The 106,398-nt window shown below is 52.2% G+C and overlaps 3 protein-coding genes and 1 long non-coding RNA gene across 5 annotated transcripts; 1 reads left to right on the forward strand and 3 right to left on the reverse strand.

Moving 5' to 3' along the window:
* The first annotated feature begins 21,335 nt into the window (after positions 1-21,335).
* Positions 21,336-55,294, forward strand: SLCO2A1 (solute carrier organic anion transporter family member 2A1). Of its 2 annotated transcripts, XM_056358103.1 has the most exons (14): positions 21,348-21,674; positions 33,965-34,102; positions 36,122-36,284; positions 39,944-40,159; positions 42,230-42,328; positions 43,968-44,101; positions 45,253-45,340; positions 46,415-46,579; positions 47,617-47,806; positions 49,419-49,578; positions 49,945-50,114; positions 50,295-50,359; positions 50,516-50,636; positions 50,763-55,294. In XM_056358103.1, exons 1-14 carry the CDS (start codon positions 21,585-21,587, stop codon positions 50,881-50,883), a joined length of 1,920 nt encoding a protein of 639 aa, XP_056214078.1. In that variant the 5' UTR covers positions 21,348-21,584; the 3' UTR covers positions 50,884-55,294. The 2 variants fall into 2 exon arrangements, with proteins under 2 accessions (XP_056214079.1, XP_056214078.1); XM_056358104.1 differs by lacking the exon at positions 33,965-34,102 and having other exon boundaries at positions 21,336-21,674.
* A 777-nt stretch (positions 55,295-56,071) lies between these two features.
* SRPRB (SRP receptor subunit beta) lies at positions 56,072-64,581 on the reverse strand. The gene is made up of 7 exons (XM_056358120.1): positions 64,425-64,581; positions 64,163-64,257; positions 63,696-63,773; positions 61,872-61,954; positions 61,303-61,439; positions 60,318-60,372; positions 56,072-57,361 (listed from the first exon to the last, which is right to left on the reverse strand). Exons 1-7 carry the CDS (start codon positions 64,534-64,536, stop codon positions 57,145-57,147), a joined length of 777 nt encoding a protein of 258 aa, XP_056214095.1. The 5' UTR covers positions 64,537-64,581; the 3' UTR covers positions 56,072-57,144.
* A 1,792-nt stretch (positions 64,582-66,373) lies between these two features.
* TF (transferrin) lies at positions 66,374-81,459 on the reverse strand. Its single transcript, XM_056358100.1, has 17 exons — positions 81,121-81,459; positions 78,775-78,938; positions 78,448-78,556; positions 76,927-77,118; positions 76,587-76,722; positions 76,095-76,150; positions 74,661-74,830; positions 74,360-74,546; positions 73,122-73,276; positions 72,278-72,371; positions 71,779-71,814; positions 70,938-71,096; positions 69,744-69,888; positions 68,804-68,868; positions 68,024-68,208; positions 67,026-67,212; positions 66,374-66,614 (listed from the first exon to the last, which is right to left on the reverse strand). The coding sequence occupies exons 1-17, from the start codon at positions 81,161-81,163 to the stop codon at positions 66,577-66,579; spliced, it is 2,121 nt and encodes a 706-aa protein (XP_056214075.1). The 5' UTR covers positions 81,164-81,459; the 3' UTR covers positions 66,374-66,576.
* Positions 81,460-83,058: 1,599 nt separating this feature from the next.
* Positions 83,059-87,735, reverse strand: LOC130157969 (uncharacterized). The gene is made up of 3 exons (XR_008825103.1): positions 87,227-87,735; positions 85,027-85,166; positions 83,059-83,920 (listed from the first exon to the last, which is right to left on the reverse strand). It is a non-coding gene; the product is annotated as an uncharacterized LOC130157969 (long non-coding RNA).
* Between the last annotated feature and the right edge of the window lie 18,663 nt (positions 87,736-106,398).

The raw sequence follows: 106,398 nt of genomic DNA on the forward strand, positions 1-106,398 counted from the left end.
ATGCCCTTCGATGTTTTTCACTAAAAAAATAAAAACAAACTGGGGAGTGAGGAGACAAAAGAGAAGGAAGCCAGGGGTTACCATAAGTAGCTTTGAAGGGATTTTTTTTTTTTTTTTCTTTCCTGGCTTAGAAAGCAACTTGGTGGAAATTGTCCTGAAGCTCAACCTGGGTCATACCTGGGATGTGGAAACCCTGAACGCCGTTTTGGGTCTGTGCATAGAGCTGAAAGCCCATGGCCAGGAGGGCCAAAGGACTCTGTAATTTGCTGCTTTGACTTCTCAAACCAAGTTGTTTTCTTTCCTTTTGCCCCACACCCCTAGAGAGTGTGAAAGCATGTAAGTAGCCATTGGAGCGGATTACTTAATGTCTTGACTTAGGTTGCCTTTTCGTTATGTTTGCACCACTGGCGTGGGTCTGTGTTCCTTCCTGACTATCTATTTGTGAGGCTTTGGAAACTGAAAGTTGGATGATATCCACCAGGCAAGAGTTTTAGCAAAGCATTTGAGTTTTCAGATCTCCAGAGAAATATATTGACTATTCCTTGGGAGGGAAAATAACGGTGATTGTGCCATGGTGCGTTTTTTTTGTAGAAAGCTGGATTCCTCGATGTGATTAGTCAAATCCTGTGATTCAGCCCTCCCCCAACAAATGAGGCATCCAGAAGTATGCATGGAGTTTCTCTTGCTTGAGTTTCTGGTCCAGAGGGTACGTTCAGACTGCATAACTCCAAGTTTTTCTTCATAGACCTAAAAACTGCGCTTGACCACCAAAAAACCTCCTTTGATCACTTTTCTTAAAACAGGGAGGCATCAAGAAAAACAGCATGTGAGTTCATAGCCCTAAGAAAGACAGCACGAGGCCATGGCAGCCTCTGGTGTGTCACCTTCTCTTGCCCAGCCCTGTGCCTCACCCGGCACCCTGGGGGTCAGTGGCACTCCCAACATTTTCTAGCTAATAACCCAGCGATACCTTCTGGCTAACGTGCCCGCCGAGGCTTCATGCGTGCACGTTTCTGTAGCCGGGGGATGAATGCTGGATGTAGGACACGCTCCAGCTGCCCAGTCTGCTTTGGAGACCCATGACCAGTTCTGACCGTTCAGCAAACAGTTCGATGAATATCTTGGCATAATTAACAAATAGGAGGAAATTACCATAAGTGTGCAAGAACCTTCCCTAGAAACCAAGCTGGGAAGACGTATGGGAAGTTACATGCACACCTTTAGCAAGACAAGGCTTAAGAGAAGAGGAGAGGTGATGTTTTGTTTAGAAATATTAATAAAAGATGTTGCTTGCTTCTATGGACCTGGTCCCACTGCTCTGATAATGTTGGTAAGTGCCGTGGTTTATCCATGACTTAAGCAATCTGTGCTCATCTGAAGCATCAGGGAAGATGATACAGGGAACTGAGTGATCATGTTGGAAAGATGCAACCAGGAGTGCACAGGAGAGGAGGGTGACAATGGGATCAGATAGGTGTTTTCACATGCAAGCAAGGGATCAGTTGGTCTGGTTTGTTTTGGTTTTTTGTTTTTTTGGGTTTTTTTTTTTTTACATCCTTTCTCCTGGATTTTAGGGGCAAGGCTGTGGTATTTGCACACTTGGCCTTGGCATGGGAATGACAGCTAACGCCTCTTTTCCTGGCTGCAACCTCGTGAGATCACCATGTTACCCACAGGGGAAGTGTGGAAGGTCAACCGAGGTCCTCCTGCCTGTCCCACCTTATCCTACGCTCCCTTCCAAGACATTCTTCACAGACCATGGTGTTCTTCCCCAGCTGCAAAGCTGGGGCAATTACCTCTTCCTCTGTGAATTTGTATAGCCTCCTCTTGAATCCCTGTGAGCCCATTACGAAGTGGGATCTGTGCTTCAGGTTTTCTTTTTGGCTCATCTTTTGCGACCCCCTTGAACGCTGCAGAGGGTAACTTGCTGCTGGTGCAGGCAGGATTGCGGAGGCTGAAGGGGTTCTGGAGCGTTTCCTTTCCAAAACAGCCCCCAGCCTGGGTCAGGGCTGAGCCTGCGCCTGCCCCAGGAGGGCTGCCAGGCTTGGCGTGGCACTCACGCGGGAGGGAGGATGGCTGAATCGCTTCCACTGTTGAACACCCGGGTCTTATCAGGATCTGGCTTTCTCTCTGAGTCACAGTGGCAGATGCAATCTCCCTGGTGGCCAGGGACCGGTGGTCCCAAACCCCTCTGTGAAATGCTGTCTGCCCAAAAGCTCTGAGATGCCCTCGACTGTTCACTAAGGAGCTCCCATTGCTTTGCTGGCCCCAGGAGACAGGAGGTGTCGAGAGTGGGTGGGTGGCTGGGATGGAGGGCACAGGCACGGAGGGTGCTTGCCAGGGCAGGCAACACGTGGTGGCTGGCCAAGCCCCACCTGCCCTCGGAGAGATTTCCTCAGCAGGTGGGTGGCCGGTGCTGGGCAGCACCGCTGATGGAGGGCCCGCGGTGAGGACCTGGTGTGTGCAGCTCAGAAGAGGTGCTGGGCTGGGTGCACGGTGGGACCCGGGTCCCTGTTTGTCGATCCCGTCCTGGTTCGGAGAGCTTCTTCCTAACGGCTGAGGTGTGGTGGAAAAAGGATGTTCTGCTTTGCCAGCCACTAGCAACTGCCCGGTTGGCCATGAGGGCCAGCACCCCCAGATTTACGGGGTACCTGGTGCAGGTCTGTACTGGGAATAAGATGCCAGTTTTGCTTAAGGGCTGCTTGTTGCCCAGAGGTGATGAGCAGAGCCCAGGAGGAGGTTTGGCTTGGCTGTTCCCTCAGGAGCTCCCTCACCTTTCAAGGATACTGCGGCCAGACTGGAGAAGGGACTGAAAGCCTTTGACAGCCAGATTGGAAGTTGTTATCTTTTGTAATAGAGTTAGAAACCTGATTATTTTTGGTTATTTTATCTAGTTTTAATAGGGCTTCATCAGAAGCAAGCCTGCGTGAAGTCTTGCGTAAGCTCATCCAGCAGCCAATAAGGGAGTCAGGGCGGCTGAAAGCCTTCGGAGCAGCAACTGGGGAGGGAGAGCAGCTGGGATTGGGGAGAGGGGGTGCCCGGGCTGGAGCATCGGCTCCTTCCCTCCGCAGGCAGCGGTACCTCTTTGCTCTAAGCAACAGCCAAGGAAGACGAGGCTTCACATGTGCGTGGTGGTTGTGAATTCTCTGGGAACAGAGAAGGAGGGAACTGAGGGCATCAGCCATGGTTTGCCTGGCTTCTGTTGCCCTGAGAGGGGGTCTGTGCCTGGGGTGAGAGGGGACGGGCGGGGGGAGGCAGTGGCTGCAAGGGCCGTGGGATGGGGTGTAGGTGGCCTTGGGGAGAAGGGGACTGGTGTGACCGGAGATCTCTGCGGAAGGTGGGGCTACAGCAGGTCCTGTCCCAAACCAGCCCCACATGTCGGAGGGGTGGTGACCTGGAGATTTTTTTTTTTTTTTCATTAAAAATTGTATTTTTTTCCATGGAGGGTGGACTGTGCAGAGCCTGAGATCTGAGGATCTGTGCATTTTGGCTTCACTGTTGTTCACACCAGTCCCAGGCGTCTTGCTAGGCAAAGCCTGCCCAAGGCCGGGTGCTCGCTGGTGCGCTCTGCCTGCGTGCCTCAGTCCTTTTGCAACGTGCAATTCCTTCTTCTTGTTGTTTCAGTTCTGGAAAGAGCACAGCTGGCACTGAGAACCCAGCCCAGCCTTTCTGCTCATGGCTCCCCCCGTTTTGGGCAGCCCCAGGGCGTGCGCAGGCAGTTTCCCCTCTCTTCTGCCGGAGCTGCCAGGCTGGCCAGCACTGACCCCAGCGTGCCACACTTGCCCTGCCCGTCTGGAACGCGGGATGCCAAGAGATCCCCTTGATCGAGTTGCAGAGGGTTCAGGGATAATTCAGCTCCCCAAAACAGAGCTACTGAGCAGATGGAAGAGATGCAGAAGCATCCCAAGGAGAGAGGGGTGAGGAGGATCTCCCCATCGTTTGCTGCCTGGGCCACCAAGTATTGCCGGTGGCATGCTGCCATGTCCCTGCTGTCACGACGGGGATTGCAGGGAAACAGAGGCAGAGCTGTGGGATGCAGAGGAGGAAAGTAATGTATATAAGTGCAAATTCACTGCAAACCAAGCTGCTTAATCCTCCTAATAACTAATAGCTTACCTCAGCGCTCATCCATTTCTCCAGGCCAGGGGCCGACATCTCCCTTGCCGTTTGCTTCTGAGAAATGGCCTTCCCTATAAACTGAGATCATCTGATAAGACTTACCGACTTAGTCAAAATTACTCCATTGCATTGTTTGTATGCCTGCATGGCTTTGGAGTTTTTTCTAGCAGAGAATGCATTTTGGGAGCAACCAATTTACCCTAAAACAGCCCTCCTCCACCCCCAAATCCAGCAGCTTTCAGGGAAAAAACAAAAGGTGGGGGACAACAAAAGGTGCACCCCTCACTCACCTGCCTGCCTGTTTCCTAAAACTGAAAAACTGGGTGCTGAAGGGAGGTCCGTACCCCCAGAAATTCAAGGCTCAGGTTGGTTGTACAGACTCTTTGCCAACCTGATTTCTTTAAGGGACAACACACAAAAAGCCTCGGTGAGAAGCTCTGGCCATCAGGGTAACCAACGTGAAAACCTGGTTTGGAAAAAGTTCTTTCTTCCTGCCTTTTAATAGTCAACTGCAGGGTGTTCCTGGTGGAGCACAAATATTTTCAACCGGCTAAATAATTATGTTTAATTAGTTCTCATTAAGGTGATGCCAATCCACCCGTCTATTTGGAAATTTGCTTAGCTTCTAAAATGGCTTGAAAACAATGAAGCAGGGAAAATATCCTACTCGCACTGCACTCATTTCCATCTGCCACAGAAAAGAAAGGACCACCAGACCCTCTGGGCTACACAGTGACTTTCCAGACTTGGCAAGAGAGGCTGGAGTGAGTTTAAAATAGCCCGTCTCCATGATGTGTTTTCATTTTTCCTCCCAAAGCAAAAAATAATGCTGGGATTTCTTCCAGTCCCTCACTTCCTAGAGGCGGCAGCATCTCAGCCCCGGTCCTTTGGGGATGCCAGATTCCTATGGTGACCCGTGGCTGCTGGGGCCACTGCTGGTGGCAGAGGCAAGATTGCAGCAGCAGCAGGGGAGTCTGCATCTCCGCCCCTGCTAACGGCGTGCAGGCGTTTCTTATCGCATCCCTGTGCGTCTTCCCGGCCCTGACCTGTTCGGTAAGTGGAGGAAGGATGGGGAGGTGATTTGCCCGCGGTCTGTGATAGTGGCAGCACAGATAACCACCTGGCGTTAGTGGGATTTCTGCTCTGGCAGGCAAAGCTCAAGACACGCGTGAAATGAACATTTCAAACAGCGAGGCATAATAATTGCCCAGTGCGCAATGCTTAACCGAAAACACGGTGACATCCCTATCGCTCCATCTCTACGTCAGGACCGCACGCCCTTGTGCACCCCCTGTGCATTCCCCGTTTGCCTGGAGTCGGACCAGCTGGGTAGGATACAGGCAGCATCAGGCCAAACCGGGTCCAGGATCATGTTTCTGGATGAGGCCACCACCGGCCACCACTGGGAGGCAGGACCAGAAGGTGCTGGAGCCCCACTGCACGTAGGCATGGGAGGTGCCCACCCTGGTTGTGGAAACCCGTGGGATGTCCTGCTGGGGGACAGATGGGATTTCCCCTCTGGTGTCTGTTATGCTGTCTGCACCGTCAGGCTGGCATGAACGTGGCTGTAGTGGTAGATCCTTGGTCCTCACTTGCTGTGCTACTGGGTCACTGGTTTCCATTTCCATCCCTCTCTTTGCATCTGTGGCACTTGTTTCCAAGGTGTGTGTGCTCACACTGTGTTCCTTAAGTTCTGCCTGTTTTTTGGTCTCATTTCTGCTATTTTCCATTGTGCTGGAGCCCAGCGCATTCCCATTTAATTGGGGAGTTAAATTTGGTGGCAAAACGATGCCTCTTTGGACCCGCTTTTACCTGGGTGCATGCTTGGTTTGGGTCTCTGCTGCAATCACTGATTTCCATCACGAGTGCTGAATCCTCACCGAGGAGCACCCTTCTCACGAGTGTTTATTGTACACACGTATTGGTGGGAGTAAATAAAACCCAGCACCCAGATGTATACTTCCAGCTGTGTTAACCAACCTGGCAGCGTACAGCCACCTCTTCATCTGGTCCTGGTCCAAACCCTGTCAGCGATAAGGGGAAATTCCCCCGTCAGACAAACAGAGGAAACCATACCAGCATTCCAGTCATCCTTTCCAAAGACATTTTTGATGAAGGGCACACACCCTCTGTTTGAGCCTGACGAGTGTCCTGTTTACCTTTCTTCTTGGACTCCGCAGGCTGCAGGAGATGGTGAGAGATGTCCCAGTGTCACCTGGCCCAAGAAAAAGGGGAGTTACTCTGGGAAGGCTTGAAGTAAGACCCTGACCTGGCACTTGGAGTGGAGAAATGCCAGCAGTACAGGTGAGGCTTCCTGGGGTGGAGGTTGCGAAAGAGGGTAAGAAACATCTGAGACTTGGCACTGCGCGGTGGGGAAGGCTCTGCTGCAATGAGCTACTGCTCTTCTTTCCATCTTCTCACCCTGTATATGTCAGGTTTTCTCTGTGCCATAAGAAGATGCTGCTTCTGTTAAGTCGTGTTGTCTCGTAGATGGAAAGGGACTGTGTGCTGCAGGGGGAAACGCTGTCACGGAAACCCACCGGAGAGGTCTTGTGCTCCTGGCCAGTATGGCAGGGGCAGGAGAGGGGCTGGATTTGCCAGGGTACATTGTTGTGCAATGAATGACAAATTGCTTGTAGAAGGATCTTATCAAGCATATTAAATCAAACCCCAGATAAGACTCCAGGTCTTTATGTCCGTGCTGTTGACATGCGACACCCAGCAGTGCTTGCAAGATCAAGCTGGCAACCAAGGCACAGCATCCCCAACCCACCTGCGCGGCCCCAGGCAGCTGCAGCTGCACCAAACCCTCCCTGTTAAGCATCTTTAAACTGTTCCAGAGGCTGTTGGAACAGCCTACGCTCAGTGCGACCCCAGCCCCGCACCTCTTGCCCTGCAAGATTGTCCTTTACCTGCAGGAGAGCTCAGCCATACCCAGAAGCACCCAGGGAGGTGGCCACGGGCTCCTGGAGGGGAACAACCTACAGGGACACAGGTGGGAGAAGTGCAGCCCCCCAGCTCTCGCGGCTGGTGCCAGGGTGATGCCTTTCTCACCACAGGCACGTTAGGGGGCATGACCTGCTGCCCTCCTGAAGGGATTTGGGTGCTGAAGATGAGGTTCCCATGGCTGGTCCTTCCAGGAGAGACGTTGGCTGTTGCTCAGCGCTCTACGAGTGGCTGAGCCTCTTATCTCTGGCGATGGAGGTCTGCACTGCGGAACGAGGAGTCCCGGGCCAGCTTCCAGCTGGGGATGCAAACAGCAGGCTGTTTACAGAATGATTTCTCCCGTTTCAGTGCTGGCGGGCTCTCTTGTGAAACATCCTGGCTGAACCAAGCCTGCGCTGATGCAGTGCGGGCTGTGTCCGGGGGTGCGGGCTGGAGGAGGCAGGAGACGGCCGTGGGGTCCTTGCCTGGGGAGCCAAGTCCTCCGTGAGAAGGGGAGGGCAGCTCGAACCCCTGCCCCTTTCAACACCTCTCGTGTTGAAGACCTGTGAGGAGGATGCTCGGTTTCTTGTATCAGGGATATAATACTTACTTTCCCAAACATCTGTTTCTTGGCCGTTACACGGCAGGCCAGGGCACCCCACCGCAGGGAAGGCCAGCTGCTTTGTCCGTCTGGATGGCACCACCTGCAGCGCAGGCAAGCTGCTGCCTGTACCCATCGCAGGTGCTTATTGAATGGGTTGTGTTCACACCAGGCTGTAAGCTTTCCCCCTCTTTCCTCCAGATTTAATTAACTGTTAAGGCCCGTTTGGTTTCTGCTTATGCCCAGCTTTGTATCGCACCCTTGGTGTCTTCTCTGAGAGTTCCTGGCTGACAGGACAAGTCAGCACTAGACTGGAAGGTGTGCCTGTCCGTGGGTCTTCCCCCACTTCTTGGAGGGGCAGCACCGTTCAAGGCAGGGCACTGAATCCGAACGAAAAACGGTGCCTCCCAGCCTGGGTCAAGCTTTGAGCCACAGCTCTTCGGTCCTTCTGTATCCCACAGCTCTTTGCATTGTGCCAGCAGCACCTGCCACTGCTTGGGGTGTCTCCCAGCCCTGAAGGCCATTGCTCTTCTGCTGGGTGGGATTAGGATCTTGTGCTGAGCGTCACAGGGACAAAGGCAGGCACAGCGGACCAGCCGTGCGTTCCTCTGAAAGGCGTGGGTTTCGAAGCAGCCCAGGAGTGGGTCAGGATTAGTGCTGACTGGCTCCATCGCTGCCCTGAAAAATCGCAGAGCGCCTTTGACAGGCGGTGGGGATGAGAAGGCTGGAGGGGAACTGCTGGTTTTCAATGGCACTGTGTGTTCTGGCCCCGAGCTTGCCTGCACAGCCCCACTGTCCTCCCTGGTGGGCAGGAATGGAGCAGAAGTGGGTGCCTGGGGCTGGACTGGAGCTCAGCACGCACCAGGGCTGGCACCGGGCACGCGGTGGCCGGCTGATGCTCCATGGACCAGAACCAGCGGACACTTTCCCCTGCTCTTTCAGCTGGGATGTTAATCTGAGTGTACGCTCCTGGCCAGCAGTCAGCGCCAGCCACCTCTGCAAGAGTTAGTTTTTCTTCATTTGGATGAGTTATGAACCTGCTTGCTGCTGCTTGGATGGACCAAGTGACATCTCCACCCAGTTGCTGTTTGTGGGCGTAGAGGGGGGCTGCCTTAGTCTTAATTCCTTGCGGCATCTTCCCCTCCCACCGCTGTTGCTTCTTTTGTGCCCAGACTGAGTCAGCGTTGGTCACCTGGGAGCAAATCTCCTGGTGGGACTGGAAAAGGAGATGTGTCTCCAGGTGCCTTTGATCTTCTCTTGGCATCAGGAGCCATCAGAGGGCAGCTGGGGTCCCTGGAAGATCCCAAATGCAAGGGCCCCTGGGGGTGGGAGGAGGTAGCCTTACAGCCTGAGTCATGCGAGAGGAACAGTTACTGGGCTCCACCTATCCCAGCTATGCTGCAGCCCCTGCCTCACTTGGTCTAGCAGGGGAGACGTCCCAAGCCCAGAGATACCGCCTATGAGCGATGAGTCAGTCATTGTCTGGAGAGTCTCCACGGGACAGACATCATCATCTCTTCTTTCCTTGGCTATCTTCTCAGCAACCTACAGCTGCCCTTGGCTGCTTCTCCTGTTTTGTTTGCTTCCTCCTGGCCATGGAGCACTGTTGCTGGAAGGGGAAGTGTTGATGGTGCCTCTCGGTCTATTCTAAACTTTAAACCACTACTTTTGTCTTTGAAGTCTTATTGTGTCCTGTTTTAAATTTGGAATAAAAAGTCACACGAGGAACGCTGTTGTCCGCTCTTTGGTGCTGTGGTGAGACGAGCATCATGTGATGACCGCATGCAGAACAACCCCATCCCACCGCTGGTCATCCTGTCTGCGAGGGGCAGGGTTCTGTTTCCTCCAGTGGTTCCCCAAAGGAGCAGGGAGGAGGCAGGAGTGGGATGGGATGACCCGTTTCTCTTCCCAGTTGAATGTTTCCAGTCAAGAGGCCATTTCAGAAGCGTGCCGGTGCAAGATAATGCGGGGAGCTGTGTTTCAGGAAGCGGTTCCCAGAACCGGTTTGACATTTCTCACTGGTGTGACCTGGACCAACGGCTGCCCTTGCAAAAGAAAGAACAGCGAAGCCAGGGGTCAAACAACAGGAACAGGCATTGAGGAAATGATCCCTCACTGTGAAATTGGTGAACTCTCAAGGATAGCACGCCGTTTGGTGTGAGTCAGGGCTTTTCCTTTCGCGGTGCCGAGGGGAGCACAAGGGTGCAGGGTTTCTGGTGTCTCTTGGGCATCACGGAGGAAGGGGCGTCTGGGCTGAGTGGACTTCAGTGGTTCCTCACCGGCAGGAGGACAGCCCTCAGGAAGGGATGGCTTGACAGCCCCCACTGACATCGTCCCAAAGGCTGTTTGTGGAGGGCTCAGCAGCTGGCCCCCAGAGCACGTTGGTGTCCGTGTGTATTTCCGTCGTCCTTAACAGGCATTGACCAACCCGTCAGATGAAGCTACTCTTCCTTAACACCAGGTCCATGAGGAGCTCTGAAGAGAGAAGGGAACTGCAGAAGGACTGTGCAATTCTGAATGCTGACCACCCACCCCAGCGCAAGCGTTGGCCTCTGCCATCCCACCCATACAGCGGTGGTGCATGGTCCTCCCTTCAGGCGAGGAGCTCAAGAGAGTTTCTTCTCTAAAGAAGAAAATTTCTTCTCCTCCTCCTGTACCTCTCCTTTTGTTCAGGGTGCAGGGAAACTATATAAAATGCCACTTCCAAGGGAAACAACAAAAAAAAGTAGCTTGCTCCCTGAGCTGCCAGCTCACTCTTGAAGTGGTTGACTTTGGGTGATCTTCACTGGACCACCGTTGACCACATCCTTTTTACGTTGAAGCTTACCTCCCCTTACAGTTCCTCAAGTTCCCAGCTCTGTGTTGGGATGACAAAGAAGGCTGGAGCAGGTTCTCTCTGCAGCCAACCAGTACAGCTCCTACCAGTGAGATCTCAGCCATGCCTTTTGCTCTGGGATTGAAACCTCATGGCAGGTCCTCTACCTGACGTCCAGCTACAGCTGTCAGGTACAGGAACACAATGTTCCTGCTTCAAAACAAGTGATTTCTAAGGTGAGAAAATTCAGCCCTATCAGGAACATGGTATCTGTCTCGGTCAAAGGAGCTCTTTCATGTAGGAGTGTTCCATCACGGCTGTCAGAACAATTTACTGATAGCCCTGTAAAAAAATAAATACTTGTCTTGTTTTCTAGGGTGAAGTTAAGCAGCTATGGCGGAGGCATACCTGGCTGAGAAATCAATCAGGCATCTGACGGGGTGGCTCTGAAACAAGCACCAGCCACACGGGAAGGCATGCTGCAGGGATCGCCAGAGCTGACAGCTCTTCACCAGATGTGTTTATTTCTTGATGCTCTGCTCTCCTGGTTGTATGTCAATCAATGATCGTAACTTTCCTCGGAGCAGCTATAAATAGCCAGGTTTCTCTGCTGACGTTAAATCTAAGCTGGCCTCGTAGTGCTGAATCCTGTGAGGTGGAGGACTGCGTTGGCTGGACTTGGTCCAAGGATGCGGTGGGTGAGTCACTCCTGTCTCAGCAGAGACAGCGGTCCACAAGTCACGAGGTGGCCTGGGAGCAAAAGCGCATTCTCCATCAGGCTGTTCTGGGAGGGATGTCGGAGCCTGACCGTACTCATTGTGGATGGCGTAGTTTTCGGGGAAGACTCAGGGCACCTTCTTCTTAGGGGTACCGAGAACTTCAGATGCTGGCCAAAACCTTGGTCACGTGGTTAGAACCTGAAAATGAAAGCAGGAAAATGAGCCCTGCTGTGCCCTATGTCTCTGGTTTGCCATGAGCACGCTGGGGACTGCAGCACACTAAGGCTCAGGTCCACCACTCCTGCAACCCCAGCTCTGACCCTCTCTCCCTGGGGTCACACATGCTCAGAGGGCTGTATCAGAGGGATGCTCGCTCAGAGCATCCAAGTGGGTTGAAGTGGTGGCTAAAGGCAGGGGAGCACGGGCTGCGTGACCAGGCTGGTTTTGAACTTGTTGCAAATAGACCCCGAGCATCTCCCCAGCTTGGTGTCCTCACACAATAAAGGACAACAGGAAAGAAAGGATCCTGTTTCCAACCTGTTTGACTATTTAAAAAAAAAAAAAAAAAAAAGGCACGTTTTGTTTCAAACCCAAAACTTTTCACGTTAATTTAGAATGTGGAGAAAAAAAAAAGTTTCAGTCATCAACCCATTGTTGAAAGGAAACAGTGGCAGATTACTTCGCTCTGAAATGATTGTTTAGGAATGTGAGCTAATCCCATAGTACTAGAAAAGCCATGATCTAAAGGAAATGTTTTGAAATTGTGAAAGGGAAATGTTGCAGCCAATCTGAGACTGGAACTTTCTTCTGTGGAGGAAGCTTTTCAAGAATAGGGCTTTTTGGCTGGATTTGAGATGGGAGAGATCTGAGGTTCCTCAGGCTCTCCAGGTATGAGAAACTGAGACGACAACAAAGCAGCACTCAGATTTTTCAAATTACTCCCTTTTAATTCCCCTGTGCCCCCACTTCTTTATGGAAAACTGACAGGATTCTTGACTCCTTTCCAGTGCTCCTCTGGTACCTGCACAAAAATGAAGCCAAGGATCTCCCCACCTTCAGCAGCCTCCCACCAGGGCCCCTGGGCACAGCGCTCACAGGGACCTGCTGCTGCCCTCGCCACCTCTGGCAGCCTGTGGAGGAGATGCAAAGGGGCAGTGTCCTCCCATCAGGTAGAAATCAAGAGCTTTAAAAATTATTCCCAGGTCTGCTCTCCACCTGTTTTATGAATTGAGATGTCTTGTTGCATTTTAGTGCGTAGGTTTTCTTGCTCATAGCCCATTTAGATTATAAGTGAATAATTTATCTGTTTGCGTTCCCTCAAGGTCTTATGGCCCTCATAATTTGCTCATGTGGACCAAAACGGATCTCACTGGATGTCTCGCCCCTCCATTTTCCTCATTAAAAAGGGTGTTTTCATTAGCTGTGACCATGGTGACTGCTTGGATTGCTGTTTGTCACCTTGGACGTGATGGCTGGATGAGCTCTCCATCACTCTCGGTCTGTGCCGTGGGTGTGTTCGGTGACTCCTTGGGTCCCTCCTGCTGAAGCAGGAGCGGCTGGCGGAGGATGGAAACTCTAATGGGATGGTTCCCATGTGCATCAGCAGAAACAAAATGTCATTTCCATTGGAAAATATTTCTAGGTGTTTCAGCCTTTCAAGATGAAACAAAATCTTTCCTTGCAAAGTGTCAGTTCCAGCCATTGTTCCAGTTCAACCTGCCTGTTCCAAGGAAAACAAATACATTTTGACTTGAAATGGTTGACGCTGATACCAGCTCAAAATCAGCCCTTCCCTACCGCACATTCAGAGCTAGGAGAGGATCTTGTCATGATCAAAAACCTTCTCGCTGTTTTTATTCCAGCTTCTCCAAACAGAGAGTCCCCAGCGCTTTTTGTACAGCGGACATTGCAGCTTTCCATCCTGCCCTGGCTGACGCCTGGGTCATCTTCTGCAACCTGGGATGGGGCCAGAGCTGCCAGCAGCAAGGTACGGCCAAGCCTTCACCTTGACTTCGGGCTTCTAGCCGCTAAATATCGATGCCGGTGGGAAGAGGCACCCTGCAAAGGTATTTTGCGTGGGGACGTCAGGAGCGTGAGGCAGTGGTCTTGTCTGGGAAAGCCTCTGTGGAGGAGGAGGAGGGGAATGGAGAGATCTGAACTGCTTTGGGCATGCAAAAATGCATCTGTCAAAACCAATTTCCAGTAGAGCTCTACAAAACACATGTCAGCAGGGGCTGGTGGCTGCCAAATCTCAGCATCTTACTCACAGCCGCCTCTGCCTCACGCCGAATGTGAGGAGAACAGGTTTTATTGGTTTGTTTTTGGTTTGCTGCTTATTGAAATTCAGGCTGTTTTATTTAGTGGGCCGCCTCTTACGCAGCGAAGCCAAACCACACGCACACGCTCGCACAGTATCGGGGAAATCTGGAAGATTTCAAACCAAACAAGGAGTTTTTATGAAACTTAGAAGTAGCTGGAAAAAAAATATCGGATGATTATGCAACTGTGTTGGCACTCTTGTTGCCATAGTCATTAAATGAATCAATATATAGTACAATAAAAATATTTTGCTGCATATTAGTGGAGACTGAACCATGTTCCTTGCAAACACATAACTCTCACTCCACATTTAAGAGTCCCCAAGAGCTTCAGGACTTGCAGGGTAATGAGTACAGTGTTGTGGCCAGATATTAGGAATGAGATGTGCTGAACTCACTCTCTTTTATCCTCTTTTAATTTAGTTTAACCTTTTTTCCAGAGGGAAGTGGACAAGCATCCAAACTTTGTGGTTTAACTGTCCTTACCACAACTTCAGGAGGGATCAAACCAGAGCTATGACCACCGTAGAATGTTTGGACTAGCTCCTTTCATGTAGTAGAGTAATATTCATAAAAGCTTTTGTGTACTTAAGTGTTGGGGTTTTTTTAATTTCCATTTGAATGGTGGCTGCCAGAACACTCTGATGTCCTTTAGAGGTCAAAGAACAGCTAAATAAAATCATTTCCAAGGTAAAAGGTCAATATATCTGACAAGCATCAGCTCTTTGAGGAGGTGAAGGTTTCTGGTGGGATGTGACAGATGTGGGTACATGGGTCTCCCCATCTCTGAAACCATGAAAGCCACCTCAGCCCTTCCACCCCATCCTGGGGCTTTTGTGGGGACTCTCACCATGTTGATCTGTCAAAGAGCAGAGACTCGTCACCAGGAGTGAACAAGGTCAGAGGGTGCCGCGTTGCTCACGGTTGGACCTTCGCAACAGCAGGAGGAGGCTGAAACACGGGCTGTCCCTTGGCGCTCTTGCTGGGGAGGCCAGCGCTTCCAGCTTGCACCCAGCGGAGAGCAGCTGTTGGGGTAAGTGATGCTGAGATGTCACTACCTTCTCCCCTGTGCTGGGATGTGCCACCTGCCAGCAGCCAGGGAGTGGGATGTCCTGCTGGACGGGACCCTCCTTGAGCTGCTCAAGGTCTGATTCAGTCACATATCTGACCCTTACCTCTTGGGACAGCACCTTTGCAGACCTGCAGCCAGGGATTTAACAACATCCCTACAAGCAGCGGCAGGTTTTGGTGCTGCTGGATGCAACCTTTTTGGTGTGAAATAACAGATTTGCCCTGCAACCAATATCAAGGCACAGGAGAAGCCTGGAAAAGTCTGTCTCTCCTGGGTATGTAGGCCCATGGAGTAATCAGGGTTAAGGATTTTTACAAAAAATATTTGACACTCTGCCTTTTCAGGCTGCACAAGCCTTGCTTAGGGGCACCGTTCCTAAAATATTTACCAACTGTAAAGTATATTGGCAGTGGGCAGAGTTAAATTAGACTGTCTCATGATCACTTGAAGCAATTTCAAGGAAATACATTTCTGCTTTGAATGGCACAGTCAGATCCTTGTCTGCCTCATTTAATTGCTTTTACTACAGGATACTGATGCTTTAGATTGCAAATCCTTCGAGGCAAGGACTGTCTTTGTTCTGGGCTTGTGGAACACATCCTGCAGCAAAGGCCAGGGCTCTGGCCCAACTACAAACATCTGGTTACTTTGAATACTGTACCCGGGGAGTGCCAGGAAGGCTTTACAGGGGTGGCTGGAGGGTGTGAGGGTTGCAGGGTCCTTGCTGGCACAGCCCTGCTGGGTGCTGACCCCTACTATTCACAGCACCCACGTTGCAGTGAGTGATGCACATCACCTGCCATGCCTGCGATTGCTCTTGTTTATGGTGGGGCAGCATTTATTGTGCATGCAAATGTCATGCAAATGACTAGCTGGGGAGGGGCTGGAATAAATAATCTTAATTCCAATCTCCCACCTCCTGCTTTTACCAGGAGTGTCAGAGTTTCTTCTCTGGAACCTGCTGAGCAAAAGGCCCCAGATGTGACCTGGGGGCTGGCATCTCCAAGAGATGTTACAGAGAAGTGGAAAAGGTGTGATGGAGAAAGGAAAGCTGGCTGGTTCCACCCAAACCGAGTCATCTCCAGCTTAACCAAAGAGCCTTTGGTATAAAAAGGATTTAAATTTAAAAAGGGATTCAGTTGATGGCAAGACTCAAGTGGCCTCATAACAAACAAGACTTACTTAGAACTGAAAAGGCCGAGGGAAAGAAGGTGGCTGTTTAAGAGAAGTGACATAAAGTAGCACCAGGGCTCGTTTAAAAGCATTTCCTTTGCTACCCTGTTCGCTTATAGCACTCTTGAAAGCTCCCGTGCTTTTTGCTTTACTCTCCGCTCTTTTTGAAGACTCAGCCCACCAAAATCACAGACTTGTAGTTCCCAGGCTCTGCAACAGCCCCGTGGCGCAGCGGCCGCCTGCATCGCTTGCCCTTGCCTCCCCACTTATTCCCCCAGAACGAGCCTTTCTCCTGCCATTGCCCTGCAGGAGGTTTGATTGACTGGGTTTGCGTAGGGGATGAAGAGCACAACAGAGTTGCTTAATGTATTTATTAGTCACCAGCGCAAATACCCTCTGCAAGTTGGCTGGTTGTGGGCAGCCAACCATGGGAGGGATGGTTTAATGCTGACACACACCTCTGCCATCATCTTCAATATAAATTACCTGCTCTCCCATCCTGTCTTGACCTCACTCCTAATCTCTGGGTGCGGCTTGCTTCCCCGCAGGGCTGGTGGTGGCCTTGGCTGGACGGTAAGTGGTGTCATGTCCCGTGCTGGTGCTCAAGTGTTGCTCATCCCAAAAGCTCCTATGTACATGTCACTCTACCGTGGTGACCTTGATGCCCCTTCCCCGAGGGCTGGACCACCTCTGTGGGTGAGGGCAAAGCACCTTGCCCTCGCTCTCCATCCCCAGAGCAGGCTGGGCTGTGAGCCAGCCAAGCCTGTTCTTCAGGTATGGCTGTGTACCTTCCTCTGACCAGTATTTCTGCTCCAGATCAAATATATGTTGCTGGTAAATTAAATCCAGCCTGTCATGGTCTGTAATTTCCTTTGCAACCACAGGCATTGGCAGGAACCGCTGGTGCGTGCTGCCACCCCATCCCCTTTGGTCCTTGTCCCCCATGGTGCCAAACCACCAGCCCTGTGGAGAATAAATGGGGTTTCTGGGGGAGGGTTAGGCGTGCTGGTCTGCAACCCCAGGGACTGGCTCTAGTAATGCGGCAGGGAACGTGGGTGTTTTTAATCTGCATTCCCAGAGCAACGCTTGTACTTGCAAGTCTGAAACCCTCCAGGAGCCCGGGGGCTTTGTGCTTGCTTCTGCAGAGGCTTGTGCTGTCCTGGTGCTGGTGAAAACTGGGGACTTGCGTGGCTCCAGGAAGTTTGTTTTTAAGGTGCGTGAGGTCCCCAAGTAAATACAAGGATCACCTTTCGCTCCCTTCCTAATCCTGCTTGCGACAGCACCACCCACAAAGCAGGAGACCCAGCACATCTCGGGCAATAATCTCTAGGGCTTTTCGTTTTATGAGCTGTATGTAGGGCTCTGACCCTGCTTCTGTCCCTTCCTCTGTCTTGCAGAGCCTCCTCAGGTCTTCCCAAGGTCATGTGTCTCTCGAAGTGTCTGTCCATCCTCACATCTCTTCCCATGGCTGATGGTGGTGGTAGGATCTTCATTGCTGCTATGTCTGAAAAGACCAGAAGTTTGCTTGGATCACATCTCGCTCCCTTCTTCTGCTGAGCCAGGTGGTCCTGAGGTCCAGTCTCTTCTCCAGCTTCTACTTTTATCCAATGTAGAGGATTTCCCGAACTGGGGAGACATACAGGCTTGCTGCTGTGGGCTTCCCTGCTATTGCTGGATCACATGAAGCTACCAAAGAGTTTGGAAAGAAGCTGAGTCTTCTGGATCCACACCTTTGAATCTGGGGAAATAACGTCTGACCTCGCAGGAACCAGGTTCCTTGAGAGTCTGACCACACAGTTTACATTTGGCCAGCTTCAAGACAGGAACGTGAATTCCGTGGCCCATCGTTCCCTAGGGACCGGGGCTGACTGGCTCCACACCATGGATGATGCTTCAAGCAGGTCTGTGTGAAATGCAATACTGACTGGAGCAGTCCAAGTCTCAGTCCTGAGTCACTGATAGGGAGGCTGCTGGGAAGGAAGTACCTTCTTTTAAGAAAGATCTGCTCATCCAGCTTCAAACGTAACAGGGACTCCCCTCCTGTGTGTGCACTGCACACCGGGAAACCATCTTCCATGCTGGGATGCAGTGTCTCTTCATCTAGTCTTCCCAGGGACCAGGAAGACCGTCCCAGCTGAGTCTCAGTTGGACTTGATGATCCTTATGTGTCCCTTCCAACTCAAGATATTCTATGATTCAGCGCTGGTGGGTACACAGCACCTGTTAAAGCCCAGCAGGCAAGGAATCCTTGAAAAGAATTGGTTGGGGATACCATGGAGGAAAACTGAGATGCTTCAGTCCCTGCCAGATTGGAGCCAGGTGGTAAAGCAGAGCTAGTCTGGTCCTCGCCCCATGAAAGCATCAACCCACTGATTGCTAGAAAGGAGTAAGGAGCAGGGTGTGAGGAAAGAGAAGAGCTGTGGTCATGTTGAAAGAATTTGACCCACTCTCCTCCCCAGCATATGAAAAGCAGCTTTTGAGGGTTCTGATGTTCTGCAAACGAGGTGAGCATCCCCTGGCAGCAAAAAGGGACCTGCCTCAGTTCCTGCATAGCTACACCGGTGCAAGTTTGGTCTGCCCACGGGGAACTCACCTGGTGGGCAGGCTTCAACTGATGGCTTGTTGTGGATGAGGGAAGATGGTGGGGTAGAGGATGGACTGGTGGTGTACATAGAGAGCTGCGGGCCTGATTCAGCTTTGCTGGTTGAAGTAGCTGGTTCCTGCTCAGCAGCAGCAAGGTCTTCTCCTTCCAGCTGATGTCTTGGCCAGGAGAGCATGACTGCTGTAGGAGGAGCTCATTTCAAAGGCTGAAAAAGACATGCAGCCCCAGGAGCTGTGTAAAACGAACCAAGCCCTGTCAACGTGTGATCTCTCCTGCCAGGCGCTTAACATCAACCGTATTGCCCTAACAAAGCACGATGAGAAAAATTTGAAACCCAACTCTCCTCTCCTTGTCAGCACCACCATAAATCATTTTCCTCCTGTGCACTCATCTGCAGGCCAAACCGTTCCTTGCCAAGGCTGTTACCCTCTGGGAATGAAAACGCATCAGAGAATCCTCAAGAAGAGGCAGAGTCCCCTGTTTTCTCATGTGCATCTCATTTTGTTACTGCTGTTGGACAATCTGTTGTCTAAGGTCTGTAATTTTTTAAAAGCGATGTTGGTGTAAGAAAGCTAGAGCTGAATTTGTGTCCAAAGGCTGGAACTTCTCTTCCAGTGGGATAAAAGCTTGGGAGATGTCAGTAGTGCTCTCTGAAGGTCCCATCTAGGTGGCCAGAGCCTGCTCAGGACAGCCCTTTGCTTCTGCTGTGAGACAAAGCACCTGCGCTGGCCACAGGGAACCTCGTGGAGCTGCTGCAGCACACCAGGTACTGGATGCATCCTTAAATTGTGCCTGCCTTTAATAACTGAAACCACCACGACTTGACTTTTAAATGCAGATTTGTCAGCCTTTCTTGTACTATTTACTATAGCTAGATAAGCTGCCAAGGCTTGGGCAATGCTCCCTGCTTGGGAAAAATGTTCACTGGAAGCTTGTTCATGGGAGTGTAGACCAAGACGCTGCATGGCGTGGGTAAGCAAGGTGTGCAGCCCTGCAGGGAGGTCCCCAGCGCTGTTGCAAGAGCTGCAGATTGAGAAATACAACAGCAGCATGGGTTGCTAGCATGACTTCTTCCTGCCCTCCAGCAAATCAGCCCCTCTGCGGCATCCGTCCGTGTCCAAGATCTAGCGGGAGCTGGCTGGGGGGTGGCCAGACCTGGGGAGCACCATGCTGCTGGGGACCCAGGTCCTTTGGTTTGGAGAACGTGGGAGGCTGCCCCAGCCTCTGTCCCTTCCTTGGCCAGCCGGGACATGTGGCGAGTTCCCAGCAAGGACCCACATCCCCGTGGGATGGTGACAGTGCAGCCCGTGGGGGCGTTTACCAGAAGCTGCGTGCAGAGCGCCCTGATGCCCTTTCCTCTCGCTGCAGCCGTTTGCTTCCCCTTGGGGGGGTCATCAGCTGGGGGTTAGGAGGTTTCCAACCCCATCCAGGATGTGGGGCATTGGGGCAGGGGTCATTTCTGCCTGCGGCCAGGCAGGGCAAGGGCTTGTTGGGCATCGTGCCTCTCCCCCGGTGCGTTTTGCTGCATGGAGAGAAATGTGTAGGGCAAAGCCGAAGTTAGGGGCTGAAACAGCTGCTGCTGCGTGGAGGTGGTTGTTACAACAAAGTGAGCGTCACGGGTCTCTGCAGAATAAACTGAAAAGACAGGGCTGTTAGCAAGCAGGTTAGGCATTGCCTGAAAAATGAGCTCAGCAGCATGTCAGGCTCATGGGGAGGATGGGAGAGGAGCAGAGCTGGCTCGCTTCGGCTTTTCTGTTGGTGAGGCTGAAACTCTCTTTTGCCATTGAGTAGTGGATAAAAGGGCTCAGCTGACTCTGTCAGGGGAAAAGGGTCTCCTCACATTGTGCCCTGATCCCAGATCTAGCAAATCTGGGGATGGGAGTGGAAAAAGGGAGAAGGGAAAAGGGAATGCTTTTTTTTTTTTGCCACCAGTGATACCCACCTGTCCTGGCAAGCGGTGCTCCTGGGAACGGGCTAGGAAACCGGGAAGCTGACAGCCCAAACCAGCTCTCCTTATCTTAGCAACGCTATTTTCCCCACTGCTTTCAAGCCTTACATCTGGTCAGACTGGCACCAGACCCCAAAGGTCCTGACCTGGGGGTCCTCTGGCAGGACGCGGGGTGAGGTGGGGGCAGGGAGCACCCAGGGAGCCTCTCCCACGGGCACAATGCACCCTCTCGTGGCGAGCGGCCACGGTGGGTGCCCGGGCAGGCTGTGGGTGCTGGTGGGTGCCCGCAGAGCGGGGCTTGGCACCTTGGCGTCATACTGGGGCGTATATAAGGACCTGCCAGCCCCCCTATAGGGAAACCATTCAAGGAGCTGGGATTTGGTTTCTCCAGGCTCAGGGCACCCCAAGGTGGGCTCCGCTGTTTCTGGCAGGGTCCTCCCACCTCTCTCCCTGCCCTGATTTATGCAGGGAAAAGCAATAGCTTTGACAAAATCCTTGAAGCTGGTTTCCCCTCAGCCAGGCTCAACCTGCCCTTCTCCCTCTGACACTTTTCCTCCCTGTGAGGAGCCTGCAAAATAAATCAGTGCTCTGCATAAACAAAGCCCCGGAGAGGTGCTGGTAAAAAAACAGTGCTGAAGAGCTTCACAAATGCCGTTTTTTCCATGAGAGAAAAGCAGGAGAATTTTTTTCCTCTGTAACCCCATAACTCGGAGGGATTGCTCCATCTGGCCACTCAATTTCCTCCCCTCCCACCACCTGGGAGCCAAATCTCAGTTTGCTGAGGTGCTTCCCCCTCCTCTCACCCCTTCGGGGGGACTGGATTAACACCCCAGTGGTTTTCCCTGCGGGAAAGCTGCTTTGCCGGTGCCTGTGCCTTGCTCAGCTGCGTCCTGCAGCCTCGGGTGTGAGTGCAGCAGAGGGGAGCCGCTGCCGGGACGAGCTGGTCGGGATGCTGGGTGTCTCCCATGGGTGGGCGAGCATCGTGACACCGCCGCAGTCCCCATGCCCAAACTGGCCGGGGCTCGGCGAGCCCTCACGCCCACCTGCTCCCCGCACGCCGCGTTAGCTTCCTGTGACTTTAAAGTTCCCTCGGTGCACAAAGCAAAAGAGGGAGGAGAAATGGTTTCATCATCGTGCCGGAGAGCAGACTTATAAAAACTTCGCGCTCACGCTGCCTTGCTCACTTGCGGGCTTGGAGGGTTTTCAGCACAGACCAGCAGCAGGACAGGCTGGAGAGGGACAGGAGCCCACACGCAGCCCAGCTGTTTGGGGCTCCCCAGAAAGCCCCCACAATGGGAGTCCACCCTGAAGCCAGCAAATCCCCAGTTGACATCCCCAAAAGCTCTGGCACCTGCTCCCGGAGTATCTTCTGCAACATCAAGGTAAGGAGCGGGCCGGGCAGGGATGTGCCACTTCCCCAGTGGGGAGGGAGGAGGATGCTTGCACGGAGAGTGACCCCAACCCATCCCGCATGTCCCCACAAACCGCCAGTAAAATGAAGGGTGTTTGCTCAGATGCAGAATTTGAAAGTCCACTCCTCGGGCAGTCCTGGATAAGACCGCTGAGGTCCGTCCTGCTCGGCGCGTGGGAAGGTCTGGGGAACTCGGTGGGTTTCGGGGTGGTACCCCGCAGGGCGCGTGGGTGTTACACCCCGTGGAAGCGTTGTGTGGGCAGCTCTCCGTGAGCTGCGGGGCTTACCCACGGTGTCCAGTACACAGTGTGCTACTGCCTGGGGAATGATTAACCACATCCTGGTGTGAAAAAAACCCACCACTGCCCTATAATAACACTGACTTGCTTTAAAAACCTTGATGAGCAGGGCATTTGGAGTGACAGAAGCAAAATCTCAGCAGGCTGAAGTGGGTTTTCTGGTGTTGGCTGCCCAGTTACTCACCTGCCCCTATTAGCAAGGTGAGAGCTGTCATCTTAAAGCCAGTCCCTGCCTGAGCTTCAGGCTCTTGAGGTTACTGCCTGCGTGAGAAAACACCATCCACCCTGGCCACCTCTCACGTTTTAAACCCTGCTAACCATTGTGCTTTTACACCACCCCTCGCCCTGTCTTTTTTTCCCTGTGTGGCACATTTTGGCCCATTTTTGGATGGGCACCGAGGCTGCTGCGCACGCTGGTTCCTGTCCCTGGGACACCTGCCTGCGTCGGCCAGGATTTTGCTGGGTGGGGGGGATTTTCATGCCTCGCTTGGCAGCACCTCCACACATTGGCATCCGAAGCAGCCAGCTGCAGTTTTGGGGAATGGCAGCTCCCAACAGCACCTGCCCACGGCAGAGCTGCTTTGGGTACATGAAAAGGGCCACCAGCTGTCAGGACCCCCTTGTGCTGGTGCTGCTGGTCGTGCTTAGGGCTGGGGTGTGATTTCCCACTAGTGTTACTGAAGAAGAGCGTGTGTTTGCTGCGAGGAAGGGTTTGTCAGCACTTTCCAGCTGAGCGTGTTTTCAGGAGTGTGCAGCCATGGGTAGGGCATCGCTGTCCGGGATGGGTTTGGGTTTTATTTGCCATCCAGCTTTCCTCACCATGTGTGAAGGATGGGGCTGCCTGGTCCCCTTTGGGCTGTGCTCGCTTGCAGCTGGTTTCTGGGCAGCAAAAGTGTCACCAAATCATGGGGTGCCATGGGGATGCTGAAGGGTGCCATGGGGCTGTTCCCAACAGGGTGCTCTTTCCCCCGGAGGATCCCAGGGCTGGAGGCATCATCCCAGATGATGTCTTCCGGTCCTACATCCCTGAAGGTCCCCACTGCCCAGGCTGGGCTATTCCAGCAGGTGACTTAATGGCCTCTTTTGGCTGTGAGCTTCGGGAGGGAGAGTTTGAGATTACCCTGGGTAATTGAAGGCTGCCTCTGGGCTACTCTGGCATGCCTCTGGAGGGGGCTGGTGACCTGACCCCTCCTCTTCTGGAGGTGCTAAGGGTCCCTAACCCCCTCCGGGCTGGTTCAGTAATGACTATGGCGTGGGTTGAGTAAAGTCACCAGAAAACAGCCAAGAACAGAGCCCTCCTTGCAGTTCCTGCTCTTTCATGGAAATATGCACAGCTCCCTTCAGCTGCACACTTACAGGGCAGCATGTGAAAATATCCTGGAACTGGAAAAAAAAATGCCAAATGCTGTGCCTTTTGCAGGATGTAAAACTTTAGGGTTAAAAAAAACCCACCCACCAAATAAATAAATGTTAAACCGTTTCTTCATCCCATAGGCAGCTGCAGGATGCGGGCTGTGGGTGCCACAGGGGTTGGGCTGGGTGCTCAGCACCCCACATGCCCCAGGGCACATGGTCAACACGGTGCCCAGGACCTCCTGGGGCATTTGGCCAAGGGAAGATGACATGGGGGTGTCCCTTTGCTGGCGGCAGGAGCTTTGGCTGTCCCAAGAGGTACCTGGCTCCTGCCTGCACCCACCAGCTCCAGCTCGAAATGCCCAATGTCTGGTGCCTGCTGGGGTTCCAGCCGCACCTTCACAATCGGGCCAGGAGCCTGGAGCTCCCCAGTCTGTCCAGGCACCCACTGCTGAGCCCACCTGGGGGTCCTTGGAGGTGTTTTTTGGGGGAGAGGTGGTGCAGCCCTGTGTGGGAACACATGCAAAGTGATTCCTGGAGATGCCAGCGGAGACCCCCCACCTCCTGCTTGCCCTGGCTGGTGCAAGTTCAGCTGTGCTAAGGGAAAACCAACGTGTGAAAAGAAGCATTTCTGTTTTAAAAAGTCAATGGCCCAACACCGGCACGGTGCAAGCACCTTAAGGAACAGTTTGAGCTCTATAAAAACATGCATGTTGGCATCAGATGGATGATGTGTAACACCCAGAATGGTGGGGAGTCAGGACATCCATCCCTTGGAGCAAAGTTCTTGTTTCTAACAGCAAATATATATAAATTAGCAGGCAATGACACCCCCCACCCTTTCCTGACCTGTTCAGTCTTCCTGTGCTGTCACATTTGTGTCAAATATGTATATATACACTAAAAAAATAAATGCTTCAAGGTAGGAAAGCACTAGCCTGTGTGCAGTTGTCAATCCTCTCAGCCCCCCAAAATTAGTAGAAAATCAAAGTGTCACAACCGAATTTCCAGGTTTGGGACGCTGTTTTGTTGTGAACGGCTCAGCAGAGGGCAAGGCGTAAGCAAGCAGCTGGGTTTATACGGCTTTTTAGCTCTCATTTGTGCAAGAAGCCATTGGTGCTGCAAATAATGCATTATATAAAGTCTTCACCCAGCACCTAATTGTGTGGCAAGCTGCTGGCATCATCCCACACAGAGACAGGTACTCTAAAGGGGTTTAAATTAGACACAGCGCCCTTGTATAAACTATGGCAGTTTCTGACAGGGACAGTACTTCCAACACAACAAAATCCCCAAGCTGCAGCAGGCTCCAAGTCTTAATCACGAAGCTCATATTTAATCCATAAAGCTGACAGGCCCGGATCGTTTTCAGAGTGCCTTTTGCAGGGCTGGGGCTAAAAATAACAAATTATTTTCCTGTGTAAGTGGTCTTGCTCCTCCACGTTCCCTGCGATGGAGCCCACCATCTCCTTGCACTGGTTCCCATCTTTCTCGGGATGTTCTTCACCCTGATGCCGCTGAGGTTCGGAGGTGCGGGAGTATGGTGGTGCCAGGGATGTGCATCAGAGAGGGAAAGACCCTGGTGGAAAGCAGTGGTTCTAATGGTTCTGCAGAGATCTGAAGAGTGGGACAGGGAAGATGGTGTGGACTCTGGGGATGGGTGGTGTGGAGGTGCTGCTGGGGGACCGGTGCCGAAGCAGGCGCTCAGGGCAGCAGTGAGTGCCCTTGGATGTGGCTACTGGCTTGTACCCGTGCTCTGACACAGCAGGCGTTTACAGCTGATCTCTGTACCCTGCGGGAACGTGGTTGGTGACAGTTCCTTGTTGCCGCTGTGGAAGTTACTCCCTGTTACACGTGGGTATTAACAACTGAAGCTAATAAAGCAATTACACCGAATGGCACCAAGGCTCGGTCTACACTGATATTTAAGGGCACCGCCTGGCTTGGCCAACAGTCTGTTTGCTGTCTGCACTGTATCTTGTGGCTGGAATAAACCTGCTCGTTGTGCTGAGGGTTTTGAGTGCACTCTCAGATGTGACGGGGTTGCTCGACCCCTCTAGAAGCTGGCTGTTTGGCTTGAATCACCTTGAAGAGAGAAAGAAGAATGCAAAAGGCCTTCAGTTTTTGGGGCTGGGAGGTTGCTGCTGAGCACTGTCCCCCATGAGAAGCCTAGAGCATCTCGGTAAGCCCGCAGCGGGGGTGGGGATAGGTGATGGTGAGCAAGGACAGCCCCCTGCTTTGAAGTTCACCAGAGCTTCCAGGGTTGTGCCGACTGGCACTGGGATTTTGAGGGGTTGCGATTGTGCTGCTTGGCAAATGGGAGATGAAGCCAACCTTCAGGTGGGTGCTAGCACCCGGTGGCACTGGGGACACCGAGGACCTCACAGCCTAAGGGAACAAAACGGGTCTGAAAGGTGGAGGAGAAGTGGATGATTATTCTTTTTGATATCCACGCATGTCCATGGACCCCACTGATGTCCCCTGGTCCAGAGTCCTAACTGCTGTCTCCATTCATCACATCCACACCCATCTTGCCCTTCCAGACACCCACTGACAAAGGATTATTTCAGAGGCATTAACTATTTGCAGTGCCTCAGATCTTTTTGGCTTCTTCACCTTTATTGTCTCTTTCGTGGGTTTGTGCTATTTTAATTGATAGCTAATTGCTTGTTTGGGATCCCCAGAAACATGACAATGACGAGAGCATTGTAAATGTCCTGTTACTTAGCTGAGCTGGACAGGTTACAGCTGGAAGCCAGTTAGTTGGAGAGCTCGGGGGAGCAGCGTGAGATGGTTGGGAGCACATGCAGGGGGAGGCTTTTACCCTGCAGACTGCCTGGCACAGAAAAGGCAGCAGGAGGATAACAGAGAGTTACTGTCAGTGGGAGGGAGCCCCGGGGGAGATTCAAAAGCCTTGGGGCAGATTTATTTGGGTGCTGTACTGGAGCAGGGGGAGGGATGGTGTGGGAGGGCGGACAGCCAGGTCGGGAGGGGAGGCTGTGGGTTCTCAGTGTGACAAGGCTTTAAAGCATCCCAGGGTGAAGATACTGGGGCATGCGGGGTGCAGTGGCCGGGAGCGGGGAGCTCTCCCCACCCTGGGGAGGCTGAATGCCTTCTGCAGAAGAAGTGGGAGCCTTGCCTTGGGATCTGACACCCCAACAGCATTGGAGCAAGTGTTTTATCCCTTCCTTTATAAGGGGCTTCAGGAATTTGCTGAGAGGAGTGTATTTCAGAAGCCTGGAGGTGTAACAGTTGTGCTCTCATATCCTGTTGGAAAAGATTATGAATTGCTTTATTTAGCTGTGGGCAAGAATAGAAGGTTCATCAAGTCACTGGTCTGAAGGCAGCATGGCTGTAGGTTTGGAGAGGGAAGCAGCGAGAGAAGAAAGTCACTGTTGATGAGGGCCATTGGTTAAAGCAAGAAAACCAAAGGCTATTCCAACCCTGGGCACTGTGCAAGGAGAGCCGGTGAGCTGGGTGGGTGTTCGGAGCAAAGAGGCAGGCAGGGTCCTTAGGACAAGTGGGGTGGCATGGGGGAGAAGGACCCGCTGTGGCTGGGGTCTTCCAGCACTGGCAGCGGTGCTGCTGGTATCAGAAAGCAAAGGCTAGGTCTGGATGGATCTGACACCTTGTTTATGTCTGGTTTTGGTGGTTTCGAAAGGGAGGAGCCACCTGGCCTTCACCAGTAACACCAGCAGCAGGGTAAGGAAAAAGATGGGCAAGAGCTAGACAGCAAAATGGGTTGGAAAGTTTAGTGGGATCAAGGTCTAGGAGACATGAAACAAGATAATTTTATGAGGGGCAAGGTGATTCAGTGCCCAAACACAAGAAGGAGTGGTCAGCGTAGATAAGATTACCACGAGCAAAACGGGAGAGGAGTGTCGCTGATAGGGAGCATGAGGCACGGCCAGGGCTGCGAGCGTGCGGGAGGGTGTTTACATACACTTGCGGGTCAGGGAAAATGAAGCCAAGCTGAAGCAGCCTTCAAGGAAATCACGGTCGGATCCTGATGCACTGTAAAGAAGAGCGACCTTTGCAAAAAGGAACGAGCAAAGACCCAAGCACACAGCCTACCCGCAGCTCGGTCTGGCCTCAAGGAGCGAGAAGGCTGCCTAACCATATGCATCGTCTTTTGCAGGCGGGAGTATTTTCTCAGCAGCAGCTTGGGAAGCAGCAAACCCTCGCACCTCAGACACTGAGGGTCTGCTCTCAGCGATCCTCCACAGCCAAAACCCTCCTTTCCTTCTGACATCTGCAGTGGGCACCTGTGTGTTGAGGCAGGGGCGTATTTTTATGTCCCCTGGATGCTCCCTCAACAGCAACTGAGCAAAGCAGGGGATGCACAGACTGTGCAAGGGCACTGCGGTATGCGCAGGGAAATCCCACTTGTACATTTGTCGCAAAAGGAGCGAACACGTCTTTCTACTTGATAATCGGGGGTTGAAAAGCGTGGATTACTGGGCAGCAGACAGTCATCATTGTGACTAATCTGGGCAGTGGCGTGCTTCAGACAACCCCTAACCACTTTTTTTTTTTTAATTATTATTTGTTTATTTTTTTGCAGTAGACATAAAATTTAGGAGCCAGCTTCTACCAGTGGGCCATGCTCCAGGCTCCAAGGCTTGTGTTAAGGGATGGTGGGGATTTGTGCTGTGTGGCAGGATACTTGGTTCTTTTTGTGGAAATGTTGGTTGCTTTTTTCCGTCTTGCATGGTGCTTTTTGATCTATAAGTCTAGGCAGCTCCATGTAGGAAAGAGATGCCAAGGAGAGACTTACTTCCCCACACATGCCCATATACTTTTCATTTCCAGCTGATATATTTCTTTTGGACTGAGCAATCTCGGCCATCCTGCTGCAGGAGGGTCTCGTAGTGTAGTGACTGCTGAGCATATTCAAGCTCTAAAAGAAACGGCCTGTCTTCTCCATGACTATTTAAAATTTTGAGGATATTCTTGTTACTTTCTAAAGTTCCGCCCTCCCCTTTCTTGTTTCCCCTTGGAAGCTCAGGAGAGTGAAGTGGAAGAAGCTTTCAGAGGTGGGCAGGTTGGGGTCTCCTGCTTTGCGCCATGACTTTCGGCTAAGATCAAACACTTTTACTTTGGCCCTCCAGAGCCCAAAATGTAGCTCCAACAGTACTATGCAGAGGGAAAGAGCTAGCAGAGCATCCTTACTCCTATCCTTCCCAAACGTTTACTCCAGCCAGAATAATTTTGTGCCTTCCTGCAACGACTGCTTTTGGCCAAGTCCTACCTCGGTGTCCCCCGTCAGCTGAGAGCAGCTGGATAGGTTCTGCAAGAATCCACGCTCCTCTTGGCAGCTCCCCAGGCAGCTCTTGCATCCATCTAACAAATTAAGCCCTGGCTCTTTCCACCCATGTGGCAGCAGTGGGCTTGGAGGTCAGCACCGGAGTGTGCGTGTGAGAGCCGCAGTCAGGAGCTGCCAGTGCTTTCTCCTCACAGACTGAGCTGCACCGTCAACATTTCCACCTTCTCTATCTCCAGACAGGGCTGCCAAGCTGAAGACACTGAGAAATGAGGTGAGGGATGACTTTGGACATGAGTGCCGCAACCACAGCGTGAAGATGTGGAAACGGAGCAAGGAATTAACCCTTTATCTGCTTCTCCAGGTGGCAGAGAGGAGGGAGCAGTGGTTGTGCCACAGGTACCAGCATCTTCCCAAACCCCTGGTCCCTGCTAAGCAGAGCCAGGCTCCCACCTGGAGGAATCTCCTGGATGCTGGAGGCTCCATAGAGGCAGTTCACTCCTCTGAAAGCAAAAGAAACCTGAATTTTTTTTTTACCTGACCTTGACTCTGACCCATGCCCAACACATGCATGCTGGGATTATCAAGCACTTCAGGTTAGGTTGTGGGGTTTTTTTCTTATTTAACCCCACTTGCCCAGCACTGTATTGTCTGCCTTGGTGACCTGTCAGCCTGGTCCCCAAAAAACCTCTTACAAAACAGTTCACCTTTCATAATAGGTGTTTTAAAGTCCAGTCTGTGTGGGCTTGTTTGCTAAGGCCAGTGACAGTGATGACAGTGTCCTATCTTGCATAAGGAATTTGGAAAGAGAGAGCCACGAGGGAAGGGCACACAGCTTCACTGGTGTGTGACATGGGGCAGTGGTGTAAGCACCTGCTGCCCGCACCCAGCCCCCGGGGCACCAACCTCCCTCTGACCCCAAAAGCTTCTAACCCCAAGAACACCCACCTCAGGGATGGGTTTACCCCCTCGGCTCTGGCTTCCTCATCCTTATGGGTTCAGCACAAGGCTGGGAGACCCCCTCGATCCTCCCAGGGCCTTATTTTAGTCCTGGTATGCTTCAGGGAAGTGGAGAGGGTGCAAGTGGGTCCTCTGAGGCGGCTGCAAGGGCTGAAACACCAACTTGGGCATCTCCTGGGAGTGCACGAGCCACTGGGGCCATAGCTGGCATCTGACAGGGACATATCGGTGCCAGGATAGGATCTCAGCCTTGCTGCTGTGTCCTCATGCCTGGGGGGTGCCTGCAGCCCAGCCTGCCCCCCACCAGCCCATCAGGTCAAGTATGTGTTGAACACGTCTCCTCTGAAGGAGCTTTGGGTTGGGACGGACCAGATAGCTGCCAGCTCTCCGCCTTGGACCTGAGAAGTGTTGTCAGGCCATGGAGGGACCAGTCCCCTCTCCCCTGCAGCAGGGTGGGTTTCTCTTCCTTTTGAGAAAGCATTGCCAGGGGGGTGCTGGTCCCCACGAGCGGGGTTGGGGGGGAGCAGTGTGTCTGCGAGGGACCTTCCCACAGGCATTTGCCTCCCTTTTAAATCAGGTGGGTCTTGGAACGGAGTCAAGTGGTTTGTATAAACAGCCTGGAGTCAGGATTGCTGGGGCGCTCTGAAGGAAGTGTGGGGGTGATTAAGAGGGGATTTGGTGGGTGTGTGCGGGTGCGTGTGGGCGCATGCCTTCAGCCTCTCTGCTCTGCTCCCTGCTTGCCTGCAGCTCCAAAAATACAACAGGCTCCGATGGGAGCATCTGCTCCGGAGGGTCAGCGCTTTGTATTCGTGGGAGTTGTCCCCGACTCCTTAACCTCCCATCACGCCTTCGCCTTCAGTGCCGTTGTGTCAGCTTTGCGTCAGAAAAACTCCCTTCAAATGAGTTTGGCTTTTCTTTAAAAACCCTTTCTTCATTAAGTGTTAGGGAAGATGGATGACAGCAGCTCCATCACCTCCCGGGGTTGCTCAGCAGGTGCCAGCACAGCACATCTGGTGCTCTCTGCAGCTGGAAGGGAGCAGGTCAGCACTGGTTTCCATTGACCAGCAGGCTGTGGGTGGTCAACATGAACATGTGGGGATGGGGACGCGTGGGGAGAGGGACGGGGATAGGAGAGACCCGTGAGGACCTGCAAGGGGACATGGGAGAGCGGTGCCCTACATCTCCACCAGCCCCAGAGGTCTGCTTTTCCCAACTGGAGCATCTTGGCCAGTGCCAAGGTCAGGTGGTGCCCAGGTTCCTTTTGGGGAGCCCTCCAGGTAAGCCCCTCTCCCAACTATCGGCACTCGGAGCTTTCAGTGTTTGGGCTGTTGTTATTTTAATAAGAATTGAGTTTGCTGAATGCAGGAGAAGTCTTAAATCAGGCACATCTCTCACCTCCAGACAGCCGAAGTGCGTCTAGAAGAGCAGAGCTCCAGCTGCACAAGTCCTGGAGCAAAGGCTGTTTTACTTTGCTCCAACTGTTTTGGGTGGCAGCTTCTTCCCAAACAAACAAAAAACAACAAAAAAATCTCCTCTGCCCTTCGCCTCCCATCGTCCAGGCTCTCCGCATCCAAGGGCTGAGGGTGCTGTGTGGTCTCAGTGCCAGAAGCAGTGCAGGGTGGGATCGGGTGCCCTGAGCATCCCCCCTGGCTCCTCTGCTTCCCCTGCTAACCCTGCTAGCAGGAGCCAGATTAGGAGGACTCGTGGTCAGGAGGGGAGCCGTCACACCCCAGTGCCAATCTTCTTCTCCCCTTGCTGGTGCTCTCCAGCTGCATTTCTCCCACCTTGCCTTCCCTCAGGGCAGGCAGCCCCAGCTTGCTCCCAGGCATCTCGGGATCTGTGGCCCCATTTCGTGCACCCCCAGGTTATCACCTTCGCATAAACCCATCTCAGGCCATCCTGCCACCTCTGCCTCTCCCTGCCTGCCCGCTCTGAGCGCAGCTTGTCCCTCCCATCTCCTGCCTTCCGTCCTCCCGTGAAGCACAGCCAGTGCTGGCTCCCCGTGGTCCTTCCATGCCTCTGCCTTCTTCCCATGCCCTGCCAACCCCAGCATTCCGGGGAGTCAGGCAGCCTCTCCTGCCCATCTTCCCTCCCCACCAGCATCCTCTCTCTCCTTCTCATCTCCCTGTCTGCCCTGGGATTAGGCTGACATTTGCTGAGCTAAATTCAGCCTTGGTGATCCACCCTCTTCCCTCCCCGGTGGTAAACAGCTTCTCCAGCTAACGCCTCACACCGGGAGAGCTCTCCCTCCAGCTGCTCTGCATCTCGGGCGGTCCCGGCCCTCCACTGTTTAACCAGTGCTTCCTTATCCGCATGACTTCAATAGGGTCTGGCCAGAGCTTCAGGAACAAAAATTAATGTTCTCTGGCCACAAGATCCCCTCTCCATTTCTCATCCACGCAGGAGTCACCTCTCTGCTCCAGACCAGCCTGGCTGGACTACTCTACACTGTCATCCCAGATCAGGATTGGGTGAAGATGAAGGTGGTGGATCCACCTTTCACCTGCAGGACCATGTGCTGGGATGGGGCTTTGAATGTAGGACTTGCTGACTGGAGGGTGTAGAGCTTGTTCTGCTTCAAGGGTTTACTTTGAAGTGTTTCACTTCCACTTTGTCCCTGTCTGGGAGGGTTTCCCGTGTTACACCCCACGTCATTGCTCTCTGGCTTTTTGTCAGCACAAAGTTCCAGCCTGGGACTTTGTCCTCTCCTGTTGGGCTGCCGTGGTGGCAGATACCTTCTTGGTGCTAGCCTGTCTGCTGACACCCCTTCAGGATGTGGCTGGAGAGCTCATGCTGGTCCCTGTGACCCTTCTTCCCTCTTTTTTGGTGTTTGCCTTTCTCCTGCTTTTCTGTGGTCTCCAGGTTGTTCCACACCTGCCCTTGCACTGCCAGGGCTCCGTTTTCTCCTCCTTCACCTCCAGCCTCTTCTCTTCTGCTGTTTGCCAGCATCTCTCCCATCTCTTAGGCTTTTAGATACCTAGCTGTGTCTTCTGACTGGTGCTATCCTCCCTCGCAGGAGAAGCTTCCCAAGAAGCCATCCTCTTCTTCTACCTAAATTCTCTTGCAATGGATAGACCTGGCTCTGTGTCCTCCTCTACTCCACAAAAAGTGCTCCACCCCCCTACACCATGTGCATCCTCTGTGTCGGGTGGACAATTTTCATTCTTTTTCTGCTTTGTGGGTGTTTTTTTTTCTTTCCACACAATGGGTCAGGGCTTTGGGTGCTACCACCATTTCAAATAAATGTTAATAATTAGTGTTGCTGCTCTCCTAGCCAAGGACATAAGGAATTTGTCAGCCCTGCAGTACCTTTGATCCCCCATTCATCATCTCGGTCTTCCCACCGTTATCTTTGTGGGACATGCTTCCGGTATTCAGCAAATATTTGATTTCCTGTGGATTTAAATGAAAAGACATTCCCCCCTTCCCTCCCCCCCCCCCCCTTTTTTTTTTTTAATGATTTTAAAATACTTTTGGCACCATGTGGATGCATTCCATTCCAAGAAAAATAAAGGAAAACTTTTCTGACTAAATATAGATCAAACGACACTTGTGAGCTGCCTCTTGCATCCCCGGCTGAGAGCACTTTCCTCTCCCAGGCCACCCGGGCTCTTTTGACCACGCTTCTGCCCTGCCCTGCAAACTCTCCGTGTTCCCCCCTCCGCTCCAGGCAAGCGCTGCCTCCGTTGGCTGCTGGCTCAGCTCACAGCCTGGCTCAAGGGGAAGATGCTGTTTTTAGAATACCACAGAGGTGTTCCAGTAGTGAGACTACATTGTGCATATTTCATCCTTACCCTCTGGGGCTTTTAAAGCCTTTTTTAAACTTTTTCTTGCAACACCCCTTGGAGCAGGTTCTGTTAATTGACTTTACAGCTGAGCGTATCCAAGGGGCCGACTGGAAATAGCTGGGTCTCAGGTAGCCTAAGCCAGCACGGCTCCCTTTCAGCTGGTTGGCTCTAACATGGTCTCAGGAGCGTCCACCCAGTCTATGCAAAGTCAAGGCTGTCTCATCCATCACTGTACGACTCCCAGCGCAATGGGCCCTCCTCGGGTTGGAGGGGTAACCTTGAGGGCCACGCAAGGGTTGTCACAGGGCAAATACCAATGAATCTTAATAACAGTAAAGCAGAGAAAAGAAACAAACAGTGCTCCTTGTCCTCTCTTCTGGACGCTGCATTGTTCATTTTGCAAAGCTGAGTTCATCATGGATCCAGGGCTGAGCCTTTCAGCAGATCTGTTGCATATCAGAGGTGCAGCCATGTTGGCCAACTCGAGTCCACGTGCGTATGACTCTCCAATCCCTCGCACGGGGCAGGCCACCAGCAGTTACACATCAGCAGGGCACTCAGCAGGTACTAACCGGGATGGCACTTGTTTTGCCTGCAGGTGTTTGTGCTGTGCCATGGGCTTCTCCAGCTCTCCCAGCTCCTCTACAGCGCCAACTTCAAGAGCAGCCTCACTACCATTGAGAAGCGCTTTGGGCTCTCCAGTCTCTCTTCAGGTTTCATCTCCAGCTTGCACGAGGTAACTGGTGAGAAGCTTGTGCAGGGGCCCTACGGGGTGGCCAGAATGTCGGGGGGACCTTCCCAGAATAGGGTCTCAGGGTTGTTCACACCCAGGGCTTCCTTGGTCATTCCTATACATGCTAGGTGAAGCAGATGTTGCTCTGCACTTGGAAACATCTTCATACCTCATTTTTGCTGTACCATACACCAGGAGGTTGAACGTAGGGTATGTGGTGGGGACGTGGCCTCGGAGGGCAGCTGCAGAAAGCAGGTTGTTTTGGAGGAGTCCACTCCACCTTGGGATGCCGTGCACATCCAGCAGAGACATGACTGGGAGACAGAAAACATGCAGTGTGGTTCCTCTCCACTGATCGCAGTTAACAGCTGTTGTGAAGAAGAGCTTTTTATTATGAGTAGTATCCACACAACTACATCTCTGTGAGCAATTTCCAGTAGAAGTATCTATTTTCGTAGGTTTCTCACTGGCTTTGGGAAAGAGCCTGGCCTGAATCATTCCAAACTTTCTCTAAAAGGAGACCCTGGCCAGCTGTCTCTCCAAGATCTAGTCCTTTTCTCCAGTGGTCTCAGCTCCTCATGGCCCTGCAGCAAAGTAGTGACTTTCACTGACATATTGCTGACCTGGCTGAGGATTTTCCCACAAACACTTTCTAATCACTTGTCTCTGGAGTAAGTTTTCTAGTTTACCTTGTCATGAATTGTATCCTTCCTGGTAGCTCTTCAAGGCCAGCTAGGAAAAGACCTGCTGGCAGAGACTTTCTTTTGGTGGCAGAGACCAGGAAGTGCTTGGTGGCAACCCACCACCATGCCCACAGCTGGTCTTGCATGGGATCCACCGAGAGGCTGGGCACTGGGGATCCTCCTGGGTCCTTGGGGAAGTAGATGCCCAGGTCTTACCTCAACCAGCACCTACATCTGGCATTAAAAAGGCTGGCTCAAAGTCTGCTGAGACCAGTGAAGGACTTCCCACTGATTGTGGCTAGGTCCAAGCCATGCAAAGAAAGGGACTCAGTATGGACAGTACAACATTGGTAATAATGAACTGGTATAATTAAGCCCTGCGGAGTGTCTCAGAGCTGTAACCCACGTGCTCCTGACCCACCAGAGAACTTAGGCCGATGAGAATTAATGCCTGGAGAAGTGATACCAAAGCAAACGTCATGCAGGGCTGTTACTGCAAGAATATAAAGGGGAAAAGGACTGGAGCAGGACGTCTGCCATGCTGTTAAGGAGTAGCAGCTTGTAGACAACAGATACGGCTTTATTCCTCTGCTTTCCGAGAGAACTTTCTGTGCTTTACTCCAACTCTGTTTGAGCTGCCCGGTCTGTCCCACCTTTTTGCACTGATGGCTGCAGCAATTCCAAGAACAAAAACCACAAAGAGACAAGTGAAAGAGCCCATGTAAACATAAATAAAAAGTATTCTTAGCCACACATGCTGAGGTTAAAATAATGTTTAGCTTGTCCCAAGCTGACAAAGCCAATGTAATGGTAATTTTATGGTGTTCGTCCACTTGCCTGAGAAAGCTGCATGTTTTCCCAGCTTTTGAACTGATCATACCTGCAGCTGCAAATGCCCAGAGTCACAAACATTTGCAATGAGCTGGACTTTGGGTCTGTTTAGAGTCAGGGGAATGGAGGCATCACGCTTCATTTCTTGCTGTGTTTGGGGGAAATATTAGTTTATGCCATATCCTGTGGGGTGGGGGGCAGGTGTGGGTGCTGGAAAAAGCCCCAGCCAGGTCACAGGAGGTTGTGAAGTCACCCGTGACAGCAAGGGATGCACGTGGGTGATGGACACCCAGGAGCTGTCCCGCTGGCTTTCGATGGGGAGGGACCACTGACTTGCTGCGAATATGCAGGGTGAAGGGCTGTCCCATTCCTGCTTTTGGGGGGGTCAAACACCACCTGACAAGGGAGCTCTCCACCCACCCAAACACAGCCATTGGGGACCAGTTATAGGGTCTTGACTTCCTCCGTGATGTCTTCTGACATTCCCATTTTGCTGTGCCCTTTCCAGATCGGCAACGTGGTCCTCATCATCTTTGTCAGCTACTTCGGCAGCCGAGTTCACCGCCCACGGGTGATCGGCATGGGGGGGCTGCTGCTGGCGCTGGGGGCGTTCCTGGTTACCCTGCCCCACTTCCTATCAGACCCCTACGAATACACCGCGCTGAGCACCGGTAAGCACCTCCATCCTCACCACCATGAGCCGTCCCAGCACAAATCCTTCTCCGGTTGCTCTGGGCTGGGTTACCTGTGCCCACCCAAAAAAGACAGGCTGTATCCAGCGCGCGCACAATTTAAATGCAGTGTTTGGAGGGAAAAACTAAAGGTAGAGATTTGCTCTTTTAAGCCGGACTTCAGTATAGCTTTGCAACCCCTGCTGAACGCGACAACTGCATGTGGGATCCTTCTGCCTCTTCTGGGCATGTCGTGCCTGCTGCAGTTTCAGGTGCCAAGTGCTGCGGTCATGGTGAAGTACCTAAATTCCCCATGGATGCTCTGGGAGGCCTTCAAAGGGAGCAGTCTGTGCCTCAGGTTCAGCAGGAAGGATCTCCTCTCCAAGCTGCCCAGACACCTCTCCCTCCCACCAGTGCCCAAGGAGCTTGCTGTAGGGCTGGGACCCCTGAGAGGGCCATCACCCCACATGGGCACGCCAACCCAGGAACATTTGTGAGGAGGTTCCACATTCAGTGGAAGAGCACATCCTTCCACGTGGATACTACAAAATATACCTGAAAACTAATCGTGTAATTAGCTTAATCTGTTATTTTAAATATGCTTCTCTCCTGGCTGTGCCCCCCCGTGTCTCTTCAGACGGCGAGGCACACAGTGTCCCTGCTCTCCACACAGGTGGTGTGTCCCTCCAACCTGCTCCTGGGCACCCTGGCAATAGGTTTGCTCTCTGTAGCATCAAAAGGGCCCCAGCTGCAGCTCTAACACTGTGATGACAGCATTGTTATCAACAACGGCATGTCATTTAGTGGTCCAAAAAGCCAGCCAGGGAGAGAATGTGAAACCAGCTGCGAGCAGAGTGTGCTGCTGGAGGGGCAGCAAACGGGGGCAGAAGCCCTGGGGTGCAGGAGATGCTGGTTCTGCTGCTGCTGCCCCGTGTGACTGTGGGCAAAGCAGTTCACTTCTGGCTTTTTTTGGGCACTGGTGCATTTACAGAGGGGAGTCAATGGCTCCACGGTACTTGCTACTGAGGCTTTGCACTTTTCTGAGCGCTGAGCTTGATTCATGCCAGAACAGCTCTTGCTGTACCGGCCTTGTTCGGATGGCACTTCTCTGCTCGAGGAAGCAGTTCCTCTGACTGATGAGAAGGCTTGCAAGTGCGCTCTCGGTGTGTGTGCATGCCTTGTGGCACCAGCGAGGTGCCGACCTTCTTCTCCTCTCCCCTGGCTTCTGTGCTTGACAAAAGACGTCGCTCGGTCCTGCTGCCAAGAGCTGTGCAGCACAGGGGAGAAGAGCGGCGCGCAGCCCTGCTGAGCACCCAGGCTGGGCGCAGTCCAGCTGGTGGCCACCTGCAGCCCAAAGCCTTTTGGAAAGGGAAGGAGCATCCTCGTTACTGGAGTCACAGAGGCATTGCAGCGTGAGAAGTGAGGCTGTTTCCCTGCTGCTGAGCATGTGGGTGATGGAGCAGAGTTAAGGTCTCCTGTCCCCAGGGCCTGTTTTGCTCTAGCCACTGAGCCGTACGACCCATACTAAGGGGGGCTACTGGTTTAACTGGGCGGGCTTTGGGAACAAGCTAGTACAGCTCCAGGTTCTGTGCCGAATGCAGGTATGCAGCAGAGTCTGCATCACACAACAAGGCTGGATTTGGTCTTCCCAAAGTGACCTCAGGCCCTAAATCCTCGGGATGCCAATGAGCCTTAGCGCCCCTGGGGACTGGCCCCTCTGAAAACCCGAGGTCACCTCAGCTCTGTGCCAGGTCGCTCCCCCTGCGCCTGTGCCACCGAGGGGGATGGCAGCGGTCACAGCAGTGCCAGCCTGGGAAAGCCTTCCACTTGGAGTTAGAAGGTGCTTTCTCCTGGAAAGGCTCAGAGCCCCGTGCATGGCATCGCAGCCTGATCCTCTCGGCTCAGGGAGCCTTGGCTGTGCCGGAGAGCTGCTGGGTGGCCTTAGGCAAGTTGCTGCCTTTAGTTGGGTCCTGTCTTCACTGCAGCTCAATAGGATGCAAAGCCCAGATGGGGAGCAAAGCACAGCAAGGGCAGAGCTGCTCAACAGGTGCCTGACAGTCACTGCTCCCACCAAAGGGTTAGAGATCCTCTGGCTTTGCTCTACCACATCAGTTCTGGGAAATCTGGCACTTCCATTGTTGATCTGCAAGCCCAGATCCCACTAACCATTATTAAAAATGATGGCCCAGTGTGGGGCTGAGTGTGCCAGTGCTCATGCAGGAATAAGAAGACTGACTCTCTGCTGGCTTGCAGCTGCCTCGCTGCTATGCAGCTGAAGTGTCTTTGTGCTTTTCAAGTCAGATGGTTTGGAGAGTGGGTCAGCCATCAGATGCCAGGTTTTCTGAGAGCTTACAGTCCTGCTTCAGGCTGTGAACTGGTCTAGAACCAGGACAGGGGCTGCTATCACTGCAAAGGAAACAAGTCAAAGGAGCAGGTATCATCCTGCTCCCTGCATGGAGCTGTGCGTGTCTTGTCCTGGTATTTCCAGCCCATGAAGATACTCCAGTCCTGTCTGGAGTTTGCATGGCAGTCTTGAGCAGGGTGAAGACCTCTCCATGTCCAGATGGTGTGAAGAAGTAGGGTCCTTGCTTTGGGAGGTGGTGGGCTGCTCCTGAGCAGGGATGGCAACAGAGATTCAGGGGCAGGGTGTCCTGCTCAGGGCAGCCAGGTCACCCCAGAGAGCATCACTCCCTGTTACTGGCTGGGTACCACAAGGGAGCAAAGACCATTGATAACAAAAAGCCAGCCATGGGCTGGGTTTACCCTCGTTGAACCGAGAGCAGCCTCGCTCCATGGCATGCCATCTGGCATGAGAGGTTTCTGTGGCTTTTGTTTTTGCTGTGGTAAGATCTTTATTAGAAAAGGAGGCTCCTTCTATCTGGCAACGTGGACTCTGTAGACAACGTGCCTTCAAATGGACTTACATAAGGATTTTTGTGGTGACCTACTATTAGGAATGTGCTGCCGCGCTATGCCAATGAAAACCCCGTATCACCTGATAAATATTTGGTTTTGGTTTGTGTCTGTTTGCTCAGAAGTGTAGAAAATCCAGAGTTATTGCATTAACAAGAAAGAGGTGATAGGAATGTTGAACCAATTACAAATAATGAAAAAAAAAAAAAAAGAAAAAACAAAAGCTGGAGTAGGAAGAGCTAGCAAGGAAAGGCCAGGACGCTCTGTTTGCTCTGTAACCCCTTCATTTTGCATGAAAGCCAGCTTTTTCCACCTGTGAATATTTAGGGTTTTCCACTGGCTTTGACACCATCTGTCCAAAGACTTTTGTGGGTCGGCTGGTCCCAGCGCTGCCGCAGCTTGGCAGGAGAGCTTTTTATCCTCTGCGGGCAGCTGGAATGCAGCTCGCGGGAGCTGGGCTGCAGGCTGGCCCTTCGCAGGAGAAACTAATGTGCTTCCTTCCTCTCTGGCCAGCTTGTCTTTAAAAGTATGATAAAACCCACAGCCTCGTCATTTGCTACGCTGACCTCAGTATAATACCCCAAAGGAAGGGAAAGATGACGAGAACTGCTAAATAAAACGAGCAATCCATCTGAAATCCAGCAGTGAGTGCCTACTCAGCAAACCTGGGTGATTTCCCAGGTTTAGTGTGGGAGGAGGCAGGGGACATGCCCAGCGTTGTAACATTCATTATTTTCCCCTTTCAGGTAACAAAAGCCAGGCCCAGGCTGAACTCTGCTATGCAGAGAATAAGTTTGTGTGCCCGAACACCACCCAGGATCCCCAGAAGGAGGCCAGCAGCATATGGACAATGATGGTCATTGCCCAGCTGCTGGCTGGAATTGGGACAGTTCCCATCCAGCCCTTTGGAATATCCTACGTAGACGACTTTGCAGAAGCAAACAATTCCCCGCTGTACGTTGGTAAGTAGGACCATTGCTGTGTGTTGTTGTGTATCCTCTGGACCTTAGAGGTGAGGTGTGGAGGTGCTCATCTGGAGAGGATGATCTGTGGACATGGGCTGAGTGGCCAGCGTGACTCAGATGCGATCCTCCCCCATTAAAAGGCTGGGCTGTCTCTCCCCTTGACGGTCAGCTCTTCTCTGTAGGGTCATATGGAAGCTGTGGGTCGTAGGAAGCCAAAAAATCAGGGAAAGGAGGTCAGATGGATGGGCTGGGTCTTCTCCCTTGCGTCTGTGAGAGCTTATGCCATCCATGGGGGGAAACAGCAGTAAGGAAACCTTCTCAGAGGCTGCCTCCTGCTCTCATCGAGCATCAGTTGATCACAGTTCAACCAGAGGTGTGACAGCCTGCAGGAGCCAATTAACACAGGGTTTGGATCAAGGGTTCAAGATCGGCATGTCTCCCATGAGATCAGTCCGTGCCCGGTGGGGGCTCCCAGGCTCGGGAGGACTGCTTCATTGCAAAGAGGTAGGAGCTGGCTGCCATGTTACAAGATATTTTTGTCCTCTGGATGGCAATCCCCATCTGGCACTGGCCTGCCTACGTGAGCTTCAAGCTCAGCCCATAAGCTATTTACAAACTCAATTCCTCCTGGTGACGAACAATGTCTTTAAAGCAGCCAAAGGCATCAGCGTGATTTAAGAGTCCAAAGCGGATGTTCCAAAATAAGGTAAGCCCTAATGGAGAAGGAAAGCCTTCAGAGTTAGACTCCCAAGGACAGGCTTTGGACAAACACCGGAGTGCTTGGCAGGGTCTCCAGACCCACCCAGGTGTGCTTTGCTCCAGGCTCCTGCTGGGAAGGGCTGCTGCACCACCAACGTTTCCTGTGCGGCCAGTACTCGCTCTTCTCAGCTCAGATACAGTGGTCTGGACTGGCAGAAGGAGGGACAGGGCACCCTCGGCTTCCCCGCGTGATGAGGGATCACTGTTCCCAGGACCTCTGAGTGCCCTTTGGAGCCCCAAGTTGGCAGGTCCTGAAGATGAAGGAAAATGGGACTGGCTTGTTCTTTATACTATGGGGGGGTCACTTTAGGGCCATGGAATGTCCATGTCAGGGGGGATGGCTACTGGGAGCCTGGATTGCCTCAATACAACGTAAATACCATTGCCCTTCGAGTCTTGTTTCATTTTAGGTCTCAGCATCTTCCTGTGAAAAGGAACACTACTGTCTGTGCATGAGGTTAAATATTCCTTCTCTAAAGACCCTGCCCTTCAATACTTCGGTTTATATTACAGAAACAAAATTTTAAAAATTTAAATTTAAAATTTTAAAATTTAAAATTTAAAAAAAAAAAAAAAAAAAAGTGTTTTTAAAATAGTTGCACAGCTGAGGCATAGCAGTGGATCAGGCACTTTCATACCCAGTGTGCTCAAATGCTCCAGATCAGCAAAATGCACAGAAATGGGCACTGCAGCTCAAGCAAACTGTCTCCCTTTCAGCATCTCAAGAAGGTTGTGCAAAGGGTTTCTTTCAGGGAGGGAACCTGAATCTTTTCATTCTAAAGGAGCCAAAGGGAAACATTTTGACCTTACGGGTTAGGTCCAAGTTCTCTATTTTTTGAACAAGGATAGTTCAGCTGAACCAAGTGTGATCTGTTGGCCTTTTTGCTGTCAGCATCGTTCACCTCCCCTGGTTTGCACCAAATGTTTTCACTTGGATGTAAGGCTTTTAAGGTCTCCATCACCTGCAGGAGTCCAGAGTGCCACTGCCCTGCTGCTTTCTCCCTTCATCACTGTGAATCAGGGATGTTGACAGTGTAGCTGACAACTTTTAGTGCATCAGCGAAGCTGTGATGGCAGCAGAGCAGACGGATTTTTTTCTGCAGGCAGCTGCTTGCCTTCCTCATAATCCTGTTAGCTAAACACCACGCTCAGCACCTGAGCAATGGGGATCTGCTGCTTGATAAAAGATGGTTTTTTGCTCTGCACGTTGTAACACCATTCCTGCCTGACATAGGAAGACAAAAGCCAGATCTGCATTGAAGCTACCATTCCCTGCTCACACGGGCACTCTCTGCTCCCTTTTTTCAGCAATCCTCTTCGCCATTGCTGTGTTTGGCCCTGCTTTTGGATACTTGTTGGGATCCGTGGTGCTGCGGCTCTTTGTGGATATTGGAAGAGTTGATATTGGTGAGTATTTCTCAAGTAGCGATGGTCCTCCTAAAAGCCTTATGTGAGTCAGAAGCTCACTCTGAGATGACTGGTGGCAGAAGCCACCAGTCCCATGACCCACAAAACCCACTCCTCGGGAAAGACCTGAACCTGGAATAGCACCCCCAGCACATTCCTTCACTCTGTCTCCCCGTGAGGAAGGCTACGGATAGTCCTGGAGCCACTACGGAAGCAGAGCCCTGTGGTAGGGACATTTCAGTGTCCTACTCACGGTGCTGCACGGAAGCACTGGTGGTCACTGCTGGGGTCTGCCCACTGCTGCCATGCTGAGGAAGTAGCACACTACCCCGGCACAGTGGTGGAGAGGAGCAGGGGCATCTGAAGCATCCAGGGATGAAGACAACCACAGGGCAACCACTGTCCGATGGGTGCACGGGAAGGCTTGATTCTGCCCATCGTCCTCCCCACCACCCTTCACCAGCATCTGCAGAGGGGGACCGAGCCAGTGCCAGCGCGGGGCTTATTTTCTTTATCTGGTGCATGCTTATTATTTCTGGTAACTTAATCACTGAAGAATTCTCCACAGCTTCATCATTAATGTGGCTTTTCCTGAGTTTCCTTAGAGAGATCAGAGCTCGCCTGACATTTTTGTCCGGTGCCTGATAAGAATAATAAATGAAACTGGGGCAGGAAATGGCAAAAAGCCTTGGCTTGCTCCCCGCGGCGGCAGACGGATTTAGCAGTCTCTGCCCAGTCGCTCCATGATGACGTTCAAGCTCCAGAGTGGAGTGGTCCTGTTTGGGGAAGTGGGGCGATTGTTTCAGTGGGGTGTGGGCTCCTCTCCTGCCGCACCCTGGCACGGGGCTCCCACCCGGAGACTGCTGCTGGTTCCTTTCCCAGCCACCATGTCCCGGCAATGGGGAGATGCGGTCCCCATGCCAAGCCAAGCAATCTGTCAACCTCCCGTGAGCATCGCTTGGCCCAGCCGAAGGATGTCTGTACTGGAGACGGAGTGGCTCTCACCTTCTCCTCCTTTTTCCGGAGAAGGCGCCCAGAGTTTCTTCCACTCGGAAACCAGGCTCATTAGCAGCACTCTTCTGCCAGCACGGGTCCTTCCCTTGGTCTCTGCAAGCAGAGAGTGACCAAGCCAGGAACAATGGGAGAGCAGTTTTTTCCAGGAAAGGGGCTGTGGCATTTCCCAGTCCCTGTCTCGATTCAGCATCCCTGGCAGGCGGCGCGGTCCAAGCCCACCGTACACCCCAGGCAGAGGAGGATGGAGTTGGGTCCCCACAGCTGCCACCTTACTGGCTGGCTCGACAGGGAAGAGTTGAACCTGGGCCATCAACATACTTCGATGCTGACTAAATCCATCCTACAGTCATCTGGGAGGCTCAGCACAGTTTGGATGGGGAGTGGCGGTGCAGGTTCCTGGCCAAAGGAAGGGAGGTCAAACACTGTCAGGGCTGGTCTTGCTACCAGTGCTGGTGGGACCTCCCATCTCCAGCCATTTGCTCTTTCACGCTGGTGAAGAGTCCCTTGGAGTGTGCCCACACGGACCCTTTGTGCTTCACCAGTCCGTGTTTGCACAGGTGTTTGCCCTTTTCACCCCCAGGCGTGCAGAAGCAGAGCTCTTACGATGGGTCCTTGTGTCTTGCAGCTACAGTGGCCCTGACGCCAAGGGACCAGCGGTGGATCGGAGCCTGGTGGCTGGGACTGCTGATCTCCTCAGGCTGCTTGGTGCTCACATCCATTCCTTATTTCTTTTTCCCTCGGTACATGCTGAAAGGAGAGGTGAGACCTCATCTCCAGAGGGCCAGAACATTTCAGTGGCAGGGCTGCGCTCGGGGAGGGAATACCTGTCTCCAGAGGAGAGGGGTGGGAGGGAGGAAGGGAGCCCAGCAACCCTCCTCAGGTGTGGTTACAACTCCTCACAAGTTTTCTGGGCAAGCTTTGTGCCTCTAACACATGAAGGACGAGACCCTTTACTTCCTGACCATTAGCTGGAAAGCCAGAACCACCACAGCTCAGCGGACCAAACCCAGACTTCACATCCTTCCCGCTAGCTGCATTGGCAGCATCTGTTGGGAAGGCTTTGGGTAGACCTGTGCCTTCCCTGGAGCAGTGGGAGGGCTGGGTGGCTTCTTGGGGCTCCTGCATGCTGTCCTCCTTGGTAAGGGGTCTGTCCGTGGGGATTTGACACCCCCGGGGTGTCTGACCCAGTTCTGCTGGTGATGGCTGTATCTTAATGCCCCATTGCAACACCCTCTGCAAGGACCTCCTCCCCTGACGCGGCAGCAGCAGCAGCGGTGGCAACCCCTGCTCGGAGCCGAGCGTCCCCAAGGAACAGCACTGGGATAAAGCTGGGCAGAAGACTTTGATAAATGGGCTTTTGTTTTGAGGAAAAATTGCGGAAAAGGGACAAGTTTCCCATTAAAACAAATTTTAAAAGATGCAAAATTATTCAGTGTTTTCAAAGCAAAGCCCCACTGGTTTAGTTTCAAAAGTAGTTTCGTTTTGTTTTGTTTTGAAATAGTTTAATCATTGATTCTTTAAAGGTCAAAATCAAACCCCAAATATTTCATTATTATAGCTAGAGGACTCATCAGACTTGAGCCGACCTGTCTCCAACTTCCATTGTCAGACTTTTTGCAGGATTAAAGAGGAGGTACCTTGCCAGGGTTCAGGCAAGGAAAGCTTCCCAAGTTCTCAAAACCCTCCTGAGCAGGACAAGCGTTTGTCTTGCAGCTCTGCTCAAGGGCTGCCGTGACTTTGGAGATAATCCACCCCCTCGCTGTAATGGGAAGGGAAACTCTCAGGCTTGGCTGGGGGTCAAAGGCATCTGGGACAGACCCTGCTCCTCCGGAGCTCGCTGCCTGCCGGGACGGTGCCAGCCACGCACGGGTGCTGCCCTCACCGCAGGCTGCTCTTCTCTCCCTCCCCAGGACCCGAACGCGAACGCGGAGGCTGGCATGCTCAGGAAGATGGAGAAGGGGGTAGCTGACGAAACCTCTCTGCTGGAGTTTATAAAAAGTAAAGGGCTGGCACTTAAAGGCGAGGGTGATGGGGGACACCGGGCCACGCTGGGTGGGTGGGGGCCACCACGCCAGCACTGCCCCGCTGAGGGGCTTTGTGGGAGCCGTGGGGTCTGGCCACCACGCTGCGGGCGATGCCAGGGCCAGAAGCACCGCCAGGGCTGTAGCACACCCTTCCCTAAGAATGTGGGGGAGGCAGACGCAGCCTCCCCTTGCTGTGGAGCAGAGGTCTGGGGGGCCTGAATTGTTTCTGAAGGTTGGTTTGAGGATTGTAAATGGCGTGAGCGTGCTGGGAAGTGCCAGCTGGGTGGTGTAACACAGCTCCGGGAGAGGCCACGGGGCTGCTGGCGCCAGTGGCCGCCGCTTTGGGAAGGTCACCGCACTGCAGCTTCTGCGGGTTTGTGTGTGTGTAGCTGAAACTGGCTTGAGTAGGGGGGTCACTGGTGAGAGAGACCAGTTTAATGACTTCTTCCAGCTCCTAGGATGACTTCTTTCCAGCTAAAGACCCTCTCTCCTTCCCTCTCCGTCCAGCACAGCCATAACCTGGCGCTGCCAGCTCCCACTTCTCTATCTCGCTGGGCTTTGAGGAATGATGCCGGGTCTCTGGGGCACTCTGCTAGAAGGGGCAAGCTAATTAGAGACCAAATAAGCAGGCTGCTCCCGAGGAGCCTGGAGTCAGCCTGCCTCTGCTGAAAGGGCAGGGAGGACGCGATGTCCCATGGCGCTCATCAGCTGCAGGAGCGGCTCTGGTCGCACCGCCCGAGGGTACGGGCCCTGCTCCAGGAGGACAAATGCACCGGGGCTGCGAAGTGCTCCTTGTGAGTCCAGGAAGGGGGAGAGGAAGGGTAGTGGGCAGAGCCGGCCCTCCACCTCGCTTCTCACAGTGCGTTGGCCACGGTCCTGCCAGCTGCCGGGCCAGATCAGGGTGCCTCCCCTTTCATTTTCCGTGCCCTTGGACATCCCCTGCACTAACTCCCAGGGAACAGCCTAAGGGTGGGGGTTTTCACAGTACAGATTCCTGACATGAAGAACCCAGGGATAAAATACGTTTTTTCCTGCTGTTTCCCTGTAGGATTCCCAAAGATATTCCTCAGGCTGCTCCTCAACCCCCTCTTCATCCTCCTGGTGCTGGCTCAGTGCAGCTTCTCCTCCGTCATTGCGGGTCTGGCCACCTTCCTCAACAAGTTCCTGGAGAAGCAGTACGGTGCCTCCTCCTCCTACGCCAACTTCCTCATAGGTGAGTGCAGCCAGGCAGCAGCAGCCATAGGGTGAAAAATACCCATCCGACACCAAAAAATCAGAGACAAAACTCTGTCATACTCATTTTTCAGTTTTCGAAAGCAGGCATTCTTTATTTTCAGTGCCAGATGCACGGGGGAGAAGTTCCGCCCGACGTGCATATCGACTTTGTTCACTGTTTATCTTTATATAGCCAGCCTATACATATTAATGACATTTCTGAGAAATTATTAACATATTCATTACAATTCCAAAACTACTTGTCATACCTACATGCTTACTATGCACGTGTGGTCTAATGGGTCGGGGGTCCTCTGGTGGTCATTTGGGACATCTTCATCATTTCTTCATCCTCTTCCTCATCATCTTCCTCTTCTTCTTCTCTTCCTTTTCGTGACCTTCTCTTCTCCTGGCCCTGTTTCAAGCACTCTTGGGTCATGTCTTGGTTTCGGACCGGTTCTTTTCTACTGGTAGCTAAACTACACAATGCAGTGTTGTACAGCTCAGCAATGTCATGGGTACATTAGTTGCAACATTTACAATCAAGCACACTGGTAAAATTCCTCCAGTGTCACATTGGCCAGGAGCCACCTGCCCATATTCCCCAGTTTTTATAAATCCTTCAGGAGGAAGTAATGGGAAACTGATATTCGGATGACACCCAGGGATCACCTTAAGATGGTTGATGACTTCCCTGACCTGAGACGCCTGCAGGCCAGGACTCTGCTGTCTACATTTGTTCACTCTCTCTCGTGGGCCAGCAACCACTCTCATTGAAAACTTGCAGCCCCACCACGTGGGTGAAGCGGGTCTGGACCCCTCGGATGCTTGGTCTTGCATCTCTCTAAGCCAGATTTCTGCGGCTTAGGTTTCTCATAGGTGCCAGCTGCCTTGGGTTTTGGCCTGTCTTGGGTAACAGTGGGGTCTCTGGGTTCTCCCAGTCACCATGAGGTCAAAGCCACTACCTCCAACCCCTGTCCACAGGGAGGTGACTGGCAGGCAGGATCCCCAGCTAATGCCATCGTTCCTCTGCAGGAGCTGTGAACCTGCCAGCAGCAGCACTTGGGATGCTCTTAGGAGGAATCATCATGAAACGTTTTGTCTTCTCCCTCCGGGCCATCCCCCGGTTTGCTGTGGTGGTGCTCGTTTTCTCCATTCTCATCTGCTTGCCCATTTTCTTCATGGGCTGCTCCACAGGGCACATCGATGGGATCTACCCCCCCAGGTAACGCAGGCACTTGCATTGTTTTCAGCTCCTTGTTCCTCCAGCTCTTGGCCCAATTACCCATGGGGTGGGATACATGCAGGTGGAGGGGAAGAGGCAGTAGACATCACCATGCTACTGCTTGCTCCTTGATCCCACTGCCTGGGGGAGATCTAAGCGCTATACAGCACAGAAAGCTTGGGAGGGCGTTTATTCCTGATTTTCTGTACCAAACCAGCAGGGTGTATTTTGCGCTCTGGATTTCTAGGGGGAAATTAGTAACGTTAGTGCCCACGTCCACATCAACCCTACACATGGGCACCTCGTGTGCTCCCTTTGTTCCAGCTGGACATCACCTTGTTCCTCATCTGGCTGGAAACTTTTGGCTCTTCTTGCCATGTCTTTTTAAGGTGAAAATGACATTTAGACTCCACCCCAGGCTTGCTGTCAAGTACATCGTGCTCATTTTCCAACGCACTGCCAGCAAGGGGCTTTCGTACAGATGTTTCCCATTGCTCACCGGCAATAAGCCTCCTGTCCTAGGGGTATGGTGGAGGGATGAGGGACGGGGCAGTCCCTGTGCTTCACCCACTTAAAAGCCACTTAAATAGCCATGGTGAAGGAAAGCAACAGCACTCTGCCAATCCACGTGTGGGTGATGTTTATATTTTGCTCTGAGCTCCGTACAGCACGCACCGTGCACTCAGGGGCATATGGAAGCCCGCTGAGGCGCTGGCATCTCAAGCTTTCTGCATGAGAGCAAGGCTTCAGACGTGAGGAGACCCCTCAGCTCAAGATCAGGTGCTGCAAGTGCTAAATTTTGAGCAGCACCTTGGCCTCTCAGCATTCACACAAGTTGACTGCCTGACTTGGCTCCAGTCTTGATGGGCTTTGCTGGGGGAGCTAGGAGCTGCTGGGGGGACTTGCATGGGAAAGGAGGCTCTTGCCTTATACTGTTTTGGAAACCTGCCCCCCTGCAATGGCAGCAGCGCATGAAGGCCTTTTGCCTGGGTCCCCAGGTAGCTGTGGGCTACGTGGATGGGTGAACCGGAGTCCAGCCCCATCCCACTGTGCCCAAAGGCAGGTCGGTCCCTGGTGCCAGCTTCCCGTAGGAGACGGACTGCGCTGCTCCAGCAGGTGAACTCCCTTGGGCAGCAAGGCAAGACAGGACAGATAATTTGATTTGTCCTCTTGACTTTCACACTGTCGTCAGGCTTGTTTGGAAACGAGCCCGCTTCCAATTTCTGTCTGAATGGTGTTTCCAGCTGGGGCTGTTCGCACATCTGTTTGTGGATGGAGCCCAGATATGTTTCTCCAGGCATTTGGCCGATTAGTTTTCAGCTGGGGCACTGTTTGGGGCTGGTGTGTGTGTGTGTGTGTGTGTGTGTGTGTGTGTGTGTGTGTAGTGTGTGAGTACTTGTTTGCAGACATAACATAATTACTGCTACATTCACCGTACACTTGCAAAGGTACCTGCAGGGGATCAGGGTCTGGCAGAAGGCCAGCTTGCTGCTGGCACCATCCCAGCACGAATAGGAATGGGGAAACTGGTCAACTAGTCAGAGGGATTTTTCTTCCTCCTGTCCTAGTTCTTTATTTTTTTTAAATTTTTTTTTCTCCTCCTTTTTGGCAGTACATTGAGTTCCCAGCAGCAGGTTAAGATGCCAAGTGGGTGCCACTGCTCTGAGCACATCTTTCACCCAGTGTGTGGAGAAAACAACGTGGAGTACGTCTCCCCCTGCTTCGCTGGCTGCACAAACAGCACCGCTAATTCTTCCACTCCCGAAAAAACAGTGAGTAAACCAAGGGGTTTGCAAAGCAGAGCGCACCTTGCTCACTGGTGACGGTGGAGCTAGTGGTGCTGTAGGAACCTGAGAAATGCAGTAACGGGGCAGAGCCTTTTTGACACAGTAAGCGGGAAGGACTACTGGAGATGAAGTCCTGAGGTGTGAGAGAGAATTGCTGCAATGCCCTGGGAGTCTGCTTGGAGAAATGGGGATGGCAGCACATCCCATTGCAGGCTCCCACAGTCGTGCCTTAAAATAGGAGCTGATGCTCTTGTCAGTCTTCTGCAAAGTGATGTGGTCTGGTGCGTCACTAAAAACCCTGCTCTTGGCTTTGGGAGCTTTATAATTGTTTCTTCCAAATGTTTCCAACAGATCTACAAGAACTGTTCCCTGATCCCTGCTGGGAACGGTCTGTCCTTCGCCAAGACAGGCTCCTGTCCACTCAGCTGCTCCCACATGCTCCTTCCTGCCGTATTCCTCATCTCCTTTGCTGCCCTGGTAGCCTGCCTGTCCCACAACCCCCTCTACATGATGGTTTTACGGTGAGCAGTGGGCAGGGGCGGGTCGCAAGGCACTGGGGGAAGCATGATGTGATGGGTTCCCCATGCTGGGGACCAATGGAGCCTCTCAAACGTGCAACCAGGCCAAGGTGCTTGGCCAAATGCAGAGCCACCAGTGGCAGCTCTGACCACCCCCCATCCCCCATGGCTTCTCCCCTGCAGGGTGGTGAACCAGGATGAGAAGTCATTTGCCATTGGAGTCCAGTTCTTACTAATGAGGCTGCTGGGTGAGTGTCCATCTCCCAGTGAGGCTGGGGGAAGGCAGCAGGGTGCTCAGAGGCTTGCCCAAGCCCCAGGAGGTGTTGAACCTCCTCAGGGACAGCAAGCAAAGCATCCAGGCAGGGCAGGGTGGGCAGCCTGACTCCATCCTCTCTTCTCCAAAGCCTGGCTGCCAGCCCCGGCCATGTTTGGTGCCCTCATCGATTCCTCCTGCATCTACTGGCAAAAGCAGTGTACCCAGCGCCGGTTCTGCGCCTACTACAACAATGACTTCCTCCGCAACAGGTACCCTTGCTGTGTGTCCCCCTGTCCCCCCTCGGTGGGGACAACCATGGGGATGGTCCCCGGCACAGCCTGGTGCTGGCTGGAGGTGCCATCTCCAGACACAGCATCTCCCCACTCTTCTGACAGATACCTGGGGCTGCAGGTGGGCTACAAGGTGGTGGGCACCATCCTCCTCGCCCTCATCAGCTGGAAGGTGAAGAGGAGTAAGGAGTACAACGTGCAGGAGAAGGCAGCGGGGCTGGTGTAGCCCACCCAAGGACTGACTCCACACCCCCCGTTACCCACTGCCAGTACTTTGTCTTTTTTGGGTTTGTTTTTCCTCCTAAGGGAGCGAGTTCACCGTAGCAGCTCCGAGCTCCCCTCCTGCAGCCGTGCTCCCGGCGAGGGATGCTCCATGCCAGCCCCATCCTGGCACCGGCTTCTCCCAGGCTCTCCAGCGGCACCTTGTCCATCACTTTGGGGAGGGGTAGCCCCCACCAGCTGGAGCAGGAGGCAGATGGGGGCTGGAGCGCAGCCCCATCCCACCAAGCCAGAGAAGTGCCTGCTGTGGGCAATGGTCCCTGCTCCGGCGTGACGTCTCCAGCCAGGCAATGCCTGCCCAGCTGGGACAGGAGCAGGGGAAACGGCTGCCAACCCTGTGGGGCTGCCCTGTGCCCCCCCCCGCCTGCCCCCCCCTCACAGAGGTCAGCATGGACACTGCACACATGTTGTGAAAAGTTGTAACTAGGGGTTTATCGCAGAACATGTCAGGGTTTGTTGCTTTTTTTATTATAATTAAATAAAGGTCACTTTTCCAACTGTGGTGCTTTGCTGGTCTCCCCCCGCCCCAAGCTGGGGGATGCCTGCAGGTTGCATCCTGGCAGATGCTGAGTGCACCCCTTGCTAGCAAAGGTGAAGAAATGAGGGCACACAGGGCACGCGCTCCTCCTGCAGCTCCACCAGTGATGAGGGGCTGTGCCGAGCAGGCAGGCTGTGCCAGCTCACGGGCCAGGCAGCCCAGGGGCAGCGGTGCCCGGCTGCAGCCCTCTGCACCCTGCCTACAGCACCCAAAAGGTGTCTGCACAATTCAGCACAGAGCAGGCAGGGGTCTGCAGGCAGGGTGCTACATGCATGGGGCTGATGGCAGGGAGCCGCAGGCAAGGTACAGCGGGCATCAGGCTTGGGGATGGAGGCAGCAGGCAAGAGGCTGTGGGCAGGGGGCTTCAGGCAGGGAGCTGGGACCTGCTTTCAGCAGGATGCAGGCAGCTGAGGGCACGGGCTGGAGGCAGGAGTTGTGAGCAGGGCTGGGCCTGGTGTTGAAGGCATAGTGCAGGGGGCTGGAGGCAGGCAGGGGCTGTGGGCAGGGACTGCATGCAGACAGCTGCAGGCACAGTGCAGGTGGGTGCAGGCAGGGGCTGGGGTCAGGGGGCTGCAGGCAGGGGCTGCAGGCAGGGTTGTGCAGCACATATCCCTGGCAGCAGTGCATCTGAAGGGAGAACAGCAGCTCCAGGGCCTCCCTGATCTGCTCCGCAGAGATTCACCTGCCCTGCCGCACCGCCTTTCCTGGCAGGACGAAGGCAGCCTGCTAGAACAGCAACAGCAGCAGTGGGACCTGGAGATGCACCCGCTGATAATGATGGCCTGCTGTCACCTGGAGAGAGTGACATGGCAGCACCACTTGACCGGTATCACAGGAATTGTTCCACGAGCTTCTCTGAAGATCCCGGCGCTGTGCAAAGGGCACAACATTCATCGCGCCAGGCCCGTGCTGCTGGAGGGGCAAAGGGCTCGAGGTGAACGCACTGCATCTGAGGAGGCCACATCTTTTCCGTGGCTCCTGTAGGAGGGGCGGCTGCTGAAGCACATTTGACACCCAGAGAGGACCGCGGCAGACGCAGCAATACTATCCACAGGGATGAGACAGCAAAAGATGCTGGAATGTCAGTTGGGTCAGGATCAGTGAGGTCCCCAGCCAGGCACAGCCACAGCCGTGGCTGAGCTGGAGATCACTACCCCCCCCCCAGCTCAGGGAGGGACTGAGGGGCAGGGCAGGGGCTCCAGGGCCCATGGGCAAGGAGCATGGGCCAGACAGGGCACCACACCTTCCTCCTCCCTTACACAGCAGCTGTATCCCCTCCTGGGCAGCATCACAGCCCGAGAGGTGACCTGGAGGGGATGGGGAGGGACAGGAGGGGAGCAGAAGAGTTGTCTTGGGTGAATGTATTCAGCCTCTGCTGTCCTTACCCCTCCGTTGTGCAGGGCACAGCACGACTTTTCCCCATGCTCTTGGCCAATGAGCCCTGCTGCATCCATGCTCACAGCACACAGCTAAGTTCCGTTGCATTTGCCTTTGCTGGGAAAGGCAACAGTTATTCTATTTGTTTTGCTTCCAAGACAGGAATAGCAAATGTCTCTCTCACCTCACCAAGAGGAGAAAATCACACCCAATATGGTTAAGGTGCACCCCTTTTTACAGAGCAGTGTGACAACCTTGCAATTTGAACAGAATTTTTTTTTTTTTTTGGCTGCTACCTTCTGGGGGTTTTGTTTGGGGTTTTTTGGTTTTTTTTGTTTTTTTTTTTTCCCTTTACTGTGGTTTATCCTTGTCAATGTCAGTTGGTCCACGGGGATACGGACAGCTGAAACCGTGTGAAGACTCACCTCTCTGGAAGGAGTACAAGGACTCTTAGAGCAATCATGAATGTGCAGTTGAAGACACAGCTCACCACCCAAAGGTGGCTTGGTTGAATAAATAGTGAATGGAGTATTAGTTGCATGTTTACAACCCTTACAATTATGGAGGCCTTGTCATCAATCATCTTAGGGACTGTGATTCAAATTAGCAGCTATGATCAAATTAACCTGGCTGTCAGGCAAAGCGGTCACAGAGGGAGTAAAGGGAAAGGAGAGTAGAGGCAGGAGAGGACAGCAGGGGAGCTGCCTTGGATGTGCTCTGGATCAGCAAGTCTACGAAAACAAGGTCTGTCCTGGCTGTTCCCATTCCCACTCCCCCTCCACCTGGCAGGTTTTCCCTTAACACCCACATGACCTTCCTTAACTCTGCTTCTCCACCTCCATCCCACCAGGGGTAACATCAAGCTGGACAAGCCCCAGGAGGTGTCATCCAGCAAAAGAGGCGGCCCAAATGGGGCGAGCACAGAACCTTCTGGCCCCAAAGGTGTCACGGTGGCTGGGGCTAGTCAACGGCTCTATGCACAGGAAAGGTCACAGCTGCAACACCTGGTTTTGGGAGCCTTGGAAACCACCACTGGGGTGCCAGTGTTCAGGCACCACGCTATTTTTGCTTTTCTTTGCCTTTCAGCAATCTCTCCTCCACTTTCATGTGGCTCCCGCTATCCTGGATCTCACTGTGCTTATCAATCCACTCCAAAAGCACCCTTCATTTCCAGGGGAACAATTCACAAGCAATGCACAGCCCATAGCAAAAAACATCCATCAAAAAAGCTCTAAAGGAGAAGGAAAGCCTCAATCCCTGCAGACGTGTAAATGCAGCAGGGTGACTGACTCTGGGTCAGGCAGCTGGAGCAGAAGGAACTGAGTTTATCACATCCCGCTGCCTCACCACAGCCATCCAAACACACTGGCTGCCAAGCCTCAGGAGCAACTTGCCAGGACAGCACAAAGCCACAGGCTGGGAACAAGGTTTATAAGTAAAAGCAAGAAGCAAAGCACAAAGCTGACTGGGGGGTGTGGGGTGTGTGTGAAACCCAACATTCAGATTTTCCAGTTCTGCCCTTTTCCCTGAGCAACTGGGGAAAACCAGCCCCAAATATTTAACAGGCAAGTCACGGAGTGCAGCCCAAAACCCACACGCAGCTCTGCAACAACCCAACGCACACGCTGTCCTCCGGCACGAGTGGCACTGGGTGCAGCCCCAGCTCAGCCACGCTGCCCTACACACCATGCTCAGGCAGGGAGAGCTGGTGTCTCCATCCAGCTACAGGGTGCCACTGCCACCCCCGGCAGGGCAAGTGCTCTGTGACTTCAACCCCAACAGCTGTGCACAGCGCACTGCAACTGGCCCGAGTTCTCCAGTGCATTTGAGTACTTTTTTTTTTTTTTTTTTTTCTCTCTCTCCAGGTTTTTGGTCACTGGTTTGGGGGGGGTTTGCTACATGGTTATCAAGCCTCAAATACCCACACTAAGGCGGTAAATGCACACCAAATAAAAAAAATACCAACCGCCAACACCCCAAAGCCCTGTATGTGGAGAAGACTGTTTTTTGACAACACAGACCTGGCCACCAAGCAGGAAGGCCGATCTCCAACGTCATGTTGAGCAGCAGCAGAGTCCCAGTACACGTGGATTTGACGCCACTGAGAAGAGTCACGGCAAATGCAGACAGACTGAAGTGAGACTTGAGAACAAACATTTAAGCAAAAAAAATTTATTTAAGGAATACTTTTACTAAGAATAACTTAAAACCAACCATAGCCTCATGCTACCTTCCCCTCTTATCTCAGCAGAGGCTGGTGCTGCCTCTGCTTTTCAAGGAGACAGGCCTTTGCAAGCAGAATAACCACCCAAAGAAACAGCAATATTCCCACTTCAACATTATGGATTCAAAGCAGGCAGCCTAGGAAGGATCTCCAGCTAAAGGAGTTCAAGGCATGACAAACATTTTCTAGCAATATTCTGGCTGCAGGAAAAAAAGAGAATGTAACATCCTTTGTAAACAGAACCCTCCCCACCTCCTGCAGGGACAGCAGAAGAGCTGTTGGGCTCACAGGACTAGCAACATAAGGCCCGGCTTCATTACGAGCACAAGCCTTTGCTGAAGATTGTTCTCACTCTTCCCAACACCAACACTTGGCAATGCTACAGGGAGGCAGAGAATGCCCCCGACAGAAAGGAAAAGGACGCAACAGATCAGTTGAACAATGAAGGAAACATCAAACCAGAGAGGAGAGGAGCCAGCAAAAGACAAAAAAAGCTCTAACAGAAGCCAGCTACTGCCTCCTACCCTAAAACAAAAGGGGAAACAACAAAAAGGAAAAAATTAAATGGCGTAGGACTTCCCAATATGCAGCATGGAGAGCAATCATCCTCATGGAGGTGCTGCACAGAAATTACACCCCACCAGAGCACAAAGCTCTATTAAGCTGCTGGCCAGGGCGACTGTGTTTTAAGGCAGCTGAGGAAGGGGAAGCTGAACCCCCAGCACAGTGCCAGGCTGCTGCCTCCCACCTGATCAACACCAACGTTGCTGGAAGATCTCCCTTTGCATAACCAGTGCTCCTGGCCAGACACAGGGAGGAGAGCCTAGTCCCTTGGACAACTCAGACACATGCTGAAGCAGAGCCCTCCAACACTCCAAGCAGCCTCGAGCCACTGAAATAGCTACCGACAGCCATCCCCTGAACCTTTAACAAGATTAATGGTTGAGATCACGCACAGAAGAGCAACTTCGGCTTTAAACACTACAGGCAAATAAGAACTGGGAAATATCACCTTTATTCCCCCTCTTCATTGAGCATCTTCCTCAGGAGGAGGAATCACACGAATGTGCTAGCACTCCTTGGCTTTCCCTCTCACTCTGCCACAACAGCTGACCAACTGCACACAGAAAAAGATCTTGCTGCAGTCACTGGAGCAGGAGACAGGCAGGGGACTGCACAGTGAAAGCCAGTCGTGCCAGATCTCACGTGTAATATAGGTATGAATCTAAAAACATAACCAACTCATAGTTTCAAGCTAAGACCCTACTACAGCTCTGCCACTTGGCAAGTGTATACATGTCTGCAGAAGAGCCTGAAGTATGGGAAGGAGAAGCAGAATGAGACAAGCTTTCAGGACATAACCCTCAGTTAAAGAAAGACTCCCAAGAACTGTCCAACAGTGGAAATCACCCAAAGACACAGGTGCCGCAGCTGGAGTGACAAAGGCAGAACAGCCAGCCTGGTTTTGGCATTTAATACACCACTCCACTAACACAAAAATGGGACTGTGCCAGACTGGAAGAACAGGAAAGTAGGAGACACGAAGGTTTTTTATACTCTCAATGACTGCCCAACAGAGAGAGTCCGTGCACTTTGCAGAGGTGTGCTCCCAAGCAGCGAGAGGCTGGAGAAAGAAGTGCGAATCAGGAGGTGACCAGTACCTCCAAGAGGCAACAGGCTTACAATGCTAAACCAAGGCAGAAGACAACATGCAGACGCCAATCTCTAAAACTCACCTGGCAGTGCACTCCTTCCTAATTTGCTTGGCATCTACCAAATGAAAAGCCTAAAGATTAAGGAAAAACACAAGCCCAGAGGGTCAGCATCCCAGAGGAAGACAAAGGAACAGGTGAGAGGAAAAAAAGTGTTGCAGTGTGAACAGTCAGAGGAAATCACACCAGCAATCGTGTCATGTTGCTCCCAAGCCCACAAGCAGCAGAGGAAGGTACCACAATGCTGATTTCCAGCTTAAGTTTCTTCTTTCTACAGCAAGATGAGATTTGAGTGCTTCAGACCATCTTTTTCCTTTCAGTCCCCAAGTCTCTCCCTCCAGCCCTGCCCTTCTCCGTTCAGGCGACCTTGGCCAGCCATTTCTCAAGGCCCTCGAAGTCAGCATCTCCATCCTCTCCCTTGCTGCCCCGAGCACTGCACTCCACAAATTCCACCTTCATGGGCAGCTGGGAGAAGTCGAAGTCCTTGCCCTTCTTCCCCAGCTGGGCAGGGCCCCCAGTGGCTGAGCCATCCAGACTGGTAGGGGCTGCGGAGCGGGTCACTCGTAAGGTATTGCTGCAGACAGAGAAGAGAAAGGGCCCAGAACTGTCAGCCAGGGGAATACCACCTACACCACGGCTACCGAGATGTTTTGAAGCCAGCACTGTCAGCAGGATGCCAGCTACACCAAGGATAGAAGGTCCCATAGCTCTGCCCGGGGAGGCATAGGCACTTTGGCCACTTCCACATACCCACTGGAAGGCACAAGTGCAGAGAGGCTCAAGAGAGCAAGACAGAAGACCACTCAAGGAGAGGGTGCCTAAACAGGTTTTGTTTTGTAATAAACAACAGCAAGAGTCAGGCAATTATGTCCTCACCTGAATTTCCCCAATATCCCCATGGCAGATGCCAGTCACCAGCAATTACGCGATTTAGTGCTCAAGATCTGCACTAGTTTAACAGATTAACTGGAAGAGAGAGGCACCTGCGATACCAGGGATCACGCAGGCACTCACCCCACTGCAGCATGTCAAATACCTTTAGGGATTGAGAAGGGGATTGAGTCTCCCCGCTGCTCCCCACAAGGAGTGCCTGCCCAAGGGCCAGGCTGCAACGTCACCACTACTCCTGCCCTTCAGCTTGCTGCAGCATCTCAGCTCCATGCCACATGCGGAGAGGAAGGATGGACCTCCCTGCCCACATGCACCAGCATCCAAGGCAGAGGCAGCACAGAGGGGTAGAACAGCCCTGCAGATGCAGAGGGGTTGTGATTTGCCTGCCGCTGAGGTACCCCCAAAAGCGAGGCGAGGGAAGTCAAGGGGCTGCATCAGGCACAGATGCAATCAGCAACCCCTTCCCGGCTCTTTGACCGCCTAGTAGAGCCTCACGGATGGAGTGCTGCATCTCCTTCAGAGATAGAAAAGCCTGGCAGTGCCTGCTCTCAGACAACCCCAGCTACTCCTTATTCACAGAAAGGAGCTAAATTAACGGGGCATCGGGAAAAAACACCACTGCCCAGAGGTGCAAGTTCAGGAGTAAGAGAGCAGACACTTCCTTGGGTTCTCCACATCAGGAGATCCAAGTATGGCAGTGCAGGGAGGAGGATGGCAGCCACCTGCTAGCCTGCAGGGAGAACGCTGCCTAAGAGGGAGCGTACGACCTACCTGGAAATCCAACTTCTACACACAGATAACCAGCAAATGCCCAACACTGGAACCAAGGAATGCTTATTTTCCTGGAGAGTTAGAAACCAATTCCTCCCTTAAAAATGGAAAGGTCAGGTATGCAGCCTGGAAGAGGCAACAGCACAAATAACACTGCTGCCGTCTACTGGCCAAGGAGATCACAGAATCATTTAGGTTGGAAAATACCCTTCAGATCACAGAGTCCAACTGTTAAACTAACACTGCCAAGTTGTCCTGGTTTTGGCCGACATAAAATTAATTTTCATCTTAGTAGCTGGTACAGTGCTGGTTTTTTGCATTTAATATGAGACTAATGTTGGTAACACACTGATGTTTTAGTTGTTGCTAAGTAGCGCCTAGTTTAACTCAAGGGCTTTTCAAGTTCCCCATGCTGTGCCAGCAAGCAAGTGCAGAAGCAGCTGGGAGGGAGCAGAGCCAGGGCAGCTGACCTGAACTAGCCAAAGGGATATTCCATACCACAGAACATCACGCTCAGTACATAAACTGGCGGGAGTTGACTGGGAGCCACCAGTCGCTGCTTGAGGACTGGCTGGGCTTTGGTCAGCAGGTGGTGAGCAACGGTATTGTGCATCACTTGTTTTTTTCCCCTTGAGTTTTATTCCTCTCTCCTCTTCATTACACTTATTATTGGGGTTTTGGTTTTAGTTTGTTTTTTTAACTTCATTTCAATTATTAAACTGTTCTTATTTCCACCCCCCAAGTTTTACCTTTTCCCAATTCTCCCTCTCATCGCACTGCGGGGGAAGAGGGAGCAAATGAGCAGCTATGTGACACTTAGTTGCTGGCTGGGGTTAAACCACGTCACAAGTTACCACTTGGCAACAAGATGGTCATATTCCACAAACGTGTATTTGTTTGCGAGACCAAAGAGCTACACTCCTGCTACTGCTCACAAGACTGCCTTGCTGCTAACTGCAAACCAGCAAACAGGACCCACAGGCAACAGGAGGGCAAAACATCCAGTTCTGAGTGTGCGTGGAAGGAAAAATCTCTCCTAGATGCTGGAAGAGAAGGCCACTACAACACAAGAGCTGCAGAGGTCTCTCCCAGAGAAGATTTGATCCAACTACAAGACTCACAGGCAGAATCTTTGTGCACAGAGATTAAAACCAGCTTTAAATAAATCATCTACTTGCCAGCCATTGATGCTGCAGCTCATTCAGCTGGCGGCTTACACTGTAGAAGTCTACAAGCCACTTTCTCCTCCTTCCACTTGCTCTTACAACTTAAAATTAGTAACAGATCATACATCATTTGTCTTCCCAGGTTAATGTTCTTCCTAGTATGAGATACAGAGCCAACACGGGGTCACAAACAGGCTCCTGCCATGCCTGTTAGCAGACCAGGAAAACTAGACACTCCCTTCCCAGCTGTGAAGCTTTGCATGCCAAGCCCTTCTGCATCAGAGCAGCCCTGCAAAAAAACCTGCCCCAGTACAACTGAGCAGAGCTACTGAGATCTTCACACCACTTGCAGAAAGTCTGACATTCGGAAGCCAACCCTGCCTGTACCTGAGAGAGGACAGTGCCCTGGGAGGTATCGCTTAGCTTAGGGAAGGCTACTTTTAGGAAAGGATTGGGATGTTGTTTTCCAACCCTCAGCTTCCAGGAGGCATTACACTGTTTGTGCCTACTGCTTTTTTGCATGCTTTTACAAGGACCAATCTTTTCTTATCTTGGTTACATCTACACAGACAAAACAGGCCGCTCCCCTTCTACAATGAACTTGGATGTGGCTCAAGGGACCTCGCTGAGCGCTGTGGTCAGAGATAGGAAGTAGAAGAGAGAGAGAAGCTCAGAGGGTTTAAGATCCAATTTCATACTTACAGCTCTTTCTCCAGCTGCTGTTGAATAAGTTTTGCTGATTTTGCCATTGTGACATCTATAGAGAGAAAAGGAAGAAAGCCGTTTGGTTTTATGGCAGAATTCAAAACTTGGTTCCTCCTCCTAAAGGTACAGCAAGGCCTGCTCATACTGTTCAGCCTTAAGAGATACTGGGACAAAGACAGCTGTGCCTGCACTAGGGGAAGAGATGCTGGAGCTTTGGGTTTGCAGGTGTGAATGGGAGCAAGCAACCCAAAGTCTGATATAAAGTAGGGAATTAATTTCTTCTTGCTGGGCAGTGGGTTGCTTCAGAGGACTCCCACCCACAAGGCCCAGCCCTCTCACCTGTCCGGGCATTATAGATCTCAACACAGCACTTTTTAACCTATGGCACATGGAGCTATGAAGGCCTTAGGCAGCTCCAGTAGTAGAGCACAAAATAATTAAGAAACCCAAATCTAATACTGCCCAAAAGCTTCAGACAGTTATACATGGATCCACACCTTCACTTTGTAAGTTGTAGGTATCTGAAAATCTAGTTCTTTCCAGTAACTGGATGCTCCTGCTAGTCCAGCCAAGAGAAACCATGTAAACATGGCAGCTAAATGGCTGTCCGATTTTAACACTGAGGCTACCAAGTGTGTACGGGCAGTTCGTTACACTCAAGTTGATCGTATTTTCTGCTGCCTGCAGATTCAGGCAGACAGTTCTGCCCAAGCAGAAAGCCACCTGTCTTACTTAAACCTGTCTAAAAAGCTGTAGCTCTCCCACGTGGTGCTTCTCTGCAAAGCTATTAAGACATACCTGACCTAAGAATTCTTCCAACAGCTGCTAGAAACATTCCTGCTGAGTAGTCTGAGTTTGAAACCAAGTTCCAGCCTTCAGTTTGCTGAAATCCCAACTCCTAAGCAATTCAGCATCCACGGCATGAACCCCTGTCACTCCAGGACTGAATCCAATGTCCAGCCCACAGGGCAGCACACAATACCTTGCTTATTGCAAGCGATCAGCAGCGCAGGCGCATTTTTGAGCACAGTGTTGTCGACCAGGACCTGGTACAGGAACTCTGCCACATCCTTCACCTCCCGCTGGAAGGCCACACTGTCCACCACAAACACAATGGCTCTGGAGGGAAGAACACGTGCTGGGCCTGAAGCTCTGGAACCATCTTCCCCCCAGGTATTCCAGCCTGGGCTATCATATTTGTTTCCACATCTGATCTCACCCAACCCAAGAGCAGGTTAGCATGTGCTGGCTGAATTACACCCCATGTCCAGCCCCAGCAGGAAATCTTTCCCACTCCGCCCCAGGGATACACCACATCCCCTACCCTCCCCGCTGCAGCTGCTTTGCCTCATGATGCACTGCACAGACAGGTAAGGGGGAAAGCAGAACAATAGTGAACGCCCACAACCCCATGGCAGAGCTCCGACTCTCAGGGCGCCACCCCACAGCAAATCCAGCCCAGCTCACAGCATTCCCAGCACCATCATTTGATTTATCTCTTTGCAAAACGTCACCTGCCCCCTCATACCCTGCCAATCTCCTCCAAGTTACCTGGCTGCGGCCTTGAACCTCTCCAAGAACTGGAGCCGCAAACTCTCGTGGCCTGGAAGGTCGATTAAGGTCACGTTAGCACTCTGGGAACAGAAGCAAGAAGGTATTATTAAACCTGATCTAGGGTTACCTGTGATTGTGGGCTGGGGAAAACCAGTCTGATAGTGGTTTCCAGTTAGCCTGGTGTTAAAGCAGCAGCGGGTGAGTGAATCCCCACACCAGACAGAGGCACATAACTCCCCAAGGTGCAGCCTCTCCACCAGCCCAAACAATTGACAGTCAAAAGAAATGCTGAGGAATGACATTCATGGCTAGGACTCAGTAAGGAGGGTGCCAACACCAGCAAACCACCCGCCAGAGCCGAGAGGACAGCGCATGACCAGAGAAAAGAGAACGTTCAACCCATTTCTCATCCACAATACCCAACCTACAACTACCACATGCACAGTGCAAGTAGCAAAGCTCATCAGTCACCCCTCTCGGTGCACCAGCAGATTCACATGGTCCCTGACAGCAAGTGGATCTCTGCACAGCAAAACAACAAACTCCTGTCCTGCAAGTCCCTGATACAGAATAATCATCCTACAGTCTCTGCATCAAGTTACCTATTCACGCGTGCAATCTACCCTACTGCAAGTCTACCTAAATACACAAACTTTGCTGGGAATAACACAAAAATACCCTTGCAAGAAACTTTTTAAATTAAAAACTGTAAATGTTTCCCTTTCCGCAGCCTCCAGCCAAAGCAATGATGTTTCAAAGAGAACAAATGCCTCTCACATGCTCCTAATCAAGACAGGGCCAGGTAGGGCCAGGTCACTGCTCTCAAGAAGAACACTTGTTCTCAAGAGGGAAGAGAACACTACACAAGACCCTACCTACCCACTGTTCTTGGATTTTAATGGAAACCTCATCTACAATTTTAAAAAATGAAAAATAAGCAGAAAAACAGCAGTCTGCCTTGCAGCATTCCAGTATCTCTTCCCCTACAAATAGTTATCTGCTCAATCTTAGACATAGAAAAGTACAAAACAAGTCCTGCACTTCTCTTTACTAAGTTTTTAATCTCTTATCATCACTATTGTCACTGAAGATTGCCACAGAGAAACCATAAAATCACCCTCTGCTTTTACAACCCACCAGCACGTAATGTGCTGCCAGTTTCCTGCTTTCACAGCCACACATGCACTCAGCATGACAAAAACACTCTGAAATGAGAGAGATTGCCATAAATTGAAAATAACTCTGTCTGTGGCAGTCCAGGAGCTGAAAGTAACAAAACCCTTTTTAAGACCATATGAAGTTCAGCTAGAGACCCTTTTTAAGCCTGTTTAAGCTTTTAATTTTACTTTTCCTTGGGAGAAACAGAAATTACTGTCAAGCAAATAAACCAAACAACAGAACCACAAACCTCCTGCTCTGAACCACACCACTGTCCCCCACAGCACTGTGGGTTTTACTCCACTAATAAAAGAAGTTCCTTTTCCTCTTCTATATGAAAAAAATACCACACACCTTTCAAGGCATGATACGCAAACATGGTTTTCAGTCAAAAAGGTTTCATAATTTGACAAGCAATGAAAAAACAACCTGCCAAGACGAGAATTCCCTAATACCTCCCAGTATTTTCCTACTTTCTCATTGTACACTGCCTAGAAAAATCCTATCCTACACTTGGACCAAACCAGGGATTGACTTCAAGCTGGGAAGACCGAGCAGTACAAAAGGCATCAAGCCATGTTTAGCACAGGGAGTAGAAAAACAAAGGCACCAGCTGGCTATAAGAACCACGCACAAGTCAGAGCCAAAAGCTTGTCCACTCACCTTGTCGTTGCTGACTCTATAAACTGCAGAGCTGTCGGTTATTGAAGTCTGGGTATCACGGTATTTGCCTGTCAACAGCTGTGAAAAACAAAAGTAATTTTCAGAAAAAGGAGGCTGGAGGAACATGGACATCGTGTTTCATCCACTCAGAAACTCAAATGGTCTGTAAGAAGTAACAGGCTTCAGATATCTGATTTCAAATTACATGCACAAAACAGTTTCAGTTTTTTTCCCCCCCTAAAGAATTTTAAAAAACACTCATTAAGAAAAAAAAATCCATGTATATACTGAATCTCCGCATCACTACAGCAAGAAGGACGGCAGTGTGCCTGCAAGCCCTCTGGCGCGCCTTCACCTCCGCAGGAGGAGGCCGGAGGGGTGGCAGGGCGGCGGGCGCCGGGCAGCTCCCCGGCCTGGGGCTCCTCTCGCGGCCGCCCCGAGCCCCCCCACCCTGGCTCCCGGCTCACCCGCACGAACAGCAGCGTCTTCCCCGCGTCGCAGAGGCCCAGCAGCAGCACCGCCCTCCGGCCGCTCCTCCTGCCCTGCACGAACCTCCAGATCACTGCGGGGGAGAGCCGGGGCTCAGCGGGCGGCCCCGAGGTTCAGCGGGCGGCCCCGGCGGCCCCTCAGCGGGCGCGACCCGGCGGCCGGTGCCCCCGACAGACCCCAGGGCGCGACCGGAGAGGTGGGGGGGGGGGGGGGGCGGGGATCCCGCGGGCCGCAACTCACGAAGCGTGATGGCGACGACGAGCAGCGCCAGGAGGACGGAGAGCACGGCGGGGTCAGACACCCGCAGCTCCCGCTGCAGCGCCTCCAGGTGCGGCTGCAGCCTGCCCGCCATGCCGGCCCGCCGCACACGTCGCCGTTCCCCGCACTTCCGCTTCCGGCCCCGCGGCCTGCCGGGAGGGGCTGGCGGGGCGCGCAAGGGCTGCCGGGAGCCGTAGTTCCCGCCGTGCTGGGGGGGCGGGGGCCGGGCCCCGGGCGGCGGGGCGCGTTGTCGCTGCCCGGCAAGGCGCCGCGGGGCGGAGGGACCTGTGGGGCCCGGGAGGTGGTTGCTCTCCGCGCTCAGCACCAGGCCCTCGGTTTGAGGCGCAACATCTGGGGGTGATTAAACATCTGGGGGTGATTGGCGGCCTCTAGGTGCTGCGGCTGGTTTTGGGGCCCCCGGTTCAAGCAAGGCATCCGTGAACGATAGCAAGCTCCACAGAGAACCACCGGGGTGGGCTGGGGGAGGTGGCACAGATGGCCACATCTGTGCCGGGCATCAGGGAGACAGAGGCAGGCTTCTCACAGCGGTGCAGGACGAGGAGCAATGGGAACACACTGAAACGAGAGAGGTTCGGAGTGGGCACAAGGGAAACTTCTTCCCCTTGAGGGCTGTCAGGCAGTGGGACGGGTTGCCCAGGGAGGTCATGGAGTTGCCATCCTTGGAGGTTCTCGGTACCTGACTGGGTCAAGCCCTAAGCAACCTGGTTGACCCCTTTCTTTGAGCAGAAGGTTGGACAGGAGACCCTCCAGAGGTCCCTTCCCACTGGAGTTATTCTGTGATCCTCTAGCGAGGTTCCTGTTTTCCGTGCCTTCTACTTGTGGGACAAGGGCTTACACCTGATACAGAGTACAGATGACGCAGCTTTGCTTGGGGAAAGTTTTCTAACTGTAGCTGCAGGCAGTTGTAGAAGCAGGCTCTTAGAGGCACTGTCTCTCTTTCTTTGCTAGTTTTTAAGAACAGGTTAAAAAAGCCATCTGTCCAGTATACTTCATCCTACATAAACATGAAGAACTAAATTTCATTGCTTCCCGTCACACTCTACATTTCTGTCTTCCAACGTGATCTTCAGTCAGGCTAGCGAACTTCTCACAACACATACCGTATGCATCCAAAAATCATCAGTGTGAGCCCATCAAAATATTCATTCCCTCAAAGCCAGAAGATCTTAACATCCTTCTGCCCTCAGCAGCTCCTGCATACCTGCCTTGACAGCAGGGTTGGGACCTGCTGGGTTACCCGAGGCTCCGTTCCTCTGAAGCAGAGCGCCTCAGCAGGCCTTTTTCTCTTGCCTTTTTATTTTCACCGTGGATCAGAGTCAGGCTGCCCACCTACATGTTTGTTCTCAGGCCAGCAGCACATTGAACAGACTACCAAAACACACATGTTTCTAAGTAAGTCCTAGGTTTTTTTCAGACAGGAAGCCTACGCCTGGACTCTCCCCATCAATATACTTACGTGTTTTAAGAATACTGCCTGGTGGAAATGACTCAAATCCAGTCAGCTGATATATGAGGTGGGGTGGTTTCTGTTCACACCTTCCATCTTACAACCACTGTATTTTTTTAGTTCAGTTTGTGGGTTTTTTTCCTTCTCCACCCTTCACCTTCCCTGACATAAACATTCCCCCTCTTCCTGTGTCCTAATCACACCGGGCAACTGTTATCTGCTGCGGACATAATGGGATAACTTGGGCGAAGCAAAAGCACAGATGGTACAACACATTTGTTAATTACGCTTTAGGGCATATTTAATTCATTTTGCTTTGGCAAACGTTGAAACAAATTTCTCTAATGGGCAGCAATAGCCTTAAGTGGCAATAGCCACATTGATATCTGGCACTGTCCTACGGCAAGAGGTTTGGAGGAAGGAATGGGCTTAAGGACCATTTTGAAAAATCTCAGGACACCCATTTAGATTTGAGATTTTATTTCTTGCTGTGATGGCAGCAGAGATTGGTAAAGTCTCAAACAGCCACTTTCAGAGTGATGAGGAAAGGCAGAGAAAGAAGCGAAGGCACAGGGCCCTCTGCACGTGGGTGTTCGGTGCTGAGGGCATGAGGGGAGTCATGGCCCGATGCTTCCTCCCCCTCCAGCAAGGGTCCTTCCCATCTCACTACTTGTCCTCAAGGAAGGTGCACACCTGGAGGAGATCTGAAAAGGGAAAGGACAGGGGTAACTTCAGATCCTGCCTTTGAACACTCCTGTCCCACCAGCACACACCCAGCCATGCCAACAATGTCATCACGTGGAAAATACATACAGTGCACCACAAAAAAAGTCTTAACCACAGATCACACTGAACACACACTGATGGGATGGAGGAATTCCTTTTACCATTTCCCCAAGTGCATATTTTCTAAAGGTGAGTAAAAATCTTCGATTCCCATTGATGCCAGACTTCAGTTCATCCAAGGAACTTTTAGAGAAGTGTACTGGCATCTTTATGAGTTATCCTCATTTTGCTTTAAAGAAGTGAAACGGACAGCTGCAGAAGAAACTGTCTGTGCCTGCAGAGCTAAGAAATGCGATTCACAGACTTCTTCCTGGGGCCGGTATAGTTACCTGATGGATTGCAGGTATTGAGGCTGGCAACTGAAGCATAGTATTGATCCCCAAGGAATTCCTTGTACGTTATTCCATCACGGAGTTTGACCAGGCACTTAGTCATGTCTTTAAACAGAAGGTCCTTGGTTTGAGACTCAAACATACTGAACCTGTCCTTCTCCATTCCTTTTGGTCCAAACAGGTTCTGAAATAAAGCCACAAAGAGGTTAGTGTATGTAAAAAGTAGAACGCTGGCAAGATTCAGCTCGTACAAGCCTAGCTCTTAGTCCTAGCTCTTCACCATCACCCTGGGAGCCCCCAGCCAAGCTCCAGAAATTTAGGATTGCATCTTCCACCCTGTGGTTAGATGAGGGATTTCTCAGCAGGAGGCACAGCTGTAGCACAACTGTCAAAACAACTCTTTTCCATTTTAACACGTCACTACATGCAGCACCCATCGGCAGATGCTGCCAGCAAGTCCTATGCCGTCACCATGAGTTGCAAGCAAAAGGAGCTGACTTCCCAAGCACCTTCCAGCAGACCCTGGCGGTGGAGCAAATATTAATGTTTTCAGTGTAAAATCAAACAGAGCTGGTTTAACCTGGTTACGTTTACACCAGTAGCTGTAAGACTGTGTGTGTAGGGGGTCTTCCCAGGGCTGTGCCGGACCCAGCTGGATTACGGACCAGGTACCCCAGGGGAGTTTCTGAAATGTGCCTGCAAGAGCATAGCCCAAGGAGGAGGTGATAATCTCATGTCACACAAGTATAGCATTGACAATAGCAACCGCTACGATCTGGCTGTTACCTAAAGGTGCGCTTGCTAAGGTGGCAGAGGAAAAAGAGCAGTTTGGAAGGGGTGGAGGAAGGGGGAGGCTAAGGGACAAGGCTGCCACCTCATATCAGTAAGTTAAAATCTGCCACGTAGTGCTAATTCTGGAAAACTCAGAGCATCATTGCTTTAAAATGCTAACATGTTGCATAGAAACAATCCCAGAACATTCTTCCACTACTGACCTCTTGTCTCTCCAGCAGCTCGCGGACTCTTTTTGCTTTCTCAGGACGTGTGATCACAGCATGGGTAGGAACTTTGGCCAAGTGGCAGTCCCTGTAAGCCATGATATTTGCCCGTCGCCCATCAGTGCACAGCAACTCAAATTGGTCCATTTTCAGATTTTTGGCCCATTCTTCTTTGTTTTTGCCTTTAAAGAGAATTGGTTTGGAGCTTCAGAGGCCTTGTGTAGAAGAACATTAGCCTCACAACACCTAAGAAAGGCATTTGTTGCAGCCTGCGTGTGCACTGGCACTTCGAGACTTGACATGTACAAAGGAGGCTGTAAGTAAAACTCAGGAAAAGTCAGTGGGATTAATCAGATTCTTAGAGGAGGCTGGGAGATTTAGTTATGTCTCCTTCCTTGCATTTTTTCCCAAATGCTTGGAAAACTTCAACCACTGCTTTCAGAAATGTGAACCAAACTTTTAACTTTCAGGTGTGTGGGGAGCTAGAGTGCTGTGCAAAGGTGTGGAGGCAGGAGTCTGTAGTTAAGGGACAACCGGAATAATTGTGCAGCTGAAATCAAATGATAGCGGGGAAGTGTCTCCGCAGAAACGCATGGGAAGAGCCACCCTGGGCAGACAGCATGTGCTGATGCTTGAATTCCGCTCCTCCTGCAGGAGGGGTGAGATTGACAGGGTGGGCAGGTAAAGCTTGCTATTACACTCTGCACTGGGAACAAAAATAGTGCAGAGAGGGGCAGGCAGCCCTGCCAGGACCCGTGCAACAGGATAACCACATACCATCAGTGTTTTCCTCGACAATCGAATGCTTAATAAAAGCCACGTCCCCCTGCTCGACCAGGCACCTGGGAAGTACAAAGAAAGGCAAGTGACGTGATCTGCCTTTCCCCACAGCTCTGTTTCTGAACTATGTCTTATTTTGTAAAATTAATCTCTGAGGACAGCCAAGTCTAGAAGCCCTGCCGTGAATATTTTAAGGTTATGTGAGAGACAGTCTTTTAACACATTCTGGAAAAAAACCATCCTTCTCACATCTCACTGATTTGTTTTATTGTCAGAAAGAAACAGTTTGGCTAGGTTTAGAATTCACTTTGCTTTCTGCAATGCCTGCCTGCGTGCGTTAAAAGCTTTGTAGAAACCCTATCTTGCACTGAAAGGACTGCAAACCCTGAAGCAGGGTCTCTTTGCCATTAGATGTAAATGAAACAAGATTCATTCTCTTTTTAAATTCACCCCAGTACAAATTACTCAGATTTGAGCTGATATTGAGGGGGTGCAGAGGAGATGGCGCTGGGGCTGACCCCTACTGTCTGCGCTTTTAAGAGAACAGCTCATTTTAACTAAGGCAAGCAGCAGGGTTAACGAGGAGCATCCAGTGGCAGCCTTGTTTGCAGCTCCCCAACTTTTAACACTCCTCATTTGTGTTACAAGTGTAGCACCGCTGGCATGGGCCTGGCCAAAACTCTCCAGGTTTTCCTGGAGGCACCAGGACATCAGTTTTACAAAATGAGAACATGTTACACCGTTTTGCAGAAAGCTGCATAAAGAACAAACGTATAGCGTGTGTATGATATTACAGAGACATATACCTTCAGCTGTGTGATGGAGAAAAAGAGAAGGTCAGCATGATGTGAGGCTGTACACAGTATGTGGTCTACCCATAACCTCTGGGATTAGCCCCAGGGCACTTCAGAGGAGCTCGGGTGTTTCCACCACCTACCGGAAAGCTCCCGTATATCCGTAGTATTTCTCGTGGCTGCTGGCGATGCACTTCTCCTGATGGACGCGCCCAGAGCCCTGGCACAGTCGGCAGAGGCGGGAGTTGACGGGAGCCCCGGGAGCACAGCCCTCGCTGAAGTATTCATCTGGAGATGGGAATAGGAAAATCTCACTTTTCCTGCACTGAAAAGTTAGGTTTTCTTTCAATAATACGTTGTGGCACTGAATTTGTATTCTGTGGTCACTGGGGGCTGGAAACGGGCTGTGAGGAGGAGCCCGATTCAGTGGACAGCAGATCGCATGCATCCAGTTTCCACTGTGAAACTCGTGTCTTGTTATTATTTGTAATGAAGCGGGGCCCAGGGCTCAGTTGCAATTGGCACTGTCTCGGCATAAGAAGCAGAAGGTTTCCGCTGCAAACCACTCCAGCTCGCCCAGCGCCAGCCCTCGCAGCCGTTGTGGGTCAGCAGAGCTGCGCTGGGCAGTGATGCCAGAGCTCGGGGGCAAAAAGGGACAGCAGGAAAGGCAGGCAGGAGGGTGGAGGGGCTGGGGCTGAAATTACTAACACTGGTATCCTGTTGAGGTTAGAGATTTCCTTTTAACAATTATATCCGTAATTTGCCTTGGTCAATAATATTTCCAAATTATTTTTGTTGGACTGTGGTTCTCAGCAATTGAAAGTTGGATCTTCTGAACAGTCTGGAACACCCCAGAGCCAGCGCAGGCTTTTACCCCCCTGTTCTCAGGCAGTCAGGTCAGTCCCTTTAAGTTTCTTGAATGAAGATCAGCCCCTGTCCCCTGTTCGGCGCCCTTCCCCTCCCTTCCGAGATTCATAAACCCATCCTTTACCCACACCCCACACCCTGCACAAGCCCCAGGCCCCCTACACCTGGGGCAGCCTGTATTCCCCTTTTGGGAATACTTTTGGGGCTGCTGCAAAGGGAAAGGGAGAGACATGAAAGGAAAGCAAAGCCCCTCAAAGCAGCTGACGTGACATGTCTTACTCTGAAGCAATCAGCAACAGCTTTGCAAAACTTTGCTTCAGTGAAACCTTGAATAACAGTGTCTTCTCCATTTCCCACCGCCAAGGGGGAATCTCTGAGGCCCAAGAAACTGAAGATCAGGTGAAGGATGGGAAAACATTTTTTGCAAGCTGATTCCCAGCCTGAAGAAAGGGAAGCAAAACTCAACTCACCGAAGTTGCAGCTCCCTGTCTTGTTGTGAATCAAGCCCATGGGGATGTTCCAGCCAGCAGTTCTCCCGACAGCAGTGTGGCACGACTTCTTACCCTGCAGATTGTTCCATGTGATATCGCTATCAGCTTTCTTCACAACAGCCACAGCAAAGTAGGATGCTTTCGGAAGAAAAAATAGAAGAGAATTAAGGACCCCACCGTGCTCCCTTAGGAGAGCATCAGCTCCACTTAAGAGGGGGCACCTATGAACAGCGTAGCAGAAATACTTTGCACTTATAAATGATTTGCCAGGCAGCGGCAAAGGAAGAGTTTGCAGATGTGCTGCATCCACTCCCACCATGCTCCTGGGAAATTATTTTCCCTGACATTCCCCCGCTCCCCCCAAACTGTGATGCTTGACTATGCATGAGAACACTACAGCAAGACATAGATGATCATTTCTTATCCCCACCTGATTTCTTATCCCCTTTTTAGCAAAGGACAAGAACATTCCCTCCTGTCCCTCTTCCCATTTCTACAAAGAACAATTTCCTAACGCTACAAGCCAGCACCTTCTGTGCTGCGTGCAGCCCTGGCACCATTATGGTGTGACTGTGCTCCAGACAGCAGCAACTAAGCATGTATCTCTGCCACTACCACATGCTTTGCCTTGGTATCTGCTTGCAGACCCAGACTTCCCCTCTGTCAACCAAATTTGCCTCCCAGATTTTTATCATCTACATTGGACACAGTGGCTCTTTGTGCAGAGACTGGCCATGGATTCTCCTCTCATGACTGCATGTATATTTTTCTACTTATAGACATCTGGGCTGTTTTCTGTCCCTCTGTTGGCAGAAATTACCTGGTTCTCCTTCCGCTTTGCTGCATTGACTGTCATCTGTGTGAGGGAAAAAGAAGAAGGTATTAGATAAAAGATAGGGCAAATCTAAAAAAGGATCAAGCTCACTAATTTCTGGAGAAACTTCATTCTAGAAGTGACTATTTCAGGTATCAATTTGTGCATCAACAGAACAAAGCACAGCCTCTATCTGCTCCTCTGTGTTAAAACGAGTAGTTTTACCAAGGCCAGTGCCAAAGGACAGGGACATCATGATTAAAATGAAGAAGACAGGAGCTGGAGGCTGTGCTCCTGACTGTCGATGCCCACTCTCCCAGGGCTGTTCCACTCTTGTGGAAGGAAGAGGCGTGCAGCGCTGAGCAGAGCTGCCTCAGAGCACCATGTGTTTTCTGCAGGAGGTAGTGCTGAGGCTGCTTTCTAGATTTCAGAATGAAACCAGTGCTTTTGCACCAGCCTGTCCCCTACCACCTGGAGCTGGAGGGGCAGCCCGGGCTGTGCTTACCCTCATAGCTTTCTCCCATCACTGGCACCAAGCCACACACACCAGCAGTGTAGACAAAACCTCCGTCTAAGCTGATAGCATCTGCTTCACCTTTCTGCAATGAAAACGGCACAGCAGTGAAATGATGCTGTATGTCCCCAGACCAGAGCTTTTCAGAAATCAGATTGTAAAAGAAGCGCTTGATGTAAGGGAGGAGGGCTTGGGGCTAAGCAGACATGAGAGGCCATCCCTTAGCATACGGACAGACGAGGTCTTGCTGGTGCAAACAGAGGGAGTTTGGAAATTATCGCTTCTGTGCACTTGTAACCACCTCCAGCAGCAGCAGCTCTCCTCCCCAGACACTTGCAGGCTCAGGCATGTGTCTCTCCTAGCCTGCTTCCCTGCCAAACAGATTTCCTTCTCTCACCTGTCCTTTCAGGTTGTGCAGTCTTCATGGTACCGACCCAGCCACCCGAGCTGCCACCAGCATACTCATCTAGGCTATGGAGTCACTCCACTTCTAAACAGGCAACTGTTTTTCTCTGCATTTTACGAAATCTGTGTTTTGCCTTCCTTTTCCAAGTAAAAAGTTACCTCATGCCAGAAAATTGCTTTTTATTTAGGAAACCTCAAAAAAGAACGCTGTCCAATAAATTATTTTTTTAAACATTTCATCAGTGAAAAACTAGTCAAGACTTTTCCCTGTGATGAGGTTGATTTCTGCCCACAAGTGTTTCCCACAAAGCTCCCAGTATTGTATTTTAAAATCTATCCCTCCTCCACCCCATCTAGTCCCAGGCTGAAAGAAGCAACACTGCTCTCCATCAGAAAGGTTCACAGGGAGAAGAAAAGGAAAAAAACGTACCATGATCTTAATAATGCAGTCCTTGGTGTTGTCTGCCACAGTGCACTCCACATCCCCGTTGCTCACCACACTCCAGAGGTCACACTTGCTCTTCTCATTCTTGCCTACCGCACACCACCGTGTCTTGTTTTCCCTGCGGTTGGAGTTCAACTGATCTGTAAAACCAGAAGAGGAAAAACCAGGGTAAGCCTGGAGCCCTGCTAACAACACGGCTACTGACAGGCTGCTTTCTGCGTGCGTGGGACTCAGCCGTGAAACCATCTGTACACACCAACCTGCTGCCGCTCGGTGCAAGCCGTTCTTGTTTAATAAGCCCTGAGCTGGTGTGAATAGAAGGGATGATTCTCAAGCTGAAGGATGCTCAAAAATCAATTTATAGGTCAGAAGGGAGAATTTCTGCATAGCAAGCCATTCACCCATATTTGTGTTAGCTAAAACATTGCAACCACTAAACCACCCTGTGTTAATAGTACTTGGTATTGCTGCCTGTAACACATTCCGCATTCCTCCAGACCTCACAGCCCACACAACCATGAGACTAAGACCAGACCCAGCTGGAAAAATACAACCTAGTTACGTTTCTGTAACTGTATTCTGTAATAAAGTGGGGTTTGAATAACCTGTTTTGACAACATGGAGTCCATGCATCCCCTTCCATACATGCCATAGCCGCTGAGCCTACCACAGAGATCTCTGAGCAACGATACATTTTAAGTGGGTTTCAGAAGTCATTTGTGGGGTGATTGACTCTCAGAAAGCCAGCTGGGACGTCGGTAAATGCCTGGTGACTCTAGATGGAAATAAAGGGCACCATTTCCCTCCAGTGGCCAATACTGGACCTGGTGCCCCAGGATGTTCCTTCCTCTTACATCCCAGAAATGGGGTTTATTAGCAGCAGTTTTGACCGTGCCCAATCTCTGCTGCCAGCTGAATAGCCATGGGCAATTTTTGTTGTAATCATGGTGAAGGGACATGGGGTAGAGTGTGTGTAAATTATGTACCTTTGTTGGTGTGATGATGACGTTATTTGACTTTAGAATCAACAGATTCCTCCTGTTGATGTGAGTTTTGTGAAGACTGTGTGATTTTAATAATACCTTTCACAGCAAATATTTTGCAGAGGATGCTGTCTGTGTTTGAAAAAATCATGTTCCTTTTGCCCAGACAAATCCATTGATCCCATCATCTCTTCAATGCAGGTCACGCTGACGCAACGTTAGTGTTTCCTGGCTGCCTACCTTTCTGAAGGCTCTGGATGGCACTGTAGTACTCAAAGCCCAGGTAGAGCTGAGAATCCATTAGCAATGGGATACGCTTCAGCTGTATAGCAGAGTCTTTGAAAAGCAGGTCTTTGAGGCTTGGGTCCTTCTTGCCAGGTGGCCCAAAGAGATGGAAGGTGCTGGTTGTACCCACGCCAAATTTTTCCTGCCACGAGGGAAAAATAATCAGCAACTACCAAAGCTCTTGGAAAGCTGGAGAAAGCAAGCAAAACCAGAGGGCTGAAGAGGGGATGCTAGGGGAAGGAGAGCTTGACGATACCTGTGCTTTTGAGAGAAAGCTCCAGATATCATCAACCTTGCTATCATCTCGAGCCACAACAGCATGAGCAGGTACCCTGGCCCAGTGACAGTCTTTGTAGTTGTCTACAGGCTGACGGCTGCCATCCAGACACAGGAGCTCATAATCATCCTTCTCGCCCGGGGCATTTTCTGGAGGAAGGGAAGAACCATGAGTTGCGTCACCACAAAGACAGCACAAAAAAAGCCAGCTTGGGGCAGCTGGAATTTATTTTTTCTGAGGCTCAGAGGAGAATTCTTTGCAGAAGATAGGTTGCATGCAATGGCAGTGGGGTCACTGTGGTCATAGGAAGGGAATGCGGAAAGGCTACATGTGCCTCTGCCTCTGTCATAACTAACCCAGCAGTCAGAGGATTTGTGTGGCAGCAGCGCCTAGACATCCAGACAGGTACAAATGCATACAAACAGATACACAAACAGCATGCAAATGAATTGAGCAGGTCAGGAGCCGCGCATGGTCTGTGAAGGCTGGTAGGCAGCCAATGTCAAGGCTGAAAATAGAACCCAGGTCCAAGATCAGAGGGTTACAGGAGAATTCAGGTGGGAAGGGACCTCTGAAGATCTCTGGCCCAAGCCCATACTCAAAGCAGGGGCAAACCGGATTGCTCCAGGTGGATCTTGAAAACCCAGCTGTCGTGAGCAACCTGCGCCACTACTTGCATGTCCTTAAGAGGAAAAAATTTCCCCTTGTATCTGGTCCAGACCTCTCTTATGTCAACTTATGATTATAGTTTCTCATCTTTCCACTGTCCATCTCTGCAAAGATCTTGGCTCCACCCTGCTAGCCTCCTGGTAGGTACAGGCAGGCTGCTCTGAGGTCCCCCCAAAGCCATCTCTTCCCCAGGCTGATCAAGCCCACCCCACTGAGCATCTCCTTGCAGGACAAGTGTCCCTGCCCCATGACCATCTTGGTGGCTTCCACTGAGCTCACTGCAGATCCTAGGCATGCCAAGCCATCTTCCACCTCCAAGAAGTGCAGAGTTAATGAACTCTTGTTGTGGGCTGAATTCCGTCCCAAATCCCTCCTAGAGGAATGGGTGAGTGTAATTATCTACACAGTTGCTCGCCCTGTGTTTGTTGGCTCTGCGATTACGTTACAGCTGGCTCTTGAGATACAGCACCAATGATAATACCACTGAACTTAAATCAAGCAGGTTTTCCTTCTTCAAAGAAGAACCTCAAAGAAGAAAAAGTGGACCCCACCATAATCATATTTCTCAGTAACAAGGATGAGTCAGTCCACAGTGTGCAAAACATGTTTCTAGAGATGAAAGAAGAGGTTTGGGGCAAACCTGGAGAGGAATGAAAGCCTGCACAGGGCAGACTAATTGCAGGATGGAATGGCAGTGAGAGGTTGGACTAGAAAGGAGAGAAACAAGTGATCTTGCAGGCCTACCTTGAACAGTTGTGTGTTTCACGAAAGCCACATCTCCTTTTCCATCTTTCAGACAGCTGCAGGTGGGAGGAACAGAAGAGATGTTAAAAAAACAGACATTGTGGCTCCCTGTCTCCTGTTTCAGCCGATTACTTCAGCACAAATTGCAACTGTTGAGCAGTGGTCTTCCCCCCAGAAAAGCTATGCTGGCAGGGAAGGAAATGTCATGACAGAGAAGTAACGCTCAAGAAGCCCCGTTAGACTTAGCACAATGTTAATGGTGTGTCTTCTTAAGTCTGGTCAAAACCACACAGCCCATCTGCCTCTCTCATCTCCCGCTAGCTGCCTGTGAGTTATTACTAATCAGATCTTTAATTAGCAGCACTCCCAGTTGTTCTATAAATTCAGTCTCCTCAGGACACCTGATTGCAACACAGCCTTCCCTGGTATAACAAAAATGTGCATGTGTCAGGGCTAGAACATTTCCCCAAAGGAAAAATAACGTTCACTCACTGAAAAGCTCCAGAATAACCAGAATAAGGCGCTGTGCGGGAGCATTTGGTTTTGGAGTCCCCCTTGCACTGACGGCACAGTTTTTGTTCAGTGGTGGCACCAGGCACACAGCTGGCAGAGAAAAAATTGGCCACAGCTATGGATAAGAAAGAAGCAATAGTTAGTCTAAAATTCATTTTTACAAGCACCTGGAAGGGAGGCGATGCACAAAGACTGTCAATGACTTGACTGCTCTGCAAGCCACCTCTGGACCTCCACAGGAGATCGGCTAACCACGCTTTCAGCGTTCCACCACCCCAGCTTCACTTCAACTCATTGATCTCACCGTTTCCCACCTCACCTTGCTCAATGGAGCCGGAGTCTTTGCCATCCCACTTGATGTCTCCCCGGTGGAGGAGTGTCCCAATCGGGATGTTCCAGCCAGCGGACCTGCCCAGGCCCGTGTGGCAGGAGGTCTTGCCCTGCAGGTCATTTATCGTGAAGCCTGTTCCTTTCTTCACGACAGCCACAGCGTAGTAGCTGGTTGTGGAGCCTGCAGTGCAGGAGAAAGAAGGACTCAGGAACATTTCAAATCCTGACAACCCCCCAGTTTCAGAGAATAAAGTGCTGCACTTCCAAATAATTAGCAAGTTTGCTTGAACACTCATGATCTTCCCATTTTCTTAAGGGTGAGCTACACTGCCAATATCGAACCAACGCTGAGCGCTACAATTCGGAATGGTAAGTGACCTGAAAATACAACCACGTGCAAAATGCTTTGCCCCTGGGCAGACATTAGACACGCCTGTAGTTTTGTAAGGTTGCTTCAGCAAGCCTTTTTGGCAAGTCTTTTCTTAAATGTCATTGCCCGCTGAAGCATACATGTAAGCCTTGTGAGACTGAAATTCCACATTTAGTCTTTAAAATTATATCTAGTCCATCACATGCTATGTATGAATAAATGACTGAGTTTTAGGGGCAGTAGAGACCACAGCCTTCCATTTATTATCTGGGTGGTCTTAGCTACCATGCTGAGAATGACTCCACCGTGTTGCTTTGATCCTGAATATTGTGTACAAACAGGCTGAACTCCAGGGAATAGGTCAAAAGAGATTGGGAGCTTTGGACGTGGTGGGATTGCGTGAGGTGAGACAGACGCAAACAGGGAAATAGCATGTCTGGCTCCCAAGAGAAAGACAGGAGAGACGAAGGAAGGTACAGAGAGTGAGCAGAGGTGGGGCAACGGAGCTAACTCTTATCAGAAAGGATTGCTGCAGAGCTCTTTTTATGCTTCTCTTCTTTTTGCTGTGCATTGCCTGCACCTCTTAGCTCAGTAATCTCAACTGCGTGTTCCTCCACAACCACTAATTGCATTGCTGTTGCCTCTTCTGCCTTTTTTTGCCTTGATGACTGCGCAGGAAGATACACAGGTTCTCTGTGCTGTCTAGCTCAGTGTTTTATCTGTGTAGTTCAAGGTCACTGAAAGCAGAAGATCTCTGGGACCAGCACAATTTTTATGCCGTGCTTCATGAGAACCATGTTTTCTGCTCATGGTGCTCTCCTCCCATGGCCACTTCATCATCACAGGATCAGTGACTTTCATTGCAGCTAACGTCATAACTGGGGCTCTGGCTCTGCCCCTTGCCACTGCAGTGACTCTGTGGCCATGGGTGATGGTTCACATATTGGTGTAACTGCCCCCCACCCCTTCCCCTCTGGGACCTGGAAGCCAGGGGCACTATTTCAGACAGAAGATTGTTGGGATCTTCTGGGGACAAAAGACCCAACAGAAATAATGTGGCAGCTCTGTGTGGAAAGGGTGGCCTTTGCACTATCAGTTTGTCACCACCACTTGGCTTAAAAATATTGCATGAAAATGTACCTCCATTTTGTTCATAGACCTCAGCAACAATGGGCTTCAGCTTGTAGGGGGCAAGGCCTGCCTCAAAAACTTGACCACCATCCAAGCTGATGGCATCTGCTTCATTATTCTAAACAGCAAAGAGACTTCAGTCAATAAACAAAGAGCAGGAACACATGAGAAATAATACTTCCCCAAGTCCCTCCTGCATCCCTGTGGGTGAGTCCTTCTCTACAGGGGGACCACAGGTAACAACCAGTGACCCAAAGGAAACTCCAACCTTCCCCAGGTGTAATGAGCTGCCGAAACCTCCTCAGTGCCCAGCACAGATATTTGCTGCCCACTCACCGAAATGGCTTTTATGCAGTCGAGGTACGTTGCTTTCTGCAGGCAGCTCAATGCAATACTCTCTTGTTGCATGTGGTCCCTTAGGCTGTGGCATTTGTTTGTTTCTGCTGAGGATATTGTGCACCATTTGATGCTTGCCTTGGGGGGAGCAGCAAAACACAGAGCTGTAGAAAGAACCAGAAATGAATAGTTTCAAAGAGGTAGAAATGCATCAATCGGAGAGAAACAGCATCTCTGTGAATAAAAGATCTCCGGTTCCGTGCAGTCATGGCCTCGGGTGATGGCCAGGTGCAGGACCTCTGTTGCACATCTCCTAAGTCATGCAGGAAGGTAATTTCTTTCTAGCCTGGCATGTGCCCCTGCAGGAACGCCTGGGAGGATCATTCCTGTCCCTGGGTAACGGATGTCCTGCACAACATTGTGGATCAAGCAGCCTAAGCTCACAGCAACATCCACAGGAGTAGGAGAACAAATCTACATGCTTCAACAGAAATCAGACTCAAAACTGCAAAAATGGACAGAAAAGGCGGTCCACTGAAGCAGCGCCTTTGCAAATAACCCCCAGGAGAGCAGCTCTGACCTGGCCAGACTATATTCAGTACATTGCCACACATGACCTCCTTGGCAGCTAGATGATTTGATATATTTAACTGCCTCTTTATATCTCACCTCTTCCAACTACACCCAGTAACAGAGATGTCATACCAGCACCACAGTCCTCTCTTCTAAGAGTCCCCCAACCAGTAAATGCAGCTGACTGACTGCTCTGGGAGACAGGAGCAAAACAAAGACCTCCGGTGGACACAGACTCAAACAAAGACCTCAGGTGGACACCGACTCATGCCTCCTTCAGCAACCTGAACACCAGAAATACTGGAAACTCGCAGTTACGGTACCTGGCCAGCCTGTGCTGGCCACCTCCCCTGAGCTCTGCCCCTTCCTGGCAAGACTGCGCAGACCAAGAGGCTGGGTGCACAGCTTGCTCCCTCCAAACCCTTGATGGCACATTTCATTCAAACATCTCCAGATTAAGCTGTGCCATTTCCATTTTGTCTTTCACCTCTGAAATATTCTGTAAAGAGAATTTTGATTTTTGAGCCATAACTCTGCCAGCAGACGCCTCCCTTCCTCCCAGTGAAGGGGCTGAATTTGGCCGCAGGCAGAATCCTTAGCCTTAATTGCTACTGCCATCATCTACCTTTTTCAAGTCTTGGCTGCACAAAGCCATGGTTACCTTAATCTACTGCTGGCAACCATCCTGCCCTGGGGAGTGGCTGGATGGGGACCTCCTGAGGGAGTCAGCCCAGCTGCACCAGTAAACACTTGGAAGGCAATGGGAGCCCAAGTGCCGCGGCCTCTGCTGCAGAGCTTTTGGGCAACCTCTTGGCTTCTTCCGTGCAGGGGAGGAGGAGGGACTCTTCACCGTTCATAAGACATCATTATGTTCTCAAGGTGCTCAAAGACATTCCAGTGCCAGTGACACAGGGAGCATTTCCCACCAGAGGACATTAATCACCACCACACTCGATGGGGGGGTCAGGAGACACCTGCTGCTTACTCCAAGCAGGGCACCCCTCTTTCCCTTTCCAGGCAGCCGCCCCCCCGGTCAAGTGTAGACAGCAGCAAGCTCCTTGCCGTGGCTACCTGCCCATAGCCTGCCAAAACTGTGAGCAGGGAGAGAGGAGAGAAATAATTGCTTCAAGCAGAGACAGCTCTGCAGCAGCACAATTTAGGCATAAAATACACAGGAGCCCGAGCAAAGTGCAGCTGCAGCAGCAGGACAGAGCAGTACAGGAGCAGAGGGGGGAGCGTGTGGATCCTGTCGTTATTTAAGCTCTTTTTTATTGTCACTGCCTTCAAGTTTAGCCCAACACACATGCAGGCTTGGCAGGCAGCTCTTGCTCTAGTTTCTCCCTCCTGGCTGAACGCTTGCTCCTCTCCCTGCACAGCAGATGCCTGCAGGATGATTTTTCCCTTTGCCCCACAACAGCAGGAGTGCGGAGCCTCTCCCCAGCAGTCCGCTCCCGGAGGTGGGTGCTGAGCATCCCGTCTCCTTGCCAGCCGGGTGCTCAGAGGCTTGCTGTGGGCAGCTGTAGACCTCCCTCCAGCCTCCACGGGCTGGCCCAAGGAAAAACCTGCTGTCATTAATGCTCAAAACACCATGCTTGTTGACAGAGATCCTCAGCTGCCAAAGCAAGCATCGCTTTCTGTCCTGGCTTTTACTTAACAGCTGCCTGGGTCTGGCACATGCTGCATCTAAACCAGCCTTGTCTAGGGGGAACGCCTGGGGTCCTGGGAGGCTTTGACTCTTCCTTTCCCCCAAAACTGCTTTCAGCAGACACTTACCCACTATCCCGAAGGACAGCACAGTGGAGAGTATGAGTTTCATACTTGAGCAGGGAGTCAGGTGCCGAGGAGGGGGTGCAGCAGCCTTGGTCACAGACTGTCCCCTCCAGGTCTGTGATGGCTCTGGAACTGCTTTCTCTCTCTTTTATAGAGGAACAGCCCTGGCGGTGTTTGCAGAAGCAATGACCTAACACTGTTTGTCCTTCCTTGTTTCTCAATAGCTCCTAAATCGCCCCCCTCTCAGGGTCAGCCCATTTTTAGGAAGCCTTTCACTTTGGCACTGAACCCCTCTGCAGGCAGGAGTCAGAGCAGGGCAAGGTGCTTTTCATTTTACAAGGGGCTTCAAATGGAAAATTCCCAAGTTGTGACATTTGAATTCCCCTGCGGGCTGAAACACCACAGGAGAGGCTGTTTTCTTTGTGCTAGACACCCCCTGCCTTGCCCAGCCTAATCTCAGAAAGTCCCTGCTGGATCCAGCCCTGAGTTTTGCACATTTGCCAGTAACTGCTGCTCTCATGCCCATCGCCCTTTGGCTTGCAGCGCCCTGAGTGCCTGTCCACTCCCTTGCGCTCTCTTGGCAATGGCAATGGGGTTGAAAGGCAGTTAATGATCCTTACACATGATCTGGCAAGCTCCTTGCACAGGCAAAGAAACTCAATGACAGTGACCAGACAGCTCGGTAAGTGCCCTGCAGCCTGAAGGAAACATCACGCTGCATCTTTGCCAAGTTCTTGGGATGAACCTGGGAAGAAATGCTGAAATTAGCAGTCACCCTCCTCCCCCTTCCTCTCTAAAACCTCTCCATCCAATTGTATCACTCCTGATTTATCTCCCTGCAGCCAGGACAACTGGGGCAAGGCTCAATTTATGAAGATTTGCCTTCATGATGCTGTCCCTGGCTCAGTGTCCCAACTTTTGCTGCAGGCTACAAGACCAGCTTCAGGTTGACTTTGGTATGTGCACACTAAATGAGAGCCCCTGCACCACATCGGCTAGCCCACTAGACCTAGCAGCATCCCTAGACAGCAGGGACGCCCACCATGTCTGCCTGACACAAGCTACAAGAGTGCTGTAGGAAGCCCGGCAGCGAGGTCCAGCTCCCAGGCTTGCCCTCAAGAACACCAACCTCCCTGTGTGATCTGGGTGCCCTGCCCAGGTCCTTCCTCCCCTGTCGCCTGCAGCCCCCGCACGGCAGCGCCGCGGGTTTGCCCACAGCACGGTCCTGGCGGAGGTTGGCTGGAGGCTCCCTGGGCTGGCTCTTCTCCATCCTCCCAGCAGTCTCAGGGCAAAGCAGCAACACGCAGGGGGGGTGGGGGTGGCCAGAGTGACTTCAGTGCAGGTGGGAGCCCAGTGTCAGGTGAAGGGTATGGCTCTACAAAGTGACCCAGGGGAGGGGGCTGCTGGCCTTCTACAGTGACCACCTCCACTGTGGCACCTGCCCTACCTGTGACTGGCTGCTGGAGGTCCCTGCAGGCTGAGTGAGAGGCACTCACGGCCGTGCTGGTTATAAAAAATCACTTTTAGCAGTTCCTTCAGCACAGCTTGTTCCTCTTCCTCATCCCTTCATCCCCTGCTTTCCCAGAAGAGCAGCACTTGTGGTGTCCAGAGCATCTCCAAACACACTGCAACTGCGGGGGGACTGACTTGCTCCTACCACAAGCCTTCCTTCCCTTTTAAAAGATCTCCCATTCGTATTTACTCCAGCAAACTGTAACCCTCCAAGGTCTTCCTCCACCGAGACATGTAGATGCCACTGAAATCCATCCCCAGCTCCCCATGGGTCTTCCCAATCCTTACATTGCTCAGAGTAGCCTTAGCAATGTCCCCATCCATGGGAAGAAGAGGCACAAGGGCTCACAGGAGGCTGTCCCACACACTCCTTCCATAGCTTTTTACTGATTTGTTAAAAAATGTGGCTTCTAATAGATAACCTCAGAGAGCCTAGAAATTGCAGTGCCACTGAAACACCAAAGACGTATGAGCACATAAATAATGGTGAAAGTATCTGGGCATCTTAACTCCACAAATGAAGTAGCTACAATGCTATCCAGAGCAGATAAAGGTATTTTTGCCACATGACAGATGAAGGGGAAAGGCTCAGAAGAAAGTTTGGAAAACATAAAGGATCTGTCCAAGCAACAGAAGAGCAGTTGCTGGAAGAGCCCGATGCTACCTTGCCTTCTGCACATGGTTCCCAGCCTTTTTTCCATGGACCACCCACTGCTCCTTTCTCTTCCCTCAAGTCACACCTGCACCCCCAATGCACTCTCTGTATCTGCCAAGGGGATGTCTGTGACGTGATGGGTAGTTTTCACTCCACACCTCTTTCCCTTTTGTCCTCCCAGATGGCATCAGGGCAAATCCAGGGGTGAAGGAAGAGGCTTGGATTGCAATAGGTTTTACTGCTTACCTCTTGTCCTCCAGCCGTTACCAGTAACCTCCTGGATTTCCAGATGTCCAGCCACTAGTCATCTGGAACGTCACCAGCTACATACAGACCAGCTTCTATACATCCTTTTGATGCTGTCAAATTCTACCTTTCTCCATGATGGATTTCCATTCATCTCCTGGTGTGTGTCCATCTCATGGCTGCTCCTTCAGTAGCTCTGCCTCCTGCAGCCATGCTCTGCTGTTCCACCCTGCCGCAGAGCAGCGCTGGGGAGAGGAAACTCTTCCAACACACAGCTTGGCTTGGAGGTACCCAACGGCAGAAGCACAGCAGATTGGTGATGTGTCCTCTAAGCCACCTGGGCTTGAAGGTCCAGCCCTCGATCTCCAAAGGACCCAACAGGCCTCCTTTCTGAGGAGTGCATCCCATCAAGGGAAGCCTTGGATAGAAAAAACCAGACTATTCTGGGTGGCCTCCAGCTGCAAAATGCCTTCCTTTTGGAGTCCAGGAAGGAGAAACTTATTGGTGCAACCAAATTCTTCCCCTGAATGTCTATCAGACAGCTACTTTTCCAAATTTTGCGTTAGAGAATGCACGCTTCTTCACTCATTGGGTCCTCTCTCTCACTAAATACATGCACATGCTTCTACAAGTTCTAATTAGATCCATACCGCACTGCCTGGGTGCACGTTTTTGAGCAAAAAGAGGGCTCCTCCCATGCCCAAATGCATGTATCTGGCTGACTAAGCTGAGATTGAACCACGAAGGCCAGTTCCTACCAACGATGGAATTTTTTGTTGTCTGTCGAGGTAAGAGGTCAATGCTCTGGCTCATGCAGGCAGGGGCAGCTTTGCCTAGAAAGGACAGAGCTAAACCAGTGCCTCTCAGACTTTGTCCTTTATCCAGAAAGAAGCATCAAGCCTTCTATTGTGTGTGTACATCTTCACGAAATTAGCTGAATTATTATTACACATCACAAGTTCGTTGTATTGCAACACTACAGATCATGGCTGTTCTGTTTTCAGAAGAGGATGCTGCTAAAAATTACGTAAATGATGAAGAAATACAAATTAGCACACCCTCTGACCAACCACGGGTCACTGGTGATGCATAAACACATCTGAAGCCCAAGGAAAGAACAGGGCTCAGCCCCACTCTTAAGTAAAATTGAGGTTAAAATAATACTGCTTATTTTTAAATCTCCCTAATTACTGCAACCCTATATGTGTACGCTGTGGTTTGTGGCTGAGGCGAGGCTGGACTGGAGCATTGGTTGTGGCCTAAGGAAAGGACGTTTGTTGTAATTGGGCTAGGATAAAGTTAGAACTGGCACGGCTGTGCGGGCTCGGCTTTATCGCAGTGCTGGCTGCTCATCACGGCAGAGCGTGTCCTGCAGCCAACGCAGCTGAGCGGCGGCTGGAGCCAAGCTCTGGCTGTGCGTCCGTGTGGGGAAACATTAACCAGGGAGAGGGAAAGCTGCAGTCAAGGCACCGTACCGATGCAGGCATCTCACTCACCTCTTCGGAGCAGTTACTTCTGTAGAGGTGCTTCTACCCAGCAGCAGAGGCCTTTGGAGCTAATGCTGTTCCCAGGGGTCACCAGGCTGGAAACTGTGATGAGGACCCAGATCACCTTGAGATGTTAAGGAGAAAAAGCACTGGAAAAGAAAGGAAAAGGAAAAAAAGGAATCAATAGAACCTCTAGGAGGGATGGGATGAGGGCAGAGGGCAATATACACCCACCAGGACTTTGGGTTTGTCCAGAGACTTGGCTTGTTTTCCTCTAGAAATGGGAATTTCTAGTTTGCGGCTGGGAGAAGGCTGGAGTCTGCCCACAACAAGGATGTCAGCGTGGTCAGCCACAAAAGCTGGGCTCAGGTTCTTGTCCTGGCCTGGCCCACAGGTCACGCTGCAGCAGGTGAAGGCAAGAAGAGCAGCCTAATGGGAACCCATTTTCCCAGACCATCTTCCCTGCTCCTCTATCGATAGCCCGGGGTGGACGCCAGACTGATGCTGGCCCTCAGCTGGCGGCGGTGTTCATCTCGGGAGACGATGATGGTGGGTGGTGAATGGATGTAGAGCAGCCCTGCGGAGAAGGACTTGGGGATGCTGGTGGCTGACAAACTGGACATGAACTTGCACTGTGCAATCGCAGCCCAGAGAGCCACCTGTATCCTGGGCTGCATCCAAAGCAGCGTGGCCAGCGGCCGAGGGAGGGGATTCTGCCCCTCTGCTCCCCTCTGGTGAGACTGCCCGGGGGTGCTTCATCCAGCTCTGGGGTCCCCAGGAAAAGACAGGCATGGACTTGTTACAGCCAGTTCAGAGGGGCACAAAGATCATCAGAGGGCTCAACGCCACTGCTATGGAGACAGGCTGGAAGCGGTGGTGGTGTTCAGCCTGGAGAAGAGAAGGCTCCAGGGAGACCTTGCTGTGGCCTTTTGATATATAAAGGGGGGTTATAGAAAGATGGAGAGAGACTTTTTACCAGGGTCTGTAGTGACAGGACAAGGGGAATGGTTTGAAACTGTAAGAGGGGAGATTTAGATTAATATAAGGAAGAAATTAATTAATTACAACGAGGACGGCAAGGCGCCGGCACAGGCTGCCCCGAGCAGCTGTGGGTGCCCCATCCCTGGCAGCGCCCAGGGCCAGGCTGGACGGGGCTGGGAGCAACCTGGGCTGGTGGGGGGAGTCCCTGCCCGTGGCAGGGGCCATGGACTAGATGGTCTTTAAAGGTTCTTTCCAACCCAAACCTTCTGTGACTTAGTTCAGGAGGGGCAGGGACAAATCAGGGGGCTTCTGCAGGGATGGCTTACCTGGCACCTGGGGGAACCCCAGCCTCCTGCCTGATGCCAGGTCTCTCCTGGGAGAGGGGATCGCTCATCCCTTGGTGCCTGGCTCAGCATGGGGCTGGCAGCAGCTGTAAGCTGCACCCTGGCAGTGCCAGCTCTGTGACCCTGTCTGTGGATGATGGTGGACTGGGACCAGCTTGGCATTCCCTGCGGCTCCCAAGGTCTGACAGATACCTGGATAGCTGTGACAGTCTTTCCAGAAACATGCTTTCAGCCCCTGTTTGGACCTACGGGTCAAATTTGAGGCTGTGCTCCAACTCCAGAGTCATTGTGGCTAGTTTATTTTTCAGGAAATGCCACAAACCAGTTTCCCCACTCGTTAGGAGAAATATTTAGTGTCAGGTTTTGACTGTGTTGCAATATGCTGTTTTCTACCTGGAATGAGCTGAACTGGCCACTGGAAAGTGGGAGCTAGTGTTGTTTGAACCAATATTTGCTTCGAAGTATTGCATAATTTCTAAACCGCACACAGCAAACAAAGAGCTCTCTGTTAGTTTTAAGCTGCTCTTCCCAGCTCAGAGCACTAAGCCTGGCTGCAGACTGTAGCCTCTTGTCCGGAGCTGCTTACCGTGCCATGCCATTACAGGTTTGCATTTTTAGGTTGGAAAATAATGTCAGCTCGACAGCCAGGTACCAGCAGTTTGACCCTTTGTGCCTTGTACAGCAGCTCTGCAGGACAATGCCGCTGCCCTGCATCCTCCCTGTCCGCATCCCCCCTCCAGCAAATGCCAACTGGTCCAGCGTCGATGAGGAAACAGGTTTTCTTGACATCCTCTCTCAAGCAAGCCAGCACTAACGCCCCACCCGCCTCGTTGAAGTCAGCAGTGGTTTCTGCTCTGCCAGCCAACGGTCCACGCAAAACTTACCCTCTCAGATATGTAATTAGTGCTGTTCCTCCTAACGAAGGATTCCAGTTTGCTTAATTAACCCAAAGGTTAACAAGATTACCAGCAACTCTGTGCAATCTTGGGAGCTGTGATATTCCTGAAGGGCTTTTGGAAGAGAAGCCAGAAAATCATTGCTGCTGCAGACAAGCTGCAAATAGAGCAGCTGGGGCCTGATAACATTCGTCCCCGCTTCCCATGTGTTTTGCAAAGATCTGTGGGAACAAACCAGCAAATACCAGTAACTGGGAAAGAAAGAGCAAGAGTGCCAGCTGCCCTCTCTGGCCACTGTGCCCTTGGCTCCTCTCCCAGAGGACCCCCAGGTCCCATGCCAGGACATGCACCAGGTAGTTGTACAACTCCGCTGTCCACAAAATGGTTGTGTCCAGCTCCGTGGGATGTGCCAGACAGTTTCCACGGGGGCATGTGCCCACAACGAGATGCTGGACCATCCCAGAGGATGTGGCTGGGTGAGGGCAGGAGGTGGCTTATTTCCAGGAGAGGAGGGGGCTGTGGCTCACATCAGCCCCGGTGCACACGTCCAGGGACAAGGGAGTGGGGGTGTGAGTGGGGATGTTCTCCTGCAGTCACAGAGCCCAGGTCACCAGAGAGGGGATAGAGTCAAGACAAAACAGTGTCAGAGCTGGTCAAGAAGACCCCACAGTAAGTGGGGAGCAAGAGTGGGAAGCACGAGGTGCACCTGGAGGTGAGCCACAGCCACCCCACCCCACCACCCAAAGGGACACCCAGCTGTGTCTTACACCTTTGGCTGCCAAAGGAGCAGGGGGACATCAAGAAAGCAAGAAAGCTCCTGGCAGATGCAGCCAGCCTTGCTCAGGGAGCTGCCCTGCGTGTGTTGCAGAGGGATGCTGGTGGTTTGGGTGGACTAAGAGTGACTTTGCAGGAGCTGTGGGCACAGAGCTGCTGGTGAGAGCAGGCAGCAGAGGCCAGCAGCCAGGACACAAATGGAGAAAGCAAGGGGAGACACCAAGAAGAGAAGACATGTGATGAGGCTTTGTGGAGCAGCGCTGTCAGCACGAGCCCTGGGACGAGCAATGCTGGCTGGCTGCTGCAGCAGCTCTTGCTTCTGGATCTGGCCCAAGGAGCAGGGACTGAACCTCTTATCACCTCTGCAGCCCACAGGCAGCCTGGCTGGGCTGCCACGGCCACCCACCACTGAGCCCAAGCATTGTGTTCGGCTGTTGGATAGCCGCTCCAGACAGAAACAAGATTTCAGCATTAAGTAGACAGGAAAAGGGTCAGCTCACCAGTGGGTCAACCTGAACTCTACCACTTGCTGTTCAGCTCCTTTCCAGTTAGTTAACTCATGGTAATCATTAATGCCAAGCCTCTGTCCATCTATGGAGCCTCACAATAGCTAATTTTTAAACTGTCACCACAGCTACATGCTGTTACATATGTCCTGGTTGAAGCCACCTTCGTGTTTAAACACTCTTATGGCCATTACATTTCCTCGCTGATTAATAGTGGTTGTTTTGAAACCACCAAAAAAATCTGTTGGCCAGCATTCCCTTCCACTTTGCAATTTTAAAGCAGCATTAAACAGAATTAATGGAAATCAGGCTTCAGAATAACAGCAAGGCTTAGTCTTTATTGGACACCCTTTGAACTCTAGTTAAATTAATTTTCCTTCTGCTCTTGAGATTTTCAAAGACAGATCTGGCAGTTCAGCCGTCATGAGCCGTGCAAACATCTCACCCTTTGGAGATCAGTAGCTAAGTACAACATCAGTGACTAAATACTGGACCCTGGACCAGGGAGGGCATCTCTTCCCTGCCACTGTTGGTGACCACCATACCATCGTGAGAGACCTCCCCTGCCCAGGGATCTCCAAGGTCCCCACAAGCAGCCTTGACCTTTCAATCCCTGCCAGCGCTGGTGACCACCATGCCATCAGTGAAAGACCTCCCCTGCCCATGGGATCTCTGAGGACCCAGCCGGCAGGCTTAACCTTTCAGTTCCCCCTCTCCCTCCCAAGCGGCAGAGGAATTTGTTTCCTGGTTGTTCCTCAAGATGTTCTCATCAAGATAAAATCCGAGGGGAATGGCTCCTCCAGTCCTCACTGCTCCACTCCCTGGTCACCCCGGGGCTGGCACAGCCCCGAAGGCACTGCTGGACCCTGGCTCTCAAACCACCTCGTCCTTTCCAGTAATTACTGTTTTGCAACGTGGAAAATAATAAAAGTCTTGGGACTATTAAGATCTCTGGGAGGAGCAGAGAGGGGGGAAGCAAAAAGCCAAGCTGAGCAAATTTCAAACCCCCTCCTGAGGGCTTTTAGACTCCCATGGCATTTTAATCCTCTCAGCATTTCCAGCTGTAGGGATAAAGGAGCAGAAATCCTAGGCGGAGGTGTGGGGGCCTCAGGGCACGTGTCTCCGGCGGGGGCTGGTCCCAGCGGGGGAGCTCTGGGGTGGGTGGTCAGCAGGACGCAGCAGCCCTCTCCCAGAGCCCCCGCAGCAGCAGCCCGCGGCCCCTTGCCCACACGCTCTGCTCATGCAGGTGCCCCAGCGGGTGGTAAAGCCCAGCTAAAGCATGACGTGGCCCTAACAGCTCCCTGTTGCAAGAATAAGGAAGGAACCAGAAAAACATCTTGCTTCAGATGCTTTGCTAGAAGTTGCCTAAGGTGGGGGCAGGTGGCAGTGCTCTGTAGGTGTGTTACAGACAAAGTGTGCTGTATGGGGAGAAACGGCTTGGTGCCACTGACCTTCCAATCGCAGTGGAAAAGGAAAACAAACTCCTCTCGGGGCGTCTGGTCACTGGCAGTGACTGAGGCTCTCAGCATGGCTGTGTCCGTAGCCCAGCAAGACCCAAGCTGAGATCTGTTGTTCCCCCCTCCACCAGAGGCTTTGCCCTTCGACACGCACCCAGATGAGGACCACCAGCACCCTCCTCCCATCCTCTGCATCTGCCAGTGGTGCCCACCACAGGCAGAAAGCCCTGCCACGCTTCTGCCATGCGACACCTGGATGGACACCACAGCCAGAGTGCACCGAGAGCACATGCCGAGGGCAGAAAGAGAGAGCAAGCCTTGGAGAAACACCAGCCAGCTGTGCAGCGCTGCAAAAGACATCCCTTACCAAAAGGCATCGCTAGCTCTTACAGCCCCATCCTCCCTCATTTTCAGCCTCACAGAGGGCCTCCAGTGACAAGCCTCCGGGAGCCCGTTCATGCTCAGCCCATCAGTCCCTGCCTGAGCAGCACTGGAGGAGCGCTGGTCCCCAACTCAACCACAGCTCTTACCCTGCCTGGCCACGGCCCCGCTGGTCCAGACCCCAGACCACAGACAGACTTCTCAGCCTTGGACCTGCCTGGTGGTCCCCAGTCTGTGTCTGACCCTACTACTGTCCCCAGACCCGATTCCAACCCCAGACCTGCTTCATCACCACCAGCTTCCCAGATCTGGACTCTGGCCTGACCCCAGCTGCTATCCCGTTCATCATGCATGGAGACAGTGATGGACAGGTCCCCTGCCCTCCTGGCTGTGCCACCACGCTAGGGTCCCCATCCCTTTGGGAACAGTCAGCCCTTGCAGTACCCTGGTGCATAGGAGAGAACACATAATTATCTCCTGGTTAGACCAGGACACAGAAAACACAGCTCCAACTCTCTTGTAGAGCTTTGATCCCACACTTCAGTCTATTTACATCCCGCTTTATCCTGAGCAATTATTTTTGGTAGGCAGCAGTAAAGTTTTTCCCATTGAACCAAACGTCTCTACTGAGTGCTGGCTCTCGAAGGAGTCCCACAGCCCCGAGATGACATCAACTCCATCTTCTATAAACATGCCATGAAGAAATAACATGAACAAACATCAGGAAAGGCTTTATGAAGATCCTATTACAAACAAGTTATTTGTTCCTCTCACACATTCCCCCTGAGGTGGGAAATCCCCGTGAAAAGACCAGGCTGGCCTTTAGTCAAGGACATCAGACTTGTGTAATGATGATGGGCTGAGGGAAGCTGAAACTACCAGCCCATGTCTCCTTTCTTGTCTGCCACGAGGGATGCTAGCACAGGTTTTAAGAGCACAGCAGCAAACAGCTTCTCAAGGAGAAGCCAAAAGAGCAATTAGCTTTTTACTCATTAGCATATTTTTATTAGTAACACTTGCAGGCTCTGTTTGTGACAGAGGACTTAATAAATTGGAGAAGCCAAAAGAAGGGACCGTCTCGCTCTGCCTTACCCCTCTAAAAGTTAAATCTAGGCTGCCTCTGTTATCCCAGGGCGTAGACATCTTCAGAGGCCAAGCCACCCCACTCTAGCAGAGGTAGCACAAAGTGTCTCATGGACAGTGGTAGAGGACACAGATGTGGCTCAGACAGGGCACCCACTTGCCCAGTGGCTAGGGGAGGTTATTCCCACCTTCAGCAATCAAAGCTGAATTAAAGGATTAACCGATTGCAAGACAAGCTGTCCTGATTTTAAGGAGAGACATGGGCACCTGGAGCAGTTCAGGGTTAAATCTACGGTACTCAGAAATGCTGAAGTACAGGTTGCTCATTTATCCAGCAGCCACGGTGAAATTTCTTCTGGTCACAGGTGACCGCTTAAAAATAAAAGAGGTGGGGGAGGGAAACGCAGAGGATGTGCCACGGCCGGACTCTCGTGGCAGGGACATTCCCCCCGGCCGGGACACCTTGATGGAGATCTCGGAACTGGGCCAGCTCCTGTCCCAGCCCATGCACGGCTAGCACGTAGGGTCTTGGCTTGAGGGGACGAGCCAGAGGGCAGTATCCTAACCCCAACCTGGGGCATAATCATCTCCTGAAGGTTTTCAGCAGGGTGTTGAGTCTACTCAACTCACTTTTCTGCATCTGCAATCTTCAGCAGCAGAGTGCTGACCCAAGAAGCAAACTTCAGCATCTTGGGCACAAGACACAGCCCTCGTCTCCAGGAACAGCAGCTCTGTCTCCTTGTATGGCTTGACCTGGGACTGCACATTGAGCTCTAACACATGGCAAGATGGGTTCCCAGTTTGAGGAAGGATCCCACTTTTCTTTTTTTTTTTTTTTTTCTTTAACTCAGCCCTTACCCAGTTCACAGTTGTCAAACCCTCATTTCATGTGTCTCTTTTTCAGAGACTTACATCTGTAAGATCATGGGCTGTAAGATTAGCTAAGGTTAAGGAGCAATGTAAAGATGGAGAAAGGCCTTATTCGCTATCTGCTGGTGTTGGTCTCTTCAAAGGAAAACAATGCTCCCAGGCTGGCTGGGGAACATCTGGAAAGAGACACATCCTGCAACAACGATGCCCCAAAGGTCTCTGAACACCCATATCCATTCCCTGGGGCACGGGAGCTGTTGCAGAGGGGCATCATGCCAGCTCCTCCCTGGAGCTACCACACATGGGAGCACACAGATCACCTCCAGAGCTGGTCTTCAGACTCTCCAAGGCTGGTGGAAACTGCTGCAGCTGCACAGACACCAGCAGAGCTCTTCCATTCCTTGGGTTCTGACCTCATGTCTGTAATTTGTCCTAGGCCACTTTACGCCATATGTATGTGTATGGCTTCTCCCTTTGCTCCTTTTGATGCCAAACAGCCTGAAGTGCCTCTTTCCTGGGGCTCAGTTCCTCATCTCTTATCTTCTTCCCAACCTGGACTTGCATTCTACTTATTCAGAAATTGCTTCTTTGAAGAGAGGTCAACAGACATGAAGAGGGGATGGCTCCTCCTGGGAGGTGGCGTCCCACTAGACTGTTTGCAGCACTTTCCATTCCATTCTTCCCTGCTTCCCAGCTGGTTGAACTGCTGAGCCTCATGGGGCGAGCGTCTCCCCTTGGTTCCCTTCAACACAGATCTTCTCTCCAACAGGGGAAAGATGTCTAGAGCCCACTCTGCTGCACGACCGGTACCAACGGTGGTAATACGTACCCTGTGCCTGCCTGCTTCTCGCTGTGACCAACACTGCATGGCACCCGCATTTCCCTCAGCCTTGTTTTGCAGAGAATTGCTTGTTTTCCTAAATATCAGCTCTCACCTCCTTACAGCATCCGGGGAGAGGCACCAAAGCATGCGTTGACCCTGCCCAGCTTTGTGTCTGGTGGGACAGGAGCCCCTCCAAGGTGTCCTGCCAGCTGCCCTGGGTCAGCGTATTGCAGAAGATATAGAGGATAAACATGACGAAGAAACATAAAGCAGCAAAGATAGAAATAAACGGCCCAGAGCAAGGTCATTCCCTTGGCCCATGGCAGAGAAAGGGATCCAAAGCCAAGGCAGCGGAGGTGAGGGGGGCACAAGCTGTAATATGTGATCGCCAGAACAAAGTTCAACCAGACTGTAGCCTGATGAATCCCCTCTGTGCAAACAGCGGCTGCTTGCTCAGCAAACACCCCTACCCCACCCCAGCTGCCGCAGCCTCTGCCAGGGCTTTTGGAGGAGGGGATGTTTTAACATCTGCAGAGAACTGGTATTCGGAGCGGTTTAGGCAGCTTTTGCGTGGCGGGGGGGTGTACCTTCGCATGCACCCACAGTGTACCCCCATCCCCCTCACTGAGCCACCATCATCTTCAGAGGTGCAACCGGGAGTACCCTTGCTCTGCTGGATCCAGGAGAGTCCACCAATGCGATGTGGTAGAACACCCATGTCCAAACCCACGGCACGCAAGGAGATCCATCCCCACCTTCCTCAGCTTTCTGCAGGACTGCATTTGCGCAGCAGTTGTGCACTTGCTCCCTCTGGAACAAACACACCCTCAGACCCAGTGGGAAGGGAGCAAGCCCTCCAGGCCCAGGGGCAAGATGAGAAAGGACATCAGAGACATCAGGGCGGGAGGAAGGAAGGCAGGCAGCCAAGGAGATGGTGCAGGGGCAGAGCGCCTGTGCTCCAGCGTGCAGGAAGGAAACAAGTGGATCGTGCTCCTTTTCCTCACTGCTGCATCCACCTCAGTCTTCTCCTGCCCCGCAGGTCCACACGGAGCACCCTCTCTGGCTCTTGAGACCAAAGCACGATGCTCTCCGTCCCCAGACCCCATCGCCTCTCTGATGGGTCACAGCTCTCCTCACACGTACATAGACTCTGGACCCAGATCTGTCCCTCTGAACCTCCAACCTGCCGCTGCCAACAAGAAATGGCAGCGGCAGCCGTGGCCTGGCACACGGTGCTGTTTGCACAGCCCGTGCTCAAACACAATGGCCGGAGCTGGCCCTGCGGGGGTGGCAGCTCCCCACCAGTACCACCGCCACCTGCCCCCACCCTGACCCACTGCCATGGCAGGATTACAATGCCGCATTGTGCGCCTCCGTCTCTGCTCCAGCGCCTGCAGCAGCTTGCGGGCAGGTGGCCACAGGTCAGCTGCAGAGGATGAAGGTTCACACTCCCTCCGCGACTCGCCTCGTTGCTCCTCAACTCACCTGTGGTGTCTCAGAGGGCACTGGCATGTGAATTAGCTTAATTATTGTGCTTGCATATGGTAATCAAGCATAAACTTCCGACAGTGTTGTACAGGGGGGCTTTTTTGGTCTTGGAGACAACAAGAGTGACTTGGCCACTGTTCAAGCCCTGGTTACCTGCTGTGTCAACACTGTCCTGAAGGTGAGAAGTGATGGGAGTGTTGTCTACAGCCTGGATGCCAGCGGAGCTGCGGCAGAACCAGACAAAGAGCTTGAGAGCCCCAGCAGGAGCCTGACTTACAGCTGTCTCTCTAAGCAAACGTTCCCCACGTAAGCTATGAACCCCCACCAAAGCATCACCATCGCATGCAAAAGCAGTGAAAATAAATAAATAAATGAATAAAGAAATCAATAGATCCGTCAGCAGGCACTGGGCCTCCAAAAGGAGCAACTCCCCTTGTAGGAAAGCTTCAAGTCCAGAGTCCTCATGGCCAAAGGAGGAAGCAGCAGAGCCCCCACCTTTGTGTGCAACGGGTAGGAACAGGGCATCAGCTTTTCATACATCAAAGGTGTCACACACTCCCTTGTGGAAGCTCCAGGGACCAGCCCAAGAAGCTGGTGGGCCCAGCACAAACACCTGAAAGCCTTTCTGTGGGGTTTCAATTTCAAAAGTCCTTCCTTCCTTCTTGGGGTGAAGAGGTTGGTGGCAAAGGAGCCAGGCCAGAACAGACCAGCATGTGCTGGTGGCAACCAGAGGGGCAAATGAACTTCCTCAGCATCTCTGCAGCCTTCCAAGGCCTGAAAATTATTTTTCTTGCCCTGAAAACATTCTGGACATGTCAACAAATTCCTCCCTTACAGCCAGGGATAGAAAATGCAGACCTCAGGGGCTTTTTTCCTATGAAAAGTAGCTCTGATCAGGAAATACTCTACTGTGCCTGTTCTTTGGGCAGCTACTTGTGATTTCCGCGCTGCTTTGATGACCCCTGCAGGGGCAAGCAGTAAAAAGTCCTGAGTTTTTAATCCCTTCCTCACCTAGAATAGCTGTGGTGTGGACATGAGCGCTGTGGGTTTTGTAGCCGACAGCTGTCAAGGCCGGCCAGACTCTCCTCTCAGGGGGGAAGCAAAGATTTGACACTAGCAGGAAGCTCCTGGAGTGTGAGGTCCTTGTGCAGGGAAGGATGGCTGCTCTCAGCAGCATCCAGCTGTGGCTGGGTGTGAATGGAGGAAGCAGATACAGCTTCTGATGCATGGAAATCACTGCAGAAAAGCCAAAAATATGAATGCATGGACATTGCTGACAGCACGGCGTGGTGCTGGCCATGTCCAAGGAGATCTCCTGATGTTTTCCGTCTTTCCCTTGCCTTTGACATACAGAGGTCCTCCATCCCATCCAGAACTCCCAGATCTCTAGATAGTTGTTTTGAAGTTCATCCTTCTGCATAGCCGCATAGCCACTGCTTTTTCCTTTTCCCTGTCGGGCACTCTGTCTTCTCCAAGGCCTTGAAGGACACTAGCGCTAGTTTTCCTCCTTGCTGATGGGACTCCATGATCAAATTCCCACCCAACAGAGCCTCACCCAAGGACTAACGCTCTCGGTGTATTGAGGAGGCAGCTCTGCTGTCATGATCTACAGGAAAATACAACTGCAAACCCAGGACTTCAGCATCCTTCCTCCTACTGAACTGAGGTTTGCTTGTGCGTGGCTAAGACTTGGAGAGAGCAGAGCAAACTTTCAAATCCCACCTCCCAGACATGAAGAGAAGATAGAAAGATCTGATTTAACTGCAGACACCTCCTCCAACACCAGCTGACCATGACCCACACAGTGATGACATTTCGTCATGGCCACGGGTATCTCTAATGTGAACTGAACCAGTGTTTTAGGAGATCTCAGACAAAAGGCTGTTAAATTCATATCAAATGGCACACACCCTGCTCTGATGCCCTCCTTGCAGGGTGCTGGTGGGAGCGCTTTGCAATATCTCTCCGTGCACCCTCCACCACTGCCAGCATTTTCCTTCTGATCTCGTTGTCAGGGGCAGAAGGCAGGACACTCTTTGTGGCATGACCCTGCAAAGACATCTCAGTCAGCAGGGCAGGTATGCAAGGGATACTCCCCTCGGAGACCCAGCAGAGTAGCCTGTCCTGGCTATCATCTTCAGATGATGAGCCTCAGCTTCCTTCCATAACCCAGGGAATACTGCTCGGTGAGAGGTGAGGCCAGGGTAACTTGCACATCTCTGCCTTTAGGGCAGCTGTTTCATACTCACATGTCAATGCTGTAGCTTTCCTAGAAACCATAAAATCTCTCCCAGATTTCACTCTGTTTTGGTTTTTTTGCCAGGTGAGGCATTGACATTTATCTGGGCACCCTGTCCTGCTTTCCATAAATAGGAGGTAGGATCAGACCCTGAGGTCCCCACCCTGTTTGCCTGCTGATTTGTTTCAAAACGCAGTTGCTCTGTAAACACCTGCTCCACCTGGCTTCTCTCCGTCAACATTGCTTTTCTAGCCAGGCTTCATATGAAACCCACAGTTTTGTTGCAGGCACCGGGTGCCTGCAGAGCCTGCACTTAGCCACTCCTGCAGGTCAGACGCAGATGCACAGGACTCCCGCTGGTCACGGAGAGTCCTAGAAACATCTCTGGCCATCCCCAGGTCAAACACTGCTTTGCAAGCTCCAGCAGCCTCATTTCCCGCTCTGCTCAGTACTGGTGAGGCCACATCTGCAGTGCTGGGTCCAGCTCTGGGCTCCCCAGTGCAAGAGAGGGATGCACTTATCTCTCTGTCCAGTCCAGTGCAAGGCCATGAAGGCGATGAAGGGTCTGAAGCATCCTTCGTACGAGGAGAGGCTGAGAGAGCTGGGGCTGTTCAGCCCAGAGTAGTCTCAGAGGGACCTCATAGATGTCTATAAACATCTGATGGGTGGGAATGAAGAGGAGGGAGCCAGACTCTTCCCAGTGGTGTCTGCTGACAGGACAAGAGGCAATGGGAGCAAACTAAAACGCATGGAATTCCCCCCCGGGGGGTTGCCTCTCTCCACCTTTGCTGAGGAGAGCCCATGCACCTCACAGCTGGGATGCCCACTTTCGTTTCTGCTTCCAAACACCTACAGATGGACCGGCAAGTCCTCCCAGTAACTTGTAACCTGGTGTCTTTGCTTGGAAAAGATGACACGGACAACCATCGGGAATTGTTCGGACTTTCCTGGATCCTACAAGGCCTTGAGGGATCTGGACTAATGCCAAAGCCACCCTAACATGCACCAGTCTCTCAGCACCTGAGCGCTGCTGATGCTGCCGACTTCAGAGGCTTCGACAAAGCCCAGGTCTGTAAAGGGGTCACTCTAATCTCTCGGAGGTCTCTGGCATGGAAACAAAACCAACCGACAAGAAACGGCAAAGCCGGTTCCCAAGGTGAGTGGAGATGTGTTTGGTTGTTCAAAGGCTCCTGATAAGGTGTCTGAGATTAAAGAACAAATAAGTGCATGGCTTGGGCCAAAGTCCCAGCGCAAGCCGAAAAGCATACAGCCGGAGGCAACGGCGCGCCTCTCACCTAAACCCAAGCACATCCAGCTGTCCTGCAGCCTTCAGGCCCAGGAGGAGCTCTGCCTGGCACTGGCACAGGCTCGGCCATGTCCCCTCTAGGACAAAGTCCCCATGCCAGTGGGGATCCCATACAGCCCAGCAGCGTCAGCATGTCAGCACCAGCCCTGAGCTTGGCTCTCTCCACGCTTTGCTCCTGACTCCCCAGCTGGACGCACTTGCTCCCGTTGGCCCTGAGCATCCTTTCAGGGGAGCTGGTGTCCATGGGCATGTCACCATGGAGCGGACTTCAGTGTCCTGGGAGAGCTGCTGAGGGACTCTAATATGAATTGAACCAATGGTTTAGATCTAAGACAACAGGCTGCTAAATGTCAAACAGAAACTAATTAAATGAGCATGCCTCACTCACTCTGCAAAATGTAAAATTAAATAAATACTCACTTAGGTATGAGCTAATGGACTGGCGGCTGCCCAGCAGTGGAAGGGCAGGTCTGGTGTGTGATAGATTTCAAAACAACACGGAAATCAAACTTGAACTTAGCTGATAGCGTGGTGCGCTGGATCCCCCAGAGAACGTAATCTAGAAATTATCGTTGGGTCGTTTCATGAACAGGTCTGTCTGGAAACCGGTCTGAAAAGCAAACAGAAAGCACAAAGAGTTTGTTGGGGGTCAGGGGAAAGCTCACCCCTCTCTGAAGTTTTTCTCCATTGGGGTTTTGTGGAACGACCTAGGAAACTGGGATGTCCCAGACCCTGATTTCCCCAATCCGCCACTGCATCTGGGGCTGACTTGCTGCTGAGGAGACACACACAAACCTCTTGCCATTTCATCTGCCTGTGAGATCCAGCGAGCTCCAGGCTGCCAGGGTACAAATGGCACGGCCAGACTGACCACGTCTAGGCAGAAAATGATGAAGATAAATCCTTGCTCAAGCAAAGTGCGCGCACGCGCACACAAACAAAAAAAAAAAAAAAAAAAAAGGGAGGAAATAAAGACAGAGGGAAAAACATTGCTGAAGGGATGTGGGCAGGAACACACTGCCAGGCTTCGCAGCACACAGGGCTGTGCTCCTCTCTTGCCAGGGTCAGAACGATGAGCTGTGGCATGGCTCAAAGGTTCAGTTCCATGTGCCAGCTCAGGTCGTACTGCTGTGCTGCGAAGCACTGAGGAGAAGCCTCAGCCACAGCACATCTGCTTCTTGCAGGGTGGGAGGAGGCAGCAGCACCGGGTGACCTTAGGGCTGAGGACCCAAACCAAGAGGCAGGGGGGCTTAGGGGTTTCCTGGTGGGATGCTGTGAGCATGCGACGAGAGTTGGGCCAGTGGAGCCTGGGCAGGCAGCATGGGCAGCACAGGCACAGTGGGGACCAGACAGTAAGAGACAGGACTTTGTGGTCATCCCATGAGGAATGGGACCCAGTCCAACATCGGACGTGCCTTCCCTGGTTTATCCCAGTGGCAACAACCTCCTTCCAGGTCCTCAGTCCAGCTACCTGCCTGAGGCAAAGGGACAACAGTCTCAGGCCGGGAGACTCTGGCTTCAGGTACCTGGACTCCCCCCACAGGTGCAGCCAGTGCCACCTCCAGCCCTCCCCTGTGGAAGGGCTCCTTGGCCCCTCTCACCAGCTGGGCTTCTTTGGAGGTCTGCCCCACCATCACAGCACTTCCATGAGGTCTTCCAGGCTCCTCTAACATGAGAGCAGTAGTACTTTTACTCCTGGCCCTTCCCAGGATAATTTTAATCCTGGATATGGCTTTTCTGTAGCACTCTGGTTTCCACCCTGCAGCTAATGGCTTCACCTGGAATTTAAGGAGCATTGACTGCTTCCATTAGACACAAAAAGATTTTAATTTGTTTTGCAGATGTTCTGCTTTGACTTTAAAAGCTAAGGAGCCATTTCCAGCAGGAGCTCCATCCCTCTCCATTCCCTGCTAAGAAAACCTCTGGGGGCCACTCCCATCCCAGGAGATCCCCAGGGGCTGGTCCAACCTCTGTTGGCAAAGCCCAGAAGCAGTTTCCTCATCCGCCCCAGAACCCTCGTCTCTGCTCTCTGCAAAGACACCTCCCTGGCTGCCTGTACCCTCCAGGCTACAGCTGCCTCCCTCTTGCCAACACACACAGGGACATCATTCCCCACCTCGTTAGCCAAGGAAAACACGGTCCCAGAGAGCAGCGGTGGCCTTTCTCCCACACCTGGCTATTGCAGCACTGTCTTAGCATCACTAGCTCTTGCAGGACAGCACAGCTTGGCTGCTCCTGCCTGTAAAGCCCTTGCTGGATCGTCAGCTTTGCAAAGGAGATCTGTCATGCCACCCTTCTGAAGGCGGCTGTTCATGCCTTGGGGCTCAGCAAGGAGCATTGTTGATGGCAAACATATCTGTCTTTAGCAGGATCAAACAAAACCCCACACACAGCTGTCTGCTGGGTTATTTTGGTACTGGAGTAGTTCCCACCTAGCAGGAAAAGGAATAAGGTGCGGAGGAAGGGAGGCAGACAGCTTGTTGGTGTTACAGCAAGGGTCAACCCCTTGCAAACCCCTTTGCTCCAGCAATCGGTCCAGCTCCCAGGGTTGGAAATCTGGATCACAGGCCTCCTCTGCTCCTCACCAGAGAGGCAGTCTACACCTCGGCCACGGTTACAGGCTTGCAAGTGGACCAGAGGTGCAGGTGCAGCTTGTCCAGCAATGCTGTGAAAAACCCACCAGCAGCCCCTCCAAGCCACAGACAATCCAAGTAGAAAAGCCGTTGCATGAGAATGGCAAGGTGCTGGGTGTCTTGAGGCAAGCTGAGGTCTCCTTGCTCATCACCTTAAGCAGGGGTGGGAGTACAGGGATGGGGGACAGGAAGGAACTGGAGCCTTTGGGGCTCTTCGTCTGCCTCCTGCTGAGATCAGCCCATCGCCAGGTAACCAATGTGCACCCACCTAGGACGGTGCACACACCATCACAGCATGATGGCCCTATGAGGATCATGCTCAGCAGCTGGCAGCTGGGGCAGCCCTGCACCATCAGGACGGTCCTCACACCTACGCAAAAGTTATGAGCCTGTTAGGTCACCCCAGCAGGACACAGCTGCCTGGTGAGCAGAGACAGAGCCCAACCCTCCTGCAAGGGCACTTTTTCCTTCTCAAGAGGGCAAAAGACAAGTGTCTGCAAAAGACACATTTGCGTGCTTGTACCTTGACCCCTGCTCCAGCATCTGCAGGAGAGTGTGACTACCGGGTGTGATCTCAGATGACTGCCATCTCCACCAAGGCCCTCAGGTGCTGGTCCACAACTGTAGCCCAATCCCACCCAGGTCAAGCTCCAAACCAGCCTCTCTGGGATGCAGCTGCACGGTAACAGAAGCAGCCAAGAGAGCTGTGGGGGCCTGGCAGATGCGGCCCCCGACTCCAGAAGCATGCAGGCAGATGAGAGCACGTGCTGTGCTTCACGTCACTGTATCCCAGCAGGAGCAGACAACTCTGCCTTTTGAGTTTCTCTTCCACAGATGAGTCAAGTCATGCCCAAGAAAGAGGCTGCCAGGCAGCAAACAGGAATACAGGAGATCCCGACCAGGATTACATACCGGAATGGGACTCCCATGAGGCCTCCATGGACAAACAGGCTTGTCCTTAGGGAAACAAGTGAGCTGAGCCGTGGCAAATCCCACAAGTGACAATCAAGCAAGAGGAAACAACCAAAGAGGAGAAAGGACCAGCCTGTTGGGCACCCCCACATGGATGAGCTTCAGGATGCTCCCAAGTGCCCCATGCCCTGCAGCTACAGTGTGTCCCCCAGGGTTCTGGCAGGGGGATGCTCACAGACCCCTCAGCCACCTACCCCACATCACCATGGCACCTCACACAGGCGTATCCACCTCAGATTGCATGGGGCATGGTGTGGCAGAGGGAACGAGCGGGGAGAAACACCAGCCCTCAGTCCCAACAGCACAAAGGGGTTTGATCCCTGCAAACGGCGAGCTCACCCATGGCTCTCACCCAGCCCCAGGCCCCCAGATAAGCTGCCAGCCCGGGTAGATAGCCAGTGCGCAGGATGGGTGGAGAACTCAACAGCCCCACAGTAAACTTGTGGTTTTGATGAGGTGGACGGGGAGAGGCAGCACCTGCCTGTGCCAGGGCGCGGGGAACAGCTGCCTGCCCGCCTGCGCCTGGGAAGGGGCGAAGATGGGTCCCTTTGTCCCTTGGGAAAGCCAAGGTCTGGGCTGGAAGTCGCTTACCTGCCTGGTAGGCATTTCCTGAGACCCATGGGCATGGGTAAAGGCAAGGTGCACGTTGCCAGGGGCCTCCCCACCGGTGCCAGGAGGCACATGGGAGCCTGGTCCAGCCCGAGCCACTGGTCCTCATGGCACACATCACAGCCGTTCAGCCTCCACCCCAGCCCAAAGGGTCTGGTGCCCAAATACGAGAAGCATGTGGTCCTGCTGCCTTGGCTTAGGGCCCCTGGTCACACAGAGCCATCCATGGCTGTGTCTTGCTGATGCTGGGATGAGCCTCAAAGCAGAATGACGTGGAGGAAAAGCTACAGAAGAGGGACAAAATCATCATCCTGGCACAGCACAGTCCCAGCATAGCAGGGTGAGGACTTTGCTGGCTCGGGGGAACATGGGAGGCCAGTTTGCAGATGGCAAATGCAAGACATCAATGCGTTAAGCAGTAGCTGCAGATGGTTAAAGGCTGTGCCTGGAGCAGCGAGTACAGTGAGAGGAAGCAAAGGAGGGAGCTGGGGATTGTCATGGCCCCAGCCCAGGGCGGATGGAGCCAGGCTGCACTGGAGAGGATTAGCGCCGTGCCATGCAGGTGTGACCCAGCCTGCACAGGGTCTCAGCAGCCCAGACCTAAAGGCTGTACCAGCGTGGGGATTATCAAGAGCTAAACAGTCGTGACCAAACCATCTCTGTCCTCAGGTTTGTCAAGAATTAAAAGCAGGACACAAGAAGGGACAAACACAAAGAGCAGAGCAGGAGGATATGGGGGGTCAAAGAGGAACATCAACAGGCACGGCCACCCCCCACAGTGGCCACAAGCACCCGGACAGCCTGCCCACCACTCTGCATGACATGGCAGTGGTCTGCAGAAGGCAGCTTGCTGCCAGCAGCCCTCAAGGCCATGGCCGTGTAAACGTGCCACTCACCGGAGCAGAGCTGGTCACTCCCTGGGGCAGGAGCTGGAGAGCAGGGCACGGGTGGGAAGGTCCGTGGCAGGCTCGCCGTCCCAGGCGCTCCCCCTGGGGAGGGGCCACCGGCCACAGGCACACAAGTCAGGCTCCGGGTGTTTGCTTTCCATTCTCCCAGTCCGACGATAACCACCTACTCCCCAGCCAAGGCACTCCAGCTCACCATGCTGAAATTCAGAAGGCATCTGATCACGTAAGTGGATTTCTTGATTTATTTATTCAAGTAAAATACTACTTCCTTCAGTGAAATTCTGTTCCCATCCTACTCAGAGGTCATGTCCTTGTAGGTCGCTCTGTGTTGAGAAATGGTTGGAGATTGAAGTGATGATGGGAATGGGCAGAGGAGCGCTTCTGCTCCACATAAACATGGGGAGGTCTGGGTCGATGGGGCGATCTCTTTTCCAGTGAAGCCCCAAGGGCAGCTGCTCCCTGCATGCCAGCCAGGAAAACCGCATCTTTTGTAAGGCCTGACACCGCAAAGGAAGAAGAGTGGCAAAGACCTTGGTGGAGCACGTAGGATGCTGATCCCTCCTGCCTCATCCCAGGCGAGGGCTCACCACTCTCAGCTCTGCACACTCCCCTGTGGAGTAGAAACGTGTCGCCGTGCAAGTCTTTTCCATGGCCAACCCAATGAATGCTCGTTCCACAGCCTCTGTTTTGGAGAAGATGGACGAGGAGCAGAGAAGGGCAAGGTCTGACTTTGGAGCAGTGCTCTTTTGCTGGGGGAGAGCGTTTTGGGGCAGGACATCCCTTCCACATGTGCCTGCAGTATCTGGGGTGTTGCACACCCTGCTGCCACACAGCAAGCTGCAGCGCTGGGGGCTCGGGGTCTTTCCTAACCCCGCTGTCGCAAGGGTAGGCACAGGCAGGCAGCGTGTGCTACCTTATCTTCTCCTGAGCGCCCTGTGGACCGCTGTGCCCGTTTTCTCTTTTTTACTGCAATGCAATGGTCAGAGGAAGCAGGCTACCACTGGCGTACGTATCACATGAAACCCCCGTGCAACACTGCTCGCTGCCTGGAGCACATCTAGCCACAGCAAATCAATAAAGTCATTTTCTGCCGCCCAGCTGCCCGGTGAGCTCAGCCTCGGCACCGCCGGCAGCACCCGGCAGGCGGCTGAGACCCTGCAGGGCTCCGCAAGTGCCAGCACCCCCAGACCCATCCCACCGCCGCATTCATTTTTGTGCTGGATGGGGAAGGGGCACAGGTCAGAGTCATCCTCTCCACCTCAGGCAGAGGGGAAAAAATGGAAGGGACATCTGCAGCACCGCTGCAATCAAGCAGCACCTGCTTCCGAGCTGCACCCCAGGCACCCCCTCCCCTGCCAGGAGCAGGCGGTGAGACAGCTGTGGGCATCATCCCTTGCAAATAAATGACCAACATTTATGGGTTTGATTACATCCATGAGCCAGCACAGCAGGGTTCAGCTGCTGTGGCTCTGCTGCTGAGCCCTCGCAGTCAAAGCCATCTTTGGGGTGCTGCATCCATCTTTGCACCCTGCTTTGTCGCTTTTGTAGGTGACAGCACACAGGCTCTGATCTGCGGGGATTCTTCAGGAGGCTTTTCCAAAGACTCTGTGGGTTGCTCTTGCAGCCCCACCCGCCCTACAGGGCAGTGTTGACTCCCGCCAGCTCTGACTGCATCTTGGACATCTTCCCGGTGCTTTGATCTCAAGTATTTAAAACTCTGCACCAAGACACCCACACCCATGATCTCACCCTGGCATGTTAAACTGCGAGAAGGCTGTGAAGGAGGCACCCATGGAAAGCAGTCAAGCCTTTTGAAGGCTCCTTGTCCAGCTACAAATCATCCAGCTGCTCCAGCCTCCAAGACAAAGTCTTCTCATGCTGCATTTGTCCTGGTTTTATTCTGCCTTCGGTGCAACTTCTTGGCATCTCCAGTGCAAACCCCCAGTGCTGCCACAGCTCTCCCTTTCTCAGTGCACCCACCTTGAGGCATGTGTGTCCCACCAGAGCCAGCTGGGAGCAAGGGCTCTGGTTTTACACTAGCAGACCCAAGCAGCCAGCAACACATTGTGTGTTCTCCAACTAGGTGTTCAACCAACACAACAGCAATCTCAAAAGAGGCAGCATGTTATCAGCAAAAGGATCTGAACCTTCCACAGGTCCTCTACAGGCTGAAAGTTGAGTACTGACCGGGGAGATCTGTGGAAGCGAGTCCAGAATTACGCCTGCGGATTTGATAGGTAAAGAAGCCGCCGCACACGCAAGCAAAGCAAAGCAAGGAATTCATTCCCCACTTCCCATCGGCAGGCAGGTGTTCAGCCATCGCCAGGACAGCAGGGCTCCATCACGCGTAACAGTTACTCATTAACAAATACAAAATACAGGTACCAGAGTAGCTTAGGGCGCTGCCTACCTCAGCGCCGCTCGCCAGGGAAGCGCTGCATCGTTCTGCCTCTGCTACTGGTGCTCATGCAGATCTCCCCAAAGAGAGAGTTTGGGTATATCACTAATCACCACAATTAGTTAGCTCTTCATTCCCTTCTTGCCTCTTTTCTTAGGCTGGCCAGGCAGACAAACTTATCATCAGCTGTGCCTTGAGTGATGGAGGAGTTGGATCAAGTCTCCAACGAGCTCTGTCCGGCAACATCACTTCATCCTGAAGCAACTCCTCCTTCACTGCCATCTCCCTCTTTGGTCTCCCTGGCCATCAGTGATCTTCCACATGGGTATTTCAACAAACCATGCCTTGCAGCAGCTCTGCAGCAGCCTGGAATCTCCACTTCAACCCTTTCCCTTTAATACATCTTGGCATTTTAAGCACTGCTTCAGCATTTGGCATTTTTCTGATCCGTTGCTCGTCCTACCCATCATTCTTTGACTGCAGGAGGTTCTCCTGGCGTGCTTGCGTGGCCAGGCAGTGAGCTGTGCGTGTGTTCACCAGCCGCCTGTCTCTCCTCTGAGCTTGGCAGTCTGCTCCTCAGGTGGAAAATGAGCATGGATACCCCCAGGCTGCCGTCAGGTTTGGGGGGTGCGGTGCTGCTGACGACTAGCTTGCTCACCGTGCAAGTGATTAATGTGCCTTTTGAACCCTCAGTAGCACTGCTGTGACCAAAG

Source organism: Falco biarmicus, chromosome 13, assembly GCF_023638135.1.
Source record: "Falco biarmicus isolate bFalBia1 chromosome 13, bFalBia1.pri, whole genome shotgun sequence".
NCBI lineage: Eukaryota > Metazoa > Chordata > Aves > Falconiformes > Falconidae > Falco > Falco biarmicus.

Coding starts and splice junctions, on each gene's coding strand:
- SRPRB (XM_056358120.1), bottom strand. CDS start 64,536: ATGGCGGGCAGGCTGCAGCCGCACCTGGAGGCGCTGCAGCGGGAGCTG. Junction 64,258..64,424: donor CGTCGTCGCCATCACGCTTC/GTGAGTTGCGGC, acceptor TCTCCCCCGCAG/TGATCTGGAGGTTCGTGCAG. Junction 63,774..64,162: donor AGACGCTGCTGTTCGTGCGG/GTGAGCCGGGAG, acceptor TGTTTTTCACAG/CTGTTGACAGGCAAATACCG.
- SLCO2A1 (XM_056358103.1), top strand. CDS start 21,585: ATGGGAGTCCACCCTGAAGCCAGCAAATCCCCAGTTGACATCCCCAAA. Junction 47,807..49,418: donor GATGGGATCTACCCCCCCAG/GTAACGCAGGCA, acceptor CCTTTTTGGCAG/TACATTGAGTTCCCAGCAGC. Junction 50,637..50,762: donor AATGACTTCCTCCGCAACAG/GTACCCTTGCTG, acceptor CTCTTCTGACAG/ATACCTGGGGCTGCAGGTGG.
- TF (XM_056358100.1), bottom strand. CDS start 81,163: ATGAAACTCATACTCTCCACTGTGCTGTCCTTCGGGATAGTGG. Junction 78,939..81,120: donor GCTGTCCTTCGGGATAGTGG/GTAAGTGTCTGC, acceptor TTCTTTCTACAG/CTCTGTGTTTTGCTGCTCCC. Junction 76,723..76,926: donor CTCCGGCTCCATTGAGCAAG/GTGAGGTGGGAA, acceptor TCTTATCCATAG/CTGTGGCCAATTTTTTCTCT.